The 144,179-nt window shown below is 44.9% G+C and overlaps 1 long non-coding RNA gene across 1 annotated transcript; it reads left to right on the top strand.

The window, feature by feature from the left end:
• Window positions 1-48,996: 48,996 nt before the first annotated feature.
• Window positions 48,997-127,903, top strand: LOC141132574 (uncharacterized). The gene is made up of 4 exons (XR_012242929.1): window positions 48,997-49,107; window positions 108,997-109,084; window positions 113,080-113,219; window positions 125,644-127,903. It is a non-coding gene; the product is annotated as an uncharacterized lncRNA (long non-coding RNA).
• Window positions 127,904-144,179: the final 16,276 nt, after the last annotated feature.

Genomic DNA, 144,179 nt, shown 5'->3' with positions numbered 1-144,179 from the left:
CAGGAACTGAAGACAGTTGCAGTAGAGGCCTGGCAGAGCATCACCAGGGATGAAACCCAGCGTCTGGTGATGTCTATGCATTCCAGACTTCAGGCTGTAATTGACTGCAAAGGATTTGCAACCAAGTATTAAAAAGTGAAAGTTTGATGGGTGATTGTTAATCTGTCCCATTACTTTTGGTCCCTTAAAAAGTGGGAGGCACATATACAAACTTTTGTAATTCCTACACCGTTCACCTGATTTGGATGTAAATACCCTCAAATTAAAGCTGAAAGTCTTCAGTTAAAGCACATCTTGTTCATTTCATTTCAAATTCATTATGGTGGTGTATAGAGCCAAAAAGATTAGAATTGTGTCAATGTCACAATATTTATGTACCTGACTGTATAATTTATAAAGTGATCATTGTGCATAAGATAATACTTGATGCAAATGTGCTTCAATATAATGAAAATGAATAAAGTGACTGATGCATAAACCACAATAAACCACAAAAATGTTGTCTACTGGGAATGGAAGACATCTTCCATTCCCAGTAGACATTTTTGTGGAAACGCGTCTGATCGGAGAAACTCTAACACCACGAGTCATGCTTGTACCTGGCAGCCTTGCAATGCCTCATGGGACTTATAGTTTTGCAACAGCTGGAGGGCCGCTAGTTTGAGACCCCTGCTTTATAAGCTTTTTAATAAATCCATGCAGTTTTACACTATGAGGCTTTTTCTTTCCTTATCTACATGATTTCCTGATATTTGGAGTTCCTTTACATTGTTATGGATATAAAGATCTGGTATCAATACACTTAAGATTTGCAAGCCAGTTAATAAGCTGAACGTCCATTAAAGCAATCCAATTCTTTGGTCTTTGAATCACCTGAGTTCATGTCTGTGAGTTGCATGGAAGCAAGACAACCAAGTGGATGATATCCAGACAGGCGAATATACTCTTATGCCCCGTACTCACGATCGGACATTGATCGGACATTCCAACAACAAAATCCATGGATTTTTTCCGACGGATGTTGTCTTGCATACACACGGTCGCACAAAGTTGTCAGAATTTCCGATCGCCAAGAACGCGGTGACGTACACCACGTACGACGAGACTAGAAAAGGGCAGTTCTGAACCAAGCGCGGCACCCTTTGGGCTCCTTTTGCTAATCTCGTGTTAGTAAAAGTTTGGTGACGATTCGCGCTTTTTCAGACTCATGGTTTTCAGATCGTTTTCTGCTGTTCAGTTTGTGCTTGTGGGTTTGTATCTGCTCTTCAGTGCGTGCAGTCAGTTCGTATTGGATTATTCAGTGCGTTCTTGTCCGCTCGCTGCTGTTTTTCAGGTCGCTCTTCACAGGCCTTGCTGTTCTTCAGTGCGTTCTGTTACTTCGTTCTGAGCAGCCGACCGTTTTCTAGCCATGTTGCGTATACGTACTCCTCGTAGAGTTCGTGCTGTGCGGGGGCTTGGTGTTGGGGTCCTTACCTTGACACAAGCCTAGTCCATGAACAGGGTGGGGAGGAGTTTATGGACCAAGAATTGGTTGCTCCAGCGTGACCAGTTCTGTCATATGCCTTTGCTCCGTGAGATCCGTGAGAATAATCCTGATGATTTCAGGAAATTTCTCCGGATGACGGACCCCATATTTCACCGTTTGTTGGCTTTGCTGACCCCTTATATTAGCAGGCAGGATACCTGCATGAGGCAAGCCATCACTCCGGAGCAGAGGCTAGTCGCCACCCTGCGGTACTTGGCAACGGGGAGAAGCCTGCAGGACTTGAAGTTCTCGACAGGCATCTCCTCCCAGGCTCTGGGGATCATTATCCCAGAGACCTGTTCTGCCATCATCCAGGTCCTGAAGAAGGAGTATATTAAGGTAAGATTTATCCTTTAACATCACATTTTATTGTATATAATGTTTGTTAATATATTGTATTTCTTTCCTCATTCCCTAATTACCATGATTGTAATATGCTGTGAATGTCCCCTTTGTCCTCATGCATGCTGGATTTTTATGTAATTTTTTTTTTTTTGTCCTTCATACATACAGTGGGGACGGAAAGTATTCAGACCCCCTTAAATTTTTCACTCTTTGTTATATTGCAGCCATTTGCTAAAATCATTTAAGTTCATTTTCCCCCTCATTAATGTACACACAGCACCCCATATTAACAGAAAAATACAGAATTGTTGACATTTTTGCAGATTTATTAAAAAAGAAAAACTGAAATATCACATGGTCCTAAGTATTCAGACCCTTTTCTGTGACACTCATATATTTAACTCAGGTGCTGTCCATTTATTCTGATCATCCTTGAGATAGTTCTACACCTTCATTTGAGTCCAGCTGTGTTTGATTATACTGATTGGATTTGATTAGGAAAGCCGCACACCTGTCTATATAAGACCTTACAGCTCACAGTGCGTGTCAGAGCAAATGAGAATCATGAGGTCAAAGGAACTGCCTGAAGAGCTCAGAGACAGAATTGTGGCAAGGCACACATCTGGCCAAGGTTACAAAAAAATTTCTGCTGCACTTAAGGCTCCTAAGAGCACAGTGGCCTCCATTATCCTTAAATGGAAGACGTTTGGGACGACCAGAACCCTTCCTAGAGCTGGCCGTCCGGCCAAACTGAGCTATTGGGGGAGAAGAGCCTTGGTGAGAGAGGTAAAGAAGAACCCAAAGATCACTGTGGCTGAGCTCCAGAGATGCAGTCGGGAGATGGGAGAAAGTTGTAGAAAGTCAACCATCACTGCAGCCCTCCACCTGTCTGGGCTTTATGGCAGAGTGGCCCGACAGAAGCCTCTCCTCAGTGCAAGACACATGAAAGCCCGCATGGAGTTTGATAAAAAACACCTGAAGGACTCCAAGATGGTGAGAAATAAGATTCTCTGGTCTTATGAGACCAAGATAGAACTTTTTGGCCTTAATTCTAAGCGGCATGTGTGGAGAAAACCAGGCACTGCTCATCACCTGTCCAAACCAGTCCCAACAGGGAAGCATGGTGGTGGCAGCATCATGCTGTGGTGTGTTTTTCAGCTGCAGGGACAGGACGAATGGTTGCAATCGAGGGAAAGATGAATGCGGCCAAGTACAGGGATATCCTGGATGAAAACCTTCTCCAGAGTGCTCAGGATCTCAGACTGGGCCGAAGGTTTACCTTCCAACCAGACAATGACCCTAATCACACAGCTAAAATAACGAAGGAGTGGCTTCACAACAACTCCGTGAATGTTCTTGAATGGCCCAGCCAGAGCCCTGACTTTAACCCAACTGAGCATCTCTGGAGAGACCTAAAAATGGCTGTCCACCAATGTTTACCATCCAACCCGACAGAACTGGAGAGGATCCACAAGGAGGAATGGCAGAGGATCCCCAAATCCAGGTGTGAAAAACTTGTTGCATCTTTCCCAAAAAGACTCATGGCTGTATTAGATCAAAAGGGGGCTTCTACTAAATACTGAGCAAAGGGTCTGAATACTTAGGACCATGTGATATTTCAGTTTTTCTTTTTTAATAAATCTGCAAAAATGTCAACAATTCTGTGTTTTTCTGTCAATATGGGGTGCTGTGTGTACATTGATGAGGAAAAAAATGAACTTAAATGATTTTAGCAAATGGCTGCAATATAACAAAGAGTGAAAAATGTAAGGGGGTCTGAATACTTTCCGTCCCCACTGTATTTGCCTTCACTTACCTCCGCAGCATGGTCTCCTGGCCCTATATTCACCTCATGTAGTCACTTAACAGTGTATTTTGTCAGCTCCATAGTAGTGCTTTACCCTAAATACCCCCTAAAATGTGTAAAAATGTGATTTGTGCTTTAAATTCTGGTAGTGTGCCAGAGGCTTTTTTTTGGGTCCCCAAATCATTTGGAACCCTCCCTCCCCCCAACTGCTAAGTCAGCTGATACCAATTCTCTATCTATACTCAGTCATCTATCTGCTGACTTTGCCAAACCCATACACACTATACCCATCTCTTTTGTGGTCAGATGTATGGATGAATTCCCCAAAGCATGTAGTGCAAGGGCCTGCCTGAATACTTTCAAATGGTACTGTTTAAAGTTTTTGTATACTATTATTATCTTGATAGGTAATAGCAGAATGTCCAAATGTGCTAAAATGTGTACAATGTGTATTTATATCTTTGTATTATAATACTTCTTACCTGTCCAGTGGGCTGTCAATAGTGTAAGTAAGGAGGGGCTGGCCAAAGCAATACACATTATTTAGGCATCCATCTCTCAATGAAGTGGAGAGGGTTACCTGTCCAAAAGATCTCCCCCCCTAAAATGTTAGAAATGGCCCATGAGAGGGAGGGGGGGGATCTGATAGGTGGACCTTATACATTGGTCTTTCAAAACTCCCTAAAATAAATGTTATACTGATGTTGGGCAAGAATGTTTGTGTCTAATCTGCTTTCCCTGTTTAGGTGCAAAATGATAAATTTTTTTTTCTTGTTTGACTCCACAGTTTCCTTCCAACCCACAGGAATGGCAGACTGTGGCCTCCCACTTTGCCCAGCGGTGGGACTTTCCTAACTGCGGAGGGGCTATTGATGGGAAACACGTCCACATCGTCCCACCACCCAACTCGGGGTCATACTATTACAACTACAAGGGGTTCAATAGTAATGTGATGTTGGCGGTGGTGTCGGCTACTTATGAGTTCCTGTATGTGGACGTGGGGAAGAATGGCCGGATGTCCGATGGTGGAGTCATTGCCCAGACGGAATTCTACAGGCGTCTCCAGAATGGCAGCTTGGACTTGCCACCTCCAGAAGACAATGTGGAAGGACTCCCATTCGTCTTCGTTGTGGATGAAGCGTTTGTGCTGGGGGACCATCTTATGCGGCCATTCCCTATGAGGACCCTCACCCCGGACCAGAGGTTTTCTAATTACCGGCTGGCCAGAGCCAGAAGAGTGGTGGAGAACACATTTGGAATCATGGCCAGCCGGTTCCGCCTATTTCTTACACCCATACGCATGGCGGAGTACAAACTGAATCATATCATCCTGGCGTGCTGTGTTCTACACAACTTTTTAAGGCAAAATTTCCACCAACTTTGCTGCCTCAGTTGGGCCTGAGCCCGGAATTCATAATGAACCAACCCTGACGGCGCTTGAAAGTGGCCGTCCTGGCTTGCCCCCCATCAGTGCCCGTGAGGTCCGTCTTAGATACCTTGATTACTTTGCGGGTAGGGGGGCCATCAGTATGCCAGAAAATGTCTGAAACATTTTTAAAATAAAAAAAACATTTTAACTACTAAAATCTTTGGTGACATTTACTGCTTGTGTTTCTTTTAACTGACCCTGACAGAAATGTGGTGAGTCCTGAAAATGGCGTGATTGTGTAACATTACAAAGCACTGTTGGGTGTTATTTACTAAAGGCAAAGACACTTTGCACTACAAGTGCACTTGAAACTGCACTTGTAGTCCAAAGTGAATTTTCCCTTAGGAAATAACCCCCATTGTCACAGAAAACACCAATTTGAGCACAACAAAAGTTTTGGAGCGTTGAAACAATAATCCACACATTCTTAATTATCAATCTTTTTAATACCAGCACAATCACATGTGCATTTATAAAAGGTTTTTAAAACAAACCAACATGTTTGTTGTATAACAATTTTTGGGTCACATTAATAAAAGTAGAAATGTCCTTTTAAGGTAAAACAGGCATGTTTAAAACCAACAAGAAAGACACAAATCTTGAACTTACAAAGTTCAACTTTTCAAGAAATTGAAGGCAATATCAGACATGAGTATTTATAAACTGTGTTTGATATTGCGTTCAGATGGGGTGAAGTCACCCCTGGAAAAGCCAAATTTTGAAGATGCACACAAATTGCTGAATGTCAACATGTGCTACCTGCCATCACAGGGGATCAAGGGACATGTTTTGGGGGTGCAACCCCTTCCTCCCATCTACTTTATTGAGGAAGGGGTTGCACCCCCAAAACGCATACATTGATCTCCCGTGATGGCAGATAGCACATGTTGACACACTGTGTGCATCTTCAAAATTTGGCTTTTCTCGAATATGTCAAAAAATGTTAGAAATTTTTAGATCCCAAAAAGCACAAAAAAGGGAAGGGATTTGGAGGGGTTTTAAACTCTCCCTAAAACATCAATGATGTTCTTCATTTTTTTTGAACATTATTGATGTTTTTCTGGATGTTTTTCAAGTCCCTATTACACCCCATGATCTCCCCGATCAGGATCTGTGCACTTTCAGAGGTCAAATGACCTGGATCCACAACATCACGATCACCTAAAAAGATAGAAACAAAAACACACCATGTATTATAAATATGCCAGCATCCATCTCTTACCTGAGCCTGTGGTCACAGACACTCACCTGTTGTGGTGACAATTTCCACCACATCTCCTTCCTCCTCCTGTTGTCTTTGGTGGGTCTCCACTGCTTCCTGAGGTAGGGGGTCTGTTGTCTCCTCGGATGAGGGGTGTCTTCCGAGTCTTTTATCCCCTATGTAAAAAACAAAATAGGTATACTTAGCACACAGATATTTGATGGCAGAAATCGGAATATGAAACATTGCTTGGAAATGGGGTACAATTGTCTGTTTGGTCAGAGTTCCAAGATAAGTAAATATTTTTTTCCTTTGTCAAGCTTGAATACTTACCTGTTTTGTGCAAGCTTCACAGATGGAGTCACCCCAATAGTATCCACTGGAGCACCTGTGTGGGCCCCCTAATAAAAAGGGTGTTCTTGTGTCCCACACTAGTGCTCCAGAGTCCAGATGTGGAAACTGCTGCTGAGTGTCCTCTCCTTATACAGAATCTAGTTTGCATTTCATTCTAGTTACAAACCCATCTACACAACCAAATTATTTTAAGAGAAGTAGGCCATAAAAAATGTATTTAAATGCATATGGCCAAAACAATGGTGTTTTCTAGGCTGAACGAACAATATTTCATACGAATGAATAATGTGTCCATGAACATGAAAGTTGCCATTTTAAACTGTACAACAGGTAAGAAAAGCACGGAGCAGCACGAACGTACTAAAAATAAAGAATAGGAACACAGCACAACTACTTACTTTTTTGCAGCACTCTCCTGATCCTTCTGTACTGCTCGTGCTCCCTTAATTTGAGGTCCGACCATCACTTCCTGAGCTGATCTTTCGATTGTCGTACCCCGAAATTATTCTGCAGACTTTTGACCACTTTCGCCATTATCTTGGCCTTTCTAACATTGGGGTTGGGGTAAGGTCCATACTTCCCATCATAGTCAGTCCTTTTCAATATGTTGACCATTTCCAACATCTCCCCAAAGGACATATTTGAGGTCTTAAATCGTCTCCTTCTGGATCGGGACGTTTCTGGCTCCGGGCTTTCCTCCTCCTCGTTGCTGTAATTAGCACGCACCTGCTGTGTCTCCGCCATGTGCTCTTCCCCCACTGCGCCGAACGAGAAGGGTCGGGTAATAGACTAGAAAGAACGTCAGAGGTGGGCGGAGTTTCACACATGCGCAGTGTATATAAAGCGTAACACGCGTGCGTAGTACGTACGATCTGTGAGCGGAGGAAGGAGTATCGGAGGTGCCGATCGTGATAATGAAGGTAAGATCTAAACTTGGGCCTATACTGCTTCTAGATTGAGGCCTATATTGTAACAAAATTAGGAGAGTTTCGCCTGACATTAGGGTTTGTCTTGTGTCTTGCAGATAAAATGGATGACTTCAATAACCACAACTTCCTCCCCCTGTTCATAGACAAATACAGGGAGCTGCCCTGTCTGTGGCATATCAAACACCCTCAATACAACAATAAACAAAAGAGGCAGGCAGTGCTGGAGAAACTGCTGGAGTTGGTGAAGACGGTGGTCCCCACAGCAACCATCCCCTATTTAAAAGCCAAAATTGGTGGTCTGAGGAGCACTTATCTAAGGGAGCGCAAGAAGGTCACGGATTCCCAGAGATGCGGAGCTGCAGCAGATGACATTTATGTCCCCAGACTGTGGTACTATGAGAGACTGCGATTTCTGTCAGACCAGACTGAAGTCAGGGAATCCCTCTCAACCCTTCCTTACACTCTTCCTTCCACCCCAGCTGAGGCTTCCGATGTCCAATATGGGACTTCCAGCCAGGAAGAAGTGGAGGAGCCCAGCTGGAGCCAGGTATAGCATTCTTCTACAGATTTCTGGTCAATAAATAAATGATGTTTACTAGATGTTATTATTGATCACTAATTGCTGATTTAATAAAGTGTTTTACATATCAATAGACAGTAGTGGGCAAAAATAATTGGGACAAGAATGAAAAATGCTGGGCTCAGAATAATAATCTGTTATATTTGTTAAAGGGGTTGTAAAGGTAAAAATTTTTTCACCTTAATGCATTCTATGCATTAAGGTGAAAAAACTTCTGACAGAACCGCCGCCCCCAGCCCCCCCGTTTTACTTACCTGACGCCTCGAAAGTCAGCTTCGCGTTCCCGACATCTGTTCCTCCGCTCACCCTGGCCGCTGATTGGCTGCAGTGGATGGATTGAAAGCAGCGCAGCCATTGGCTCGCGCTGCTGTCAATCACATCCGATGACGCGGCGCGCCGGGGGGCGGGGCCGAGTGATACAGCGAGCGGCTATAGCCGCCGGCTGTATCACGGGAGCGCGCCCGCAAGCACTCACCACCGTGCGAGGGAGCTCGCATTAAGGTGGTGAATGCTTGCGGGGAGGAGCTGAAACAGCCGCCGAGGGACCCCAGAAGACGAGGTTCGGGGCCACTCTGTGCAGAACGAGCTGCACAGTGAAGGTAAGTATAACATGTTTGTTATTTTAAAAAAAAAAAAAAAACACCTTTACAAACACTTTAACATTCAATTTGCAACAATCATGAGGTGAAAATTGTGTGTGATTGATGAATACAAAACTCAAAATATGTCCCTTTTTCATACACAGGAAGACCTCAGCCAGGAGGAGGCTGTGGAATGTGGTACACAGGAGGAGGCTGTGGAATGTGGTAGCCAGGAGGAGGAGGGGCTAAGTGGCAGCCAGGAGAAGGCCGGGCCCAGTAGGATCCTGACAGAATCGCAGGTTCCTCCTCTCAGCCTTCCAACCAAAAGAACCAGGAAGGGGAGTCACGTGCAGGATTCAGCACTCAGGCTGATTCAGGAGGCTTCTGCGTCCCTCAGAGCCACCCCCACTTCTGAAGAGGCTTTTGCCTGCATGGCTGCCACCAAACTGCAGGGCATGCAGGAGGGCCAACGCCTCCTGTGTGAGGACCTTCTTTATAAAGTCTGAGGGGCGAAATCACACACAAAACCCACCTGAGTGAGTTGGACCATCCTCCTCCTCCTCCTGCCACAACTCCACCACCACAGCCACAGCGTGGAAGGAAGCGTGGAAGGAAGACCAGAGAGTAATGACCTGTGTTCAGTCTGGTCTGGCAAAAGATACAGGCTCTTGTATGACCACAGCCTGGGGACACAGATGTCATCTGCTGCTTTCATGATCTCTGGGACTTCTGGAACAGACTGCACTCCTTTATATATGGACTCCTCAGGCCACCAATTTTGCAGTAAAATAATTGATGTGTGCCCTGGGGGCCAAAGGCTTCGCCAACTTCTGCTGTTTCTCCAGCGTTGCCTCCCTCTTTGTTTGGTTCTGAGCCCTTAATAAAGGATTTTTTGTTTCAATTAGACTCACCTATGTGTGTTTACCTTCAAAAAGGACAGTTTGTTTGTGAGGAGGCAGGTACATTTCAAATATACAATGTGAAATTAACAAGAGACACCAACACCAAGCAACCTCCTTGAGAATTAATAATACAAGATAATAATGGTGTTGTGGTAACTTGACACACAAAACACACACAAAAATATTCGATGGAAAATATCCAATGGAGCCCAACAGCAAGCTCCGATCGCACATTTTCCGTCGGAAAGTCCGACCGAGTTTGATCTCTGTAATAGGGATCCACCATTTCTGGTAAGAGGCCAACTTTTACCTTATGAGACACCATATCTTCAAACATATGTGATTTTTTTCAAGCGGAATATATCAGACATCTTACAATGCTCAGTGATTGAAAGCATAGGAGACATATGCAGGAGATTGCCTGAATGAGATTCCACATATGCTGCATCTATTCACCATATGATTTCACGGCTTTCAATACCACTTATACGCGCCGATGACACCTAAATCTGTCTACTTCTCACCTCACTCCTTCAGTCTCCTCTCGCATTACTAACTTACTAACTGACATATCAGCATGGATGTCGCACCACTTCCTTAAACTAAATCTCTCTAAAACTGAGCCAATAATATTCACCCGTACCCCCCTCCATGACTTTTCCATCAAAATCAACAATGCAACTATCAGTCCCTCCCCTCACGCCAGGGTACTCGGTGTAATCCTAGACTCTGACTTGTCATTTCAGCCCCAAGTCCAATCGTTGTCAAAAGTTTGTAGAATTCATCTCCGTAACATCTCTAAAATTCGCCCCTTTTTAACAAATGAAACCACCAAGCTCCTCATTCACTCCCTCGTTATCTCTCGCCTTGACTATTGCAACTCCCTTCTCATTGGCCTACCTCTCCATAGGCTATCCCCTCTTCAGTCTATCATGAATGCTGCTGCCAGACTTATCCACCTTACCAACCGCTCAGTGTCTGCCAACCCTCTACTCCAATCCCTACACTGGCTCCCAATCACCCAGCGAATTAAATTCAAAATACTAACCACAACATACAAAGCCATTCACAACTCTGCCACCAATCTTGTCTCCAAATATCACCCAAATCATCCTCTCCGCTCTTCTCAAGACCTCCTACTTTTAAGCTCTCTCGTCTCCTCCTCCCATGCTCGTCTCCAGGATTTCTCCAGAGCCTCTACCATCCTCTGGAATTCGTTACCTCCACTGGTCCGGCTATCCCCTACTCTTGCTACCTTCAGGCAATCCCTGAAAACTCATCTCTTCAGGAAAGCCTATCACGTCTCCAACTAATCTTCTACCACTTCCATCAGCTCATTCCCCACAGTTACACCCTTTTGTACCACCTGCCCCACCCTATTAGATTGTAAGCTCTTCTGAGCAGGGCCCTCTTAATCCTCTTGTATTTTATTGTATTATAACTGTATAGTCTCCTTTTATATTGTAAAGAGCTGCGTAAACTGTTGGCGCTTTATAAATCCTGTATAATAATAATAATAATAATATGAACTTTGTGTGTTACAAATAAGAGTCACAAAAGGCACTTATTATTTATATTAAGTTTATTGAATGTTTATTCATTTTCCACTTTTTTGAGCACTGTTTTTATACTGTGGTTTATGCATCACTTTATTAATGTTCATTATATTGAAGCACATTTGCATCAAGTATTATCTTATGCACAATGATCACTTTATAAATTATATATTGTCACATTTTATATGGTTTAACACAGGAAATAGCATTCCATATATATTAATACAGTTTTTATTTTATCCAGCTGTATTTACAACTTATAACATCCAGGTGAAAGATATACCATCAGCTCAACAGGTGCCAAAACGTACCTTTAAGATTCTGAGGCCACATGGAAAAAGGTGTTATGGTCAGAACAGACTAATGCCCCGTACACACGGTCGGACTTTGTTCGGACATTCCGACAACAAAATCCTAGGATTTTTTCAGACGGATGTTGGCTCAAACTTGTCATGCATGCACACGGTCACACAAAGTTGTCGGAAAATCCGGTCGTTCTAAACGCGGTGACGTAAAACACGTACGTCGGGACTATAAACGGGGCAGTGGCCAATATCTTTCATCTCTTTATTTATTCTGAGCATGCGTGGCACTTTGTCCGTCGGATTTGTGTACACACGATCGGAATTTCCGACAACGGATTTTGTTGTCGGAAAATTTTATATCCTGCTCTCAAACTTTGTGTGTCCGAAAATCCGATGGAAAATGTGTGATGGAGCCTACACACGGTCGGAATTTCCGACAACAAGGTCCTATCACACATTTTCCATCGGAAAATCCGACCGTGTGTACGGGACATAAGGGCTCTTTCACACGGGGTGGATCAGTGATAATCCCCGTGAACACCCGCTTGCTCAGCGGGGATCGCTCCGCCGATCCCCGCTGAGCATTAAGATATCAGGTCCATCGCTGCACACTGTGCAGCGACGGACCTGTCAGAGCGCCGCTCTCCCCTATGGGGGATCGGATGATGACGGACCGTAGTGTCCGTCGTCACCCGATCCGAAAACGGATGGAAAAGTAGGGTTTTCCTCCGTTACACTTTTCGGATCGGAGCGGGTTGGATGTCAGCGGACATGTCACCGCTGACATCCGACGCTCCATAGGGATACATGTATGTCCGTTTTTCATCCGAAAACGGAAGGATGAAAAACGGACATACAGACTCCACGTGTGAAAGAGCCCTAAAATGTAATTATTTTGCCTCAACACCAAATGATCTGTCTGGTGGAAATCCAATACAGCTCACCATCCAAATAACACCATTCCTACAGTAAAGCATGGAAGTGGTTATATCCTGTTATGGGGGCGTTTCTCTGCAGCAGGGACTGGAGCACTTCTCAGGATAGAAGGAAAAATGCATGTGGAAAAATACCATCACATTTTTGAAGAACTCTGCTGCCCTCTGCCAGAAAGTTGTCAATGGGAAGAAGGTTTACCTTCCAAGATGACAATGACTCAAAGCACACAGCAAAAATGACCTCACAGTGGTTGAAGGAGAAAAATGTAAATCTCTTGCATGGCTTAGTCAGAGCCCAGACTTAAACCCCTTTATAAATCTGTGGAATGACTTGAACAATGCAATCCACAAATATTCATCATCAAATTTAAAGCGGAGTTCCACCCAAAAGTGGAACTTCTGCTTATCTGATTCTTCCCCCCCTTTCAGGGGGAGCTGTTACCTATTTTTTACAGGGACCCTGTCGCTACTTCCAGGAGACTGAGCCGTGGTGAATTACATCAACAGCTCGGCCCCCTTCCTCCTCCTTCCCCTTCTGCCAGTGAGAGAGTGCAGCGCGCTTCGCGCATGTGAGTAGGGACTCGGCCGTAAAGCCGAAAGGCTACACTGCTGGGTTTCCTTACCAGCCATGTCAGAGGCAGCACCCAACCAGCCTATGTAAACAGGTAAGTGTCCTAATGTTAAAACTCAGGAGCTACAGTAAGAGTGGGCAAATATTGAAAAGTCTAGATGTGCAAAGCTAGTAGAGACATATCCCAACAGACTAAAGGCTGTAATTAAAGCAAAAGGTGGTTCAAGAAAACACTGGCACAAGGGGGTGGTCCTTTTTCCAACTCAGTGATTCTTTTTTTAGCTTCTTTATTTTTTTCTGACATGTTTATGTTACATCTTTCACTTGGAGGTTATAAGTTGTATTGAGTAAATATAGCTGGATAAAAAAAATACATGATTTTTGATTTTAGGCTGCAAAGCAACAAAATGTGATTATTTTAAGGGGGGGGGGGGGGGTGATTCTTTTCTATACCCACTGTATATATGTATATGTATAAAAAACACAGGCTAAAAGCACTCCATTGGAATAACAGCAAAAGGAATATTCAACAAAGTGTTTGTTGTGAGCATAGGCTGCCTTTCTCAGGTTTTTAACCATTTGCCGTCCAGTGCACAACGTCGGCACAATGGCAGGGCTGCGCAAATGGGCATACCTGTACGCCCCCTTTAAATCAGGGGCTAGTGGGCACGCGTGCGCCGTGTGAGTATGCCCACGGGACTCCATGTCCGCCAGTGGCCCATGATCGTGACACAGGGAGGCAGAACAGAGAGATGTAAACAAGGCATTTCCCTGTTCTGCCTAGCAACAGGACAGGGATCTCTCTGTCATGTTCTAGTGAGCCCATCCCCCCTACAGTTATAACACACTGAGGGAACACATTTAACCCCTTGATCACCCCCTAGTGTTTAACCCCTTCCCTGCCAGTGACATTTACACAGTAATCAGTGCATTTTTATAGCACTGATCGCTGTTTAAGCGTCACTGGTCCCAAATTAGTGTCAAAAGTGTCCGATCTGTCCGCCGCAATGTCGCAGTCACAATAAAAATCGCAAATCGCCGCCATTACTAATAAAAAAAATTAATAAAAATGCCATAAATCTATCCCCTATTTTGTAGACGCTATAACTTTTGCGCAAACCAATCAATATACGCTTATTGCAATTTTTTTACCAAAAATATGTACAAGAATGCATATTGCCATAAACTGAGGAAGAAATTCTTTTTTTATATATTTTTTTGTGATATTTATTATAGCAAAAAGAAGAATATATATTGGCCTAAACTGATGAAGAAATTTGGGGATATTTATTATAGCAAAAAGTAAAAAAATATAGTTTTTTTTTTGCAAAATTGTTGCTGTTTTTTTGTTTATAGCGCAAAAAATAAAAACAGCAGAGGTGATCAAATACCATCAAAAGAAAGCTCTATTTGTGGGAAAACAAGGACGTCAATTTTGTTTGGGTGCAACGTTGCACGACCACGCAATTGTCAGTTAAAATGACGCAGTGCCATATCGCAAAAAATGCTCTGGTTAGGAAGGAGGTAAACCCATGCCCAGCTCAAACACTGTTTGGGGGATTTTACAAGGCACTCAGCCAGATCCAGTAAAAGCCCTTTACAGGCAGGGACTGTGGGTCCTTTTGGGGTGTAGAAAAAATCCCAGTGTCCAGGAACCTTCCTTTGGCTACTGATCCTAGCAGCACCTCTTCAGGCACTGCCAGCCCACCTGGCTGCAGCTGCCCCTTTCACTAGCCCTCTAGGATAATCTTCAACAGTCCTCCCAGACTGACTCTATGTGGCAGCAACTCAATGCATTTAGGCACATAGAGGTGTTGAAGATGACTTGCTGAAGTTAAAACAGATCATCAGAATGGGGAAGGAAGGGGATTTAACCACTTCACGACCGCTCACTGTATATATACGTCATTTTTTAAAAGATGGATATCTCGGTAACGGCAGCAGCTGCTGCCACAACCGAGATATCCATCTTTACAGCGAGCGGTTCTGTACACGATAATGGTGGTCTCAGCGGCGGGTTCGCCGCGAGATCACCGTTATCGGCGGCGGGAGAGGTGCCACCCCCCCTCCCGCCGCTCTCCCGCACCCTCCGCCGCTTACCGGAGCCGTCGGTAGCGGCGGAGGAGATCGGGACCTGTCACCGCTGAGGTACTGAGACGAGTGAGGCCAAGATGGCCCCCACCCGTCTCTATACCATGTGACGGCCGGAGCGACGTCATTACGACGGCTCCGCCCACTTCTCTTAAAGGCACAATTTTTTTTGTGTCATTTTTTTTAAACGACTTTTTTTTTTTTTTTTTTTTTTTTTTTGCATTTTAGTCTAAATATGAGATCTGAGGACTTTTTGACCCCAGATCTCATATTTAAGAGGGCCTGTCATGCTTTTTTCTATTACAAGGGATATTTACATTCCTTGTAATAGGAATAAAAGTGATCCAAATTTTTTTTTTTTTAAAACAGTGAAAAAATAAATAAAATAAAGTAAAATAAATAATAAAAAAAAAAAAAAAAAAAAATTTAAAGCGCCCTGTCCCGACGAGCTCGCGCACAGAAGCGAACGCATACGTGAGTAGCGCCCGCATATGAAAACGGTGGTCAAACCACACATGTGAGGTATCGCCGCGACCGGTATTGCGAGAGCAATAATTCTAGCCCTAGACCTCCTCTGTAACGCCAAACATGCAACCTGTAGAATTTTTTTAAACGTCGCCTATGGAGATTTTTAAGGGTAAAAGTTTGACGCTATTCCACGAGCGGGCGCAATTTTGAAGCGTGACATGTTGGGTATCAATTTACTTGGCATAACATTATCTTTCACAATATAAAAAAAAATTGGGCTAACTTTACTGTTGTCTTATTTTTTTATTCAAAAAAGTGATTTTTTTCCAAAAAAGTGCGCTTATAAGACCGCTGCGCAAATACGGTGCAAAAAAAAGTATTGCAATGACCGCCATTTTATTCTCTAGGGTGTTGGAAAAAAAACAATATATAATGTTTGGGGGTTCTAAGTAATTTTCTAGCAAAAAAACCTGTTTTAAACATGTAAATACCTAAAATCCAAAACGAGGCTGGTCTTTAAGTGGTTAAGTGACTTTGAACATGGCATCGTTGTTGGTGCCAGACGGTCTGGTCTGGAGTATTTTAAAAACTGCTGACCTACTGGGATTTTCACGCACAACCATCCCTAGGGTTTACAGAGAACGGTCAAAAAAAAGAGAAAATATCCACAGAGGGGCAGTTGTGCGGACAAAAATGCCTTGTTAATGTCAGAAGTCAGAGGAGAATGGGCAGACTGGTTTGAGATGATAGAAAGGCAACAGTAACTCAAATAACCACTTGTCACAACCAAGGTAGGCAGAATACCATCTCTGAACTCACAACACATTGAACGTTGAAGCAGATGGGCTACAGCAGCAGAGGACCACACCTGGTGCCACTCCTGTCAGCTAACAACAGGAAACTGAGGCTACAATTTGCACAGGCTCACCAAAATTGGAAAATAGAAGATTGGAAAAACGTTCCCTGGTCTGATGAGTCTCAATTTCAGCTGCGACATTCAGATGGTAGGGTCAAAATTTTGAGTAAACAACATGAAAGCATGGATCCATCCTGCCTTGTATCAATGGTTCACGCTGGTGGTGGTGGTGTAATGGTGTGGGGGATATTTTCTTGGGACACTTTGGGCCCCTTAGTACCAAATAAGCATTGTTTAAACGCCACGGCCTTCCTGAGTATTGTTACTGATCATGTCCATCCCTGATGGACCAGGAGGGGTACCTTGGTGTCTGCTAGCCTGGGTTTGATAATAAAGTTGTCAGTGCCACCACCCAGGACAGGGCCTTTGTTAACAGAGGGGATTCCTTTCCTGGGTAATTAATCAGTAATCTAATCAAAATAATTGGGAGCAGAAAAACTACTGCAACCAGCACATACAATTACCAGTATATAGATGCACACCAGTACAGAAATAATACAAGCTCTATATAAGAAAAGATTAATAATACTACATACTGTACATCCAATGTACAAACAGGTATTATCAGCAAAAGGCCCAACAAAAGTCCTGGTGGAATTGTGCACATATACCTGGGTATATACTGTATAATTAATAGAGAGACCTGCAGATAAATGTTGCAGCAAAGTGCAGTTGCAGGGGCCCCTGAGAATGATCATGAGGCGGCATCCGTTTTTGTTTCGCAGACCTGAAGTCAAGATCAGCGATGATAGGGAGATCCTCCAACTTTTGTCTAACCATCCTCAAACTTAGCTTCTGACATGCAGAAACTGCAGTGTGGCACTGGAACTCAGAGTCAGCCTATCTACTCTGCAGCAGCAGATCCCTACATATATATTATGCACAAAACAAATCTAAATTTAACCTGCAAAACTAAACCATTAGGAACATACTGTATACGATTTACAGAGCTGACATAATGCATAGTTGCCAACATTGCAAAAAAAAAATTCGGGACACTTTTTTGCATGTAGGCGGAGCCTTGCTATAATTAGGGGGCATGGCATTCTTTTGTAGGTGGGGCATACTGTAACAGAAAAATGCGGCGCGGCGCTGCGAAAAATGGGCATGGTTTGAGTGGAATAGTGGGCGTGTCTTAAATGGGCGTGGCTCGAAATGGGGTGTGGTATGAGATGAATGAGGGATGGAGGGAGAAAGAAAGAAAGAGGGAGAGAAAGAAAGAGAGAAAGAAAGAAAGAGGGAGAGAAAGAAAAAGAAAGAAAGAAAGAAAGAAAGAAAGAGGGATGGAGTGACAGCAGGCCCAGATCCTACACTGTTCGAAAAGTTTTAAATGTTTATTGTGTGACTGTTAGAAAAACTATTAGAAAAACAATAACCCTGAGACTGATTTTTAAGATGACTTCTGAGCACATTGTTGTATTAACTTGCTATGGCAATTGCTTTAACTAACTCCATAGTAAGTTGTAGGATGATTAGGCTTAACCATATATGGTAGAACAAGACTGTACAGGAAACACTAATCAGCCAAATAAAGTACCATTTTGTACCAGGCACGCTATCTGTGTTTCCTCAGCCAATAGAAGCGTTACAGCTATATTATTGTAGGTATTAGGAGGGGGATGTACATCTCTTTGTGTGATTCTTACTGCATCTTTTGGCTTGTAAGCATCATCCATTTGTGTGACACATCTGAAATAAATTGTCTGCTTTTCAATACATCTGGAATTCGACTGATCACAAGAGAAGAGTAATCCTAACATTTTTGGTCCTTCTAGAGCTGGAACCGACAAGTGCATTTCAAGTCAGATGGTCCCGACAAAAACTTCAGTGAGTATTGGACTTCAAAGCTCACTGAGAATTCAAAGTCCCCCCACTCAACGTTAGTGGTGAAATAGGGGCAGGGGCCTGAGATCCAGATCCACTGTCTGGTTTCGAACTTCGTGATCCAGTCCTCCTGGTGTTTGAAAGGTAAGATAATTTAAATTATTCTTAATTCTCTCTAAGAGTCTTTTCTTCTCTTTCTGTTTGATTCTGGTTTAAGGTGTTGTAAGTGCCGACACTGGTATTGATCGTATATTATCTTGATATTGACATTGCACTATATGGCCCATGGGGATTGGACCGGAGCCGGCGTCTTGGATTACTGCACTGTCTCAGGTACCACTGGACAACATTGTCTGGGAGACTGTGCTACATCTGGGCCGCCTGCTCGGGGACAACCCTTGGTGGGACTCATAGGAACCAAACAGTTGGAGCTGCAACTTCATGTAAAGGTGATCCAATAGCCATATCACTGATGGGTCTAGCAAAAGAATTAGACCAGACGCGAGTGTTATCTAAATGTTTAACAAATATTTGAGAAGCAGAAAAAAAGCTAAGTATGACTGAGTAAAAAAAATAATTAAATATAAGTGCGAGAAATCATCACAGGGAGATTAAAGCCTGCAGTTTTTCCTCACCCCCTCCCCTCGTGTGAATCTCCATGCTCCTCGTGTCAAATTCCTGTGTGAGAGATTGTGTCTGTAAAAAAAAGTTAACTCTTGACCAGCTATGACAATACAGAAGGGTTATATTGTAAGTATTGAAACTGAGCATAAAAAAAAGGAAAGGTACACTGATAACACCAGGGTGCTTTATTATTTTAGCATGCCATGGTGTTAAAGGAAGCACATGGCAGAAATTGTTGATGGTTTTAAAGAAGTAGATAGGAAACATGAAAGTGAATTGCACTATAAAGTGAACAGAATGTTATCGAATTATTATCAAGTGGCTTGATGAATGTGAGAAAAGAAAAGGCTGAGAATGTTTTGATTACTTTAAATGTGTCCAGTCCAGAGACAGTATGTGACTGAGTGCTAATTTTACTGCCATAAGGAAATAGGGATTTGAATGGGCTTTGCTAAGAGATGCGTGCAGTAGTTTTGAAGCCCTGAGAGAGGAGAGAAGGTAATACAATAGACTTGATGCTTTTATAGCCCAAAAAATTATGGTCAAGAAGCTGTTTCTCAGAAACAAGAAAGTGCAGATTGCCTGACAGACATAGCAGAAGAGAGAGGGAGATGATGATGGATGACTAGTAGGGCAGCATTAACCCTTTGAGCACACAGAGGTTAATTTGTGCATCTGTGAAAATATTAGGATTTTCGGTGGGAAAGAAAGTCCGAATAATAGTCTTAAAGTAAATATTTCTTGGATATGTTACTTTTAGAATTCCCAGATTTTCAACTGTAAAGTGTTAATGATGCAATGCTGTTTATATTTGGGTACATTTATAAAGTTAAAAGGCTAAGTTCTGAATCAGAATATGTGTTTGGGTTAAATAAAAATATAAAAAAAAATGTTTTGGGACCCTGTGGATTTCACTTGGGACCAGAGAATAAGGGGAACAATACAAAAGGGGGTTCATGTTTTATTTAATGCTGCTAAAATATCGGGGTCTGAGAAATATTTATATATATATATATATATATATTGAATATATATGTCAAATAATGTAAATGTCGCTAGGAAACATTTTATGTCTGCATACTTGGTGGACTTATGGACTTATATTGGAATAAATGAAAGAATATTGTTTTTAACAACTCCAAAGTAAGGAAGGCTTTCTTTGGTAGTTTGATCTGTGATCCTGCTCTCATTCATGTTAGATAAAGAGTATCCATTTTCCCCAGCCCCAATTCAAGTGCAGATATGACCCCCCCCCCCCTTTTACACAACTGGAGAATGAGGCGAGTTCCTTTTTATGGGGTGGGTGTCTAGTGATTACATGAATGGGTACAAAATTGAACCTTTAGAGGTATTTTAGAGTTTAGAACATTAAATTAAGGTATGAAATAATCTAGACTACACAGTCCTTAGAGACAAAGAAACAAATTATGTCCTTCCTGGGTATGACAAATTTTTGTAGAGCCTGGATTCCTGGGTATTCTATGCTGACGGCCCCGTTGGTTCAGGCAATACATGGGAGCCCTAGGGCCTCCCAGGATGCTATAAAATGGAGTGAGGAAACAGAGACAGCCTTTACTGACCTAAAACAAGTCCTTTCTAGTTCATCAGTGCTAGCCTTACCAAAGTATGACAAACCTTTCGAACAAACGGTAGGCTCAAGGGAAGGTAACATGACATCAGTACTTACACAGTCACATGGCGGGTGCTAGAGGCCGATTGCTTACTATTCTACAAAATTAGACGGTGTAACTAGAGCACTTCCACCCTGTGTACAGGCAGTGGTAGCTGCAGCAAAAGCAGTTAAGGCTTCAGTATCTATAGTGCTATATCACCCGCTGATACTTAAAGTACCACATACAGTATCTGTTATCCTTTTACAACAAAAGATATCACATTTGAACCCAGCATGACACCTTTCCTGTATGACAATACTCTTGACATAACCTCACTTAACAATACAGAGATGTACTACATTAAACCCATCCACACTAATACCACTTCCTACTGATGGTCATAAACATGACTGTACTGGTGCCATCGCTGAAAAGGTACTGCCACAAAATGATTTGAAAGATGTACCATTATCTAACCCTGACATGACACTTTTTGTTGATGGCTCCAGTAAGAAAAATCCAGATGGCACAAATGCAACTGGATATGCAGTAGTGACACAGGATGAAATTTTGGAAGCCAGGCCATTACCAAAACATTATTCAGCACAAGTAGCAGAACTTGCAGCACTGACAAGAGCATGCATACTATCAAAAGGAAATCCATAGAGATAGATCATACAGTCCTTACTGATATGCAGCTCTACATGTCTACATGACATCTACATGTCACCTGATTGAAAACCGGTATTGCCAAAATCCTTATTTAGGTATGCAGCAGTATTGACACATGGAGTAACACATGTGTCAAACAGGGAGATGACTGAGATGTTAAATAAGGTATGTACAGGCTATGGCTTCACTAACTACTAAAAAAAACTTTTTGCTCTCAATGGATTATATGTGCAAGAATCAATGCTCAGAGGTATAAGACCACGGAAAGGGAAGTTCCCCACACCGCAATATCCATTCCAACACATTTGCATGGATTTTATTGAATTGGACAAATGTGAAAGGAAGAAATATTGTTTGCTAATCATAGACACCCTAACCAAATGGGTGGAGAATTCCCGACAGGAAGTGCAGATGCACAGACAGGGATAATGGACCCTATTTTGTAAATAAAACTATACATTTGAGAGAAGTGATTGGAATTCAAGTGAAATACCATTGTGCCTATCATTCCCATTCAGCTGGATTGGTGGAAAGACATAATGGCATTCTAAAAAGCAAACTGAAGAAAGCTATGGAAGAAACAGGTAAAAATTGGATGTACTGCCTACTAGTAGCTGTGACCAGTATGCATATCACAAGCACAAAAGAAGGTTTAAGCCCATTTGAAATGATACATGGAAGGCCATATAAGATACCCTTACAACCAAATGAAACACCTACTGAGGAGTCTGAGCACACACTAGCAGAATACATGTCTAGGCTGTTAAGACAAAGACGTACTAATGATTTTTGTTCTGTCCTAGAAGGTCCAAATCGAGAAGATGAAAAGGTGCATGTGGGAGATTGGGTCTTAACAAAAAGTAATAAGAAAAAGCAGTGGTACTCCCCAAGGTGGGATGGTCCTTTCAAAGTCCTTCTAACTACCCCTACTGCGATAAGGATTGCAGAGAGGTCTACCTGGATTCACCAGTCCCATTGCAAAAAGGTTTTACAAGCAGAGTAGGGCCAGTTGGCTACAAGAGGTTCAGAAAGTCCGGCTACAAAGGGAGGTCTCACACAAGGTGGGACTTGTCTCAAACCGGTGAAGTCTCTCTCCCCTTCCAACTCCCCTACCCTATCCGCTGGAACTATGTAGCTGGTTAGGATAAAAGGGACAGTAATTATCCTTGGGTTACTGGTGATTCTAGGAGAGGCATCCATAAGAGGGGTTATACAATATGGAAGAGCAGAGGAACCTTTGGGTTGGGAAAGAACATGAAAAACATTGAATATAACCTTTATAGAGGGAATAACTAGCACTATACTGGTAGACTTCTGTCAGGTTGCAGATTGTGGGGATACAACTGGGGCTAGAGGAATTCTATGGGCAGATAAATATATTTGCTGGCTCTGGAATAGGGCAGGATGTCAAGCATGGAATCAGGCCCTGTGGACCAGTGTATTAAGATTGGGGGTATAATCTACAAGGGCCTAAAAAGAGTGGAATAAAGGAAAGACTAATAATTACAGAAGCGGCCAACTCCCCCTGCACACATGGTAAGAACTGTAAACAATTATTGATAACATTAAAGGAGTCGTGGAAGGAAGATCCGCGGTTGTACTCTATGGGTGTCAGGAACTGACCCCTCAGACAAATTTTTCCTCAAGGTATTACCACCTAATAAAACCAGACAACAGGAAAAGGTAGATTATGGTAGTGTAGACGTGACGCTATTTCCCTTTAAATTAAAAAATATATATGTAAAATATTAGGGGAGGTGTGCCTCAAATAAATTGAACTGTGATACACCCTCTGTCTGTTGGTCTCAAAATGTGTTTGAAAAAAACAAATAAAAATATATATAAGTGCCAAACATCTAAACAAATGCAACTACTTTATGTATTAAACCTCTGATGCAGTAAACCACTTTTGTGTTGCACCCCCTGGGGGCAAGAATTAAAAATAACCTATACAAGTGATAGTGTTACACCCCCCGTCGATGAATATCAGAGTGTGTGTGTTGAAGGTGCTGACCTTGCACTCCAAGGGAACTATAGCGGGGTGGATCATGAGTCACTACCCGATGACTACTGTGTGGAGAGGATTAACATGGGCAATGGTGACTGGGTTGAACATGACATTCAGAGAGCTGATGTCTGGTGGATGTGTGGGAATAAGAAAGTGTGAGCTAGGATACTGGCCAATGCCCGAGGGGATTGCGCTGTGGTCCAGCTGGCTATGCCCCTGAACACCCGTGGACTAACAGTCACCAACGGTATCGGAGGGACACCTCTCCCATATGGTCATTTGACTCTCAGAGCTCCATAGATGAGATTGGGGTTCCTCGCGGGGTGCCGGATGGCCTTAGATATGGTCCTAGTTGAAAGAGGAGGGGTATGCAAAATGTTTGGTAGCATGTGTTGCGCCTTTATCTCCAACAATACAGCTCCAGGAGGGGCCGTGTCAGGTTCCACACTTACCAGACAGATGAGTCCACGTGGGCAGAGGGTAGGCTCCCTTACGTGTCCGATTCGGGGCCCCTGGTAGAGCAGACAGGAGGCCCGCGAGTGCGGAGTGGTATGAGAGCCTGAAGTAGAGTCCTGGAGCACAGTGGTCTGGCAAGCAACCGGTAGAGCTTGAGACTTGGTGGAGCAGATGCTGAGCAGGAGTTAATCAGACTTGGTCACACACAGGCAGAGGTCGGCAACGGGCTGGCGGCAACGGTACAAGGGAGAAGGCAGAAGCGAGGTCAGACAAGCCGGGGTCGGGTTCAGGCAGCAGTCAAGGAAGGTCCAAAGGTAGCCGGGTCACAACGGGTAAACACTACGGAGATACAGGAACACAGGATGATCACGGGACAAGACACAGAGCTGTTTGATCAGGCAGCACTGGGTCAGTGCAGAGGCAGGCTTCAAATAGGCTGATTGGCGCCAAAACGCCGCGCACGCCGATTCGCCAAGGCGCGCCGCGCACCCGCGCGCGCCCGAGCGCGCCCCCGACACCAGCACGCACGCCCACACCGCCGGGCACGTCAAAGGCAGCGCCCACAGGCGGACGCGCGCTAACGCGGACGCGCGCTAGCGCGTACGCACAAACGCCCGGACGCCACCCCGCACGCCACGGCCGGTCAGCCCAGGCGCGCCGGTGCCCACAGGGACACGCGCCCCAGCACGCACAGGGACACGAACGCCAACGCGCCCCGGCGCGCACCGGCGCCCAACCAGGTAACCTCTCTGACAGTGTCCCCTCCTCAAGGGCAGACTCCGGATGCCCAGTTGGGCTATCTTCGAGGCATGAGAGGTTTTAAAGGACTGCAGGAGTTCTCTGGCGTGTAAATTGCTTTCCGGCTCCCACGAATTATCTTCGGGTCCATAGCCCTTCCATTTTACCAGATATTGCACCTGATTGTGCCTTCTTCTACAATCTAGAATTGCTTCCACTTCGAACTCCTCTTCGCCATTAACCACAATAGGTTTGGGTGGACCAATGCTGCGACCAGAAAAGAAGTTAGGAGTGACTGGCTTCAGGAGGGACACGTGAAACACCGGATGTATCCTCAGAGAATTAGGAAGGTCAAGTTCGTAGGCCACATTGTTGATTTTCCTCTTGATCCGGAAGGGACCCAGGTATTTGGGGCCCAGTTTCTTGGATGGGCAGGCCAACTTGAGATTAGCGGTAGACAGCCAGACAGAATTGCCAGGTTCAAGAACAAGTTCCCCCCGTCTCTTCCTGTCAAAGATTTTCTTGTAATCTTCCTGAGCCTTGGTCATGGTCTCCTGCAGCAATTTATTGTTGTTAGAGAAGAAATCCAAAGTTTGGGATACTGCAGGAACAGGACATTCGGGGAATGACCCGGGCAAGAAGGATGGATGGAAACCGTAATTGGCAAAAAACGGAGACTGGTTCGTAGCTGAATGTAGAGAGTTATTGTAGGAGAACTCTGCGATGGGAAGCAGGGAGGCCCAATCATCCTGGGAAAAAGCAGAAAAACAGCGGATGTATTGCTCCAAAGTCTGGTTCGTCCTCTCGGTTTGCCCATTTGACTGAGGGTGGTAAGCCGAAGAGAATGACAACTCGATCTCGAGCGCGCCACAAAGGGCCTTCCAGAATCTGGAGGTGAACTGGACGCCCCTGTCCGAGACTATGTTGGTCGGGACTCCATGCAGCCTGACGATCTCCTTAATGAAGATGGAAGCGGTCTCCATGGCTGAAGGGGTGCCCTTCATGGGGAGGAAGTGGGCCATTTTAGACAGCCTGTCAACCACAACAAAAATGGACGAAAAACCTTCTGATGGTGGAAGCTCAACAATAAAGTCCATTGATATCATGGTCCATGGTCTCTCTGGGACTGGCAATGGTCTCAATAGGCCCCATGCTCTTGTTCGGCTAGTCTTGTTTCTGGCACACGTGTCACAGGACTCCACATAGTCCTTGCAATCCTTGGTAAGACACGGCCACCAAAAGGTGCGTTGGACGAGGTCGGTTGTTTTCCGAGTGCCGAAGTGGCCAGCCAGTTTGTGATCATGACATAAACTTAACACCTGTACCTTTAACTCCTCAGGGACCACAATCTTATTCTTGAACCAGAACAGGCCATCCTTGGTACAAGACTCAACAGGTGGAGACATCCCCATAGAGGCGCGTCTGATTCGGGAAATTAGATCCTCCTGAAGGATTAGGAAATTTCCAGAGGGAAGGATGGTATCTGGGGACACGGTTCTTTCAGAATCGAGAAACATCCGAGAGAGGGCATCAGGTTTAACATTCTTGGATCCGGGTCTGAACGTAATGTGAAAAATAAATCGGGAAAAAAAAAGTGCCCATCTGGCCTGCCGGGGTCTCAATCTCTTGGCTGTCCTTAGATATTCCAAGTTCTTATGGTCTGTGTAGATCAAAATGGGGTGTGCTGCGCCTTCCAGAAGGTAACACCATTCCTCCAGAGCCGCTTTAATGGCCAAAAGCTCCCGATCACCCACGTCGTAGTTTTTCTCGGAGGGAGAAAGTTTGCGTGAGAAGAATCCCACAGGGTACAGAAGTGCTTTGGCACCCTGTCTCTGTGAAAGTACAGCTCCGACTGCAACCTCAGACGCATCCACCTCCAGGACGAAAGGCAAGGCAGGGTTGGGATGCTTAAGGATAGTGGCTGAAGTGAACAGCGCCTTGAGTTTTTCAAAGGCCTCTTGTGCCTCAGGGGTCCAGCGGAATCGACATCCTTGTTTAGTAAGCTCTGTAATGGGAGTTATGATTGAAGAAAATCCTTTAATAAATTTCCTATAGAAATTGGCAAAGCCAATAAAGCGTTGTACTCCTTTTTTGTCGGTCGGTGCAGGCCAATCCAGAATAGCGGATACTTTCTGTGGATCCATTTTGATGCCATCAGGGGAAATAATCAGGCCCAGGAACTGGATAGATTGGAGCTCGAACTCACATTTTTCAAGTTTGGCGTACAGTCCATGTTGTCTGAGCCGGGAAAGTACATTTCGTACGTGCTTGCGGTGTTCCATCAGGGAGGCCGAGAAAACCAAGATATCGTCTAGGTAAACGATGACATATAAATCCAATAAGTCATGAAAGACATCGTTGATGAAATGCTGGAATGTCGCCGGTGCATTGCACAGACCAAAAGGCATGACGAGATACTCGTAATGTCCGAATCGAGTACGAAAGGCCGTCTTCCACTCGTCTCCTTCTCTTATGTGGATCAAATTATAGGCTCCACGGAGGTCTAGCTTGGTAAAAACGGTAGCCGATCCCAATCTCTGAAATAGCTCAGGAACCAGGGGTAGCGGGTATCTGTTCTTAATAGTGATTTTATTGAGCTCCCGATAGTCAATGCAAGGACGTAAGGAGTAATCCTTCTTTTCCACAAAAAAGATACCTGCCCCAGCTGGAGACGTGGAAGGACGGATGAACCCTTTCTTCAGGTTCTCATCTATATAAGTTTTCAGGGTGCCCAACTCCTGCTCAGTTAGAGGGAAGATCCTCCCAAAGGGGACTTCGGTGCCTGGTAAGAGTTCTATTGGGCAATCATAGGGTCTATGAACTGGAAGGGTTTCTGCTCCTTTTTTGCTGAACACATCCAGGAAATCCCGGTAAGGTTCGGGAAGGTCTTGGCAGGGCTTAGCTTCAGAATCTATGCGCAGGCATTGAGAGGAAGTTAATGGGATCCCCCGTAAGCAGTGTTGTCTGCAATATTCCGAGGAAAACTGAATCTTGCCTGTAGACCAGTTGATACTGGGATTGTGGGCCTGTAGCCAAGGTATTCCTAGGATGACTGGGAAGAGAGGAGAGGAAATGACATCTAGGCGTAAAAGTTCCTGGTGTTCCGGGCCAATGGTGGCCAACAGAGGAACCGTTTCTTGAGTGACGGGTCCGGAGCGGAGGGTGGAGCCATCCGCTAAGAAAACTGCCAGTCCTTGAGCTTTAGTCTGAGTGGGAATATGATGGGTTTCGACGAAGGTCCGGTCGATGAAACCACTACAAGCTCCAGAGTCAATGATGACCGGTACTGGGATGCTCCTTCCAGGTAACTGTAATACAATGGAGAAAGTTAAATGGTTACCGGCACTAGGTTGGACAGGTGCACACAACGAAGAAGATGGCAGACACTTACGTCTTTTATTTGGGCATGCTCTTGCAAAGTGACCAGACTCCCCACAGTACAGGCACAGATTGAGTGTGCGCCTGCGTGTCTTCTCCTCAGAAGTCAGAGAGGGACGGAGTAGTCCCAACTGCATGGGCTCCGGGGCCTCCGGGCCAGGGGTAGAAGAGACCAGCGGAGCTTGGTTTGGGGCACTAGGAGCCCTAGGCAACATCTAGGTAAGGCGTGGGTGACTGACAGACCTCTCAGAGCGTCTCTCCCTGAGGCGGCGGTCGATCTGGATGGACAGATTAATTAACTCTTCCAGTGTCTGAGGTATCCCCACTCGTGCCAGTTCATCTTTTAGAGGATCTGACAACCCCAGCCGATATTGGTGACGCAAGGCTGCGTCATTCCAGTCCGTATCCGAGCTCCAACGCCTAAACTCCACGGCGTAATCTTCAGCAGCTCTGCGACCTTGTTGAAGGGCATGTAAAGCGGCTTCTGCCGTGGCTGTTAGCTGGGGGTCCTCATACAGCTGAGACATAGCTAGGAAGAAGGCATTTAGGGAATCAAGAGATTGGGCCTTTTGCTCCAATAAGCGGTGGGCCCAGGTTTGAGGCTCTCCGATCAACAGGGATATGACGAACCCCACTTTAGTAGCTTCCAGGGAGAATGTTCGGGGCTGCAAAGCGAAGTAGAGCTCGCAGGCGTTGCGAAACGCTCAGAACTTGCTGCGTTCTCCGGAGAATTTTTCGGGTGTAGGCACCCTGTGCTCTGGTGGAAGCATCACTACAGAAGGTGCTGAGGCAGGATTGGCAGAAACTGCCCCTGGAGGAGAGGCTGAAAGGGCCTGGACCTGTCCTTCCAATCTGGTATAGCCTTCCTGTAGGCTTTTAACGGCTTGAGTAAGGCCCGCTAGATGTCTGCACAGTTCATCCATGGGGGAGGCCCCCTGCCCGGACTCAGTCATGGCTGCCTGATACTGTCAGGTTCCACACTTACCAGACAGATGAGTCCACGTGGGCAGAGGGTAGGCTCCCTTACGTGTCCGATTCGGGGCCCCTGGTAGAGCAGACAGGAGGCCCGCGAGTGCGGAGTGGTATGAGAGCCTGAAGTAGAGTCCTGGAGCACAGTGGTCTGGCAAGCAACCGGTAGAGCTTGAGACTTGGTGGAGCAGATGCTGAGCAGGAGTTAATCAGACTTGGTCACACACAGGCAGAGGTCGGCAACGGGCTGGCGGCAACGGTACAAGGGAGAAGGCAGAAGCGAGGTCAGACAAGCCGGGGTCGGGTTCAGGCAGCAGTCAAGGAAGGTCCAAAGGTAGCCGGGTCACAACGGGTAAACACTACGGAGATACAGGAACACAGGATGATCACGGGACAAGACACAGAGCTGTTTGATCAGGCAGCACCGGGTCAGTGCAGAGGCAGGCTTCAAATAGGCTGATTGGCGCCAAAACGCCACGCACGCGCGCACGCCGATTCGCCAAGGCGCGCCGCGCACCCGCGCGCGCCCGAGCGCGCCCCCGACACCAGCACGCACGCCCACACCGCCGGGCACGTCAAAGGCAGCGCCCACAGGCGGACGCGCGCTAACGCGGACGCTCGCTAGCGCGAACGCGCGTACGCACAAACGCCCGGACGCCACCCCGCACGCCACGGCCGGTCAGCCCAGGCGCGCCGGTGACCACAGGGACACGCGCCCCAGCACGCACAGGGACACGAACGCCAACGCGCCCCGGCGCGCACCGGCGCCCAACCAGGTAACCTCTCTGACAGGCCGCAACCAGAACCTTGGAAGGACTGACTGCTCTATCGAATGAATTAGTGGAAAACTCAGGTATTAATGATCCATTTAAAAAACTGGCTTGAAGGATGGTTCGGTAAGTGGACTGGATTTATCACATCATGTTTGATCTCAATTGCTGTGGCTTTTGCCGTTTTGGCCACTTGCGGATGCTGCTGCATTCCCTGTATTCAAAGACTTTCGCAAAAACTGATTGAAACCGCAGTCTCAAGAACGATGTATCAAGCCCTTCCTATCTCTGAGGAGACCTATGTGGACACTGAAGCTCAACTATACAATAACCCTGAGACTGATTTTTAAGATGACTTCTGAGCACATTGTTGTATTAACTTGCTATAGCGTTTGCTTTAACTAACTCCATAGTAAGTTGTAGGATGATTAGGCTTAACCATATATGGTAGAACAAGACTGTACAGGAAACACTAATTAGCCAAATAAAGTACCATTTTGTACTAGGCACGCTATCTGTGTTTCCTTAGCCAATAGAAGCGTTATAGCTAAATTATTGTAGGTATTAGGAGGGGGATGTACATCTCTTTGTGTGATTCTTATTGCATCTTTTGGCTTGTAAGCATCATCCATTTGTGTGACACATCTGAAATAAATTGTCTGCTTTTCAATACATCTGGAGTTCGACTGATCACAAGAGAAGAGTAATCCTAACATACACAACAGTAGAAATATGTGCATTCTAGAAAGTTTAACAAATCAGCAGATAAAGATACTCCAAACACCTGGTGTTGGCGCTTCAATCATCCCGGCACCAAGGTTGTTATGGTGTCAAGATGATTGAAGTGCATTATTTCTATTATTACATTGTAATGAAGAGAATGAAATTATTTAACTCACCATAATGCAGAATCAGTGGAAGCCCTGAGCATGTCACCTGCCACGTCGCCTGCCACCAGATGCCATCAGGTTTCCCCAGCGGAGACCCCCCTTACATCAGGCATTTCCAGCTGACTCCTCCCTTACATCAGGCATTGCCAGCAGAGTCTCCCCTTACATCAGACATTGCCAACGGAGTCCCCCCTTACATCTGACACTGCCAGTGGAGTCCCCCCTTACATCAGGCATTGTCAGCGGAGTCCCCCCTTACATCAGACATTGTCAGCGGAGTCCCCCTTTACATCAGACATTGTCAGCGGAGTCCCCCCTTACATCAGACATTGTCAGCGGAGTCCCCCTTACATCAAACAATGCCAGCGGAGTCCCCTTTACATCGGACATTGCCAGCGGAGTCCCCCCTTACATCAGACATTGCCAGCGAAGTCCCCCTTACATCAGACATTGCCAGCAGAGTCCCCCCTTACATCAGACATTGCAGCGAAGTCCCCCCTTACATCAGACATTGCCGGCGGAGTCCCCCCTTACATCAGACACTGCTAGCAGTCCTGTCCTTACACAAGGCATCCCCCAATGGAGCCCCCCCTTTCCTTACAGATCAGGCATTCCCAGCAGTGGAGACTCTCTCTGCCGCCATTACTAATCAGAATGGGACAAAATAGCCGGGTGGCTGCCAATAGCAATTGAGCTGCGGCGCCGCCCACCCCCGCCCCTTCCCACATCAGATCACAGACAGACGGCAGCGGGGCGGGAGGTGGGCGGTAAAACAGCTCAAATTCTATTGGCAGCCATAAACAGTAATTTGGTCTTCGGGAAAATGGCGGCCGGTGGAGATATTGTCTCCGTCGGCCACAGACCTCTAGCGGAGGCGGTGAAAAAAAAAACAAAAAAAACGGTAAAATAAGAATTTCCCGGGAATGGCTAAATCCGGGAAAAGGGTCTAAATCCCGGGAATGTCCCGGGAAATTTGTGACAGTTGGTAAGTATGCATCATGGTCACATGATTGGGAACCACTTTAACTGCGATGTGATTTAACCTCTTAACGGACCGCCCACCGTCATTATACAGCGGCTGTTTGAACGAGGATATCGTTGTTATGGCAGCAGCCAGCTGCCATAACCCCGGTATCCTCGTTTTCTGCGGGCGGTCCGCTACAAGATAAAAGGGGTCTCTGCGGCGGATTCGCCGCAAGATCACTTTTGTCGGTGGCGGGAGAGGGGGCCCCCCTCCCGCCGCGATCCGGTGCCCTCCCCCGCTTACCAGAGCCGTCGGCAGCAGCCTCTCACTTGCTGTGCATGGAGACGAGTGAGGGTAAGATGGCCCCCACCCGTCTCCATACAGTTGCTGGGCGGAAGCGATATCAAAACGTTACTTCCGCCCATACATCTTAAAGGCACATTTTTTTGTTGTCATTTTTTCAAAATTACAATTTTTTTTCTATTATTTATTGTATTTAAGTCCAAATATGAGATCTTGTAATAGGAATAAAAGTGACAATTAAAAAAAAAAAAAACAGTGTAAAAATAAAAGGTAAAATAAATAATAATAAAATTTTTTTTTTAAACGCGCCCCATCCCGACGAGCTCGCGTGCAAAATCGAACGCATACGTGAGTAGCGCCCGCATATGAAAACAGTGTTCAAACCACACATGTGAGGTATCGCCACGATTGGTAGAGCAAGAGCAATAATTCTAGCCCTAGACCTCCTCTGTAACTTAAAACATGCAACCTGTAGAATTTTTTAAACATCGCCTATGGAGATTTTTAAGGGTAAAAGTTTGTCGCCATTCCACGAGCGGGAGCAATTTTGAAGCGTGACGTGTTGGGTATCAATTTACTCGGTGTAACATTATCTTTCACAATATAAAAAAAAATTGGGCTAACTTTCCTGTTGTCTTATTTTTTATTCAAAAATGTGTATTTTTTCCAAAAAATGTGCGCTTGTAAGACCGCTGCGCAAATACAGTGTGACAGAAAGTATTGCAATTTTATTCTCTAGGATGTTAGAAAAAAGAAATGTATAATGTTTGGGGGTTCTAAGTAATTTTCTAGCAAAAAAAAAATGTTTTTAACACCACATCTAAAAAACCCGGTCTTATGCCCCGTACACACGGTCGGACTTTGTTCGGACATTCCGACAACAAAATCCTCGGATGTTGGATGTTGGGGTAAGGCCCATATTTTCCGTCATAGTCGGACTTCCTCATGATGTGTACCATCTCCAACATCTCCCCAAACGACATATTTGTGGCCTTAAAACGTCTCCTTCTGGATCGGGACGTGCCTGGATCCGGCCTTTCCTCCTCCTCCTCCTCGTTGCTATAATTAGCCCGCACCTGCTGTAACTCTGCCATCATGCTCTTCACCCACTGCGCCGAACGAAAAGGGGCGGGGAATACACTAGAAAGAACGTCAGGGGCGGGCGGAGTTACACGCATGCGCAGTGTGTATAAAGCGTAACACGCGTGCGTATTACGTACGATCTGTGAGCGGAGGAAGGAGCATTGGATGCGCCGATCGTAAGAACGAAGGTAAGAGACAAACTTGTGCCTATACTGCTTCTAGATTGAGGCCTATATTGTAACAAGATTAGGAGAGTTTTGTCTGACATTAGGCTTTGTCTTGTGTTGTGTCTTGCAGTGAACATGGATATCTTAATGAGAGATACTGACTTCATGTCACTATTCACTGATATGCTAAGTGAGCTGCCCTGTCTGTGGGAGATTACCCACCCCCATTTCAAGAACCAAGCAAAGAGGAAGGCAGCACTGGAGCAATTGTGTGAAATTGTGAAGCAGGTGATCCCCACGGCAGACATCACTTATTTAAAGATTTTCATTGGTGGCCTGAGGGAGCGCAATAAAGTCCTGGATTCGCAGAGTCCTGGAGCAGCAGGTGACATCTATGTCCCCAGGATGTTGTACTACGACAGGCTGCACTTTCTGGCAGGCCAGACTGAACCCAGGTCATCCCTCTCCAGTCTTCCTTCCACGCTTCCTTCCCCCCTGGCTGAGGCTTCTGACGCCCAACCTGGGCCTTCCAGGCCGCATGTGGAGGAGCCCAGATTGAGCCAGGTATAGCATTCCTCTAAATATTTCTGCTTGTCCAATCAATGATGTTAACTAGATGTTAGTTGGGAGTACTAATTTAGGATTGTGATTGATGATGCAAAACATTACAACTATGTCCCTTTTTCATACACAGGGAAGTCTCAGCCAGGAGGTGGCCGGGCCGAGCCGGCTGGCTGATCTGCAGGTCCCTCCACCCCCCCTGAAAAGAGAAAGTGGCAGTAGGACGAGTGCCCTAGAGGAGGCGGCTATCAGATTCTTTTGGAGGGCTACAGAGGTCCTGGGAGCACCCCACACCAGGCAGGAGAATATTGCTGCCTTCATAGCATATAAAATGCAGAGGATGGAGGAGGGCCAAAAAGCCATGTGTGAGGCCCTCATATCAGAGGCTCTGGAGAAAGGTATGAGGGGCCAAATTACACCTCACACACAGCTTTGGGATGGTCCTCCTCCTCCTCCCTCTCCTCCAGGTCCTCCCAGTCCTCCTCCAGGTCCCCCCAGTCCTCCTCCTCCTCCAGATCCTACTCCTCCTCCTGCCACATCTCCAACTGCACAGCCACAGCCCGGAAGGAAGTGTGAAAGGAAGACCAGACAGTGAGGACCCTGGATCCAGTCTGGTCGGCCAAAAAATGCAGCCTCTTGTGGTACCACAGCCTGGGGACACAGATGTCATCTGCTGCTATCCAAGTCTCTGTGAATTCTGGACCAGACTGCCCTCCCTTACATATGGACTCCTCAGGCCACCAGTTTTGATGTTTAAGAATTGATGTCTGCCGTGGGGGTCCCAGGCTTCGCTAATTTCTCCTGTTGATCCAGTGTTGCCTCCCTCTTTGTTTGGTTTTTTGTTTTGAATTATACTCTCCTATGTGTTTTACTTCAAAAATGAGTTTGTTTGTGAGGATTCAGGTACATTTCTAATATACAATGTGAAATGAACAAGGGACACCAACAACAAACAATCTCCTTGAGATTAAACAATAAAAGATATCAATGGTGTTGGGGTAACTTGCCACACAAAACACACACAAAAATATTCTGGAGTAAAAATAAAAATAACATTGAACAAAGATCAGCCTTGGAAAAAATCCAAACATTAAAGAAAAAAAAAGGCTTAAAAACAAAATAAAAAAAACATAAAAAATATAAAACTGTCAGATGTGACAACTAATAACAATATATTGAGGGAATCCCACTAAAAAAACACAAATAAAAGTTTGTGAGAGGTGTGTGTGAATATGAGCAGCAAAACTACTTAATTCTTGTCACATTATAAAGAAGAAGAGAGTGCGCTGTATTAAACCATTTTTTACATTGCAGCGTGACGAAAGTGCTGTATCCATTGCGAACGCTAAGTTTACCAGAACGAGCTGTCCCGTGTCGGAATTTCGTCTGAGCATGCGTGGCACTTTGTGTGTCGGAACAGGCCACACACGGTCGGAATTGACGCGATCGGATTTTGTTGTCGGAAAATTTTATCTCCTGCTGTCCAACTTTGTGTGTCGGAAAATCCGATGGAAAATGTCCGATGGCGCCCACACACGGTCGGAATTTCCGACAACATGCTCCGATCGGACATTGTCCATCGGAAAATCCGACCGTGTGTACGGGGCATTAAAGTGGTTAAGGTAGATATTAGGGCAAAAAACATAGTTCTTATTTTATTTTCAATATAGCAAGTAAGTAGCTCAGGAACAGGACTCGGGAGGGCAAGAAATTAAAATGGGCAGGCACACACACATGAAATTGACTCTCACAGTGACACTGACAGCAGTGTGCAGCAGTACAGATGATGATGGCACATTCCCTTCTGAGTCACAATGACAGTCTCTCTCTATGCCAGATGGTCCCTTTAGTCCACTCCGGTCCAAACAGCACTGACAGTCCTGCCTGCGCCCAGTTTGCCTTGCTCCTGTCTCCAGAAAACCTTACACGAGGCTTCAGCCACTCCACTCACCTCCCTTGCATATGACATCTCACAACACACTCGGGGGCACTGCCTCCGCCAGACCTGCCCCCCGCCAGTGACACATGAACACACTGTAGCAGGTACATGGATGGTCTTGGCCAGCTCCAGACTGGAACGGCACATTTGCCTAGCGGCACAGCCATATTTTTTACTGGCAACATTTTCCTGTCACTGGCATTCACTACCAGGAGAAAAAGTGCTGTTTTTTACTGGTTGCTAGTAAAAATATTGTTGGTTGGCAACACTGCAGGCATTTATTACATATTAAAGTGGTTGTAAAGGTATTTTTTTTAATTAAAATAACAAACATGTCTATACTTGTCTGCTCTGTGCAATGCTTTTGCACAGAGCAGCCCAATCCTCTTCTTAACTGGTCTTAATGTGCTCCAGGCTCCTGTACTTCATCAGGTGTCCCCACGGAAAGCTGATTTCCATGGGGGCACCCGTGCGGACTCGCTACCGAGTCCCGCTGCTGCATCCATTGACACAGACAGCGAGACTCAGCCCCGCCCCCCGCTCCTCTGTCACAGGATTTGATTGACAGCAGCAGGAGCCATTCAATCTGTCCAATAAGGAGAGAGACAGCGGCTGGAACCGCTGCGCTCATGAACATCGCTGGATCAGATCAGGCTCAAGTAAGAAAAATGGGGGGCTGAAGGGGTGCTGCAGCACAGCAGGTTTTTTCCCTTAATGCATAGAATGCATTAAAGGGGGAAACCTTATGGCTTTACAACCACTTTAAGGAGATCACAATACACCACCTAAAAATGCCTTTATCTTTCTTTCTTTCCAGAAGTTCTTGCTACCTTTGATCAAGCATCATTCAGGGTCAGCATCTACTTTCTTATTTTATTACTACAGGCAGTCCTCAACTTACGAACGACTCCTACTTATGAACGGCCTCAATGCTGGCTGCTTGTGCTCCACCCTGGTCCTGGATACCTCAAAGCAGCTATCTGGTCACATTCCACACTGCAGTACTTCATGTACTGCATGGCCAGAAGCGACCGGAACATCCCACATCCCTCCACAGGGAGACGCCTGAACATCCCACATCCCTGCACAGGCGGAAGTTACACTGTGTTCCGTCTTACAAACAAATTTCACTTAGGAATAAACCTACAGTCCTTAACATGCTCGTAACTCGGGGACTTCCTGTATTGCGGTTACTGAGACCAGTACTGGTGGTTAGTATTGTTCAATTGAAATGGAGCTGACTCAAAGTCTAAAACATTTTTTTCTTTTTTAAAGGGAGACTATTTTACACCCATATTATAAAGAAAGTACCCCCCAAGGAATACTAAGAGACTTTTAAAGCAACTGATCAACGATTGATGAAAAAAGTATAGAAATGTATTATTATAAAACTATAAGGTGCGTACAACACCAAAAAAGAATTTACATATACAGCATGAACAAAATCATATAACAGATGTAAATCTAAAAAGGCAGATCCTTCAATACTAATCCCAACATGTTTCTGGACCTCTGGAGAGTTCTTTCTTCAGGGGCATGTCGTATGATGTAGTACTGCTATATTGGTATTCTACAATGAGACAAAATCGCACATAAAATTCATGTTCATGATATACAGGAATGAGCATCGTTGAGGCCGAGTAAAAACAAACGTACTAGTCAAGTAGACAAAATACAAGAAGAAAATAGAAACTGCCGCATATAAAGTCAAGCGTGGAAACACATACGGCTGGTGCATGGGGGTCATGATAGGTGCAGATCTAAGGGTATGTCAGTCCTCCAGAAAAGAGGGGTGAGCGTTGTTACAAAATGATGAGCAGGAAGAACCCCCGCTGATTCACCCAAACTAGAGACCCAAGAAGTGCTGCTGTGCGGTGGTATTGACCAATACCCCTGGGGGGGAGCGAGGACCTTAAGATAAAATAAGTATATTTAATGATTTAAATGCCTGTGGGCATAAGATCACCTAGTACATTAATGTTCACAACAGAGAACAATTGGAATTAAATATTAAGTGGTCTAAGCGGTGAGTTAAAATCAGAGGGGGGACCTTGTGTGGAGAGTGAACAAGTCTTGCTTTTTGATTGCTGGGTTGCATTTTTGGGGCTTTTCCTTGTAGCTTTTCAATCACCTTTTTCTGACACTTTTTAAACAGCTTTTCTTTTTTTTTTTTTTTGCTTCCTTCAGACTACTAATTAAGGGGAGTGGTTAATTGCTCACAGGTGCTTGAGGCCTATATAACCTTGTGTAGAACTTATATTGAGCCTGCTCATTTTGAGTCTGTTGGAACTCTGTCCAAGTGGAACTGGTCTAAGTGGTGAGTTAAAAACAGAGTTTCAAACAGGAGGTTATAAAAGGGGTCATGTACCTGTATAGTGTGAGTACCTGAGTGTTGTCTGAGTAGTGTGTGGATCGTTAGTACTTGTGTATTGCGAGTGCACGTAGGTCTGCGAGTGATCTGCGAGTGCACGTAGGTCTGCGAGTGCACGTAGGTCTGCGAGTGATCTGCGAGTGCACATAGGTCTGCGAGTGGTCTGCGAGTGCACGTAGTTCTGCGAGTGTCCTGCAAGTGCAGGTAGGTCTGCGAGTGCAAGTAGTTCTGCGAGTGCACGTAGGTCTGCGAGTGCACGTAGGTCTGGGAGTGGTCTGCGAGTGCATGTAGTTCTGCGAGTGCACGTAGTTCTGCTAGTGCACATAGGTCTGCGAGTGCACATAGGTCTGCAAGTGTTCTGCGAGTGCACGTAGGTTTGTGAGTACCTGTGTATTGTCTTGTTGAGTACCTGTGTATTGTCTTGAGCATTAGTGTCAGGAAGCTAGTTGTTAGGTAATTTGGACAGGGTATAATCCCCAATCCTGATTAAATTTAATAGGTACGATGCCCGGCGGGTGTGGTGAGGCGACTTTTTGTACATCTTGCGGCATGTATGCATTCCTTGATCATCCGATCGAGGGCGGATACTGCTGTGCAAAATGTAAGCACATTGTTTCCCTGGAAGCCCAGGTTCTGAATCTGGGGAAGCAACTGTCAGCACTGAGAAGTCCCTCCATACTAAAGGAAAGCCAGGAACATACACGGCAGGTGCCGGCAGGGGCCAGCACAGAGGCGGGTGGAGACAAAGAGGTGCAGGCACTAGCAAAGAGTAGATGGGTGACAGTCAGGAAGGGTAGAGGGGGAAGTGCCAGGGAGGATTTGGATTTTGTGGGAATTTCAGAGACCTGGTTCAACAGCTCTCATGATTGGCTGGCAAACATTCAAGGGTATACCCTTTACCACAAGGATAGAGAGGGTAAAAAAGGGGGAGGGGTATGCCTATATATCAAGAATAATGTGAATGTGAGAGATGACATCACTAAGGGAGCTAGGGAGGAGGTGAAATCCTTATGGGTAGAGCTCCAAAGGGATGAAGCTAAGGGGAAAATAATACTGGGAGTATGCTATAGGCCCTCTCACCTGAGGGAGGAAGCGGAGACAGATCTCCTGTCACAATTTGGATTAGCAGCAAGGATGGGAAGTGTTATCATAATGGAGGATTTTAATTATCCAGACATAGACTGGGCGGAGGGAACCGCGCATTCATTTAAGGCTCGCCAGTTCCTTAATGTCTTGCAGGACAATTTTATGGGTCAGATGTTAGATGCACCAACTAGAAATAAAGCATTACTGGATCTACTGATTACCAACAATGCATACCTGATCACAGATGTGGAAATAAGGGGCAATTTGGGTAACAGCGATCACAGGTCAATTAGTTTCATTATAAATCACACAAATAGGAAACATAAAGGGAATACAAAGAAAAGGGAATACAAACTAAAGAGCCGACTTCCCTAAACTACAAACCTTGCTAAAAGGCATATTTTGGGATAAAAGGAGGAACAAAGAACACGGAGGAGAGATGGGTTTGCTTTAAGAGCATATTAAATAAGGGCATTAGCCAATGCATCCCATTGGATAATAAATTTAAAAGAGTGAACAAAAGTCCCGGATGGCTTAACTCCAATGTAAAAATGCATATAAAAGCAAAGGAGAAGGCCTTCAAAAAACACAAGGTTGAGGGATCATCATCAGCATTAAGACGTTATAAAGAATGCAACAAGAGATGTAAGGGTGCAATTAGGACGGCTAAGATAGACACATAGCGGAGGAGAGCAAAAAAAATCCCAAGAAATTCTTTAAGTATGTAAACAGTAAAAAGGGAGGACAGACCATATTGGCCCCATAAAGAATGAGGAAGGACATCTGGTTACAAAGGATGGGGAGATGGCGAAGGTAATGAATTTTTTTCTTCTCCTCAGTCTTCACGAGGGAATCGGGGGGCTTCAGTAACCAAAACTACAGTGTTTATCCTCATGACACATCACAGGAAGCACCTCCATGGTTAACAGAGGACAGAATTAAAATTAGACTTGAGAAACTTAACATTAATAAATCACCGGGACCAGATGGCTTGCATCCGAGGGTACTTAAGGAACTCAGTAAAGTGATTGCCAGACCGTTGTTCCTAATTTTTACAGACAGTCTACTGACTGGAATGGTACCAGCTGATTGGAGAAAAGCCAATGTAGCACCAATATTTAAAAAGGGCCCAAAATACATCCCTGGGAATTACAGACCAGTTAGCCTAACATCAATAGTATGTAAACTCTTGGATGATAAGGGACTATATACAAGATTTTAGTAATGAGAACGGTATCATTAGCAGTAATCAGCATGAATTCATGAAGAATCGTTCTTGCCAAACCAATCTACTAACCTTCTTTGAGGAGGTGAGTTGCCAGCTAGATAAAGGAAGGCCCGTAGACGTGGTGTATCTGGATTTTGCAAAAGCATTTGACACAGTTCCACATAAACCTTTACTGTACAAAATAAGGTCCATTGGCATGGACCATAGGGTGAGTATATGGATTGAAAACTGGCTACAAGGGCGAGTTCAGAGGGTGGTGATAAATGGGGGGTACTCGGAATGGTCAGGGGTGGGTAGTGGGGTCCCCCAGGGTTCTGTGCTGGGACCAATTCCATTTAATTTGTTCATAAACGACCTGGAGGATGGGATAAACAGTTCAATCTCTGCATTTGCAGACGATACTAAGTTAAGCAGGGCAAAAACTTCTCCGCAGGATGTGGAAACCTTGCAAAAAGATCTGAACAAATTAATGGGGTGGGCAACTACATGGCAAATGAGGTTTAATGTAGAAAAATGTAAAATAATGCATATGGGTGGCAAAAATATGAATGCAATCTATACACTCGGGGGAGAACCTCTGGGGGAATCTAGGATAGAAAAGTACCTGGGGGTCCTAGTAGATGATAGGCTCAGCAATGGCATGCAATGCCAAGCTGCTGCTAACAAAGCAAACAGAATATTGGCATGCATTAAAAAGGGGATCAACTCCAGAGATAAAACGATAATTCTCCCGCTCTACAAGACTCTGGTCTGGCCGCACCTAGAGTATGCTGTCCAGTTCTGGGCACCAGTCCTCAGGAAGGATGTACTGGAAATGGAGCGAGTACAAAGAAGGGCAACAAAGCTAATAAAGGGTCTGGAGGATCTTAGTTATGAGGAAAGGTTGCGAGCACTGAACTTATTCTCTCTGGAGAAGAGACGCTTGAGAGGGGATATGATTTCAATAAACAAATACCGTACTGGTGACCCCACAATAAGAATAAAACTTTTTCGCAGAAGAGAGTTTAACAAGACTCATGGCCACTCATTAAAATTAGAAGAAAAAAGGTTTAACCTTAAACTACGTAGAGGGTTCTTTACTGTAAGAGCGGCAAGGATGTGGAATTCCCTTCCACAGGCGGTGGTCTCAGCGGGGAGCATCGATAGCTTCAAGAAACTATTAGATAAGCACCTGAATGACCGCAACATACAGGGATATACAATGTAATACTGACACATAATCACACATAGGTTGGACTTGATGGACTTGTGTCTTTTTTCAACCTCACCTACTATGTAATTATGTAACTATGTAACTATATTAGTAAGAATGGTTACAAACATAATAAATGATCGATTTAGATCAGAGTAGGTAATTTGTAACTAATATAAATAATATTATAGATATAATACACTAGTTAAGGAGTAAAATAAAATGATAGTTACTCTTAAATGAAGCAAGCATAGGTTCAAAGTGTAACAGCTAGTTATATTTGGAGTGCAACATTGCATCCCAAAACTATGAGAGGTATATGTGTGATAATACACAGGTGAACCAACCTTCAAGGGTCCAAGCAGCCAAGCAGTGCGGCATGCAAGATAACGCCGTAGCCGAGCGACAGAGATAGCAGCTAGTGAGGGGAAGATCACTTCCTCCTCAAATAGCTGCAAGGCAATGCCCGCACATGCGCAATGGACAGCGCATGTAATGTGGAGTGTGGTATAGCGCAAGTCAGGGCTAACCAATAGGAGATGCAGTAGGGGAAAGTGTGGGTGGAAGTAGAAGCCGCCACGCAGGGGAACGTAATCTGAATGCTCGGCGATGCCACCAAGCAAGGGGGGGCTGCGCCAGCCGCAAACATGGCACCGATCAAGGCTGCAACATGGACAATCTCCTCCCATATGCAGAGGCACGCCCCCCACATACACAGAGAGGGAGGGGGCCGTCCACAGGGCAGTGAAGGAAGCCACAAACAGAAACCTCCAATGCACAGATGGAACAGAACAGACGTCAGCAACAATGTGCATGAGCCACACACACACCGACCAGCCATAGACAGCATGGACAGCCCCCCACATGAGGGCACAAGTAGCATAGATATATGTAGCACTTACCCCCTAAGGAGCTGCTGGTAATTAATCGGGTCTGTACTCTGCTTTTCCACCCCCAATGAATTGGCTCAACCCACTTGACACAGCTGTGTAACAGTGTTGGTGTGAAACCCAATAACAAGGAACAACCCCACAACAGCAGTATACATATATTGTTACCTGGGTATCCATTGATCCACCTGCTTAGAAAATAAACAAAACCTCATGCCAGTTATATTTTAACCAGACTGTAAGTTTACTGAAGGCTGGTTTAAGACAGTAATTACAATAACTATTCTGATACACAAATTCAGAACAATAATGAACTAGTTGCACATAAATAATTGTCACTCAAAGATTACCAGAATGATGCATGCAGGTGCGCCTCCAAGTGGGACTTGTGCTCAGGGTGATAAGACCTTAACACTGGGCACCTTCCCACTTCCAGTGCGACCACGCAAACACACACTGGACTTGCAGCACACTATCTAGTGCTAGAAACACACTACACACAGTATAAATGCTCAAGAGCTCCCCCTGCGGTGCAATGCAGCTCCTAGAGCATGTTACGAAAACACGAGGCCTTACAATGAATGGTATAGTCTCTTGTCTTCTTTCTTCAGCTAGCCATATTATACTGCAGTATTTGTATTCCAGTGAGTTAGCAGATGACAAGGTAATATAAAGTGGTAAATAACGGTGAACTCAATTATGCAACACACTTGTAACTTTCTTCTGTGAAAATGCAACCGGACCGTCAATGTCCAGTGGAGTACAGGCTTTGAGGCCTGGTTAAATACAGTCTATTTGGTTGAGACTGTTTCGTAGGACTACAGGCCTCAGCAACACTCCGCTATTAGTCTATACCATGTTAAGTGCTCTATATAACTCTTGGGCAACAGCCCTCTCAACACACCAAGCCTGGACAGCTGTACTGCTACGTCTCTGCGATCTCAGTCCCGCTTCCAGTGGGCTCTGGTACACCGCACCACTCCGTTCATTGAACAATGGCTGTAGTTAGGCTCCTTCCGGCTCCCTGGATCCTCCGACCCGATCGCACGTGCCTCCAGCACACTGTGTCCAACACCTCTCCGGTGGCATCAACTCCGTTCCGCGCCAAGCAGGCCGTGCTCCTCCGAACACTCTCACTCAGGTTCCTCCAGGCAGGTCTCACGTCCCAGGAAGAAGAGACAAAGCATGGCCGCGCTGGGCCTTTTATTTCGCTACCCAACATGCAGTTCTTTAACTTGGCCTCATGGGTAGGTAAGTGAGGCACTGTGGGTAAGTAAGTCTTTTCCAGATAAACCTTTAAGTCACTTCCTGCACATGCTTTACAGCATGTTCTGATGTGTAAACAAAGTCTTATTTCACAGAGAAAAGCTGGCCACTAGAGGGAACCAAACACTAATCTAATAGCATTATATACTTACATAGCATTAGATGTCAAAAATCCCAGCGCTACATATAGAAAAAGGATAAGAAAACCCACAAATGGACAGGCAAAGGTAAACAGACACAGCGCGAGAACACCAGGAAAAAAAAAAATAAACAAATGAACAAACAAACAAAAGGCAAAAAACACAAAACAAAAAACACCTACCATACTGCACATGAAAAGATGGAATCTCGGAGGTAACAATGGAAACAAAATTATTAATATGGAAAAATATATTTCTTTTTTTCAAATCTTTTATTTATTTCAAGAAACATGAAACACAGAACATAACATCTTCAAGTACATAGAGGAGAAACAATAGCATACATTGGGGCATGGAGCCCTAACCCAACGGGCATATTGTGTCGGAATACTATTAGATGTGACAGGACTGAAATACCATCTTCTCTCAACATATGGATTAAACCCCGTACAGGCTATGGGGAAGTAGAACTGTAAGCCACAGCCTCTAGATCATGTGAGGGTTATTCCCTTTAGATGGTAGCATGGTGTAGTGGATGTTCTCGTGTTCCACATCTAATTTTTTCAAGAGTGTTGTAACTATAGTTGGAAAAATATCTATAGGGAAATTAAAAGATGGGTCTAAAGGGCTAGAAGGAGGGGGGAAGAGGGGGGTAGCAGAGACAGTTAGGGTATACCCAGAAATGTGAGGTAGAGGGGAGAGATACGGGGAGGAGGGAATGGAAAATGGGTCTGGGATGGGGGAGGGGGGGGTCCCAGGTTCTGGGGGCAGGGGGGGCGATGAATGCGTATCTCTCAAGCTGCAATGCCAGCAGGAAGATTTGGCAAATAGATGGCCCCTTTGCTCTGGCTGTATTAGGTGGACTGATCTACTGTGTCGCTATCAAAGAAGGCATGCCCCTTGTCAGAGTAGACGAACAATTTCCACAGTGTCCATGTCTTAGTATATTGTTCATGTTGTTGGCAGGCTGTGAGGATAAGATCCTCCATTTTGTTAATTTCCTCCACCTTACTGAGCCACAGTGTCAGAAACCAAGAATCAAAACGAGACAGAAGTACAGTTAATCACACTAGTTTAATAATAATAAAAAGGTAAACAGAGTAAGCGTAGTCAATACATAACCAGAGTTCAGTAACCAGATCGGGTAGTCAGCCAGTGCCAATATCAGAGAGCCAGAGATCAACATAGTAGTACAGCAAGCAGGATCATGAGCCAGAAGGGACGTCAGCCGAGCTAATCTTCAACAGGAACGCTGAGATGTGACCAAAGGCGAAGGCAGAGATGACGTTAGCTGGACATCTTTAAATAGGCAGGACTGACGAGCAGATCATCAACAGCTGAGTCACTGTGGAGAGAAAGGAGCTGGCAATTAGTCAACAGCTGAGCGGCCAGCTCAGAGAAGGAAGGGCTGAGCCCAGCCCTGATAGTACCAACGACCCCTCCCTCTCGGAGGACCACCGGGCTTGAGGGGAAAACGCCTATGGAAATCACGGAGGAGGATAGGGGCATGTACGTCCGAGGATGAGACCCAAGAGTGTTCCTCCGGAACGTACCCCTTCCAATGCACCAGGTACTGTAGGCACCCACGGAACCTACGGGAGTCAACAATGGATTGTACTTCATACTCCTCATGGTTCTCAACCTGTATAGGGTGAGGATGTGGCACTGAGTTGGTAAAGCGGTTGCAGACCAAAGGTTTCAATATGGAGACATGAAACACATTAGAGATGCGCATACTAGGAGGAAGGTCCAACGCGTAAGCCACTGGGTTAATCCTGCGATGGATATGGAAAGGCCCAATAAACCGAGGTGCGAACTTCAAAGAAGGAACACGAAGCCAGGGGTTGCGAGACGACAGCCAGACTTTGTCCCCAACTTGGTACTAAGGCGCAGGCAGGCGTCTGTGGTCAGCATGGAGTCTGTACCTATCGTTAGCATGTCACAAAGCCTCCTGGACTTGTGCCCAAGTGGAACGAAGACCACAGGGATGCTCCTCTGATGCAGGAATACTCTGTGGAACAAACGAGGCAGGCAACACAGAAGGTTGGAAACCATAATTCGCCATAAATGGGGACAAACGGGAAGCTGAATTCAAGGCACTATTGTGAGCAAACTCCACCCATGGTAAGAGGTCTGACCAGTTGTTATGATGGTCAGAAATATAGCAATGTAGGAATTGCTCCATAGACTGATTGGGTGGTTCTGTGGCCCCATTAGACTGCGGGTGATACGCAGAGGAGAAAGCAAGCTGAATACCCAACTGTGTACAAAAGGTTTGCCAGACCCGGGACACAAACTGACTACCCCTGTCTGAGACAATCACCTTGGGTAGCCCATGTAAGCGGAAGATCTCCTGAGCAAAAATAGAAGCCAGTTCCTTAGAAGTAGGCAACTTCTTGAGTGGAATACAATGTGACATTTTCGAGAACCGGTCAACCACCATAAGGATAACTGTGTTGCCCTGGGAGTTGGGTAGGGGAAGGGGACAGGATGGAACGCTTCACACACCATCTGTTGGAAACGATTAGTATGCCACCCCATTACCGGCCGCCGTCACCCGATCGTTACCGCTGTTTTAGAGTGGCACACTGTAAGCGCCTTGACATTGTGAGTACCCACTGTGGGTTTTTATTGTGATTTCAAATAAAGGTAATACATACTGCACCATGAAGTTCTCTTTATATTGATATACCGAGGTATAAACTGGACTGCTGTGAGGAACAGAGGCACAAGTGTAACCTATCCAGGATCCAGAATACAATACCGAACCCATAGAGGTTCTAAGGTGCAGTTTGACCAAGCTTAATCGCAAGGTCACACGCCCTAAGGTGAGGGGCTATCACCTGGGGGGAGCACTTATATGAGCACACAGCACTTTAGTTTGTGTTCACTGAAACACATGGATGGAATTTGGAATGTTTATGGACTGTTAATTTGATCATAGCACTAAGCTACACAGCACCGAATCACATAGATGCAACACTGAATTACATGGATGTAGCATTGAATCGCATGGATGATATTTCTTTGGAATTTTTTATCTAATATTGTTTGAACATTGCACTATCACTGAATTACAGAGATACAGCACTGCATTGCATGGATGCAACACTGAATCGCATGGATGATCTTTTTCTTAAAATATTTATTTATTATTTATTTGAATATTGCACAAATATTTTGGAATATTTATATATATTTTTCACAGGCTTATTGAAGCACTCTTATTAATTCATTTTATGATTTCACAATACCACTTTATTAATTATATATTTATATTTATCATTTTGATAGCGCAGCGTTTTATAACTTGATTTAATTATCTTGCATGGTATATGAGACATGCGTAACGTTAGCAGCTGATCATTTGTAAGATACACTACTTTGGAGACCTGATTTGGTAAACCACCTGGAGGCTCACAGGACTATTAATTAGCATATCGAAGAATCATTAACCGTTACTCTCTGAATTCTGTCTTTTAGCCAGTTTTCTATCCATTTACAAACTTATCTTTCCAAGCCTGTAGACTTTACACATGAGCTGTGTGTGGGAAACTGTTTGAAATGCTTTTGCAAAATTCAAGTGTAGCACCCTCTCACATTTATTTGCCAAGTGATAGTTGCCTTGGCTAATTGCTAGGGGGTTAACTGACTTCGCCCTAATTCTGGAATTGCTGCACTTCTCTCTTCTCTCGCTAGGTGGCCGGGTACCTGGCGACATTAGATAAGACAAGGTCATTGCAAGGACAGATTAGGAGTATATTTTGGGTATCTCAGCCAATTGGCAGGGATTTTGTAGAATCCCTTAGCCAGCTAGGAGAACCTATTTATTTGGGTGGAGTCGGGTGATCGGGGTTCTGTGCCACCTGGACGTGTAGTACTGCCCCGGGCTGCTAGGGCAGAGCCTGAGGCCTATCCCGGGGACATCTGGCTACTAGGCTGTCTGAGGGCCTATCCAGAAGCAAGACAGCAGTGCAAGGTTGGGACTGCGGCTTGCAGTCCAACCAAAAGTGAAGGTTCTTCCGGCCGGAGAACTTGTCGTGGACGAAGGTAGAGGGGAAGCTGTCGCCACTAAGGGACCATCCACCTTATTACCAGGAACCACTGTAAGTAGCTGAAGCAAGTACCAGAGCAGTATTCTCACCAACCGGGGATGGTGAAAAATTGGGAAACTTCAGCAGGTGTCAAGTCAGGGACCCAGCCAGCGGAGGTGACGCTTGCAGAGCAGTCTTGTGTGCCAAGCCAGGGACCGAGCAGGCCAGTGGGGTGAAGCTTGGAGAGTATCTGAATGCCAAGCTAGGGACCCAGCAGTGACACGGGGGTGATGCTTGAGGAAGATACTGTGTGCGAAAATTGGAAGAGCTCAGGTGATCCAGTGGCAGTGGATCTGCAAGTCTAGTGAGAGAGACTGGGAGCTTGGTTGAGTGAAGATCTACGAGAGGAGATTGTAGAGGAAGTAAAGGAGTTTGTTACAACTTCTGTTAGAAACTATTATAAGACTGTTGCCATAGGAGACAGCAATCCTTCTCAGGCAGATGTGGTGTCTTTCTGGATGCCTTTCCCTGCATGGCCGTCTGCTTTAGAAGTCTCAGAGTCTGCCAAATTAACAATGCAACTACTAAAGGGTGTCCTGGCCCTAACCCTCTCTCCCACAGTTCTGTTCAAGAGAAAATAAATCTCTTTGCATTCAAGAAGTGTCTGGCGCCCATGAATCTACTTTGCACTACACCCACCATGCCTAGTAACCCACTCTACGTAAAAAGATGTCAGCTGTCCCTAACTCTGGAGGTCACCTTTAGGCCCCAGGGGCCTCGGGACCTTGCTACACAAGTATACCATGTCCACAGCCCCCCTTTGTCCAAGGTTTTACTTACCTCCTCAAAAAAACATGCTGCTATTGTGTGTCCCTCTAGGTTTGTTGGGGACAGCACTTGGGGCTCCCAATAATTTTCAAGTTGAGCACCTCTGCTGTATTCTATCAAAATCTAAAAACTGTTTTGGCTGTTAATGCACTTTATTCAAGTTTCAAATAGTACTCAAACTTACTATAGTCTACTAGCTGCTTGTTTAAAGTGAAAAGCAGCATGCCAATTTAGTTGTGTGTTTAGAATCCAGAAATTGGAGTGAAGGCTACTTTGAAAGCTACAAAAAGCTAACAAGGGCTTAGCGAAAGCGTTGAAAAGGCTTTGCATACACTGTTATTATACAAGCTAATGCCCCTTATATGCAAGATCTAAGATGGATTTGGTTACTGGTAAGAACTGCTAAAAAATCCATATCTGGCTTTTATTTTCCAACACAATTTTCAGTCATGCAGCCCTAATGTACAGAATACAGTGGGAGGTGACACTTGTGCAATCACCTGTTTCACTCCTTTATAAAAGTTCTGCCTTCCCTCCCTCTACTGTGATTCAATCCAAGACAGGAAAGCTGGCACGTTGCAGAATCCTCACAATTCTTTCCACGTACCTAATACGCAGGTAATGGCAATGTTGTGCAAATCATTATTTATTGATCTCTATTCTATTCTTTATAGAAGTGTAGTGTAGTAAAGATGAATCTCATTGCATGCTTACATTTTTAGGGTTTTCTCGCTCTAGATTAGTGTTTCTTAAACTATGGATCAGGACCCAAATTGTTTGTGATGGGTAATCACATGACTGAGTAGTAACCTAAAGCTAGTTTATGCAAGCATTAAATAGGAGGTGAGTAATATAGTGCAATTTTTATGTTCATATTCCGCCATATGAGATTTAACTTATAAGCTGGAATTCATAAAGAGTTTTGTAGACAGATTCATGTAACTGTCAGTAAAGTGTATATGAATCTGTTTCAGAATTGGTCTGGAACTTGATACCATTACCATTCATTTACCACAAAATGATGGTCCAATTTATTTTGGAAAAAAAACGAAACAAGGTATAACTCACTTGGATACACTATGTCATTGCATTGATATTTACAGTTTTACGAACACATGGAAAAGCTGCAAAACTGGTTTTAGGCATTAAGATTTGTTTTACTGTACGTTTGGCATTATGAGGTTAACCATTAATAAGCTTGGGCAGCGTTAGATTAATTACACCATTGGATGTTAGGATTGTTTGTAGTTGCGGCAAAAGAAAATAAATCTTGGTGTCAATGGTTAGTTACTTACCCGTTAGATAAGAGGAAGGGCTCCACTAGTTCCACACCACTGGACCTATTACCATTGGTGCCAGAACTTTGCTGGCATTATCGCACAGAAGATCAATGCCACTGCTCAAAGAACCCTAGCACACCGCTCAAAGAACCCTAGCACACCGCTCAAAGAACCCTAGCACACCGCTCAAAGAACCCTAGCAATCTCAAGAGCAGCCTTTCTCAACCAGGCTTCCTCCCGAGGTTGCAAAGGGTTACTTGAGCAATGAGGAATGGGGTATTGATCTCCCACCTACGTTTACCACCAATTCTACACTAACCATCAATGTTAGGGAACACTATCATTTTTATTGACTGCATTCATTTTCTGTTATTATGATTGATTTCTAATATTATTGATTTAATTTTAAAGCCTGACTCTTGGCAATTTATTTAAGTCTAAAGGAACTATAAAGGAAGCCAATTTTCCGCTCCTCCCCACTGCTTGACCGGTCCCTGCAGCACCTTCTCCCCCACACTCCAGCAGTTTGGGAACCTGGGATCAACACGACCATAGCAGGATCCATAGTTCTGCATGGCTGTGACGACGCAAGCAGACAGTCAACTGCCGGAGCGTGGGGGAGCATCATCTGCCTGGGGGACTGCCCTGAGTTGTGTTTTAAGATTCCTACAAAAAAATTTGTTGTACAGAGCAGAAGCATGTGAAAAATGATCTACCCAGGGTGTCAATTATGCTAAGTATTCCTTTTAAATCTTTATTTAAAATCTTCTGTAATTTAGTGATTTTAGCATGGGGTTCCCTGAGACCTGAAATACATTATATTGTCAAAAGTATTGGGACACCTGCCTTTACACACACATGAACTTTAGTGGCATCCCAGTCTTAGTCCGTAGGGTTCAATATTGAGTTGGGAAGAAAGAGAAAAAGTCACCTATTATTATGGACATCCACAAGCTTAGGTGAAGGGATACATCACATATATCTACTGTAGACTTTTAGAAGGACGTACAGTACATTATTGAAGGAATTTATGTTTGTTTCTCAGATACTTGATTTGTGTCTATCCTTGAGACACATGATATAATTGTTTGCACCTTTCACAGAAATTATTTTCACTTATTATCATTGCACATGTCATCTGTTTTTGATATTTATGTACGGATTTATTGGTATCCATCCTTGAGACACATGATATAATTACTTCCACTGTTACACAGGAATTGCAGTCACCATTGCACATGTTTAAGTTGATATATATTGTTTGAAAGCGCTACACTATTCATCATCTTATTTCATACTAATTAACCACGGATAAGCTACAGAGTGAGCAGCTGTCTGACTCATAAACTTGTATATTCACATATGGTGGTAGCGGGAGAGTTACACCATACACAAACATTCCCATAGACACACTTCTAAACCTTGTGGACAGTCTTCCCATAAGAGTTGAAGCTGTTATAGCTGCAAAGGGTGGGTCAACTCAATATTGAACCCCACGGGCTAAGTCTGGGATGCCATTAAAGTTCATGAGCGTGTAAAGGCAGGCACCTCAATACTTTTGACAATATAGTATATATTTCAAGGGTTTCCCTGGGGTAAAAAGGTTGAGAAAGGCTGCTCTAAAGGAACCCCATCAGAGAAAGGCTGGTTTAGATACATGGTGCCATTGCAAGGCAATCGGAGGTCCTGGTGACTAATATTTAAAGGAGACCTACACTTTTGGTGCAGATCCTGTAGATGGCACTGGCACTGTATGCTGCTCAAAATTAGATAGTCTAACTTACCTGTAAGGTAAGGAAGAATCTACAAAGACAAAATTCTATAGGCTACCATTGCTGACCTTCTTCTGAAAATAGTAGCTGCCTGGCTCCCTCTGGCTTCAGTTCTTTCTGGGTCACAACAAGTCTAAAAAAACATGCTTTTAATAAAGTCAGAGTAAAGTACAGAACACAGGTCTAGGTTAAGAGCCAGTGAATAAAGTAAATAAGTTATAGGGCAAGATTGAGACAACTAGCATTTTCAGCAGAAGTGTTCTGGATGGATTACTTGGATATTTCTCTCATGACAGGATTCATATAAAGAGATTAGGATATTTGTTTGCATCCTGCTTACCTGAAGAATCTGCTGGGACACAGGGTCGGAGTTCTATATTCAGGCTTAATAGCCCCTTAATGCTGACTGTACACACATATGTGTTTACAGGTGACATCCCTTGTTTGTGCTGGGAGAACATTTCCATGGTGTCACCCCAACAGCCAGTGATCATATGCATATGATCAGGAATCCCACATCTGCTTAAAGTGATTGTGAACAATCACCTTGTGCAACCACCCATTCAGCTTAAAATAGAAATGAAAGGCAAAACATTTGTGTATAGATATATATATATTTTTAAATGAATGATCACATTCCTTCTGTTCTTAGAAGCATAAGAGCTGGGAGAGGAGAAGCAGCAGCACACTGAACTTCCCAGTGAACGGCTGTACAGGGGGGAGTGTCAGGACAAGTCTGATCATTAAAGGAGAGCAGGCTGTTTCCAGCACAGCTAGAGAACTGACCACGGTGTGTTCTCCTGCTTAGTGTGGATTTCACACAAAGGAAGCAATACAAAGAGAACAGGATACTTTTTCATACAAGTACATGGCACAGCTGGCACCTACCAGAAATATGAATGTTGGGTTTACAAACCTGGTTTACAAACAACTTGATGCAGATTCTTTTGCAGCCCAACACAATGTAAACAAAAGCCAAGATACTGCAGGCTGCAGTGAGGGGATCACATTATTCTCTACAGGAAAGGTACAGAGTGCCATTATTTTACCAGCAAAAGGATCTGAATTGGAAGCATAGTGATCTCGAAAACATCCAACTGCATGGCAGAGAGCCACATGGTTTTGTGAGCTCTAGGTACTCATTTGCGACTGGGCTTTGTAAATTGTTATTCAACATGGATGCACCTTTTAAACATTAATCCGGATGCTGGCAGACTCTCTGGAAACCCATTGTTTTATTAAGTCATACGGATCTCATGCATGTTCAAGTGCTCTTTTTTTGGCAGGCATGGTTTGAATACAGCAAAGCCATGCTTCAAATCTGAGTAAGCAATGTAGTTCAAACAGCAACTGTGGTAGTACAGACTGATAAAAATGGAAAGATGAAAGGAAGAATGTGGCTCTGACATGGGTTCCTTCTTTCATGTTGTGTGGTCGTGCCCGCAGTCAGGGCCACCATCAGGGGGGGTACAGGCAGTACTCAAGTAAGGGGCCTGAGCATCCCAAGGGGCCCGGCTAGCCAGGGCCCGCTCCACCTACAGCACAGCAGCACATGAAATCTATCAACTGCAGCGCCAACTGCACCGCCGTGGAACCCGCCCCCGCTATAGAGAAAGAAGCCTCCTTTCACTAGCACCCCCCTGTACAGAAGAAGTGGAGAAAGGTATTATTTAGATCAAGCCGGAGCCTCCGCCGGCTGACTCCTTTCTAACCAGCAACCCCTCTCAGCAGGTGATAATGGCCAGCACTAGCTCCTCTTCCTTCCCTGTTGAGGGGGAGCCGGCTGGCTGCTGCTAGGTTAGTTTACACCGTGATTAGCTGGGACAAGGTCAGGGGGTGTGGTCAGCTCATCTGCGTGACCCAGCCCCATCAGGTGCATGCATTGCAGATAGATTCCAGAGAGCAGCGTGGAGGGTAAACCATAAAAGTTGTGTGTGTGTGCTGCTGTGCCCCCTGTGCTCCCTGTGCTGCTTCTGTATATTTGGACTTTATGTAATCTCCTTCTCCTTGAATGGGACACCTGAGGGCCGAGGTTAACAAGCTGGCATGATTGAGTTGCATTGTGGAAAATGGATGAGGATGACTCTGGGTGGAGATGAGTTACATTGTGGAGAGCCTCTTCACTATGTATCTCATCCCCACCCAGAGTCATCCTCATCCATTTTCCACAATGCAACTCAATCATCTTCATCCCCACCCAGCATCATCCATCCATCCCTCTCCACAATGCATCCACGCCACGCCACGCCACGCCAATGTAATACACTTTTCATATACTAAGTTGTAAGAGTGTTAAAATAAAAGTGGGTGCACCAAAGGACTCAGTGGGATGGCCAGTGGGCTGATTCGGTGGGAAGGCCAGTGGGCGGGCCCTGGGGAATTTTGGTGGTCAGACCCCAGGGGGCCCAAGCCTAAAGCTATGTAAGGGGCCCCAAAATTTCTGATGGCTGCCCTTGCCCACGGTTGCAGGAATTCTGGAATTAAGTGGTTAGTGACATGAATTTAATCGGTAAACTGCGGGTCCCTGGGATTCTATACCTTTACCACTCGGAATCTGTGACACGATAGAAGCCCTACAACCTAAAAAACTATTCTACACAGCCTTCTATGCTAGGAAAGCAATTCTCCTCCAATGGAATAAGCCACCCCACTGTCCATCAATGGAAAGCTCTAGTGAACACAGCCCTACTTCTATATAAGTTAACATATATGGGGCATAACTGTCCGAAAAAGTTCGATAAGATATGGGCAGCATGGATCTGAGAGAGACAGCCGACTCTGGAGTAGGGTTTGAACCTTGGTTGGCCTATTGAATACATGCAAACTCTAATTAAGTGAGTTCCTGGCCGTTTCCCTTACTTTTTCTTTTTTATGCTTGTGTCCCCCCCCCCCGATGCAGAGCGGACACAGACACAGCCAGGTGTTGTCTATAGGGCGGTCAGATAGAAACAGACTGCCTGTCCATTTTAATTCAACTGTCATCTAACCTGATTCGCTGAATGGATGGGGAACAGATCCTCATCTGTCTGTTTTTAGCGGACAGGATCGGATTGGATGTCGGCAGGTGTCAGTGGACATCTACCACTTCTTAGAGAATAATGGATGGTCTGATCAGGTCCAGCTAAAAAACTGACAGGTAGACCCAATCCGTCCGTCAGTGGGAAAGGGGCCTTTATAAAGCTTATCCCACAACATCAAAATGCATCTCCCACTGTATACTAGACATGCCATGTCACCTAAACTTGCCCTTCGGTTTACTGTCACATTGTTACATTTTGACAATTCCAAAAAAAAAAACTTGTTTATCCTGCCAGAAATTCAGAGCTGTGCACACTTCCTTTGTAATTTCAAGCAGTCTAATTAGCCTTCCCAGTACTTATCCTGGGACTACAGAATGATCTGTCTTTAATTTGTGTCGATGGGAAAGGAAGTGGGTCTGAAAGGCAGGAGAAAATTTGGCAGGGCTGATAACATTAATTTCATAGACCAAAGAAGAAATTAGGGACTGAGTACACTTTTGGCAGATGAACAGGTATTTTCTATGCTTGTAGGGTCAAGTGGTGGCTGGTGGTAATTTTTTTTTTGGGGGGGGGGGCGGCAAACAGTGCACCCACAGATGCCCCCCTCCCCGCCCCCCCAGTCGGTCCGGAGCACTTACCCCATCTATGGCGGGCAACGCTTCACCCAGGCGGCGGGCATCATGGGCAGCGGCATCACAGGTGGTGGGCATCACGGGCGGCTTCCTCTTCCCCTGCAGGCATCACGGCGGCTTCTGTCTCCTCCCTCCTCGGTGGCCAATTGGCCTCCTTTCGGCTAATCAGGAAATGGGTCTCAGACCTGCTTCCTGATTGGCTGAGAGGAGGATCAATGTTTCAATAGCGAATATTCATTCACTATTGTAACACACCTGGGTGGGCTTGTAGCGCAGTGCTCTGCACCCAGAGCCCATCCTATTTTGAAGCTTATTGGAGCCTCTGGCTCTAATCAGGTGCTTTAACCCTCCCCCATTGGATTCCATGCATCCAGCATCCTGCATGGGGGCCAGATGAAAGGATAGGTGGGGCAGTGCCCGTGAGACCTTAATGGACGGATCGACCCCTGCTAGGGTCCTTAAAATGATAAAACGAGGAAAAGGTTAAAGATTCCAGAGGTGTAGTGAATATTTTTTGTGCCGTTAAATAGATTCTAAAGGTTATTTTAAAATGACAAACATGTTATACTTACCTGCTCTGTGTATTGGTTTTGTACAGAGCAGCCCCGTCAGTGATCCTGGCTCCTCCCTTCTGCTGAGTGCCCCAATTGCAAACCTCTTGCTATGGGGCACTCAAGCAGGTTTGCTTTCGAGTCGCGCTCCTGTGAATGGATGTTGTCCATTCACACACACAGAGCATGGCTCGGCCCCGCCCCTGCTCTCTTCTCATTGGCCCACTGGCCATGGGCATCCGCAAAACTTTTTTCAGGGGGAGGGAGGCATAATTTTAAAGTCACCCTTTTCAACAATGTAATCAGGGTCAGAGACTGCAGACATAGTACAGGAGATGGTCAGAGACTGCGGACAATTACAGGAGATGGTCAGAGACTGCGGACAATTACAGGAGATGGTCAGAGACTGCGGACAAAGTACATATACATTACACCCCATACACCCAGATACATTACATCCCAATACACACAGATTGCACCCAGATATATTACACCCCCATACACACAGATTGCACCCAGATACATTACACCCCCATACACACATATTACACCCAGATAAATTACACTCCACACACACATTACACTCCATACACACACACACATTACACTCCACACACACACATTACACCCCATACACACACATTATACCCCCATACACACAGATTACACCCCCATACACACAGATTACACACAGATACATTACACCCCTATACACACAGATTACACCCAGATACATTACACCCCCATACACACATTACACCCAGATACAGTACACCCCCATACACACACATTACACCCAGATACATTACACCCTCATACACACACATTACACCCAGATACATTACACCCCCATACACACACATTACATACAGATACATTACACCCCCATACACACACATTACACCCAGATACATTACACCCCCATACACACACATTACATACAGATACATTACACCCCCATACACACAGATTACACACAGATACATTACACCCTCATACACACACATTACACACAGATACATTACACCCCCATACACACAGATACATTACACCCCCATACACACAGATACATTACACCCCCATACACACAGATACATTACACCTCCATACACACATATTACACCCCCATGCACACATTACCTCACAATACACACAGATACATTACACCCCCATACACACATATACATTACACCCCCATACACACATATACATTACACCCCCAAACACAGATACATTACACCTCCATACACACATTACATCACAATACACACAGATACATTACACCCCCATACACACATATTACACACAGACACATTACACCCCCATACACACACAATAATTAGTATGGAGAACTCCCCTCCAATCAATTTCTATATTACAAGCTTCAGATGACATTAGAGAGAATAGAATGGATTAATAACCCCAGACAAGGCAGATGGAAGGCTCCAACAACTGCTACACATGCCAAGCAGCTCAGATGAGGCTGGGGCCCCAGTGCGGTGGGTGTTCTCAGGACCCTATCTAGAAGGGAGCGCTGGGTCTCTCACACATGTCTAAGCAGAGCACACACAGCCGGCAGTCCGAGCTGAGGAGGAGGAGAGGAGATAAATCATTAGTGATCTGGTCGGGCTGAGCATTAGCAGACGCTGTCTGCGGCATGTGAAAGGCAACAGGCAGCTGTGGGAGAGCTTTGCATTTCTAGCTACTGGCCGCGCTGCCTCCCCCCAGCTCAGGGACCGCAAACACCATCACTCCTGACACACACTGTATGTTGTGTATGTGACTCCAGGCCCTGGGACATGCAGCGCGGTGTCCCCGATTGATATGCACACTTGCCTATAGGTAGCACCAGGCCTGCCGGGGGGGGGGGGGGGCACTTGACCCCCCTTGTCCCAAGCTGCTGATGCCCATGCCACTGGCTGTGATTGACAGCAGCAGGAGCCATATTTTCCTGCTAATATCAATGATGAGGCACTATTATTCCCACTGACATCAACCACGGTACATTATTCTTCCTCCTATTGACCACAGACACTGTGTAATTTTGTAATGACCCCCAAGCCAGAGACTTTGTTTACTCGAACTGATGCTGGACTTTTTATACCCCACTGGTCAAAATCTGATCCTCCCCAAAGTCTGAAGGACAGTAAACTGGACCTTTGTTTGAAAAGTTTGGAGACCCCTGGTTTAGAAGATAAAATAGCCTAGAGAACATTTGTTTTTGCCCAGTTTGTACAGCACAAATGTACATGCAAATTCGATTAGACAAATCACTTACTATATTTTTGAATAAATACACCCCCTTAAGTATTTTTATGGGGCTTTTATTAGTGCTTGCAAATGTTGTTAATAATTTAAAAATGTATTGTTAATAATAATGTAATTTTTGCTAATAAATTAATATAAACTCAAAAAAGATCTCATAGTACACATACTTCCGCAGATCTTATCCCTGCGCCAAAGCATAAACGTGAATAGATAATAAAATTCTAAAAATAGCTGGCACTTTAAAAAATATTAAACGTAAAGAACATTTACCTCAAATGAAGAAAAACAACCAGGTAAATAGTGGCGCTGAACAAACAATACATAATTAAATGAAACATTAAAAATTGGAAAGTTAAAAATAAAACACCCAGTGAATGAAAGTGCATAATCATAAAAAAAACAGTCCATAATAAAATGTGTCCAAATCTGGATGAAAATATGTAATTGTTAGTTCGTGATAAACAGTGAGTTGATTGATTCAACGCCGCACCAAGTGATAACTAGATGTGTCTCCACTTTCCCTATAGGATGTACACTCACCAACAATTATTGCCTCACACTCTCATGTTCGACAAAAAGAGCATTGTACCCCTCAGGGTTGAAGATATCCCGTCATTTGATCTTTTCTGTTCTGATGAAATTGCTGTGTGTTCCACCTTGTCCTTTCTCAGACTGATTCAGTTGGTGAGTGTACATCCTATAGGGAAAGTGGAGACATGTCTAGTTATCACTTGGTGTGGTGTGGGATCACTCAATCAACTGACTGTTTATCACGGACTATCAATTATATAATTTCATCCAGATTTGGACACATTTTATTATGGACTGTTTTTTATGATTATGCTCTTTCATTCATTGGGTGTTTAATTGTTTTATTTTTAACTTTTTAATTTTTAATGTTAAGTTACTTATGTATTGTTTGTTCAGCGCCACTATTTACCTGGTTGTTTTTCTTCATTTGTGGTAGATGTGCTTTATATTATAAAAAATGTATTAATATGTTGTATATTTTCATATATACTGTACAGTGGATATAAAAAGTCTACACATCCCTGTTAATATGTCAGGTTTCTGTGATGTAAAAAATGATACAAAGATAAATCATTTCAGAAGTTTTTCCACCTTTAATGTGACCTACAAACTGTACAACTCAGTTGAACAACAAACTGAAATCTTTTAGGTGGAGGGAAGTAAAAATAAAAAACTAAAATAATATGGTTGCATAAGTGTGCACGCCCTTAAACTTATACTTTGTTGAAGCCCCTTTTGATTTTATTACAGAACTCAGTCTTTTGGGGTATGAGTCTATCAGCATGGCACATCTTGACTTATTTGCCCACTCTTCTTTGCAAAAACACTTCAAATCTGTCAGATTGTGAGGGCATCTCCTGTGCACAACTCTCTTCAGATCACCTCACAGATTTTCAATGGGATTCAGGTCTGGGCTCTGGCTGGGCCATACCAAAACTTTAATCTTCTTCTAGTGAAGCCATTCCTTTGTTGATTTGGATCCATGCTTTGGGTCGTTGTCATGCTGAAAGATGAAGTTCCTCTTCAAGTTCAGCTTTCTAGAAGAAGCCTGAAGATTTTGTGCCAATATTGACTGACTGGTATTTGGAACTGTTCATAATTCCCTCTACCTTGACTAAGGCCCCTGTTCCAGCTGATGAAAAATGGCCCCAAAGTATGAAGCTGCCACCACCATGCTTCACTGTGGGTATGGTGTTCTTTTTGTGATGTGCAGTGTTGTTTTTGCACCAAACATATCTTTTGGAATTATGGCTAAAAAGTTCAACCTTGGTTTCATCGGATCATAACACATTTTCCCACATGCTTTTGGGAGACTTCAGATGTGTTTTTGCAAAATTTATCTGGGCTTGGATGTTTTTCTTGGTAAGAAAAGGCTTCCATCTTGCCACTCTACCCCATAGCCCAGACATAACATATGAAGAATACGGGAGATTGTTGTCACATGTACCACACAGCTAGCACTTGTCAGATATTTGTGCAGCTCCTTTATTTATTTTTATTTATTTTTTTTTACATTTTTTTTTCTTAACCACTTCAGCAAACTCTATCGAGGGACTTATTCAATTTTACGTTCATTTACTGTCTCCATCTCGGTTTCACATCATTGTGGTATTTTTTCAGGACTTTATTCATTATTCGGTTTCTTCTATTATCAAATTGTTCTACATTAAATCTTAAAATCCTAATCACTAGTGTTACCCTCTATATCTGTCTTACAAAGGTTCAATTCTTTCCCTACCCATATTTCTTCATCTTCCCACCCACATCTCCCCCTCCCGTCCCCACCCCCCTCTCCCTTACCCCGTTTGGTTTGTTCTCGACCCTCTTTCTTATTTCCGGGCCTACTCAGGCCCTGCCGCCCTCTGTCATCTTTTCTAGGTATTTCTCCGAAGTTTTACAAATTTTCCATCCTCCCCAAATACTGTTGTATTTTTCTGGTTGCCCCTTTTCTCTGCTGCATAAATATTCCATTCTACTTTAGTATTCTATTCACTCGAACCATTCCTTCTGCAGCTCCTTTGATGTTGCTGTAGGCTTCTTGGCAGCCTCCCTGTCCAGTTTTCTTCTCGTCTTTTCATCAATTTTGGAAGGACGTCCAGTTTTTGGTAATGTCACTGTTGTGCCATATTTTCTCCACTTGATGATGACTATCTTCACTGGCAGGGCTGGTGCTACCTATAGGCAAGTGTGCATATCAATCGGGGACACCGCATTGTATGTCCCAGGGCCTGGAGTCACATACACAACATACAGTGTGTGTCAGGAGTGATGGTGTTTGCGGCCCCTGAGCTGGGGGGAGGCAGCGCGGCCAGTAGCTAGAAATACAAAGCTCTGCCACAGCTGCCTGTTACCTTTCACATGCCGCAGACAGCATCTGCTAATGCTCAGCCCGACCAGATCACTAATGATTTATCTCCTCTCCTCCTCCTCAGCTCGGACTGCCGGCTGTGTGTGCTCTGCTTAGACATGTGTGAGAGACCCAGCGCTCCCTTCTAGATAGGGGCCCGAGAACACCCACCGCACTGGGGCCCCAGCCTCATCTGAGCTGCTTGGCATGTGCAGCAGTTGTTGGAGCCTTCCATCTGCCTTTTCTGGGGTTAGTAATCCATTCTATTCTCTCTATTGTCATCTGAAGCTTGTAATATAGAAATTGATTGGAGGGGAGTTCTTCATACTAATTATTGTGTGTGTATGGGGGTGTAATGTATCTGTGTGTATTGTGATGTAATCTGTGTGTATGGGGGTGTAATGTATCTGGGTGTTTTCTGTGTGTATTGGGATGTAATGTATCTGGGTGTATGGGGTGTAATGTATATGTACTTTGTCCGCAGTCTCTGACCATCTCCTGTACTATGTCTGCAGGCTCTGACCATCTCCTGTACTGTGTTTGCAGGCTCTGACCATCCCCTGTTCTATGTCTGCAGTCTCTGACCCTGATGACATTGTTAAAACGGGGCGGAGCATGGGTGACTGTAAAATTATGCCCCCCCCCCAAAAAGACACCCATGCTGATACCTTTTAACAATGAGATCCCTCTGATAATTTGTAAGCTCTCTGTGGACCATAGCTTTTGCTGTAGGATGTGACTAAGAAAATGTCAGGAAAGACCTACTAGAACAGCTGAGCTTTATTTGGGGTTAATCAGAGGCACTTTAAATGATGGCAGATGTGTACTGACTCCTATTTAACATGAGTTTGAATTTGGTTGCTTAATTCTGAACACAGCTACATCCCCAGTTATAAGAGGGTGTGCAGACTTATGCAACCACATTATTTTAGTTTTTTAGTTTTACTTCCCCCCCTAAAAGATTTCGGTTTGTTTTCCAATTCTGTTGTACAGTTTATGGGTCACATTAAAGGTGGAAAAAGTTCTGCAATTATTTATCTTTGTCTCATTTTTTTTTTTTTATATCACAGAAACCTGACATTTTAACAGGGGTTCATAGACTTTTTAGTATTTGCCCCCTTCCTGATTTTTTTTTTTTCTGCATATTTCTCACACTCAAATGATTCAGATCATCAAACACATTTTAATATTACACAAAGATAACCCAAATATATCCAAGATGCAGTTTTTAAATTATTATTTCATTTATTAAGGGAAAAACAGCTGTTCAAACCTCCCTGGCCCTATAAAAAGTAATTGCCCCCTCCCACGCTGAATCATGAATGAACTGTGATTAACCACAATTTTTTTCGAAAGCTGAGTTAAATTAAACTTGCTACACCCAGGCCTGATTACTGCCAGACCTGTTGAATCAAGAAATCACATAAATAGAAGCTGTCTGACAAAGTGAAGCACGCTAACAGATCACAAAAAGACACACATCATGCCACCTGTATCGGTCTAGTAAGGGTTTCAAAGCCATTTCTAATGGGGCGTACACACGGTCGGACTTTTCAGCTACAAAAGTCCGACAGCCTGTCCGACAGACTTTCAACGGACTTTCGACGGACTTGCGGCGGACTTTCTAACGAACAGACTTGCCTACACACGATCACACAAAAGTCCGTCGAATTCTTACGTGATGACGTACACCGGACTAAAATAAGGAAGTTGATAGCCAGTAGCCAATAGCTGCCCTAGCGTGGGTTTTTGTCCGTCAGACTAGCATACAGACGAGCGGATTTTTCGACCGGACTCGAGTCCGTCGGAAAGATTTGAAGCATGTTTCAAATCTAAAGTCCGTCGGATTTGAGGCTGAAAAAGTCAGTTGAAAGTCCGGAGAAGCCCACACATGATCGGATTACCAGCCAGCTTTAGTCCGTCAGCGTCCGTTGGACTTTTGTAGACGAAAAGTCCGACCGTGTGTACGCGGCATAAGGCTTTGGAACTTCAGTGAACCATGGGGAGAGCCATTATCCACAAATGGAGATAACTTGGAACAGTGGTGAACCTTCCCAGGAGTGGCCGGCCTACAAAAATTACTCCAAGAGCATGACGACGACTCATCCAGGAGGTCATAAAAGAACCCAGAACAACATTTAACCACTTGCCGACCGTGTCACGCAGATAAACTAATGCCGGCCATACATGGTTCCAATTTCGAAAGAATTTTCTTTCGAAAATCGTATCTAAGAATTTTCGTACGAATTTCATTACCATTAGTGGGCTGCAGCAACAGATGATTTTCGTGTGGCAATCAAATTTGAGGAATTGGAAATTTTTTGAAAAACGAACAATTTTCTAATCAATGATGGTAGAATCATGCGATAAATGTAATAAGAAAAGAAAATTTACGGAGAGAAAAGATGATTCCCGGATACGAAAATTCTTTTCTGTAGCAACATGAGGTGAAATTGAAGGCTTGGTCGGCCAAATTTCGAAAATTAATGGTGGGACCATCGGATCACAAACAAAAACAAACTTTATGATTTTGAAAAGAAAATTTGTTTGAAATTCAACCATGTATGGTCTGCTTTATGCACAATGGCTTTCCTGGGCAAAATCCCATACAGGTACGTCCTACCCGTTTTCAGCTACCAGAGGGCACGTGTGTCCGTTGCATGGAGGGGGACTCGCTGCGCGTGGCCGACGGGCACGATTTCCGCCAGCCATGCGTGATCGCGTACACGAGTGCCAGCATGGGGATTTGTGTGTGTGAACACACAAATCCCTGTGCTGTCATAGGAGAGGAGCCATATCGTTTGTTCCTACTAAGTAGGAAAAATTATATGGCTCCTTTCCTAGTCACTCCCACCCCCACATAGTTAGAACATGCTGAGGGAACACACATTTAACCCCTTGATCACGCCCTAGTGTTAACCCCTTCCCTGCCAGTGACATTTACCTATTAATCAGTGCATTTTTATAGCACTGATCTCTGTATCAATGCCAATGGTCCCAAAAAAGTGTCCGTCGCAGTACCATTAAAAATCGCAGATCACCACCATTACTAATAAAAAAAATAATAATAATAAAAATGCCATAAAAATTTTACTTTTTGGAAGGTGTGCGTCCCGTTACATCTGGCATAAAACAAATACAGCATTTCATAACAAGAACATCATACCAACAGTCAGACCCTGGACAACTTACCATAATTAATGGAACCATGTATTCTGAGTTCTACCAGAAATCCTAAAGGAGAATGTTCGGCCATCAGTTCCTGACCTCAAGCTTAAGTGCACTTGGGTTATGCAGCAGGACAATGATCCGAAACACAACAGCAAGTCCACCTCCCAATGGTTCAAACAAAGCAAAATTTAGGTTTTGGAGTGGCCTAGTCAAAGCCCGGACTTAAATCCAATTAAGATGTTGTATCATGACATTACACAGGCCGTTCATTCTGGAAAACCCTCCAATGTGGCTGAATTAAAACAATTCTGCAAAGAAGAGTGGGCCAAAATTGCTCCACAGCAATGTGAAAGACTCATTGCCAGTTATCGCAAACGCTTGATTGCAGTTGTTGCGCCAAGGGTGGCACAACCAGTTATACATATTAAATATATATATATATGATATATATATATACACTGTATATATACAGCGGGTAAAATGAGTATTGAACACGTCACCATTTTTCTAGGTAAATATATTTCTAAAGGTGCCATTGACATATTGACGTATTGAAATTTTCACCACATGTTGGTAACAACCCATGCAATCCACACATACAAAGAAACCAAAACAAATAACTTCAGAAATTAAGTTATGTGTAATAAAATGGAATGACATAGGAAAAACGTATTGAACATATGAAGAAATGGGGGTGCAAAAAGGCATGCAAAGCCAAGACACCAGCTGAAATCTATCAGTAATTAGAAAGCAATCCTGCCCCTTGTCAACGTAATTAATATCAGCTGGTTCAGTCTCAACTGATGGCCTATAAAAAGGTGTCTCATTACTAAGGTGTCACAAGAAAAGTTTCATGATGGGTAAAAGCCAAGAGCTCTCTCAAGACCTTCACAACCTTATAGTTGCAAAACATACTGATGGCATTCGTTACAGAAGGTTTTCTAAACTTCTGATTGTTCCAGTGAACACTGTTGGGGCCATAATCCGGAAGTGGAAAAATCATAAATTCACCAAACTTAGATGAGACCCAAATTGAACTCTTTTGATGCCATAATACACACCATGTTTGGAGGTCAAATGGCACCGCACATCACCTCAAAAACACCCCCCATACAGTGAAGTTCTGAGGTAGGAACATCATGGTGTGGGGATGTTTTTCAGCATATGGTACTAGCAAACTTCATGTCATTGAAGGGGGGATGAATGGAAAAATTTACCAAGACGTTCTTGATAAAAATCTGCCGCCATCTCCCAGGACAATGAAGATGAAATGAGGGTGGACATTTCAGAAAGACAATGATCCCAAACACAAAGCCAAGGAAACTCTCAATTGGTTTCAAAGAAAGAAAATAAAGCTGCTAGAAAGGGCCAGCCAATCACCTGATTGAATCCAATAGAAAATCTATGGAAAAAACTAAAGATCAGAGTTCATAGAAGAGGCCCACGGAACCTCCCTTTCTTCATGTGTTCAATACTTTTCCCCTGTGTCATTACATTTTATTATACACAACATAACTTCTGAACTTATTTGTTTTGGGTTCTATGTATGTATGGATTACATGGGTAGTTACCGACATGTGGTGGAAATCCCATTTCAATAGCACCTTTAGAAATATATTTACCTAGAATAATGGTTAACTTGTTCAATACTTATTTTACCTGCTGTATATTTGTTGTAGTGTGGAGGAGAACCGCACCCAGTTTTGAAGTTAGTGCCAGCAAGCAGGTCTTCCCATGACCTCACATATGTGAATAAAGTTCAAAGGTTGCTGCACTTAAAAATCATTCCTTTATTTATCAAATTCTTTAGGAAAAGTTACATAGCAAAAAGGTCATTCCAGACAAGAATATTTGAAATATCGTTCAGAGATTTCCATTTCGGGCTTATTTATTCACGTCCTTCCTCAGATCAGTGATCTGAGGAAGGGCATGAACAATTAAGCAAAAGTGTCATTTCTTCAGTGACTTCACATGAAAAGATAGAATAAAATATTTACAAAAATGTGAGGGGTGTACTCATGTTTGTGAGATACTATATATATATATATATATATATATATATATATATATACATATTGATGTAGCCTGGTGTTAGAGGGCTATTTATGCTTTTTTATTCTGATTTAGCTGTATTCCTATTGGAGTATTGCCTCTCACTGACCACTGTCATTAGTACGGGAGGTGAATAAAAATCTTTATGTATAGTGGTCGGAGACAGCAATAAAAACTGTCATTGGAGAGAGAAAAACATTTCCATGCCAGTGCTGTGATGTAAGAACTGCTAAAAAATCTGTTGCCATTGAAACAGGCTCTTTTGCCCCCCTCAACATTGCCCTCATTTTCTTTTTCAATTCAGAAGGACAGAGCCATCTTTTTTTTATCGTACATCACGGGACACAGAGCAGCTATAGTAATTACTATCTGGGTTATACGCCACCTATAGGTGAATGGACACTGGCACACCAAAAAGAGAGGAAGTCCCCCCCATTTATAACCCTTTCAATAGAGGAAGTACCTCAGTTTTTTCGCTAGTGTCTGCAAGGTGGTGGTCACTGATGTGATACATGTGCTCTTGGAGCATACTTGGAGGTCTAGATAGATAGATAGATAGATAGATAGATAGATAGATAGATAGATAGATAGATAGATAGATAGATAGATAGATAGATAGACTTTATTGTCATTGTATACATACAACAAAATTTTTCCGGATACTCTTTACAGCAGCAATAAAACATTTCTCAAGAAAACCACACATACATACTCCTAGCACATGCCCACATATCTATTTAAATATATCAAAATATAAAATGTTATTTAAAAATAAATAAATAAAAGAATGTTAAAATTCTACATATAATTCCTAAAACACTGTACCTGATGGGATTATGGACAATACGGCCCTAGGGAAAAAACTATGCTTTAAGCGATTAGTGTGCGTTTTAAGTGTTCTATATCTTTTCCCTGATGGCAATGGGACAAACACACTGTAACCTGGGTGGGTTGGATCAATACTAATAGCTTTTGCCCGCTTTTTTAATCGGCTGGCATATGCTGTGTCCAAATTTGGTAGATCTGTTCCTATGATCCGCTGTGCTGTTTTCACCACACAAAATGGGCACTTCTTATCCTCCGCCCTGCAGCTGGCATACCACACTACAGCGCAGTGGAGAAGAATACTCTCAATGGTACAATGATAGAAATTGACCAGAAGTCTTTAAGGGCAATCCAGCCTGCTTCAGTCTCCGAAGGAAAAACAGTCTCTGCTGCGCTTTTTTTCACTAGGAAAAAAGTATTTTGAGACCATGACAACTCCCTTGTAATATGTACTCCCACAAATTTAATAGTGTCCACCCTTTCCACCTCCTCACCACCTATATAAACCGGGCAATGATTGATCTTTCTTGATCTCCTATAATCCACTATTATTTCTTTAGTTTTTGCCGTATTGAGTATTAAATCATTTTCTCTACATCACTCAACCAAATGTTGAATTTCCTGCCTATAAGCTCTCTCATCATTTTTCAGGAACTACTGTATTAAATGCAGAGCTAAAATCAATGAATAACATCCTAACATATGTGTTTGGGTGCTCAAGATGTGTCAAGGCAGCATGCAATGCAATAGCAATTGCATCATCTGTGCATCTATTTGCATGATAGGCAAACTGATACTTATCCAGATCAACAGGAATGCTTGCCTTAAGATGTGATAATACGGGCCTCTCAAAACATTTCATGATGATAGGAGTTAGGACAATTGGGCGATAATCATTTACGCGTGATACCGCTGATTTTTTAGGTATTGGGAAAATAGTAGTAGATTTAAAACAAGAAGGTACTGCAGCCAGCTTTAATGACAAATTAAAAATATCAGTAAAAACACCTGCTAACTGGTCTGCACATCCCCTCAGTATATGGCCTGACACCCCGTCTGGTCCTGCTGCCTTTCTGATGTCAATCTTCCTCAAATCTGACCTAACCTCATGTATTTTTAATACCAATAAATGGTCGTCCTCCACTGGTTCTTTACTATGGGTTTCACATCTCACATCTCATAAATAGGTTTAAGGTGTCAGGGAGCACTTTACAAACCTGTGTATTCCTAGATTTAAAATCCACCATTGTTTTAATCCCCTTCCACATGCTACAAGAATTTTGATTTTCAAAATAAGATTCAATGCGCTGTTTATATCTATGCTTAGCCTCCTTAATGCCTTTCTTTAATTCATTCCGAGCTTTCCTATAAACCATAGGGTCGCCCGATCTAAAGGCCACATCCCTTGCTCTAAGCTGAGCCCTTACTTTACCATCCAACCAAGGCTTTTGGTTTGGGAATACCTTAATAGTTTTTGTAACTAGGAACATCTCCATACAAAAGCGGACATAAGCTAGAACAGATGAAGCATATTCCTCTAAGTCTGCATCCTGTGCAAATACGTTCCAATCAATTAATACAAAGCACTCTTGCAGGAGTGAATTTGACTCCTCACTCCAAACCTGTATGTTTTTGTTTTTTTTTTAGTTGGGAAATCCAACTTTATTGAACTTATGTTCACAGGTAAATAACAAGCATTTGACATGTACAGTGGTTAGAAAATAGCAATACATCTTGCACATTGAAAATACTACATCCCGTATCTTATTAATTTTGTTAAAAAAGGACCTTTGGTAAGCATGGCACCACATTCCCAAACCGCACTCAATCATATTTCCTTTATTTCGCAGCCTTTGCATCCCCCTCTCCCTCCGCCGAATCATATATGCTGTTTTAGATATAATATTGTTAAGCCTCTAAGTACAGGTCTCTCCGTCTTCCAGCCATCTATCCCATACCTTCGAGTACTTTTGTGTGCAACCTCTATGTGTGTATATCAACTTTTTGTACGGTAGTGTATTGTTTACATCTCTTTTCCAGGACGACACTGTGGGGGGCAGAGTCTGCATCCAGGCTTTAGCTATGACTTTCCTGGCTGTAAATAAAGTTTCATATATAAAGGTAGCATGGAACTTATCTACATCTGCATCAGGTAATAGCCCCAACACACATAGTCTTGGGTCCAACGCCACTGGGGAACCCATTTTATCGCGTAAAAATTTAATAACTTGCTCCCAATATGCTTGTAGATATGGGCATTCCCATATCAAGTGGTAGAAGGTGCCCGGCCCATATGTGCACATGAGGCATGTCGAGCTCTGTGATGGTTGGAATTTAGCTATCCTTTTTGGTGTCAAGTATGCTTGATGAACAATATAGAGCTGTGTCAATCTATCTGAGAGTTTAGGTGATGTCTTTTTAACATTGTCTAGTATTTCATCCCAGTCTGTGTCACTAATATCACCCACGTCCTTTTCCCAACCTGATTTAGCCTTTTGAATTACTGTTGCTATTCTGGGGAGTCGGATAGTGTAGTACAAATTTGAAATCAGTTTTTGAGGTTCAGGACCCATAATTGTATCTAGGACCTGGGGGTGAGCAATAGCATTAGCGATGTCCCTGAGTTGGAATCGCAGAGCATGGCGAAGCTGCAGGTATTTGAATAACAGATGGTGCGGTACCGAGTATTCGTCTTTGAGGGATTGAAAAGTCTTAAGCTGTGTATCAGTCAAGACCCGGTGAAGATATATTATTCCATACCTGGCCCATATGTGCGGATCTGGGAGGTTTTTAAGTCCTGGCGTGTAGTTATTCAGCCAAAGGGGGGTGTGGGAGTGTATATGCCCAAGTTTAAGCCTCTTTAGAGTTATCCCCCATATTTTCTGATGATGTGTTAGCATGCCTTCATTATATCGGGGGAGTCTTTTACACGTTAAACCCCCTCGAAAAATGACTTGCAGCGGGGATGACAATGTACTTCTTGGGTCATCGCATACTAACATTTTGTATCGCTGCATATCATTCTTGTTGAAATACATACATGTGGGATAATTGAGCGGCTATGTAATATTCCTGTAAGTCAGGCAGTGCCATCCCCCCCATGGAAGTGGGGTTTTTAAGAATGTGCCAGGCCAGTTTATGCCCCCCATACGAATGAGTTTAGGATAGCCTCCATCTTTTTAAAGAATTTGAGGGGAATATGTAAAGGTGCATGCCAGACCATATATAAAATTTTAGGAAGCAAAATCATTTTGATGATGTTTATTCGACCTGTTACCCCTAGATGTAATCTGGACCAGGCCTGCGTCTTGGTTTTTATCAGTTGGAACAGTGGCTCCACATTGATAGTAATGTAGTCCCCCAACTCCCGCGTGACCTTCACCCCGAGATACTTAATAACATTTACTCTGGCTAGGGGTAATTCTGGGTAAGTGGCCGGAGGAGGGAAATGGTCTATGGGGAGAATTTGGGATTTATCCCAATTTATACGCAGCCCTGAGAAGCTTCCCATATGTTCTATGATCCTCAACGCTGCCTGCAGCGATGGGCCTTGGTCTGCCAGGTATAGAATAGTATCGTCCGCGCATAATCCTATTTTTTCGGTGTAATTGTCGACGCGTAATCCAACTATCTCAGTATCCGCTCGAATGGCAATTGCTAATGGTTCAGCCGTCAAGACGTATAAAAGAGGGGAAAGGGGGCACCCCTGCTGTGTACCTCTCTCAAGAAGGAATTGGTCTGATAGCCACCCATTTACGAACACTCTTGCTTTCGGTGTTTGGTATAGAATCTGTACCCATTTAATGAAATGTGGTCCGAATCCGAATTCCCTCAAACACTCCCATAAAAACTGCCATTCTACCGAGTCAAAGGCCTTGGCTGTATCCAAGGCCACCACCACTCTAGTACAGTGATTGTCATGCCGGGCTTGAATATTCATGAATAACCTCCTAATATTCATGGCCGTATTTTTCCCTGGAATGAAGCCAGTTTGATCAGGGTGTATTAGCGATAGGATAACCTTGTTAAGGCGCGATGCGAGTATCTTGGCTAGTATTTTAATATCCACTTGTAGTAGGGATATGGGTCGGTACGACTCTGGATATCGGGGGTCTTTCCCTGCCTTGGGTAGTACTATTATTTGTGCTTCTTGTTTCTTTTATTCTGATAAAGCTGTTTAAGTTTTGGAATGAGTGCCTCCGAGAAGGTGGCATAGAATTCTAGGGGCAGGCCATCCAATCCCGGTGCCTTTGATTTAGGGAGCTGGGATATGGCTTCTATGATGTCATCTTGTGTTATAGGGGCTTCAAGCATCTCAATTTGTTGAGTTTAGGGAACTGTATTGTACGCAGAAAGTTTAGTATTTCTTGTTGGGAATATCTGCTCTGTGATTTATATAATTCACCATAGAATGTCTGAAATCTGGCCGCTACCTGTGGGGGATCAGTGACCATGTCTCCCTGTGGTGTAATCAGGGACACCACCACCGGTGGCTTGTCATTCAAATGCGCTAGATACACTAGAAGCTTTCCTGCCTGTTCACCATGCTCAAACACTCGCTGTTTGCAAAAGAATACTTGTTGTCTGGCTTTCTCTATGTGTAGCTGGTTCACCACCCTGGTTTGTAAGTTTACTTTTCGAAGACTTTCAGGGTTGGGGTCTGAAGCGTATGGAGTTTCTAGTTCAGTAAGTTTGTCAGTCGTCATCTGTAGGATAAGTTTGGATGATATTTTAAATTTATTTATGCTGGATGATAACACCCTGTGCGCTGAGTTTTGAATGCGTCCCATTCCATCCCTGGTATATCTACGTTACACGTGTTATGCAGTATGTATTGCAATTCTTTCATAATGGCCTCAAGGCCTGGTATGACCGTGAGCCAAAATGGATTAAGTCGCCATATAGGAGTGGGAGCTGACTTTAACAAGGAAACTGTTATCCAGCAGGGCGAGTGATCCGATAGGGCTCTGGGTGCAATTCCTGAACCAGTAACTTTAGGGAGCAGGGTATTTGTCACCAAAACATAGTCTATCCGAGACATCGTATGGTGACTAGCAGAGTGGCATGTGTATGCTCTTGTGGACGGGTTTTGCCATCTCCATATATCCGTCAGAGCAAACTCCGTCAACAAGCGACTCAGTCTGGTGTGTTGTAGTGAGCCACTGGGGGCTCCAACCTGGACTGGTTTATCAAGTGTCGGGTTCATGGTCATGTTGAAGTCCCCCATCCAGACAGCCGGGGTCGACGGGTTCTTGGCTAAATATGCCAATCCCTTCATAACCACCTCTGTCGTGAATGGGGGAGGAACATAGCTCGCCATTACCAGAATCGGATTTCCTCCTATTAGAGCATTGAGGAACAAAAATCTTCCCTGCTGGTCCGACTCCAACTCTATTAATTCAAATGGGACATTCTTGGCTATAATGAGCGATACTCCACTGGACTGGTTTGTGTGCGTACTATGGTAGACCCAACCCACCCATGGTTTTTTAAAAGCCGCCTGTAGGTGGCCCGTTACATGTGTCTCCTCCAGAGCTATAATGTCAGCTTTCTGTGATTTTAGAAACGTTAGGGCAGCGGTTCGCTTTACCTTGTCCCTCAGGCCCCTCACATTCCATGTTAGAAATTTAATATTAGTCATCTTTTCCTAATATACATTTCACCTCCATCGGACCAGCAGAACAAGACCACGTTATCATAACTACTGACAATACTCCGATTTTGTTTCTGTGCAGTGTATTCCATTCACCTTCATTTACGATATGCATATCTATACATTTATGTACTATCACTTTGCTGTCTTTCCCGTAACTAATCAAACAACAGTTAACCCATCCCGTCCCCCCCAGCTGCACACCTCCCCAACTTGGTGTGAGCATGTGGTCCCGAACTTTCAACATGTAAATAAACATCCAGCTTGTCAGACTAGCTGGAGGCACCATTCTTAATATGATTACTAGTTGCAGGACATGTTGAGTAACCATTTCTTGGGGGGCGAAAAATTCACTGTCAATTGTGAAACAAAACGTGAAAAGGGGGAGCGAAGTCATCGCAGTACTCCCTCAGTAGGAGCTCCCTATGAGTCTTGCTTGAGATTGTAACAGGATACTTTCAAGTTCCAAGTCCACATATAATTGTGTGTGACACTCCATATCACTTAGATTAAGACTGTTGTAAAGCTCAGTCAGGAGGCAGCATAAGCGCAGCGCATATAGCAAGGTTCATAACCCCTGTTAGTGATCAAGAGGCTTATCTTGTAGTTTTGTCTACAATCCATTTGTGGGGGAAGAGGAGAGCCAATACTCCAGCTGGGTAACAGTACCAGGGAATGTAACAATACTGTCCCTCTTCCCCTCTCTATCCTCTGCAAGATAATACATTTTGTCATTGAAACAGGGCTCTGTGGGGTAAGCTGTGTCTCTGACATCCCTTAGTAACTTGGGTGTGTGTATGTCATTGTGAAAAATAGTGTACTCACTGGGGTTGAATGTTCACAGGGCTGTTATGCCGGACGTCCCCTTTGACCTAGCCATGCTGCTGCAGCCTTCAGATCCTCAAAGAAGTGAGCACGGCCATCCTCCTCCACCCGCAGCCTGGCGGGGAATAACATGGCATATTTGAGGTGCTGTGTTCTCAATCGACGCTTTACCTCCTGAAAGTGAGCTCTCTTCTTCTGTACCTCGTTAGAGAAATCTGGAAACACAGCTATTTGCCCGTTCCCCAGCTGTATATTTCCCTTTTCTCTGGTGAGTCGCAGCACTTTGTCATGGTCACGAAAATTCAGGAACTTTGCTATGAAGGTACATGGAGGCGCTCCAGGCGGGGGGGGGGGGTCTCCCCGGGATGCGGTGCGCCCTCTCCACCACAAACATCACTGAGAAAGCTTCTCTGCCGTAGCTCTTAATAAGGAGAGTTTCCAGAAATGTTTCCAGGTCAGCGCCCTCTTCCTTCTCAGGGATACCTATAAATCTGAGGTTGCACCTCCGCAGACGATTTTCCATCTCGTCCTGATGGGAGTGCAGCTGTGGAATCTGTCTCTGCAGCTCTTCCGAATCATGTCTCAGGGGGTGGAGGATGTCTTCCACGGCACCTATCCGGTTTTCCGTCTCTGTGACTCTGTCTCTCACCTTCGAGAGATCTTGTCTCAGTAAGGATATGTCAGTTTTCACCTCGTCGATTTTCACGGTCAACGTGCCTTGCAGAGCCGCTATAGCGTCTAATACCTTGGCTGTTCCAGCCTCCTGGGGATCCGACTCCGGACACGTGTCGGCGCCATCTTGAGGCTGCATGTCCTTTCCTTGCCGGCGATATTGTGCCAGTTTGTCTGCTGTCCCTGTCGTTCTTTTCGGCGGAGACATGTTCTTTTAAAGCCCCGGTGTGCTAGGGACCAGACCTGGAACTTTCCTTCCACGTATTCCCAGACAGGATCTCTTTCAGGAGTATTAGGGCCGGGAGCTCGTTCTACCCATGTCCTACTCCATTGCTTGCCAGGCCACGCCCCCCAACCTGTATGGTTTTAATATCTGGTTTTGTTCTGCAAACAAGAGGCTTATAACATGGGATCATCATTAAAGAGGTATGATCTGATAGACCAAGATGTGGCAACAAAGTAGCTTTATATGCACTGGAAACATTTGTATATACCTGATCTAAAATATTGTTCTCCCTTGGAAAGTTGGAAAGTGCACATTCTTATTAAATTTAGGAAGAACCATTTCTAGCTCCACATGGTTAAAATCGCCAGCCACAATCACAACCCCCTCTGGATGTGCATTCAGCTGAATGTTGATAGCATCATATAATTCCTCCAGAGCCAGCTTAGAATTAACCTGTGGAGGTATGTACACAGCCACAATTATAACATTAGTAAATTCTCTTGGTATGAAAAAAGGTCTACATTTTAGCATAAGATATTCCAAGTCAGGTGAACAGTATGTCCCGACAATATTGATAGTTGTACTCCATTTATTGTTAACATATACACACAGACCACCTCCTTTAGTCTTTCCAGAGTCCGCAGTCCTATCCGCTCGATAGACAGAGCAGCCTGCCAGCTCATGGCCTCATCAGGTATAGAACCATCCAGCCAGGCCTCTGTGAGGACAGTCACATAGCTATTTAATTTGTGTGTAATAAACCGCAGCCTGAGTTCATCCATCTTGTTTAAAAGAGATTGGCAATTACTAAGAAAAAGACTTGGCAACACAGGTCTATATGGGCGAGCTTCCAGTCTTAATCTTATACCTGCTGTCTTACCCCGTTTCTGTTTCCTGTACCTCAGTTTCCTCCGGTGTCTCCCAAGAAAAACATCAGCACCTCCAACAGTTCCTTTGGGTGCTTTAACGGCAGCCTCAGCACACTCAGCTAAGCATGAGCTCTCCAGGGGAAGTTTTAGTGTGCTGCACCTCCACTGCTTAGCTTGCTTGCTTTTCCTCTAGCGCTTTTCTTGTTTTCCTGTCAGCTCTGCAGCAGCTGCCATGGCATCGATTGCAGTCTCAGCACACTTCCCAAAGTGCTGAATCTCTGGCAAAGCTCCTAGCAGGGCATATAGTGGGGCAGGACATGAAACCCAAGGCACTAAAGCGTAGTCCTGGCCTTCCATAGTACACACAGCATTTTCCTGCCTACAGCAAATAGCCAGCAGCTACTCTCGCTCATAGCAAACAGTCATCCTCTCACACTGCTGTACAGAGCACCCAGCCGCTGCATATGCATGCGCCACCATCTAGTGGTCTAGACAGTTCTATTAAGAATCATGGACTTCAATTGGATCTATTCGAAAAAGCTGTCAGCCAAAATGGATGGTACCTGAGCCTCATTGGAAAGAGAGAAGATTCCACGAGGTTCTGCTGTAATGCAGCCTTATGGCACTAGACCCTGCATAATGGAACCCTGTGCAGTGTTTGTTCTGACCAAGATGCTTTCCTGCAGGGTTCTATACAGGTCCAGGGAAGTGGACCTCAGTTTAAGGGGGGGACCCAGTCTCTGAAGTTCTTTTAGGACAAAGCTCGCCATGATGGGTGAAGGTTGGATCCTGTTATGTTCAGAGTCCTGCAGCAGGAATGGTAAGTCTTCATTTGTTTGCAGTTTCTCTTTAAAAAAAAAAAAAAAAGAGACTGATCTGACTGTCTGTTCTCTCAGTGGCCACTGGGAGCAGTGTGCTGTTTAATCATGCTATGTACTTCTTACTCATGTGGGCTGCTGTTTCTCCTCCAGCCACTAGAGGGCGCAGACTCACTCAGTATGGCCTATTTTTATATAGGCAGGAAGGGCGGCCATGCCACTTGGCAACAGGTTCAGTAGGCCTCTGGAGACATAGCAGCAGCCCATGGATACTAACAAAGTGTGAGTACTTACTATGGGAGAACTGTGTGACAGACAAGTCATGATTATATGCTGTATATTTACCGCTTATCCGAGGGTACTGTACAACTGTAAGTCAATACACCCCTGGATGGTTTGCAGTTCACTTTAAAGTAGACATGTGCATTCGTTTTCGTCCAAATGCATTTTCGTCCAAATTTCAGGTATTTTCGTTATCGTTTTAACAAACGATAACGAAACTGCAGAATACGAAAACCGAAAGATCCGACATAAAAAAATGCTTTATTTTCGTTTTTGTTGCGACAACAGTTCGATATAGATAGGAGATTCGACATGACGCTGATAATAATAATCTGTGTCTATCGAACCTGTGGTCGAATGTGCCTAACCTTAACTCTATTAGTCCAAAATTATTCTACATAGAGAGAAAAGATTCGACATAGACAGAAAAGATTCGACATAGACAGAAAAGTTCGCTGCTGGAATTGGGTGGGGGAAGTAAAATAAAAATAATGCTGATGATGAATGTTATTGACCGATTGTAACCAAAGAGGAAGGGCAGCAAAATAGCTAGAACTAAGTACACACGTACAGCCAACTTACTTTCACTTACGATTTGCTAGCAGAGAGAGACACACACACACTGAATCATTTCAGAAGACAGTCAATCTTAGCTGGTCCGTTCGTCAGAGAACCTGAATTATTTAGCAATTAAGCATAAGCTCTTAGATTGTAAGCTCTAAGGAGCAGGGCCCTCTGATTCCTACTGTATCAAAGTGTATTGTATTTGTACTGTCTACCCTCAAGTTGTAAAGCGCTACGTAAACTGTTGGCGCTATATAAATCCTGTATAATAATAATAATAATAAGCACAGTAGCAGAACAATAGTGAAGCAAGCTACAGTTCAACTTAACTTTTTCATAATAATCTGCTGCTATTGTGTTAGTGTTGTGAACTTGATAGTAAGACTAGTGTTGCTAGTGTTGTGTTAGCCTCAGAGGCTGCCCGTGTTGTGGAGGGGGATTTATTATTATAGATTCTATATTATAATGCCATATCAATATCTGACACAACGTCGGATGCCGCGCCCGCCATTGTACTTGGAGATTGAGAAACGAATGTGAAAGTTGGCTGACTGTTGGGGTAGAGTAGACCATTCAACATGAACGATGAAGATTCGACAAAGCAACGAAAAACATACAAACGTTGAATCTTTGGCTTATGGTGTCTGTCGAAAGTTCTAAGAAGATTCGACAGAGCAGTTAAACTGTACGATGCTGCAATCGTACATTTCCGGTCAAATGCATCTGCCCATAGGCTATAGAAGATTCGACAAAGCAACGAAAAAAATACAAATGTCGAATCTTTGGCTTATGGTGTCTGTCGAAAGTTCTAAGAAGATTCGACGGAGCAGTTAAACTGTACGATGCTGCAATCGTACATTTCCGGTCAAATGCATCTGCCCATAGGCTATAGAAAAATTCTAATGTTGGTTGACTAGTAAAATAATTAATAAATATAATTATTACTAGTCATACAACATTAGAATTCTACTACAGCTAGCTTGTAGGCAGAAATTTCAACCGGAAATGTACATGTACAGTTTATCTGCTCCGTTGAATCTTCTTTGAAGATTCAACGACACTATAAGCCTTCAATGACAGATTCGACCTTAATTAATTTGGATTTTCAGACTAATGCAATTTTTAACGAAAAACAAAATATATAAAAACGAACCAAATAAATTTATTTTTCAGACGAAAACGAAATTCCGAAACAAAATATTTCAGTGTGCACATGTCTACTTTAAAGTGTTGTTGACTGCTCTGTAGGCAGGTGTAGCGTAGTATACATGCTTGCAAACTTGTTGCTTAAATGCATGTTTAAATATACATGTTTCGTTCTACTGTTAAAAAAAAAAAAAAAATATATACATGTTTGGAAAAACATGAGCATGGGTACATTTTAAGGAGTTGTATCTCCAGTATAGGGCATATATGCTTGGCTAAATCCTGCAGGACTAGTATGTGCCAACTGCAGTTAAGCAGGTGCTTGCTTGCAAACTAGCTGAAACGCATGGTTGCTGGATCACACAGTTGCTGAAATGCACGGTTGCTCAAGAAACATGTTTTTACATATTCACATAAATATACATAGTTATACATGTTTGCATAAGGATACATGATCATGGTTGCACAGGATGCATGGTTGCACAAAGATGCATGTTTATTCATGTTTGCATAAATATATATGGTTATACATGATTGCATAAAGATACATGGTTGCATAAAGATGCATGTTTGGACACGTTTGTATAAATATACATGGTTATACATGATCGCATAAAAATATGTGATCATATAAAGATACATGATCACATAAAGATGCATGTTTGCTTAAAAAAACATGGTTATACCTGATCGCATAAAGATACATGGTCGCATAAAGATACATGGTTGCATAAAGATGCATGCTTAGACATGTTTGTATAGATATACATGGTTTTACATGGTCACATAAAGATACTTGATCACATAAAGATACATTGTCGCATAAAGATACTTGATCGCATAAAGATACATGATCGCATAAAGATGCATGTTTATACATGTTTGCTTAAATATGCTTGGTTATACATGATTGCATAAGGATACATGGTTGCATAAAGATACTTGATCGCATAAAGATACATGATCGCATAAGGATACATGATTGCATAAAGATACATGGTTGCATTAGATGCATGTTTATACATGTCTGCATAGATACGTGTTGCGTAATATTGCATGAACATGTTTCATAAACGCATGCTTGCACCGCTCTCAGGTTCAGGGATCTGGCAGTGTCCACATCTCACGATGGACAGTGGTGTCGGGTGGATCTGAGCCACTATGGTGTTTTGCATTGCAGCGTTTTCTGTTGCATTCATTTTTCATTAGACTGCAGCCGCATCACCTTGATCATGCCTGATCTCGGTTGATCGAAACCTAAGCAGGATCAAGCCTAGTTAGTATATAGATGGGAGACTGCCCGGGGATACCAGATACTGTAAGCTTTCCCCATCTGGGTGAGGGAGGCATCTGAGGCTGCTGCGTTTTGAGAGTATCTCAGGCCAGAAAATCTTAGGGTAGTGTCTGAGGTGGTTTGTTCCACAGAGTCGTCAATATTTTGCCTTGCATTTGCTCTTGGAGCACAAGTTATGGGCTCATTATTGTGAGACAATTAAATGGTAGCAGTTCCAAAGCCAAATAGGGACATGAGGTCTTAAGATCTCAAGCCACTGAACATCCTTCTGTTTCAGATAGGCTAGACCAGTGATGGCGAACATATGACACATGTGCCACAGCTGGCACGCCGAGCCCTCTCTGTGGGCACGCAGCGAGCCGCCAGAATAGGGGAGGGAATCCCCCAGCAAGGTAGCCTCATGCACTGGCGGTGCAGGCGCAGAGGAGTCGGCTCCCTTCCTATCATCAGTGCGATCGATCAGGCAGCGGGGAGGCAGATGTAAGCAAAACCCTCCCTGCATGCACTGAGGGCAGCCCAGTGGGAAGGACATGGAGTGTCTGCCTCTGTAAGCAGCGCCGCGATACAGAGGAAGAGAAGAATGACTCCTCCCTTCCTGGACTTTGAGGCCAATAGAAGAGCGGCTTCCTGTGCAGGGGCTCGGGTGGCGGGCGCTAAAGCATGACAATGTGGAGGACTCTGGCTGCACATACACAGGTAGGACAGTGCTATAGGGGAAAGGTGGGTATGTGAAGGGGCCAGAGGACGCTGATTTAGGAAGGGCCATCCCCATAGCAGTGTCCTCTATTGGCCTTCACATAACCCCCTGATCCATGTATTCTGAGCACAATGCATCTCTGACCCCTGTATTCTGAGCACAACGCATCTCTAATCCCTGTATTCTGAGCACAACGCATCTCTGATCCCTGCATTCTGAGCACAACGCATCTCTGATCCCTGCATTCTGAGCACAATACATCTCTGATCCCTGCATTCTGAGCACAATAAATCTCTGATCCCTGTATTCTGAGCAGAACGCATCTCTGATCCCTGTATTCTGAGCACAATACATCTCTGATCCCTGCATTCTGAGAACAACGCATCTCTGATCCCGGCATTCTGAGTAGGGATGAGCTTCGTGTTCGAGTCGAACCCATGTTCGACTCGAACATCGTCTGTTCGCCCGTTCGCCGAATTGCGAACGATATGGGCCATCGCAGTGCATTGCTGACTGATGATTGGCCAAGCATGCACTATTACCCGCATGCTTGGCCAATCACAGCGCCGCCTGAACAGAGAGCCGTAATTGGCCAAAGCCAAGGAGGCTTTGGCCAATTATGGCTCAGGGGATTTAGTACACGCCCCACACTATATAAGGCCACCTGCACGGCGGCCCTGTCTAGTGTGTGTTTCGGCGTTCATTGAGAGAGAGAGAGACAGACAGTGACATTTAATTTGAGTTAGATAGATTAGGCAGAACAGTCAGTCAGTTAGCTGCACTTACAGTGTATTGTGTATATATATATGCATCCCAGGTGTTGCATATATATATATATATATATATATATATATATATATATATATATACACTGTATTCAGTTTAGCTAGATCTGTTCTTGTTATCTTCCTACTGACAGGCAGGCTTGTCTTGTTACAGTATTTACAGCTACCTGAAAAAAATTACTGGTGTTCTTTTGATCCTATTAGTACCACAGTCAGGCAGCTAGACTATTTACAGTTAGTGCAGTGCGTCCTCCTCACAGTGTTCAGCTAGATCCGTTCCTGTTATCTTCTTACTGACAGGCAGGCTTGTCTTGTTACAGTATATACAGCTACCTGAAGAAAACTGCTGGTGTTCTTTTGATCCTATTAGTACCACAGTCAGGCAGCTAGACTATTTACAGTTAGTGCAGTGCGTCCTGCTCACAGTGTTCAGCTAGATCCGTTCCTGTTATCTTCTTACTGACAGGCAGGCTTGTCTTGTTACAGTATATACAGCTACCTGAAGAAAATTGCTGGTGTTCTTTTGATCCTATTAGTACCACAGTCAGGCAGCTAGACTATTTACAGTTAGTGCAGTGCGTCCTGCTCACAGTGTTCAGCTAGATCCGTTCCTGTTATCTTCTTACTGACAGGCAGGCTTGTCTTGTTACAGTATATACAGCTACCTGAAGAAAACTGCTGGTGTTCTTTTGATCCTATTAGTACCACAGTCAGGCAGCTAGACTATTTACAGTTAGTGCAGTGCGTCCTGCTCACAGTGTTCAGCTAGATCCGTTCCTGTTATCTTCTTACTGACAGGCAGGCTTGTCTTGTTACAGTATATACAGCTACCTGAAGAAAATTGCTGGTGTTCTTTTGATCCTATTAGTACCACAGTCAGGCAGCTAGACTATTTACAGTTAGTGCAGTGCGTCCTGCTCACAGTGTTCAGCTAGATCCGTTCCTGTTATCTTCTTACTGACAGGCAGGCTTGTCTTGTTACAGTATATACAGCTACCTGAAGAAAATTGCTGGTGTTCTTTTGATCCTATTAGTACCACAGTCAGGCAGCTAGACTATTTACAGTTAGTGCAGTGTGTCCTGCTCACAGTGTTCAGCTAAAACTACAAGTTAGTGGGGTGCGTCCTGCTCACAGTGTTCAGCTAAACCTACAAGTTAGTGGGGTGCGTCCTGCTCACAGTGTTCAGCTAAACCTACAAGTTAGTGCGGTGCGTCCTGCTCACAGTGTTCAGCTAAACCTACAAGTTAGTGTGGTGCGTCCACCTCACAGTGTTCAGCTAAACCTACAAGTTAGTGGGGTGCGTCCTGCTCAGAGTGTTCAGCTAAACCTACAAGTTAGTGGGGTGCGTCCTGCTCACAGTGTTCAGCTAGATCCGTTCCTGTTATCTTCTTACTGACAGGCAGGCTTGTCTTGTTACAGTATATACAGCTACCTGAAGAAAATGACTGGTGTTTTTTTGATCCTATTAGTACCACAGTCAGGCAGCTAGATTATTTACAGTTAGTGCAGTGCGTCCTGCTCACAGTGTTCAGCTAAACCTACAAGTTAGTGGGGTGCGTCCTGTTCACAGTGTTCAGCTAAACCTACAAGTTAGTGGGATGCGTCCTGTTCACAGTGTTCAGCTAAACCTACAAGTTAGTGGGGTGCGTCCACCTCACAGTGTTCAGCTAAAGCTACCTGTAGAAGGTTGGTGGTGTTCTCATACTACAGGCAGGCAGTTGATTTTGCTAGCTGCAGTATCAGTACATATATATATATATATATATATATATATATATATCCCAGCTTAGTGCAGCTACAGGCCATTAGTATGTCTGGAAGGCCAAGAAGGAGAGGCAGACAGTCACAAGCCAATAAGAGAGGGCAAGCAGGCTCTGTGTCTAGTGCTGGTCGTGGAGACGGTGCATCCTCATCAGCACGTGGCCGTGGGACACGCTTGGCCTTTTTTCGGCAGCTGGCCGTGTTGAGCCGCAACATGCGGAAGACTTGGTCGAGTGGTTGACCAAGCCGTCTTCATCCTCCTCATCCTCTCTCACCCATGCCCAGGGTACTTTGTCTGGCAAAGCAGCGGCCTCTTCCCTCGGCTCAATGTCATCAGTGACTCCTTCCCTAGCCCCACCATGTGCTCCTGAGGAGTCCCTCGAACTGTTTGACCACAGTGTTGGGTACATGCTCCAGGAGGATGCCCAGCGTTTGGAAGGCTCTGATGATGATACTGAGCTCGATGAAGGCAGTAACATGAGCACGGACAGAGGGGGTGCCCAAGAAGGACAGCAATCTGGCAGTCATGCTCCCTCTGCTGCAGCATACTGCCAGGTTTGCTCCAGTGATGAGGAGGGAGGGGATGATGAGGTCACTGACTCAACGTGGGTGCCTGATAGGAGAGAGGAGGAGGAGGAGGAGGAGGTGGCACATCATAAGGGCAGCACATTGACTGCATCACACCCCAAAGCTCTACATGTGCAGGGCGCTGCAGTCTCTGTGCGTTATTCAAAAAGTTCTTTGGTGTGGGCCTTTTTTGAGACGAGTGCATCAGATCGCACCGCTGCTATTTGCAACATATGTCTCAAGCGAATCTCGCGTGGCCAAAACATCTCCCGCTGGCAGCTGGGAAGGATGCAGGACAAGGTGCAGTAGTGTTGGAGGTTGTTCCGCCACCACGCCTCCAAAATGCTAATGATTGTGACACACTTCTCTCCTCCACCCCCTCCTCTTCTTCTTCCTCCATGGCCTCTTCCTGTGCTTTGTCCTCGGATCCAGCGGTGCTCCGTAGCCGTTCAAGGGGCTACGCAAGTACGCAGGCCAAAAGATGCCATGCGGTGCTTGAGCTAGTGTGCTTGGGGGACAGGAGCCACATTGGGGCAGAGGTTCTGTCAGCTCTGCAGGGGCAGGTTCAGAGGTGGTTGACGCCACGCCAACTTAAGGCAGGAATGGTGGTTTGCGACAATGGCACCAACCTCCTCTCTGCCCTCCGACAGGGACAAATGACCCATGTGCCCTGTTTGGCTCACGTCCTTAACTTGGTGGTGCAGCGGTTCTTGGGCAGGTACCCGGGCTTACAGGATGTCCTGAGGCAGGCCAGGAAAGTCTGTGTGCATTTCCGGCGGTCATATAATGCCAGTGCTCGGCTGACGGACCTCCAAAAGGAGTTTAACCTGCCCAAGAACCGCCTAATCTGTGACATGCCCACCAGGTGGAACTCAACGTTGGCCATGCTGCAGCGGCTGCACACACAGCAGAGGGCCATCAACGAGTACCTGTGCGACTATGGCACCAGGACAGGGTCAGGGGAGCTTGGTTTTTTCCCCACGCCAGTGGGGCCATGATCAGGGATGCATGCACTGTCCTGTCACCATTTGAGGAGGCCACGAGGATGGTTAGCAGTGACAGTGCATGCATCAGTGACACTGTCCCCCTTGTCCACCTGTTGGAGCACACGCTGCGTGGAATAATGGACAGGGCACTTGAGGCAGAACAGAGGCAGGAAGAGGAGGACTTCCTTAGCACTCAAGGCCCCCTTTATCCAGACAGTGTTCCTGCGTGCCCGCCGATCACACAGGAAGAGGACGAGGAGGAGGAGGAAGATTGTGTCAGTATGGAGGTGGAGCCTGGCACTCAGCATCAGCAGCAGTCTTTAAGGGATCAGTCCCAAGAAACACATGGACTTGTACGTGGCTGGGAGGAGGTGGCTGCGGACCATGTCGTCCTTAGTGACCCAGAGGACTCCGGACCGAATGCCTCAGCAAACCTACGCTGCATGGTCTCCCTGATCCTGCAAAGCCTGCGTAAGGATCCTCGTATTCGTGGTATCAAGGAGAAGGACCAATACTGGCTGGCAACCCTCCTTGATCCACGTTACAAGGGTAAGATTGCGGACCTTATCTTGCCATCGCAGAGGGAGCAGAGGATGAAACATCTTCGGGAGGCCTTGCAGAAAGGTCTGTGCAACGCGTTCCCAGAGACTGGGAGGTTACAAACTCCTGTTTCCGGACAACGTGATGCTGAGGCTTCGGTCAGTCAAAGAAGGAGCGGTGGAGAAGGTGGCCGTCTGACCGATGCGTTCAGACAATTTTTTTGGTCCGCAGCCCCAAGGTATGATCGGTTCCAGCAACCATCGCCAGCGTCTGTTTTACATGGTGCAGGAATACCTAGGGGCAAGATCAGACTTGGACACCTTTCCCACCGAAAATCCTCTGGGTTACTGGGTCTTGAGGATGGATCACTGGCCAGAGCTTGCACAGTATGCAATTGAGCTACTGGCCTGTCCTGCATCCAGCGTTCTTTCGGAACGCACATTCAGTGCTGCTGGAGGCGTGGTAACCGATCACAGGGTGCGTCTGTCCACCGACTCGGTCAATCGACTGACCTTCATAAAAATGAATCAGTCTTGGATCACCACCAGCTACCAAGCACCTGATGCTGATGTAACCGAATAATTTTTTTTGAAATCTCAGATCCCTTCAAAGACTGCCTATGCTGATGCTGAGTGACTATCCCTGAGTAATTATCCTCTTCCTCCTCAATCATCACGCTGATAGCTTGTAAGAACATTTTTGGTTCTGGGCGCCACCACCAGTGCCTAAGGCACAATTTTTCAGCCCCTGTTTAACAGGGGCGTGTAATTACAATTTTTGATGCAATACTTTGCAGCAGGGCTCGTTCCTGCATTCCAACTAGAGTGTCTGTGAGGGATTGCAGTGTTGTGGCACCAGCACCAGTGCCTAAGGCCCAATTTTTCTGCCCCTGTTTAACAGGGGCGTGTAATTACAATTTTTGATGCAATACTTTGCAGCAGGGCTCGTTCCTGCGTTCCAACTAGAGTGTCTGTGAGGGGTTAAAGTGTTGTGGCACCAGCACCAGTGCCTAAGGCCCAATTTTTCTGCCCCTGTTTAACAGGGGCGTGTAATTGCAATTTTTGATGCAATACTTTGCAGCAGGGCTCGTTCCTGCGTTCCAACTAGAGTGTCTGTGAGGGGTTGCAGTGTTGTGGCACCAGCAGCACCACCACCACCACCACCAAATGCCCAATTTTTCTGCCCCTGTTCAACAGGGGCATGTAATTACAATTCTTGATCTAATATTTCACAGCAGGGCCCATTTCTGCACCCACCAAGAGTGAGTGAGGACTTACAGTGTTGTGGCACCAGCACCACCACCACCACCACCAAAGGCCCAGTTTTTCTGCCCCTGTTCAACAGGGGCATGTAATTACAATTCTTGATCTAATATTTCACAGCAGGGCCCTGTGAGGGCTTACGTTGTTGTGGCCACAACAACACCTAAGGCCCAAATTTCTGCTGAGTATATAGGGCAGGCCCCTACTTTCAAACATCTAACTTACAAACGACTCCTACTTGCAAACGGAAGGAGACAACAGGAAGTGAGATGAAATCTACCCCTAGGAAGGGAAATTCTCTCCTGTAAGAGTTAATATGGGAAAAACATTTCTCCTTTCCACTGATGCTTTCCAATCCTTGTTCCACAAAAAAACCCAAATTCTCAAAAAACATTTGTCATTGGGACAAAAAGTGAGGTGAAATCTTCTAAAGAGGAGGAAAGACAGCAAAACAAATGTCACAGGGGTGATAACCCTTCCCTATGTTTTCCAAAAAGCTTAAAAAATATATTTTGGCTGGAGCTAAACACGTTAAAAATGTACCCGTTCAAAATGACAAACAGATTCTACTTAACAACAAACCTACAGTCCCTGTCTTGTTTGCACTGCCTGTATACTGCTGTTCAGAGTATATAGGGCCTGGTGGCCCCACACCTTTCCTTATTTTAATTTGGGTGCGGGGTTCCGCTTAATATCCATACAAGACCCAAAGGGCCTGGTAATGGACTGGGGGGTACCGTTTGTCTCACTGATTTTCATCCATATTGCCAGGACCCGACAGTTTTAAATGAGATTTTTTCCTTTAAAAATGACATTTGGTGCAGGGACTGTTCTAAACACGGGAAACACGCGCCACTTTACAGGCATACTATAGACACCCCCCAGGTACGATATTTAAAGGAATGTTTCCCTTTTTTTTTTACTTTAAGCATCATTAAAATCACTGCTCCCGAAAAAACGGCCGTTTTTAAAAGTTTTTTTTGCATTGATACATGTCCCCTGGGGTAGGACCCGGGTCCCCAAACCCTTTTTAGGACAATACCATGCAAATTAGCCTTTAAAATGAGCACTTTTGATTTTGAACGTTCGAGTCCCATAGACATCAATGGGGTTCTAACTTTCGTGCGAACTTTCGGTCCGTTTGCAGGTTCTGGTGCGAACCGATCCGGGGGTGTTCGGCTCATCCCTAATTCTGAGCACAACGCATCTCTGATCCCTGCATTCTGAGCACAATACATCTCTGATCCCTGTATTCTGAGCACAATACATCTCTGATCCCTGCATTCTGAGCGTAACGCATCTCTGATCCCTGTATTCTGAGTACGGCGCATCTCTGATCCCTGAATTCTGAGCGTAACGCACTCCTTTGAAAAAAGCACAAAAGGTTTTTTCTGGGCATAATCGTACATTTTTGATCTCTTAGGGCTCATTCAGAGGGATGATCAGTCCCATCCTCTGTATAGAGCAGCTAGTAGGTTTAATTCCATGTTGGCACTTTAAAATAAATAAGTTGGTTTTGTGTCGCTGTTTGGGCACTCAAGCTCAAAAAGGTTCGCCACCACTGGGCTAGACTATTCAGTGATGACCTCTGCAAGAGGTAGATTTCGGGGTCCATAATCATCTGTAAACGCACATCTTCATGTGGCGGTTTGTTTCCAGGCTCATCAAAGATTTCTGTAATTGCAGCGGAAAGCCATTTTTTTTTTTGGTGAATCTTCCCTTTGGGTTGGCCACAGCTCTGGAGGGTTCACAAAGCATCTAGCCCCAGTACTGGGCTTGCTGAAGACACCTCAATATTCTTTACCTCAATCTTTGCTTAGGAAGCAGTCAATTCCAGGGGTTCCTTTGATATATTTCTACAGGAGGAAGCTGTGTTTAGGTCAAAGCATATTCTCTACATACAGCCCTACTCCAGGTCATGGTAGAGGTTCATTCTCTGTTTGGAACCTGAAGAATCAGGCATTGCATTGCCAGAAGTCTCTGTTTCCGGGGGGGGGGTTGCAGAGCAAAAATTGGTGCTTGATATTCTTCCTTTTCAGACATTTGGAAAATAATAACCACTTATGCCAGTCTCTCTAAGTTGACTTGAGGCTGGCTACAGTTCAGTGGGCTTAGTCTCCACGGGAGAGAATACTGTCCAATAGCTTGGAATTTTTGGCCAGTATGCCTTGCTCTGGATTATAGGACAAACCTGTTGTAGGTTCAATCTGGAAAGGAATCTGCAGGCATATATATATCAACCACCAGGGCGGCACCAGAGGTCATGCGACTCAGGGAGGTGTACCACATTCTGTCTGGGACAGTACAAGTGCTGTCTCTATCGCCAATACATATTCCAGGTATAGGATAATGGCAAGGGGAACTCTGCAGGGGAATCTACTAGATTCTAAGTTCTACAACAGTTTGGGACATGTGGGTTCGGGGCAAGAGTCCCACTGCCAAAAGGGGCACATGTACTGGTAACACCTTAAGGTCTGGTTCTCCCTTATTCAACTTTTTTTCCCCGTTTCGGATTCTGCCACATCTTTTGCAAAGAATCCGTAAGGTGATAACACTGATATTAGTGTTGGCCGAATTAGCCCGGGGGGCTTGGTACACAGACATAGCGAGTCTTGCAGGGGTTGCTCCTTGGACACTCCCAGTCCAGCGGGACATGATGGTCTTGAGTCCTGTATCTCAGCATTGTTGAGCCCCTGGAAGCCAGCTTTGGGGAACTTCTATTACAGGACTTGAAAATATTTTTTGCCTGGGGTGAAGCCAGGAAGTGGCACCCGCAGAAATATGTGAGTGGGAGATTTTCTTTTTCTTTCTCCAGTCGGAAGAGGAAAGGAGTTTGGCCTTAAGTACCGTTAAGGGTCAGAGTCTGAACCTGTCCGTTTTTTTCCAGGGGCCGTTGTTTCTCACTCCTTGTTTCATACCTCATACAGCATGTAACTTGGACAGTCCCGCCTATCGGGCCATTCTTGTGTCCTTGGGGCTTGAATTGATCTTGGCTGTCCTTGCAGAGGCCTCTTTTTGAACCAATCGGGGGATTCTGTTGGTCCTTTTATCTTAGAAGGTGGCTTCTTTGGTTGCTAGAGTTGGCGGCTCTTTCATGCAAGGAGCCATTCTTGGTCTCGCATCATAAGGTGATGTTGCGTCCTCGTCCATTTTTATTGCCTAAAGTGGTTTCTAGTTTTCACTTGATCAGGACAGTGTCTTGCCTTTTATTTTTCTCCTAATGCAGTCAGCAGGAGAAAGATCGCTACCCACTCTAGAGGTAGTTCAGATGCTCAGGGTCTACTTGAGTTGTTGGCACAAATCAGGAACTGGTTTGTGCTGCCAGAAGAGCCCAGGAATTATCAATGATGCCTATGGTTTAAAAGGCAAACTCTTTTTTTTTCTAGGGAGAGAACCTCTACCAGGTGTGAGAGTATCGAGTATCTTGGGCCATCCATCATCGGGTGTCAGTGGCCCAGGTGTACAAGATCACTATTTGGTCTTTTGTTTATACATCTACAGGGTTTCTACCAGGTCAATGTCAATCACATAGAAGATACTGCCTTTGGCCTCAAAGTATTATCAATAGCAGAGTAGGTTCTTCTTTGGTGGCAGTTTCTATGATGGTGTCTCCCTCCCCTCAGAGGCATTGCTTTGGGACAACCCAGATAGTAATTACTATAGCTACTCTGTGCCCTGTGATGTACGATAAAGAAAATAGGATTTTTCCTACAGCTTACCTGTAAAATCCTTTTCTTGGAGTACATCATGGGACACAGAGGTCTCTCCCCTCTTTTGGGAATTGGTTGTTACAAAACTGAGGTACTGCCTTTATGGGAGGGGTTATATAGAGGGGGACTTCCTGTCTTTTTGGTGTGCCAGTGTCCATTCATCTATAGGTGGCGTATAACTCAGATAGTAATTACTATAGCTGCTCTGTGTCCCGTGATGTACTCCAAGAAAAGGATTTTACAGATAAGCTGTAGAAAAAATCCTATTTTATTTCAGGCATCATCCAATATCAGAATCTACTTGTTGGACTGAGATGCTGCCTCGGAGATGACACAATCATGTAAAGCCTGGTGCATGTCCAGTTCTTGTTCTGAAATGTCTGACACAGATCAGTTCCTGCTGCAGCCACTCACCTTGTGACTTGCTGTAAAGTTACAATTTTGCAAGTCTGATACCTGTTGGAGAGGATGCTTCTGTGTCCAGTCTAGGCATGTCACCTGACCCAACGTCGTTCTTCAACAAGGACCCTTTCACATTGCCCTGTTGAAAAACAGGGTAAACATATGCATTTTTGATGCGGTGCGCTAAATTTAGCACAACACATATTGCATTTTCAATGTGTTTTGGTGCTTTTTTTTATATAAATCAATGGCAGGTGTGTTTTTGATGCATTTTTTTCAACTCAGCACCAAAGATGCTGCGTGCAGGACTTGCATTTTTTTCTTTTAAAGAGGAAGGGAACTTCCATCTTTTGCTTATAACTATAGGTAAGCCTATAATAAGGCTTACCTATAGGTAGTGTAAATATCTCCTAAAAGTGCACCGTTTAGGAGATATTTACATTAAATGTAGCCAGTGATATCACTGGTGTATGCACTCTGAAGGAACAGCCACCCATGCTGTTCCTTCAGAGCCCTGTGCCATGCGCGGGAGTGACATGATTGCGGCTCTGGCTAGTCGCAGAGCTGGAGCGCGCAAACCCGGAAGCAAGATGGAGATGGGAGCCCCTGCAGCACTGACTTTTCAGCGTGGGAGGGTTTCATTTTAAGGTAAGTTTAACTAGCACATTATGCCTTTACCTTTCAGGTTCCTTAAAAAAAAAAAAGTCAGCAGTTTAGAAGAATTGCTTCAAAGGGATAGAAAAGCCCGTAGATGAGCAGGAACGCAGTCAGCGGAAGGGGGACATGACTGGGTGTTAAGGCAAGCCAGCAACTAAGTGGTTAAGGGGTTTGGTAGTATGTAAGGTGTAAAGGGGAGGCATCCTATTAGGCTGGGAAATGGTGTATGGGGGGAGCTTGGGAGGTATTAGTGGCAGAAGGGGGGGTGGGGCTTCAACAGTGTTCCGAGAAAACTGTGGGAAGAACATCACATCCCTGGGGCTTAGTGTTTTTCCTCTCTGCCGTGCATTATGAGTGAGCTGGATCGCCTGTTAGCCCAACTTAGAGCTGCAGCGGATGTTCATGGAGCAGCGTGGGTGCAGAGCCAAGTCGTGGCTTCCCTGCAAGGGATCCAGCAGAGTCCCCCCCAGCCGGGACCTGCGCCACCACGCGCTCGAAGGTCTAGACCTCCGGAGCGCTTCAGCCCCGATAGGACTCCTCGGGCTCAGCGCCGCAACAGGGACCCGCCATCGGACCCTTCTAGCCCCCCTGCTAAGCGCACGCCTGCTTCAGCAAGGTGTGCGCCTGGAAGGAATCCCCAGCTCAAGCGGAGCCCACGGGGGATGGGGGATGGGGTCGCGCCGGCCCCATTCTCCATCACCAGGATTCCGGACTGAGCGGCTGGTGTGTCTGGTGATGCTCCAGTCGACACGCCAGCCCTGCGTGGAAGGGAGAGAGCAGTGGGCGCCAGCCTGTCTCGCAGTGCGGCCGGCGGCTCTGTACAACTGACGGGGGAGCGGCATGTGAGGATGGGCACGTCTGCCCATGGAGGATCCGAGATGGCGGCGCACACCTTCAGGTCACGGGCGGTGCCTGGGAGTCCGGGTCAGGCCGGGGCGCACATCAATGACGTCAGCGGCAGGAGGAGGAGGAGACCGGTGCGGCGGAGGCTGGCCAGTGTGTTGGCTGAGCGGAGCTCGCCTACAGCAGATGGGAGGAGGGGACGGCAGGCAGAGCGGTGGACGGTGGAGCCGTGGTGCCAGTGGACCAGTCGGTAGCAGTGTACAGCAGCGCAGAGGAAGGGGAGCTGGAAGATGATGTCGTGGAAAGCAGCGATGTCGGTTCGGTGGCTGGGGGGGTTCCTTGCCCCACACAGCCTGGTGAGTGTGACTCGGCTTTATTGCCTTTCCTTTCTCCCTCTATGCTGTCTGGGGCGGGGGCCCGGAGTCGGAAGGCTAGAGACGGGTCTGGGGCCCAGGGGGCGGACGTGCTCACCTTGGAGGTACTAGTGGGTCTGAGGGAGCTTTTGGGTAGATTAGAAAAGGGGGCGATACAGGGGGGGACCGCGGTTATGCTGAGGGACATTCCAGGGACACAGGAGGAGTCAGCGCTTGGAGCCCCTGCCAATTCCACAGTAATGACGAGGTCAGAGGTGCCGCATGGGTCGGGTGGTGCGGACACAGCGGAGAAGCTCAAGGAAGATAAATAGACAGACAAGGTGAGATTGGCAGATTTGGCGAAATGTAAGGTATATGTTTGCTTTAAAGGGCCCTTGGGTGCGCATCTCAAGCCTGAGGTACGGGAAAAGATTTGGGAGGGGGAGTGTGAAAATTTTTTCTCTATTCCCTCTTGAAAACTTTAATCTGGATCATGTCAGATCGAAAGAGAGCAAGATTGAAGACGAGGAGAAGCGTATGTGTTGCCTTATTCCTCGCACGTTTGGTTGCAAGCCTTTGCGATATTGGCAAGTGTGATTGGCAAGAAGGAAACGGAAAGCTGTTTGGCTATTTAGATGCTATTAGGGAGGCGAATAGGGTTTATGGCAGCATGGCGTGGCTTCGCTACGATGAACAGTTCAGGCAGCGGAAGGCTATTCGCTGGGACCACAAGGACATTGGGCTCTGGATGAAACTGATGACCCTGGCCAGAAGTGGGAGCCAGTTTTTTCCAGGGGTGGCTGGCAGTACCTCCACCTCGGGTTTGTCGGCCGCTAGAAAGAATGTGATTTGCTGGCAATTTAACTACAGCTCCTGCCGATTCGGTGGGTCCTGTCGTTTTAAGCATGAGTGCTCCGGGTGTGGGGGGGGGGGGACATGCCTTCGCCCGATGTTTCAAGGCGGGAAAGAGTCCGGCAGGGGATGCGTCTGGAAAAAGGGAAGACTCCGGTGAGGGTGGGAAAGATGTTGCCTTTCCTAAATAGGTGTCCGGATTGGGAGTCAGCATGACTCCTTGGGAAGGGGTTTACAGTGGGTTTTCGGATACCATGCACATTACCAGGGGTTCCTCCGGTGTCCCAAAATTTACAGTCAGCTCTCCAGTTCCCAGAGGTGGTTTGGAAAAACTTGTGAAGGAAGTTTCCCTGGGTAGGATGAGTGGGCCGTTTTCCTCTCCTCCGTTTCCGGGACTGGTTGGTTCTCCCCTGGGGGTGGTGCCCAAAAAGGAACCCCACAAGTATCGTCTGATTCATCATCTTTCCCACCCGAAAGGGGCCTCGGTCAACGATGGTATTGACCCGCAAGCCTGAGCGGTTACCTATACATCGTTTGACACCGCAGTGACCTGGGTGCGTAGGTACAGCCAGGGGTCACTGTTGGCCAAGACGGACATGGAGGCGGCGTTTCACTTGCTCCCGGTCCATCCAGACAGTGTGCACCTTTTAGGCTGTCGGTGGCAAGGTTCGCATTTTGACGATCGATGTCTGCCGAAGGGGTGTTCCATTTCTTCTGCACTGTTCGAGGCCTTTAGTTCCTTTGTTGAGTGGGTAGTGCATGATGTATCCGGCTTGAATTCCATCATCCGTTACCTGGATGATTTGCTGTGTATTGGGCCACCGGATTCTAGTGCTTGCGCGGTCTTGTTGGGGACGGTACAGCACATATCAGGCTGTTTCGGGATTCCTTTGGCCCCAGAAAAAACGGAAGGCCCAAAGACGTAGCTGTTTTTTCTGGGCATAACGATTGATTCGATGGCCATGGAATGCCATTTGCCCCTGGATAAATTGGTGGCTTTGCGGCAGGAGGTGAGGGACATTGGGGGCAGGCGTAAGGGAGCTGCAGTCACTGCTGGGCAAGTTGAATTTTGCCTGCAGGATAATTCCTATGGGCAGGATTTTTTGCCGCCAAGTGTCTTTGGCCATGGCGGGCGTCAGCACCCCAGGGCATTACATTCGTTTGACCCGGGATCACAGGGCTGACCTTAGGATTTGGGATGAATTCCTGGCAACTTACAATGGGAGATCCCTGTGGATGTCGGGGCCGGTGAGCAATGTGGACCTGGCTTTGTTTATGGATGCGGCTGGGTCGGGGGACTATGGAGCGTTCTTTCAGGGTAGGTGGAGTGCTGGGAGTTGGCTGGAGGCATAGAGGGCGGCTGGTTGGTTGAAGAACCTTGCACTCTTGGAATTGTTTCCAATTGTGTTGGCGGTGGAAATTTGGGGTAAGGCATTTCAAAACAACAAAGTGCATTTCCACTGTGACAGCATGGGGGTGGTGACGGCTATCAACAACCTTTCAGCCTCCTCTCCAACGGTGGTGCGCCTGTTGCGCCATTTGGTTCTGCTATGCCTTCGTCTGAATGCTTTTATTTACGCTGTCCACATTCCGGGTGTTTGTAACAAAATCGCGGATGCCTTGTCTCGTTCGCAGTGGACGGAGTTTCGTGTGTTGGCACCGGAAGCGGAGCGGCATGGAACGCCTTGTCCACCACAGCTATGGACGATCACATCGGAGTCACTGCAGGATTGATTCGGGATTCCTTGAGTGGTGCGATGTGGGGAACGTATGCCAGAGCGTGGAGGGAATGGAATTAATTACTGGCGGAGGTAGGGGGGCTGGAGCCTGGGGCGGATGGGTCTTCCTTGGTTCTTTATTTCATTGGGGGCATCAGCATCGGCGGTGGAGCGCAAGTTGGCGGGCTTGGCATTCTGGTCTAAGTTGCAGGGTAGTGTGGATGCTACGAAATCTTTTATGGTGCGGCAGGCAATGAAGGGATATCGCCGGGGCCGCAGGTCCGGGGATTCCAGGCGCCCAGTGTCAGTCGCCATTTTGAGGATTGTTTTGGAGTGCCTACAGGCGGTCTGTTCGGTGGTATACGAATGGATTTTTTTTCAGGCTTCATTCTTGCTGGCCTTTTTCGGGGGCCCTTTGCATAGGGGAATTGGTCAATTCTTCCAAAAAGATTGCCGGGGGAGTCTTGTGGGAAGATGTGGAGTTCATGGGAGTTTCAGTACAGATTGGGATACGTCAGTCGAAAACGGATTAGGGTGGTAAGGGGGTACACTTGGAATTGTTCCGGGGTGTGGTGGCAGGGCTTTGCCCGGTGGCTGCCTTATCACGGCTGGCAGCAGTGAGACCGCAAATTGTGGGCCTGTTGTTGGTGCATGAGGATGGTTCACGTCTATCACGATTTCAGTTCATTGCCATTTTCCGTAAATGTCTTGGGGCGGCTGGCTTTGATCCCAAACAGTATGGGTCTCATTCTTTCCAGATAGGCGGTGCCACTGAGGCGTCTCGGTGGGGGCTTAAGGACTCGGCGGTCAAGCAGATCAGTAGGTGGGAGTCCATGGGAGCCCGGTGGCTGCCTTATCACGGCTGGCAGCAGTGAGACCGCAAATTGTGGGCCCGTTGTTGGTGCATGAGGATGGTTCATGTCTATCACGATTTCAGTTCATTGCCATTTTCCGTAAATGTCTTGGGGTGGCTGGCTTTGATCCCAAACAGTACGGGTCTCATTCTTTCCAGATAGGCGGTGCCACTGAGGCATCTCGGTGGGGGCTTAACGACTCGGCGGTCAAGCAGATCAGTAGGTGGGAGTCCATGGGCGTCCGCAAAACTCTTTTCAGGAGGGGGCATCATTTTAGGGTCACCCATGCACTACCCCTTTTCGACAATGTCATTATCACATTATCATGGTCAGAGACTGCAGACGTCGTACAGTCCCTAGGATAAGTAATGGATAATGGCCAACAGGCCCTCTTACCAGACCCAGCGAAACTACAGCAGTGATCCCTCCGGTTGGACGATCGATCACTCTGGGTTCCCCGGGGGCGACTCTGGTCAGTAGTGTAGCATGTATGTACCCTGGTAGTGGCTCAGTCTTTCTCTCTCTGGTGGCACTGGGCAGCATGGTTTCTCTGTCTGGCTTCCGCCCAGTACACTCCTCATTCTTTGTCCTGTAGCACTCTCTCCCTCAGCTTTTTTCCAGGCTGCAGTCTCTCAATCTCTCTCTTGATCGAGCTGTAGCCTCCTCCCTGTGGAAAATGGGACCGCCAATCTTTGGGACTACATGTCCCATGATGCTCTCCTTTCCTAGCCTCCTTTGATTGGCCCTTAGTTATGGCCAATAGAGAAGGAACGGAGTGGGCAGGAAGCTGGACGGGGAACTTGGTGAGAGCCGCCGTCTCTTCTCCCTTACAGGAGAAAGGGGGGGCGAGCCGAGGAAACCTCTGATAGCCCGCAGCTCGCCTTTCTCCTGTCACAGCGCTGCCGAGTTCTCTGCTGGACCGAGCAGGGAAAAGAGCCCGAAGTCACACTACACTGATGGGGGGGCTTGACAGCACCTTGATGGTGTCACCCCACTGGCGGGTGGCACCCAGTTGCGGGCTGCCCGCACCCCGATAGAGACGCAACTGTGCTAAATTTAAGATCCGATCCTGATTCCGGGGGGGGGCACCTGACCCCCCTTGCCCCTACCTGTGGAAGCCCATGTGGGAGTCCAATAGGTTTCGGCTTTACGTCAGGCCTCATTTGCTTTAGGGCATGGGGTTTTTTTTCAGATTTCTTGCATTATACGCTAGTTTTTTCCACCCTTTGTTTGTTTCCTGTGCTGTTGTTTATGTTCTATGTATATGTGAGTTGGTTGGTGGGTGGTACCGTGTTTCTTTGTTTGTTTACAGGTCGGAGATGCCTAGTGTGGATCCTGGGGCATTCCTTCGTGTACTGGGGAGCCAGGCAGGCGGCGGTTAAGCCAGAAGCCAGGCAGTTGGGTTTACCTAGGGAGTCAGGTAGTGTCCGCTGGATTGGGGTACGGGGCATGATGTGGAATGGGGTAGTCCCTGAAGTTCACCGAATTGCTCGTTGGGATAGGGCCCCGGATATTCTTGTGATACATGCAGGGGGCAACGATCTGGGCATCAGATGTTCTAGGGAACTTATACGAGACATTCGTTTTGATTTTCTCCGGCTTCCTTGTGAATTTCCAGGCACCATTTTAGTTTGGTCGGAGATCGTGGCATATACTGTGTGGTGAGAGGCCAGATCGGTGGAGAAGATCAACAAAGCTCGATTCAAGGTCAATAAGAAGGTGGGGAGGTTTTTTGTCAGGAATGGGGGCTTGGTGGTCAGGCACTTAGATTTGGAGTCCGAGACGTGGCGATTCCTTAGGGGTGATGGAGTCTACCTCAACGCTGTGGGCACAGACATGTAGTTTCTGGGATTGGAGGATGGTGTGCAGAGGGCTTTTCGGGTTTGGCGGGGCGCGCAGGTATAAGAAGTCACACCTGCGGCGCTGTGGCATTTTGGGTCCTTGGCAGTGGTATAATTTGGTTCATTTGGGTAAGCCGTGGGGAACCATCTCAGGTATGGTATCCTTGAGTGGGAACAGTTCACTGTGTAGTGACCGGGTAGCGTTAAGGACCCTGGGTGGCTGAGGTCAGCTGGGTTTAGGCCCTGTGTCTATAAGTCTCAGCTGGGGTGGCAACTCAGCTAGCTGGTGCCTCTGCCACAATAAAAGGGGTATGGATATATTGGTACTGTCAAGGATTTCAAAATCATTACATCTGGTTTTGGTTAGTAAATATTATGTTGGTTAATTATGTTGTTTAATGTGAATGAAGTTGGGTAGTTAATAAAAGGCCGTGTTCGGCCATTTACCCCACCTCAGGTGTTACGTGGTTATTTTTGTTAGGGTAAAGGTGTTATGGAGGCGTAAGTAAAGGTAATATGTAAATTGCATGGTCAGCTCTTAGTCATGTAAAGTCATGTATGCATTACGATAAAAAGCCTTTTGTGTCCAGCATCCCCTCTCAGCCCCCCTAATACTTACCTGAACCCCATCTCTGTCCAGCTATGTCCACGAGTGTCTCGGCCGTCTGGGTCTCTCCCTCGTGATTGGCTGGGACACAACAGCGGCACCATCGGCTCCAGCTGCTGTCAATCAAAGTAAGTTAGCCAATTAGAAGATCGAGGGGACGGGGCTGAACCACAGCTCTGTGTCTGAATGGACACACAGAGCTGCAGCTCGGCTTGGATGCCCCCATAGCAAGCTGCTTGCTGTGGGGGCATTTAACAGGAGGGAGGAGCCAGGAGCACAGAAGAGGCACCAAGAAGTGGAGGATCCGGGCTGCTCTGTGCAAATCCACTGCACAGAGGAGGCAAGTATAACATGTTTATTATTTTCATAGAAAATAAAAGGAGACTTTACAATCATTTTAAGCAGAGCAAAAGCACAGAAAAAACGAATCAGTGTGAAAGGAACCTAAGTAGATGATTTGCATTGAAAAAACACAGGTTCACTTTAATGCTGAAGTTTGGACCAACGTAAATATACTTATCATACTTCAGCAAGGCCGTGGAAGCAAAGAATCTCTGTAGTAGTCACCATTTATGAAATGCCTATTTCTTCAGTGACTACAAAGCTATCTGTAATTGGACAAAGCGGAGAGGCAGGGTGGTGATGTCACAATTCCCACCTTGTCCAATCCGAGAATTCTTTGTACTCATTAAAAAAAATACAATGCGTGCTGTGAATGGCGGCAGTGCAATGTGAGTGACCCCCTCTGCTCACTACAGAAAGGAAACTGCTTAGCGCAGGACCCAGAGGATTGCGGCGATAACTTTTGTAGCGTTGACTACTACAGTGATTGTCACCTACCAGAGAGGTCACTCAGGAATAAGATATGCATACTTCCATTGTTACTAATGTAATCATGAAATAAAGCTCTTGCCTGCAATTCAAATTTATTAAAATGTAGCAGACAGAGAATGTAAAAGAATTTTTTTCTGCAATAAAGCATACAGATAAGAGAGCTTATTAAAGTACACAACCTTGGTGATTCACCGGAAATAAATGTTTGCTTTACTTTTTGTAAAGATATAACTATTTACGTACAAGCATGTCTACGGAGTGTAGGAGGCAACCCACACAAGTCCAACTCCAACCCACACAAGCACAACCCTTCCAATTCGGTGCAAATAATGGCCTGAACAGGATTCAAATTAGAGACCCCAGTGCTGCAAGTGCTAACCTATACTATAAGCCTCTGTACAGAACAATGCAGAAGAAGAAGAAGAAGATACTAACATTGCAGGATAAGCCACACAGAGTGCATTGTTTTTCTGTCAGTCTGAGCAAGACACAAGACTTGCAAAAATCAAAGTTCACCACCACTAACTGGGAAGTGTTGGCTGTATATGTAATGATTGTATGATGTAAACATATACCTATGAACACATGCCCACATATGGTTCATGTAGGGTTGCCACCTTTTCTTCAAGCCAAACCGGAACACTTTAGCAGCACACAGCAATTGTTTTTTTTTTTTTTTTTATTAAGGGGGAACACTGTGCACTGTGGTATAAAATGGAACTAGGGGGTTTCTGCTAACCAAAGCCCCCACTTACATCAGAATTCCCAGCATTCCCCCCAAATCAGGATTCCCAAAGCTCCCCCTTACATCAGAGTCCACAGAGTCCCCCTTACCTTGGTGTACTCACTTGCTCAGGGGCAGGACAGAGAAGGGAGGGAGAGGCCTATGCACTTGGTGGTTGTGGTACTTGGTTAATGGGGAGCATAGGTGTGTCCAACCCGGGCAACAGGGGGAATCTGCGCCGTGCTGGGTGAATAGGGTGTGCCCAGGAACGTCTAAGTTGGGGGTTGCAGTCCAGGCTGAATAATGTGTCTAGTCTTAAACCTAGACACATGATTAAAAACCAGGTGAATCCCGGACAGGTGGCAACCTTAGGTTCACTTTGCATCCCAACGCACTCGAAAAAAAAAAAAAAAACTGCATGCAGTACTGACACCATACAAAGCAAGGCATTTTACCTTGCCTATGTGTAGGGGTTGTGCTTGAAATACAGTTGCTGCCACACAGCCCCACTGCATCTGATGTGAACGATCGCAGCGATACCTCACAAGTGTGGTTTGAACACCGTTTTCATATGCGGGCGCTACTCACATATGCGTTCGCTTCTGCACGCGAGCTCTGCAGGATGGGGCACGTTTAAAATTTTTTTATTTTTACACTACTCTTTTAAAAAAAAATTGTGTCACTTTTATTCCTATTACAAGGAATGTTATAGAAAAAAAGCATGACAGGACCTCTTAAATATGAGATCTGGGGCCAAAAAGACCTCAGATCTCATATTTACACTAAAATGCAATGAAAAAAAAAAAAATTTGTCATTTAAAAAAATTCCAAAAAAAAAAATGTCCCTTTAAGAGCTATGGGCAGAAGTGACATTTTGACGTCGCTTCCACCCTGGAATAATATGGAGATGGGTGGGGGCAATCTTCCCCTCACACTTCTCCATACCTAACAACGAGAAGGATCCGATCGCCTCCGCCGCTACCGACGGCTCCGGTAAGCGGCAGAGGGCACCGGAGAGCAGCGGGAGGGGGACCCTCTTCCGCCGCCGAAATAAGTGATCTCACGATGAATCTACCGCAGGGACCACTATTATCGGAAACCGGATCGTCTGCTGAAGAAGAGGATACCCGGGTTATGGCAGCTAGCTGCTGCTATAACAACGATAATCCTCTTCAATGTTAGGACGTATATCGGTGTGCGGTGGTCCGGACGTGGTCAACTTTACATTGACACCCTCAGCGGTTTGCAGATGTCAGTGTGAACCAGTGTGCAATTCAGGTGTGATGCGTGAAACCCACACAGGAATCGCAGGGTTTCCCGCATTGCCCCAGTGTGGATCGGGACTGAAAGTGAATAATTTCAAAACAAAATTCTACTAGCATACAGTGCATCCGGAAAGTATTCACAGCGCTTCACTTTTTCCACTTTTTGATGTATTACAGCCTTATTCCAAAGTGGATTAAGTTTGTTATTTTCCTCAAAATTCTACAAACAATACCCCATAAATGACAACGTGAAGAAGTTTGTTTGAAATCTTTGCAAATTTAATTAAAACAAAAAAAAAACTAAAAAAAAAATCACATGTATTTACATATTAACAGCCTTTGCTCAACACTTTGTTGAAGCACCTTTAGCACCATTTTTTTTTTTAGAAATTTGCAAAGATTTCAAACAAACTTTTTATGTTGTCATTATGGGGTATTGTTTGTAGAATTTTGAGGAAAATAATTTAATCCATTTTGGAATAAGGCTGTAACATAACAAATAGTGGAAAAAGTGAAGCGCTGTGAATACTTTCCAGATGCACTGTATGGCCAGTGAATGAATATGACTAAGCTGACTTGTATACTTACACTGAGATAACAGAAGTTGTGAAAGTGAGGTAAAACCCAATCATGTTCTAAGCAGGGTGCACAGTATGTGTAAAACGTATTACTAACAATACAAAGGAACATCTTTATGTTACCTTTGATCTTTACACTTCTATGGAAGTTATGCAGTATATAAACTGTGGTTCCTGTGATAAAAAAAGGGATGGGAACCTACAGCACATTCACACCAGCCCTATTGTGCTGCATCGGGAAACGACTGCTGAAATCTGACAAGCATGTGAAAAGAAGCCTAGAGCTCCACCTGCTGGCTAAATATGAAAATACAAAATGTTATATGCAATATTTCTGACTCACTTGACTTAAAGAGGAGCTCCAGGCTCCTTCAGACAAAAATTAAAAGTCAGTAGCTACAAATACTGTAGCTGCTGATTTTCAATATTAGAGCACTTACCTGTCCAGGCATCCAGCAGTGTCCTCACCCAAGCCGATTATTTAATTGGCTATCGGGTTCTGTTGCCGTCATCTTGACTAAGGGAAACCGAAAGTGAAGCCTTGTGGCTTCACAGCTGGCTTCCTACTGCACATGCACGAAGCACGCTATACTTTGTGGATGGGCCGCAGTCTTCTGGGACCTGTGAAGTCTCCCAGAAGGCTACGGAGGAAGGGGGGGGGGGGGGTTGACCTAACTTCTGGTTCAGTTTGCCACGGCAAACCAAGCTGGAAGTGAGAGCGGGTACCTGTCAAAAGTAGGTGCCCGACCCCCCCCCCCCCCCCAAAAGATGCCAAATGTGGCAGCGGAGGGGGAGAAGAAGCAGACAAGCGGAGCTTTCCCTTTTGTGTGGAGCTCTACTTTATTATTAAAAACACTAATTTTAAGCTGAACCCCATGCGGATATTAAAAAACAACACCTATTGAGCACAGTTATGCATTTTTAAATGTGACTAGTGTACCTGAACTGGAAATTGTAATTGCCTGTACAGATTCAATCAGACTGGGAGAGGGAGGAGCTGCATTAGTAGCCAATCGGCTATGCTGCACTGCACATGTGCTAACAAGGGAAATGCTGACAGGAGTAGAGCGCAAAGTGAGCAGAGAGATGGGTTCATTCGTTTGTTGCTGCTTCTGCACTGTAGGGCCGAAACAACTTATTGATTAATCGACAACTAAACAATTATGAAAATAGTTGTCAACTATTTTCATAATCGATTAATCGGTCAGCCGATTAGTTGGACTGTATACAGAATGCACTATTCATTTATATATCCGGAAATACAGTGAAGCACACATATAGCTCAGTACATCATCCATGTCAGTAAGTGCCTGAGAACTTGTCAATGTTAATGTGTGAGGAGCAATGCCTCATGGGACATGTAGTCCTGGGCAGGAAGTGAGTGGATCTAAAGGCAGAAGTTTTTTTACTTTGCTATAGGGGCATTCTATACTATATTTTGCAGCTTGCTATTGGGGCACTCTATGGGCAGGAGGAGCCAGAATCGTCGGGGGGGGGGGGGGGGGGGGGGCAGAAGAGGAGGATCCGGGCTGCTCTGAGCAAAACCATCACATGGAGCAGGTAAGTATAACATGTTTGTTGTTTTTTAAAAAAAATCACTTTAAAGACTGTGCAGGGAAGATCAGCATCTGGACTCAGAGAAGGTGGAGGCTGATAGATTGAAGGTAATAGAAGGCATTACAATTATATTTAAAGTAAACTTTTACCAGTATTGTGCATTTAATTCAAAATGATCATATCCATGAAAAAAAAAAGTCTCAGCTTTTAGTACTATAGAAAGTGAAAATGCTGCGCTAAACCCAAAACTAAAATAAAAGCAGCTAGCACACAAACAAACCAAGTTCAGAGAAAGATAATAACAAAACAGTGCAGCGCTCAAATATTAAACATGTGATAAGAGCATATAGAGTGAACACCTTTACAGATGTGAAAACATGTAAGCATCAAATGATAATTAAATGGCCAGTGTGCAATATGGAACAGCAAAACCATTAAAAATAATAAAAATAATAAAGACGAAAGTCCATATGAGGAGTAGTAGCTTTTCAAATTTGGAAAATATAAATGTGAAAATTTGAGCATCAAATGGTGTCCGGTATAAATATGGAACAGCAAAGTGAAGTAAAGTTCATATAAGAAGTGTTGGAGGGATGTCTCTTCAGGTTGGAAGGTGCCGATAAACATCAAAAGGCATATAAATATTCAATAAGGAATAAGAGGGTACCCTTACTGGATCCGTAGGACGCACATACCGTATGGCAGTACGTCAGAAAGGCATAAGGAGAATCTCCCGTAGTATCCAGACAAGGTGATATCTTTATAGGCTGCAAGCCCCAATGGATGTTAGTGGATCCGAGCAGGAGCTGTCTCTCGAATTCCCAGTTTCCAAGGAGGGATGATCCAGGAGTGGTATATGCTCAAATTTTCACATTTATATTTTCCAAATTTGAAGAGCTACTACTCCTCATATGGACTTTCTTCTTTATTATTTTTATTATTTTTAATGGTTTTGCTGTTCCATATTGCACACTGGACATTTAATTATCATTTGATGCCTACATGTTTTCACATCTGTAAAGGTGTTCACTATATATGCTCTTATCACATGTTTAATATTTGAGCGCTGCACTGTTTTGTTGTTATCAGCGTTTAGTACTACCTTAGTATAAAATTATTATTATTATTATATATATATGATAATATATATAATATAATATATTTTATTACTTTCACTGTTTCAGAGTATGAGCCCCTTTATAGTAGAGATTATCTGCTCTTTTTGTACTATAAAGGGCTAATTTTAGTTTTTTTTAGCCCCATTATGACAGGTGATAAAAAAAAAGCATGCTGCTGCTACTAAACGTCTTAGGCCAGGTTCACACCTATGCGTTCTTTGGTGCTTTTTACAGAAACACGCTACAGTTAATTTAACATGGTTTCCTATGGGACACGTTCATATCTATGCTTTTTTTCAGCCGCTGCGTATTTGGAAAGGGTCAGGGACTTTTTTCAACATGCTTTTTTGATTCAATAGCCTTCAATAGTGAAGCTGCAACAAATTAGCCCAAAAAAAACATAAGAAATGCAAAACGCAAATTGCAGCAAAATCGCAAGTGCAAAATGCATAGCAAAAAGAACTGCAGAGACAGATGAAAAGCAAACTGCATAGATGTGAACCGAGCCTTATGCTGGCCATACATGTATCGATTTTCAGACGAGAATATTAATATGAAGAATCTTTGTCGTTTAAAAATTTCACTTGTTTTTAACATTCAGTTTTTAATGAGTGTAATTTTTGAACGAAAACCGCATACACTGTCTGAAAATTCCTTTCACCAAGAAGTTTTCTATTCTGCTCCTTTGAATTTTCCTGCCACTATGGTCGAAAACGAACGTCGATTTAAGCCCACTAACGATTAGAAAATCGGACAAATGTTTTTACAATGGAATTTTTTTTGAAGGAAGACATTGTTTTTGTATGGCCAGCATAAGTGACAGCAGAGGCAGGTAGCTTTTATCAAGCCACCTGTGTATGACAAGGGAGTCTGTCATATATATATATTTATATTATATATTTATATATATTTATTTGTTATATTGTAGCCATTTGCTAAAATCATTTCAGTTCATTTTTTTCCTCATTAATGTACACACAACACCCCATATTGACAGAAAAACACAGAATTGTTGACATTTTTGCAGATTTATTAAAAAAGAAAAACTGAAATATCACATGGTCCTAAGTATTCAGACCCTTTGCTGTGACACTCATATATTTAAAGTGTTTGTAAAGGTGTTTTTTTTTTTTTTTTAAAATAACAAACATGTTATACTTACCTTCACTGTGCAGCTCGTTCTGCACAGAGTGGCCCCGAACCTCGTCTTCTGGGGTCCCTCGGCGGCTGTTTCAGCTCCTCCCCGCAAGCATTCACCACCTTAATGCGAGCTCCCTCGCACGGTGGTGAGTGCTTGCGGGCGCGCTCCCGTGATACAGCCGGCGGCTATAGCCGCTCGCTGTATCACTCGGCCCCGCCCCCCGGCGCGCCGCGTCATCGGATGTGATTGACAGCAGCGCGAGCCAATGGCTGCGCTGCTTTCAATCCATCCACTGCAGCCAATCAGCGGCCAGGGTGAGCGGAGGAACAGATGTCGGGAACGCGAAGCTGACTTTCGAGGCGTCAGGTAAGTAAAACGGGGGGGCTGGGGGCGGCGGTTCTGTCAGAAGTTTTTTCACCTTAATGCATAGAATGCATTAAGGTGAAAAAATTTTTACCTTTACAACCCCTTTAACTTCTTATATTATATTATATTATAACTTATATTTTTCTTCTGATCATCCTTGAAATGGTTCTAGGACAGTGATGGCGAACCTTGGCACTCCAGATGTTTTTGAACTACATTTCCCATGATGCTCTTGCACTCTGCAGTGTAGTTGAGCATCATGGGAAATGTAGTTCCAAAACATCTGGCGTGCCAAGGTTCGCCATCACTGTTCTAGGCCTTCATTTGAGTCCAGCTGTGTTTGATAATACTGACTGGACTTGATTAGGAAAGCCACACACCTGTCTATATAAGACCTTACAGCTCACAGTCCATGTCAAAGTAAATGAGAATCATGAGGTCAAAGGAACTGCCTGAAGAGCTCAGAGACAGAATTATGGCAAGGCACCGATCTGGCCAAGGTTACAAAAAAATTTCTGCTGCACTTAAGGTTCCTAAGAGCACAGTGGCCTCCATAATCCTTAAATGGAAGATGTTTGGGACGACCAGAACCCTTCCTAGAGCTGGCTGTCTGGCCAAAGTGAGCTACCGGGGGAGAAGAGCCTTGGTGAGAGAGGTAAAGAAGAACCCAAAGATCACTGTGGCTGAGCTCCAGAGATGCAGTCGGGAGATGGGAGAAAGTTGTAGAAAGTCAACCATCACTGCAGCCCTCCACCAGTCGGGGCTTTATGGCACAGTGCCCTGATGGAAGCCTCTCCTCAGTGCAAGACACATGAAAGCCTGCATGGAGTTTGCTAAAAAACAACTGAAGGGCTCCAAGATGGTGAGCAATAAGATTTTTTGGTCTGATAAAAACCAAGATAGAACTTTTTGGCCTTAATTCTAAGTGGTATGTGTGGAGAAAACCAGGCACTGCTCATCACCTGTCCAATAAAGTCCCAACAGTGAAGCATGGTGGTGGCAGCATCATGCTGTGGGGGTGTTTTTCAGCTGCAGGAACAGGATGACTGGTTGCAATCGAGGGAAAGATGAATGCGGCCAAGTGCAGGGATATCCTGGATGAAAACCTTCTCCAGAGTGCTCAGGACCTCAGACTGGGCCGAAGGTTTACCTTCCAACAAGACAATGACCCTAAGCACACAGCTAAAATAATGAAGGAGGGGCTTCACAACAACTCCGTGACTGTTCTTGAATGGCCCAGCCAGAGCCCTGACTTAAACCCAATTGAGCATCTCTGGAGAGACCTAAAAATGGCTGTCCACCAACGTTTACCATCCAACCTGACAGAACTGGAGAGGATCTGCAAGGAGGAATGACAGAGGATCCCCAAATCCAGGTGTGAAAAACTTGTTGCATCTTTCCCAAAAAGACTCATGGCTGTATTAGATCAAAAGGGTGTTTCTACTAAATACTGAGAAAAGGGTCTGAATACTTAGGACCATGTGATATTTCAGTTTTTCTTTTTTAATAAATCGGCAATAATGTCAACAATTCTGTGTTTTTCTGCCAATATGGGGTGCTGTGTGTACATTAATGAGGAAAAAAATGAACTTAAATGATTTTAGCAAATGGCTGCAATATAACAAAGAGTGAAAAATTTAAGGGGGTCTGAATACTTTCTGTCCCCACTGTTTATAATATATATACAGTTCTATCCGAAAATCGTCAAAACAGTCTTTAATTTAACCACTTCAATACCAGGCACTTTCGCCCCTTCCTGCCCAGGACAATTTTCAGCTTTCAGCGCTGTCATACTTTGAATGACAATTGCACGGTCATGTAACACTGTACCCAAGCAAAATTTTTTTATCATTTTCTTCCAACAAATAGAGCTTTCTTTTGGTGGTATTTGATCACCTCTGGGGTTTTTATTTTTTGATAAACAAACTAAAAAAGACCAACATTTTTGAAAAAAAAAAAAGTTTTTCTTAGTTTTTGTCATAAAATTTTGTTTTCCCCTTCACTGATGGGCACTGATGAGACGGCACTGATGGGCACTGATGAGTTGGCACTGATAAGGTGGCACTGATAAGGTGGCACTGATGGGCACTGGTGAGGAGGTACTGATATGTAGAATTGATGGGCACTGATAGGCGGCACTGATATGCAGCACTGATGGGCACCAATAGGCGGCACTGATGGCCACTGACAGGCGGCACTGATGAGCATTGACAGGCGTCTGTGATGGGCACTGACAGGCGGCACTGATTGGCACTGATAGGTGGTACTGATTGGCACTGAAAGGTGGCTCTGATGGGCAGCAATGATAATAAGTTACTGATGTGTTACTGACAGGTGTTACTGCTGGGTACTGATTGTCACTGTGGTGGGCACTGATTGGCACTGTGGTGGGCTCTGATTGGCACTGTGGTGGGCACTTGAAGGTTTTTTTATTGGGGGAATGCTGGACACTGGTATCCTTTTTTGCACTTCTGAGGGGGCTGTGCTGATAATCAATGTGCTGATTATCAGCACAGACCCAGCCTCTGACAGGGAGAGGCGCCGATCGGCTCCGATCGGCTCTCCCTGTCAGCGCGAACCGTGGAATGACGTCTACCGGCACTTCCTGGTTCATGCTGTCTGATCACGTGGTAGGAAGCCTCTGACAGAGGCTTCTTATCATGATCGGAGATGCGGTGTGTCAGACTGACACGCCACACACGCGATCGCCGCGCTGCTGGACGTCATATGACGCCCAGTCAGAATAACAGAACCGCTTCCCGGCCGTCATTCTGCTATAGGCCGGGCGGGAGGTTGTTAAATAAAAATAGTGATTTCTGAGTCTGATAATACTTACCAGATTCAACCTCTAATGGTATAAACAGTATATCTCTTCTGTCTGTTCTTCTCAGAGTGGTTGCTCTCTAACCATATAGTTGGTTATTTATATTTATCATTGCATATAGATATTTAAAAATAAATTGCCTTTTTTTTGTTTTTTAACTGTACATATTAACTATATTATACACCACACTTTTTAAGGTTACTCCGATTAATCGATCAATCGAAACAATAATCTGCCAACCAATCGATTATGAAAAAAGTCATTAGTTGCAGCCCTACTGCACTGTACAGTTACAGGCTGGGGGTTAGGATGTGACAAGGCTGAATGACTAAACTGCAGTATAGAAAGTACACGTCAGGTGCCTGCCTGTGCTGTCTGACAGGATTGTGTAAATCTCAGGGCTGCACAATTATAAATCCTTTGGCAGGCAGCTCCGCTATGTGTACTTTAATTCTGCTTAGCTATGTACCTGCTTTAAAGTTCTGCTTGACAATGACTCTGTCACCACAGAGTCACTTTTAAACTAGGTCAGCTAAGATAATAGCATCAATATTTACCTTTCCAGTGGCCCCTGTCTTCAAACTTTGCTGCTTTGGCGCTTCCCGATATTCAACGCTCTCAGGTGTGTTGAATTCCTGTTCCCCCCACTGCATGTTGTGGTTCCTTCCGCCAACTCATACACCCTGTAAGTGATGTAAGAGCCAGTGAGATGAACTACTGGGTGCAGCAGGGGAGCAGAATTTGAAGACACAGATGACAGGGCCACTTTAACTACCTAGCTAACTATGAATGTATATGACAGTACTTTAACATTCCATGCTTTGGAAATTAGATTCTTTATCCTAATTACCGGTATCTTTTGTCAGGTGTGTCCCCGGACTGTGACACAAAACAATCCCAAAATGCCTGGTGAGAACGAAAACAAATGCAAGCCAAAAACTGGAATTTTAAAATGTAAGTAAAATATTTATTTTGAAAGAATCACTCTATATTGTATCTTGACCCGCTAGAATTCATATCTTTACCCAGGCCCCTTCCGCTAGGCCATGCTCACTGCAGTCAAGGCTCCCTTTCCCTATTGGGCTCAAGGGGCCATCATTTCAGGACACCACGGTACACGCTACAAAACTAAAATATACAATACCTTGTGATGGGATATCTAGACAATTCTTACTCAAATGATTTTAGTTTTAAAGTCTCCTGACAATGCTTTTATTGCTGTCTCTGCCTTTCTATCCTATCCCCCTATTTCTTGTACTGTTTATTGTATGTCACAGAAAGAGAAATCTCCTCAATTGGGACAGAAATACAAACCTTACAAAAATTTAAGCTGCATTCACACCTGAGTGTTTTCAGCTCGTAAAACGCCAGAAAAACACCAAACAAGCAAAATCCTATTCATTTCAATGTTCACATCTGAGCGCTTTGTCACCTGAAAAAAAACACCTGAAGCTAAAAAAAGTACATGAGCTTCTTTTTGGGCAGATTACAGGCGTTTTTCTGCTTTTTACATTGGCGACCTTTTGACCTGTGCAAAATCACGGCAAAAAACGTGCGACTTTCTGCCTGAAAACAAAACGCTCAGGTGTGACTGCAGCCTTAAAGTAGTTGTAAAAGCTTGATTTTTCTTTCTAAAATAAACATGTTACACGGTACTTACCTGCTCTGTGCAATGGTTTTGCACAGAGTGGACTTGAACCTTCTCTTCTGGGGTCCCCCACCGGAACTGGCACTGGCACTATTCTCCTCTTCTGTGTCTGCCCCCATAGCAAACCACTTTTTATAGGGCAGATGTGGTGGCTTGCTCCTGAGCCAGGCTGTGTACCTCCATTGACACACACAGTGCGGCTCAGCCTCACCCTCAACTCCCTCTTTACGGGATTTGATTGACAGCAGCAGGAGCCAATGGTTCCTGCTGCTGCCTCTGTTGCCTGTGGGTAGAGAAACAGAGACCAGCGCCTCTGCAGAGGGGTACAGCAATGGATTGAGTGAGAATTCAGGTAAGTATATAGAGGGGGTGAGGGGGCAATACTACTACTGGGACATTTTTTTCCTTAATGCAGGGAATGCATAAAGGTTTAAAAATGTTCTAACTTTAGGAACACTTTAAGGCTGAGTGAAATCTTGCAGTGACATATAAAAAAACATTGCCTTTATAAATGCCTCTTAGGCCCCTTTCACACTTGTGCAACCTGAAAGGCACGCAATTTTTTTGCACGATTTTACCACAATTTTTTGCCGTGAGTTTGATGCGACTTTAACCCTTTCACCGCCTGGTTCGTATGTTGTACGGACCTAACGGCGGGGGGTATTGCACACAATCCAGTGGCTGCAGACACCGGAATTGTGTGTGAAACTGGCACCAATAGTATCAATTTAATATCTCTACATTCTATTATGCCCGACTTTGATTTTGTTCTCAAATTATCAAGAGTCATGTGTTACAAGGATTTATATATAGGAACATTTTATTATTTTTATCTTTTATGTTACAGGTTATCCCTGTTGTAAGGGGAAGAGATACAGCCCCCAAAATGCATTGATTTTTTAAACAATTAGATTAAACTTGTGTTCAGGCTCAAATATTTTGGTATGTTGCTTTGATTTCAAATTGTGTTCATTCCTTCCACAACCCAAAGTGATTATGGATTCCCTCTGGTGTGAAGAAGCTGCCAGATAATATACAGATTATCTGTATTTGCACTATTGTCATACTATTAGTGGATAACAATGTAGATTGAAATGATGTATAAAGAAATCTCAGGCTTCCAGTGCCTCACACCCACTGTTTCTTTTACTGTCCAGATGTAAAAGCAGTTTGGATAATAAACCCTCAGAAACTGTTTCTGGAACTGACATATTGTTTGTAGTACCTGGGTCTAGTCCTGGACACAGTGTTCCCTCCACTAGAGAAATTGCTGACTTACTGGTCCCAGATTAAAACTCTCTAGTCCAAACAGTCTGCTTTTGCTTGCGAGCTCTGAATCTGATGGTAGCATCTTTTGAGTACCATTTGCCAATTTTCACTTCAGACCTCTACAGTACAATGCAACATTCTATTGTCTCTGGACAGACCTGTTCATCTGTCACCAAGGACTAGGTTGTCCCTGGCTTTGTGGCTCAGGAATCTGGCTCTAGAGGATCTCTTGGAGGATCCTCATGACAGATGCCAAACTGTTGGGCTGAGGAGAAGTTCTGGGCACCCTGTTGGTGCACTGCAGAAGACTTGGTCTTCTGAGGATTCTTATGTCCCAATAAACATTCTGGAACTGCTGGCAATTTGGCTGTCTGCAGAGTTGGACAATCCTACTGAATTATAGAATCCTTAATCAAAAATATGTTACAGATACCACCATTAGAAGCGCTAACCAATTACACTATAAATTATAATTGTGAAAAAATGTCCAATTACAGATATGCTTTAAAAGTGATAATGTGTCCATCAGGCAAAGTCCATACGCGGTTAAGTCCAGTTGGCTCCCATCGCCACACTGCGTGTGAAATAATCCCCCAAGGTAGTGCACTTACCAGACACCAATAGATATTACGCTTGTGTTTTAACAATCACTGTCATCAGGCACTGCGTCTCTCCATCTAAGTTATTGCTCACCACAAGCAAAAGAAAAGAGTGCACATAGCGTAATCCAGTAACATTTATTTAGTGATAAAAAGTATCCCCTTACAATTTTGCACTTACAATATTAAAAAGTAAAGCAAGCATGAAACAGGCAATAAAGGAATCCAAATATCTTGTCACTTGTCTTGTGAATACCTCTCACCACTCAGCTGATTGCTCATGCTGCGGTGTTCCCAGGCGAGGTAAACAAAAGACCTGATGACGTGGGTTGCTGCGTGTTTGGAAGAGTGTGACCACGCAGCATCCCGCGTCGTCAGATCATTTGTTTACCTCGCCCAGGAACACCGCAGCACGAGCAATCAGCTGAGCGGTGAGAGGTATTCACAAGACAAGTGACGAGATATTTGGATTCCTTTATTGCCTGTTTCGTGCTTGAAACCTCACCTCCCCAGTCCATGGTGTGCAGGCAGTGAGAAGATGATGTGCTGTAACCTTTAGCAACCAATCAGTGAGCAGTAATGATGTGCACTATACTCTTGCAACCAATCATTGAGCGGTAAGGATATGCAGTAACCTGTAGCAACCCTATTTGTAAGCATTAATAATGTGCAGTAACCTCTAACAACCAATTGGTGAATGGTAAGGATGTCCAGTAACCTTAGGCAACCAATCAGTGAGCAGTATTGAAGTACAGTAATCTCTAGCAACCAATCAACAAGCAGAAGTCATGTAATGTAACCTCTAGCAAAAAAAATAAGTGAGCCATAATGTGTGCTCTAACCTCTAGCAACCAGTCAGTGAGTGGTAATGATACACTGTAACCTCTGGCAACCAATCGCAATCCCTGCCTGATCTGATTCAGTAAACTGATTTTGAGTCTAGCTGCTATTTATTGTAGACTCAGAGCAGGTGGAGATCGAAATTCCCCAAGAAAATGTTTGCCCAGGGTCCAATCAATAATAAAGACTGCCCTGCTTGTTTTGCTGTGTTGCTCTCCCTTCATTTAGGCTGCTTTTTAACATCTTGAAGGTCAAAGACTTCCTGTGTCCCTCAATGGACAAGAAAGGGATTTTTGTACTCACTGTAAAATCCTTTTCTTGGAGTCCAATGTGGGACACAGGTCCCAGCCCTCCGTGTTTATGATCATGCTCTCAGTACTGTTTTGCCACTAAACTCAGATATGCTGGTAGTAGGAGGGGATATCTTGACCTGGCTTACATGTGTTTGTTTGCCAGTGTCCAATCTTCCTGTAAGCGACAGAAGGATTGGGCACAGTTAAAGGCTTTCTGTGTCCCTCAATGTATTTCAAGAAAAGGGTTTTACAGTGAGTACAAAAATCCGTTGTTTTTACTATCTTTTTTTCTTTTTGAAGATTTAACTACAATTGTAGAAAAAGCCAATTCCAACAAAAAACGCAAAGTGAAAGAAGGAGATTGCCAAAACAGAGACAAAACAGATGGACCCACGGCCTGATGGACAAGTTAAATACCAGCTGAGTGGGCTTTAGAACTGGTACGTTAGTACTTGGCATTGGCATTTCTTGCATGAACAGGCGTAAAACCTGGCATTCTTCTTAGTGCTCCTATAATGCAAAGGGATTGATTTACTAAAGGCAAATAGGCTGTGCACTTTGCAAAGTGCAGTTGCATTCAGCAAGTGCAGTTGCTCCAGAGCTTAGTAAATTTAGTGAAGCTTCACTTAGCAAAGAATATCCAATCACGTGCAAGGAAAATAAAAAAACAGCATTTTTGCTTGCACATGATTGGATGATGGAAGTCTGCAGAGCTTCTACTCATTTACTAAGCTCTGGAGCAACTGCGCTTGGAGAGTGCAACTGCACTTTGCAAAGAACACAGTCTATTTGCCTTTAGTAAATCAACCCCATAGTATCACTAACACTAAAACTACCCCTTAAAACTAAACCCTCCCCCTGGCTGAACCCTTAGCAAGCCATTAAAGTGATCCTATGCTGTAAAGCCAATTGTCCATATTCACCTCCCTTTTCGGCCAGTGTATGGAAGCATATAACTCTGTTTCTCCCACAATGCAGAGCTGAATTTCTGGACATGCTTATCGTATCACCTGTACTTGATGTAGATTATTAAATTTAACAATGGTCATTAGGTAATGATGGGTTTATTTTTTAGAGGATTATTAGTAGGCATATATTTGAGTTATTATTGTGGTGCTTACATAAATTAATTTTCTTTTGACTTTCAAAGTTTTTACTTAGCTCCATCATATGTCTTGTATAGTATTTAATAAATAGCTTGGTAATTTAGCAACTAGAGGGAGCTCTCAGCTGCTGAGTGCAATTGTCTTGCTTTTTGGGCCCGTTCACACCACATATTTGCGATCTAGATGCGTTTCTGCATGCACAATTTTTATGCATTTGTGCGTTTTTGATGTGTTTACTTTTTTGCTAAAGTTTCCTGTTCTTTTTTTTCTTTAATGCATTCGGGTGCATTTTTGATACAATTTGCTGCATTTTAGATGCATTCCATGCAGAAAAAGTGCAGCATGTTCTACTTTTGTTGACTGCACTGGAACGCACTGCACTGAATTGACTTATGCCATTAGAATCCATGGTAACTATTGTCCATGTGTTTTGATACAGATTAAAAATGCACTGGACTATGTCTGTTTACACCCAGGGTGGATAAAAATTGATGATTTATTAAAAAATATCAGATTTTTTTTATTTAAATCAGATTTTTTAGATTTTTATCAAATTTATTTGAATAAAATGCTTTTGGAGTAAAAATCTATCGAAAGTTAGTTTTCTAATGTAACCGGTTCCTGACCGCCGCATGTAGATATACATCGACAGAATGGCACGGCTGCGCAAATGGGCGTACCTGTACGTCCCTTTGAATTTGCTGCCTTGCCATCGCGTGCGCGCCGGCGGCAGCTCGCACGCACCCGCCGTGAGCTCCGTGTGTAGGATCGCGGGTCTCGTGGATTCAATGTCTGCGGGGATACCTGCGATCATCTCACGGAGAGGAAGAACGGGGAAATGCTAATGTAAACAAGCATTTCCCCGTTCTGCCTAGTGACAATGTCACTGATCACCGCTCCCGCTGGTTGGGTGTAAATGGACAGGCAGTTCGTCTACATCCGACTGCCCATAGAAGAAAGCGGACCGTGTCTGCTCTGCATAAGTGGAGCAGACACAGACCAGCCAACTGCCTGCTCAGCGGGGGATCAGCGGACAGATCCCCTGCTGAGAAAGTGGACTCCTAGCGAAGTCCTCCCTGTGGAAGTGGCCTTAGGCAAACAAAAAAACCCCCAAAAAAGCACTTTTTTCTTCTTTGAGCAGTGTTTATTTAAAAAAAAATAGTGTTACTTTAGATAAAAGCATACATATTTAATTTACAAATAAAATAAGGGCCTTTTTTTTTTCAATTATGCGCTTTTTTTCAATGTGACACTAAAAAAAAGTTAACAAAAAGAAATATTAATGGTTAATAATATATAAAACAGCAGGAATATAATAGTTGAAGAATGAAGGTGAAGAAGGAGTTAATTAGGGATGGTTATGGTAAACTAAGAGTTAACAAGGGGTTAAATAGACAAATTTTATTTAAAAAAAAAAAAAAAAAACTTTTTTTTTTTTTACTGGTCAGGCTAACTTATCCATTTGAGCTGAATGAAACAGAGTAGACACAAAAGCCACAGCCAGAGGGGCAGAAGGACTGCATGTGCTCATGCCCAGTCAGCGGTGGATCCAGAGCCTAGTCTCGGGAGGGGCACTGCCAGAAAATACTTTTTTGGGGGTAAATTATGTTGTTATGGTGTCAGGATGATTGAAGCGCATTATTACTATTATTACATTGTTATAAAAAAAGAAATAGTTCAACTCACCATAATGCAGAATCAGTGGGAGCCCCGAGCGTGTCACTTGCCACTGTCACCTGCCACACGTTGCGGATTGCCACTTGCCATGTCACCTGTCACTAGATGCAGATTGTCACTTGCCACGTCCCATGCCACACGTTGCAGATTGTCACTTGCCACACGTTGCAGATTGTCACTTGCCACGTCCCATGCCACACGTTGCAGATTGTCACTTGCCACATCCCATGCCACACGTTGCGGATTGTTACTTGCCACCTCCCATGCCACACGTTGCAGATTGTCACTTGTCACGTCCCATGCCACACGTTGCAGATTGTCACTTGCCACGTCCCATGCCACAGGTTGCGGATTGTTACTTGCCTCGCCCCATGCCACACGTTGCGGATTGTTACTTGTCACACGTTGCGGATTGTCACTTGCCACGTGCCATGCCACACGTTGTGGATTGTTACTTGCCTCGCCCCATGCCACACGTTGCGGATTGTTACTTGTCACACGTTGCGGATTGTCACTTGCCACGTGCCATGCCACACGTTGCGGATTGTTACTTGCCACGTCCCATGCCACACGTTGCGGATTGTTACTTGCCACACGTTGCGGATTGTCACTTGCCACGTCCTATGCCACACGTTGCGGATTGTTACTTGCCACGTCCCATGCCACATGTTGCGGATTGTTACTTGCCATGTCCCATGCCACACGTTGCGGATTGTTACTTGCCTGCTATAATTTTCTCTTACTGTGTCCCAGTCAAGCAGCAGAGAGATGATGTAATCTCTCTGCTGCCGCGGCTGCCTGCACACTGCACACACAGTGAGGGCAGAACTGCAGGGATGCAGGGCGGGCGCTGGGCGGTGAGAGATGATGTTATCTCTCTGCTCCTCCGCCCGCCGGCTCCCTGATTGGCCAGCAGCCACTCACGCTGCCTGTCACCGAGCCGCACAGCTGTCTCTCCCCAGTCCCCACCGGAGCCGCCCAAGACCCGCTGTCTCTCCCCGACCCCACCGCTGTCTTTCAGCCGCGGAGCCGCCCGCCGGCTCTCTTACCCACAGAGACGCCTGCCAGTGCCAGCACATTTACTGACCCACATTCTCGGAGGGGGCAATTGTCCCGTTGCCCCCCCCCTGGATCCGCCCCTGTGCCCAGTATATTTTGATGATTTTTTTTGTGTAGCACATCCAGTTTTCTCAACTAGTTATTTGCTTGTATACTGTGTACATGTGTTGCGTACCTGATTTTGACATGTGTTTGAAACATGCGTCAAATGCAGGTCAGCAGTTTCCTATTTACCTCAGTGTTACAGTGTGGAGGACAATTGATGGCGACAAGGCTACATTTCACATATTTTGGGTTTCCTTTTTCTGAGAGCAGCATGTCCCATTGGAAATGCATTTTCATTATAGTTACATAGCTAGTCAGGTTGAAAAAAGACACAAGTCCATCCAGTTCAACCAATAAAAAAAAACAAAAAAACAACCATACAATCCCATATACACAATCCTATACCCGCAGTTGATGTGAAACACCCCAGCAAAGCATGATCCAATTTGCTCCAGCAGGGGAAAATATTCCTTCCTGATACCCCCGAGAGGAAATCGGATTTTCCTTGGATCAACTTTACCTATAAATGTCAGTACCCAGTTATATTATGTACATTAAGGAAACAATCCAGGCCTTTTTTAAAGCAAAGCTGGCCAGAACCACCCCTGGAGGGAGTCTATTACACATTTTCACAGCTCTTAGGCTGCATTTACACCTGAGCGTTTTCAGCTCAAAAAACGCTCGTAAAACTATCATCTCAAAAGTTCCAAACCGTACCACAAGCAAAATCCCATTAATTTCAATGGCACCTGTTCACATCTGAGCGTTTTGTCACTTGAAGCATAATGCCTGAAGCTCAAAAAAGTACATGAGCTTCTTTTTTGGCAGATTACAGGCGTTTTACTGCTTTTACATTTGTGACCTTCTAACCCTGAAAACGCCTGTACAAAAACACTGCAAAACTCTGCAAAAACGCCTGGAAAAATGCCTAAAAAAAACACCCTAAACGCCTGAAAACGATACGCTCAGGTGTGAATGCAGCCTTACTGTGAAGAAACTTTTCCGTATTTGGAGATGAAATCTATTTTCCTTAAGATGTAAAAAGTCTCCCCTTGTCCTCTGTGATGACCTTAAAGTGAATAACTCAAAACCAAGTTCACTATTAGGGATGAGCTTCGTGTTCATGTTGAACCCATGTTCGACTCGAACATCATCTGTTCGCCCCTTCGTGTTTGTGTGGCGCGTCACGGCCCATAATTCACTGCGGCATCGCAGTGCATTGCTGGCTGATGATTGGCCAAGCATGCACTATGACCCGCATGCTTGGCCAATCACCGCGCCGTCTGAACAGAGAGCCGTAATTGGCCAAAGCCAAGGAGGCTTTGGCCAATTATGGCTCAGGGGATTTAGTACACGCCCCACACTATATAAGGCCGCCTGCACGGCGGCCCTGTGTAGTGTGTGTTCCGGCGTTGAGAGAGAGATAGATAGACAGAGAGACAGTGTCATTTGATTTAAGTTAGATAGATTAGGCAGGACAGTCAGTGAGTTAGCTGCACTTACAGTGTATTGTGTATATATATGCATCCCAGGTGTTGTGTGTGTATATATATATATATATATATATATATATATATATATATATATATATATTAAATATATACACTGTATTCAGTTTAGCTAGATCTGTTCCTGTTATCTTGCTACTGACAGGCAGGCTTGTGTTGTAGGCTTACAGCTACCTGAAGAAAATTGCTGGTGTTCTTTTGATCCTTTTAGTACCACAGTCAGGCAGCTAGACTATTTACAGTTAGTGTAGTGCGTCCTCCTCACAGTGTTCAGTTAAAGCTACATGTTAGTTTAGTGAGACCTCTGCACAGTGTTCAGCTAAAGCTACAAGTTAGTGTAGTGCGTCCTCTGAACAGTGTTCAGTTAAAGCTACAAGTTAGTGTAGTGCACAGTGTTCAGCTAAAGCTACAAGTTAGGGTAGTGCATCCTCCTCACAGTGTTCAGCTAAAGCTACAAGTTAGTGTAGTGCGTCCTCCTCACAGTGTTCAGCTAAAACTACAAGTTAGTGTAGTGCGACCTCTGCACAGTGTTCAGCTAAAGCTACAAGTTAGTGTAGTGCGTCCTCCTCACAGTGTTCAGCTAAAACTACAAGTTAGTGTAGTGCGACCTCTGCACAGTGTTCAGCTAAAGCTACAAGTTAGTGTAGTGCGTCCTCCTCGCAGTGTTCAGCTAAAACTACAAGTTAGTGTAGTGCGACCTCTGCACAGTGTTCAGCTAAAGCTACAAGTTAGTGTAGTGCGTCCTCCTCACAGTGTTCAGCTAAAGCTACAAGTTAGTGTAGTGCACAGTGTTCAGCTAAAGCTACAAGTTAGTGTAGTGCGTCCTCTGAACAGTGTTCAGCTAAAGCTACAAGTTAGTGTAGTGCGTCCTCCTCACAGTGTTCAGCTAAAACTACAAGTTAGTGTAGTGCGGCCTCTGCACAGTGTTCAGCTAAAGCTACAAGTTAGTGTAGTGCATCCTCCTCACAGTGTTCAGCTAAAGCTACAAGTTAGTGTAGTGCACAGTGTTCAGCTAAAGCTACAAGTTAGTGTAGTGCGTCCTCCTCACAGTGTTCAGCTAAAACTACAAGTTAGTGTACTGCGACCTCTGCACAGTGTTCAGCTAAAGCTACAAGTTAGTGTAGTGCATCCTCTGAACAGTGTTCAGCTAAAGCTACAAGTTAGTGTAGTGCGTCCTCCTCACAGTGTTCAGCTAAAACTACAAGTTAGTGTAGTGCGTCCTCCTCACAGTGTTCAGCTAAAACTTCAACTTAGTGTAGTGCGACCTCTGCACAGTGTTCAGCTAAAGCTACCTGTAGAAGGTTGGTGGTGTTTTCCTGATCCTATCACTACCGCAGGCAGCTAAATAACTACAAGTTCGTTTTTTGCGACCTCTGCACGGTGTTCAGCTAAAGCTACCTGTAGAAGGTTGGTGGTGTTTTCCTGATCCTATCACTACCGCAGGCAGCTAAATAAGCTACAAGTTAGTGTAGTGCGCCCTCCTCACAGTGTTCAGCTAAAACTACAAGTTAGTTTTTTGCAACCTCTGCACAGTGTTCAGCTAAAGCTACCTGTAGAAGGTTGGTAGTGTTTTCCTGATCCTATCACTACCTCAGGCAGCTAAATAAGCTACATGTTACTGTAGTGCATCCTCCTCACAGTGTTCAGCTAAAACTACAAGTTAGTTTTTTGCGACCTCTGCACAGTGTTCAGCTAAAGCTACCTGTAGAAGGTTGGTGGTGTTTTCCTGATCCTATCACTACCGCAGGCAGCTAAATAAGCTACAGGTTAGTTTTCTGCAACCTCTGCACAGTGTTCAGCTAAAGCTACCTGTAGAAGGTTGGTGGTGTTCTCATACTACAGGCAGGCAGTTGATTTTGCTAGCTGCAGTATCAGTATATATATATATATATATATATATATATATATATATATATATCCCAGCATAGTGCAGCTACAGGCCATTAGTATGTCTGGAAGGCCAACAAGGAGAGGCAGACAGTCATAAGCCAATAAAAGAGGGCAAGAAGGCTCTGTGTCTAGAGGCAACAGTGCTGGTCGTGGAGACGGTGCATCCTCATCAGCACGTGGCCGTGGGACACGCTTGGCCTTTTTTTTCGGCAGCTGGCCGCGTTGAGCCGCAACATGCGGAAGACTTGGTCGAGTGGATGACCAAGCCATCCTCATCCTCCTCATCCTCTCTCACTAATGCTCAGGGTACTTTGTCTGGCAAAGTAGCTGCCAACGCGGCCTCTTCCCTCGGCTCAATGTCATCAGTGACTCCTTCCCTAGCCCCACCATGTCCTCCTGAGGAGTTCCTCGAACTGTTTGACCATAGTGTTGGGTACATGTTCCAGGAGGATGCCCAGCGTTTAGAAGGCTCTGATGATGATACTGAGCGAGATAAAGGCAGTAATGTGAGCACGGACAGAGGGGGTTCCCAAGAAGGACAGCAATCTGGCAGTCATGCTCCCCCTGCTGCAGCATACTGCCAGGTTTGCTCCAGTGATGAGGAGGGAGGGGATGATGAGGTCACTGACTCAACGTGGGTGCCTGATAGGAGAGAGGAGGAGGAGGAGGAGGAGGCACATCACCAACGAGGCAGGATGCCCTCCAGGGGCCAGCCTAAGGGCAGCACACTGACTGCATCACACCGCAAATCTCCGCATGTGCAGGGCGCTGCTGTCTCTGCGCGTTATTCTAAAAGTTCTTTCGTGTGGGCCTTTTTTGAGATGAGTGCATCAGATCGCACTGCTGCTATTTGCAACATATGTCTCAAGCGTATCTCGCGTGGCCAAAACATCTCCCGCTTGGGCATCACATGCTTGACCAGACATATGTTGACCTGCCATGTAGTTCGTTGGCAAGCGTATCTAAAAGACCCACACCAAAGAACAAAGAGGACCTCTCCTTGCTCCTCATCAGCTGAGATCTCCAACCCCACTATACCTTCAGTCCTTTTTGAGACCTGCACTGAGAGGAATGAAGGTGTAGAATTAGGTGTGTCACAGCCAAGTACTTACGGGCAATCTGCTTTCGGTACACCGACGTCAGATTGTGCCAGGCAAATTTCCCTGCCCCAGCTGCTGCACCGCCGAAAGAAGTTCGCTCCCAGCCATACACATGCCCAGCGTTTGAATGCTAGCTTGGCAAAATTGCTAGCACTTCAACTGCTACCTTTTCAGTTGGTAGACTCTGCCCCCTTCCGTGAGTTTTTGGAATGTGCGGTTTCTCAGTGGCAGGTACCCAAACGCGACTTTTTCTCACGGAAGGCGATTCCGGCTCTCTACCGGCATGTGGAAGGCAATGTCTTGGCCTCGCTGGACAGGGCGGTCAGGTGCATATTACCGCTGACTCATGGTCCAGCAGGCATGGACAGGGACGTTACCTAAGTTTCACGGCGCATTGGGTCACTCTGCTGGCAGCTGGGAAGGATGCAGGACAAGGTGCAGTAGTGTTGGAGGTTGTTCCGCCACCACGCCTCCAAAATGCCACTACTAATGGTTGTGACACACCTCTCTCCACCACCTCCACCCCCTCCTCTTCTTCTTCCTCCATGGCCTCTTCCTGTGCTTTGTCCTCGGAACCAGCGGTGCTCCGTAGGCATTCAAGGGGCTACGCAAGTACGCAGGCAAAAAGATGCCATGCGGTGCTTGAGCTGGTGTGCTTGGGGGACAGGAGCCACACTGGGGCAGAGGTTCTGTCAGCTCTGCAGGGGCAGGTTCAGAGGTGGTTGACGCCATGCCAACTTAAGGCAGGAATGGTGGTTTGCGACAATGGCACCAACCTCCTCTCCGCCCTCCGACAGGGACAACTGACCCATGTGCCCTGTTTGGCTCATGTCCTTAACTTGGCGGTGCAGCGGTTCTTGGGCAGGTACCCGGGCTTACAGGATGACCTGAGGCAGGCCAGGAAAGTCTGTGTGCATTTCCGCCGGTCATATAATGCCAGTGCTCGGCTGGCAGACCTCCAAAGTTTAACCTGTCCAAGAACCGCCTAATCTGTGACATGCCCACCAGGCACACGCAGCAGAGGGCCATCAATGAGTACCAGGACAGTGTCAGGGGAGCTTGTTTTTTTTCCCCACGCCAGTGGGCCATGATCAGGGATGCATGCACTGTCCTGTCACCATTTGAGGAGGCCACGAGGATGGTGAGCAGTGACAGTGCATGCATCAGTGACACTGTCCCCCTTGTCCACCTGTTGGAGCACACGCTGCGTGGAATAATGGACAGGGCACTTGAGGCAGAACAGAGGCAGGAAGAGGAGGACTTCCTTAGCTCTCAAGGCCCCCTTTATCCAGACAGTGTTCCTGCGTGCCCGCCGATCACACAGGAAGAGGAGGAGGAGGAGGAATGTGTCAGTATGGAGGTGGAGCCTGGCACTCAGCATCAGCAGCAGTCTTTAAGGGATCAGTCCCATGAAACACATGGACTTGTACGTGGCTGGGAGGAGGTGGCTGCGGACCATGTCGTCCTTAATGACCCAAAGGACTCCACACCGAATGCCTCAGCAAACCTACGCTGCATGGCCTCCCTGATCCTGCAAAGCCTGCGGAAGGATCCTCGTATTCGTGGTATCAAGGAGGGGGATCGTTACTGGCTGGCAACCCTCCTTGATCCACGTTGCAAGGGTAAGGTTGCGGACCTTATCTTGCCGTCGCAGAGGATGAAACATCTTCGGGAGGCCTTGCAGAAAGGTCTGTGCAACGCGTTCCCAGAGACTGGGAGGTTACAAACTCCTGTTTCTGGACAACGAGTTGCTGAGGCTTCGGTCAGTCAAAGAAGGAGCGGTGGAGAAGGTGGCCGTCTGACCGATGCGTTCAGACAATTTTTTAGTCCACAGCCCCAAGGTATGATCGGTTCCAGCAACCATCGCCAGCGTCTGTTTTACATGGTGCAGGAATACCTAGGGGCAAGATCTGATTTGGACACCTTTCCCACCGAAAATCCTCTGGGTTACTGGGTCTTGAGGATGGATCACTGGCCAGAGCTTGCACAGTATGCAATTGAGCTACTGGCCTGTCCTGCATCCAGCGTTTTTTCAGAACGCACATTCAGTGCTGCTGGAGGCTTTGTAACCGATCACAGGGTGCGTCTGTCCACCGACTCGGTCGATCGACTGACCTTCATAAAATGAATCAGTCTTGGATCACCACCAGCTACCAAGCACCTGATGCTGATGTAACCGAATATTTTTTTTTGAAATGTCAGATCCCTTCAAAGACTGCCTATGCTGATGCTGAATGACTATCCTGTTATGCTGAGTAATTATCCTCTTACTCCTCAATGATCATGCTGATAACTTGTAAGAACATTTTTGGTTCTGGGTGCCGCCACCAGTGCCTAAGGCCCAATTTTTAAGCCCCTGTTTAACAGGGGCATGTAATTACAATTTTTGATGCAATTGTTTGCAGCAGGGCTAGTTCCTGCGCTCGAACTAGAGTATCTGTGAGGGGTTGCAGTGTTGTGGCACCAGCACCAGTGCCTAAGGCCCAATTTTTCAGCCCCTGTTCAACAGGGACATTTAATTAGAATTCTTGATCTAATATTTCACAGCAGGGCCCGTTTCTGCGCCCACCAAGTTTAACTGTGAGGACTTACAGTGTTGTGGCACCAACACCACCACCACCACCAAAGGCCCAATTTTTCAGCCCCTGTTCAACAGGGGCATGTAATTACAATTCTTGATTGAATATTTCACAGCAGGGCACGTTTCTCCGCCCACCAAGATTAACTGTGAGGACTTACAGTGTTGTGGCACCAGCACCACCACCACCACCACCACCAAAGGCCCACTTTTTCAGCCCCTGTTCAACAGGGGCATGTAATTACAATTCTTGATATAATATTTCACAGCAGGGCCCATTCCAGCGCCCACCAAAAGTAACTGTGAGGACTTACAGTGTTGTGGCACCGGCACCACCACCATCACCAAAGGCCCAATTTTTCCGGCCCTGTTCAACAGGGGCATGTAATTACAATTCTTGATCTAATATTTCGCAGCAGGGCCCTGTGAGGGCTTACAGTGTTGAGGCCACAACAACCCAGGCCCAAATTTCTGCTGAGTATATAGGGCAGGCCCTTACTTTCAAACATCCAACTTACAAATGACTCCTACTTGCAAACGGAAGGAGACAACAGGAAGTGAAATGAAATCTACCCCATAGGAAGGGAAATTCTCTCCTGTAAGAATTAATATAGGAAAAACGTTTCTCCTTTCCACTGATGCTTTATCACCAATCCTTGTTTCACTAAAGAAAAAAATTCACTAATTTTCAAAAAACATTTGTCATTGGGACAAAAAGTGAGGTGAAATCTTCTGAAGAGGAGCACAGACAGCAAAACAAATGTCACAGGGGTGATAACCCTTCCCTATGTTTTCCAAAAAGCTTAAAAACAGATTTTTTGGCTGGAGCTACACTTTAAAAATGTACCAGTTCAAAATTACAAACAGATTCTACTTAACAACAAACCTACAGTCCCTGTCTTGTTTGCATCGCCTATATACTGCTGTTCAGAGTATATAGGGCCTGGGGGCCCCACGCCTTTCCTTTTTTTAATTTGGGTGCGGGGTTCCCCTTAAAATCCATACAGGACCCAAAGGGCCTGGTAATGGACTGGAGGGTACCCATGCCATTTGTCTCACTGATTTTCATCCATATTGCCAGGACCCGACATTACATTAAAGCCGCAAGCAGTTTTAAATGACTTCTTTTCCTTTAAAAATTTCATTTTGTGCAGGGACTGTTCTAAGCACGGGAAACACATGCCACTTTACAGGCATACTATAGACACCCCCCAGGTACGATATTTAAAGGAATATTTCACTTTTTTTTTTTTTTTTTTTACTTTAAGCATCAATAAAATCACTGCTCCCGAAAAAACTGACGTTTTTAAAAGTTTTTTTTGCATTGATACATGTCCCCTGGGGCAGGACCTGGGTCCCCAAACCCTTTTTAGGACAATACCATGAAAATTAGCCTTTAAAATGAGCACTTTTGATTTTGAACGTTCGAGTCCCATAGACATCAATGGGGTTCTAACGTTCGTGCAAATTTTCGGTCCGTTCGCAGGTTCTGGTGCGAACCGAACTGGGGGGTGTTCGGCTCATCCCTATTCACTATATGGACCCCTTATATATTTGTACATGTTGATCATATCCCCTCTTAATCTCCTCTTCCCAAGAGAGAATAAATTCAGTTCCTCTAATCTTTTCTCATAGCTGAGCTCCTCCATGACACTTATCAGTTTGGTTGCCCTTCTCTGCACTTTCTCCAGTTCCCCGATATCCTTTTTGAGAACTGGTGCCCAAAACTGAACTGCATATTCCAGATGAGGTCTATAGCATGTGAAATATAGAATTTTGTGTTATAATATAAAAGCAAGCTTTTGACTGCAATGCCTGTGTACATAACCCCTAATTGGAATGCTATCACGTTATACTCTCTTGTATAGGATCTAGACTAATCTTTGTATCTTTCTTTTCAGGAAGTGACCAGCTGATGCTGCAAATTTGACACCGGATATATTATGGCATGACATTATATATTTTCCTTTTTCCAGATAGAACAAACATTCCGACCAATGTATCAATTCTGTATCCATTTTCCATTACACTTACATGCACGCACAGTATATGTCCTTCTGTTGTAGATTATATGTTGTCTGTTGCTCACTGACCAACTACTGAGGGAACACAAAAATTTGCATTAACACCATGATGAAGGATTTATATCACAGTGGGGCAAGACATACAATGTTTTCTGGTCAAGTGTTTGAATGTTGGATTTCATGAGGATTCATCACCTATTTCTCGATTAATGTATTTAAAAAGTGCATTTGCCATTATTATTTGCTGACATTTTGTCCACTTTTTTAGGCGGTGCACCTTCTCAATCATGTGACTTCTGTGTCATATGATAGGGAGCCCCTCCCGCTGGCTCCCTATTAAAAGATGTGACCGAAAGCTGTTGGTGACAACTTGGCCAGTGTGCTGAAAGCATGCTCTCTGCACACAACCTCAGGCTGCCATGGATGCATATGTGTGATGACTGGATAATAAAGCCCACTTTTCTTTCCGCAGCATATATGCATTTCACGATTACCAAGAAAATAATTGAGATATATGGTCATTTTGTTTAGAACTCTGGAAGATGGGCAAGCGGAGGAGTATTCATTTGTTTTTCCTGTGGTCTCCCTCCAGCTGATCTTTTCCCATTACTGACAGGGCCAGCTTTAATATTGATTGGACCCTGGGTGAACATTTTCTTGCCCCCCCATTCAATTTCGCTCTCCCATTACACAGGACCCCTCCCCCATACTACCCCCCCATCATTACACAAGACCCCCTCCCCCATACTACCCCCATCATTACACAGGACCCCCTCCTCCATCATTACACAGGACCTGTCCCCCATACTAAACCCCATCATTACATAGGACCCCTCCCCCATACTACCCCCATCATTACATAGAACCCCTCTCCCATACTACCCCCATCATTAAACAAGATCTCCTCCCCCATACTACCCCCATCATTACATAGGACCCGCTCCACCATACTACCCTCACCATTACACAGGACCCCTTCCCCCATACTACTCCTATCATTACACTGGACCCCCTCCCTCATACTATCCCCATCATTACATAGGACCCCCACCTCCATACTACCCCTATCATTACACAGAACCCCCTCCCCTCCCTTCACAGACCTCTGCATGCCCTCCCCCCCAACTAGTGTCCAGAGGATGTCAGACGAACAACAGGCACACCTCCACAGAACCCTCTGGCAAAGAAGTTCCTCAGGGGGACGATGGTCTGCAGCTTTTTGGACATGGTGAGGAAGAGGGGTCTGTGGGACTGTGACTGGGACTGACAGGTGCTCTCCTTAGACAAGGTCTACCTTTCCAAGCTGGCCAATCACCGCACAGGCTGCAGAGATAACACCCAACTAATCACCAGGGCCCCCAACATTCAATTCCTTAAGGGGTGGCTCAGTTGCTTTGGGCCCCTCAACAATGGCCGGGCCCAGGGCAGCTGCCCCCTTTGCGCCACATTAAAGACAGCCTGATTACGTACTTTCCATGCCTCATTTTGCACTGTCTCTGTGTGGAGGTGCTCATTTTGATACAAGCAGAGCTTTGCTTTCTCATGTCAGAACCTCCAGCAAGCACAACAGTGAGCAGCACAGTAGTAACATCACCATATCTCACTCCAAGTCTTCTAATACCAGCAGTCAGAGGCAGCAGTGTCTTAGATCCCACACTGCAGATATACAGCCATGAAGATGTAGGCATAGGAAGACTTAGACACCCTCACCGGAATGTGTGCTGCTAATTTAAGAAAAATTATGAGAAAAAAATGCTAGTCTCAAAAACATTGGCTGTATATGGGAAAAAATCAACCCTATTCACAAGGACATATTCCAGAAGTTCAGAAATCATCCCCGTGCAATAGATGCATCAGGTAGTTGGAAATGAGATATATATATATATATATATATATATATATATATATATATATATATGTGTGTACGGTATATATATTTATGCTTTAGCTCTGTGGCTTCTGCTTTTTTTAATTTTTTTTTTAAAGGATGTAGAGTAATTCATGTATTAATAAAATCCCATACTATAAAGCATTTATTACAATCATCAAATTGTTTTGTTAACATGTTATGATTATACTGTATATATGGTATAGAACACTTTTATTGGTACCGAAAAAATAAATTTTTTCTTTATTATGTTTTTTTTTTTTTTTTTATGTCCCTACTTAGCTAATACTGGCACAGTAAATACTGTGGAGTGGGTGAACCATTTAATTGCCATACTAATGGAGCTTATTGGCAACATTACTACCACAGTCCCACATCACATGATTACACTTTTCACTGCCAGTTTGGTCAGAAGCCTCTTAAAGTGAACTTGTCACTAAGAAGGAGGAAGCCATTTACAGTGGTATTCATCTCAATAAGCAAAGGGCCTCACATAATATTCAGTGTACTAAATGCTACAGAAAACTGTGAGAGGTTGTGAACATGCTACAGAAGATGGTCAAAACTTGTGGGCATTGTACAGAAAATAGTTGGAGACTGTAGGTATACTATAAGATATAGTCAGAGACTGCATGTGTACTACAAGAGATGGTTAGAGACTGCCAGGTATATCTAAAATGAATACATGTGTGCAAAAAAGAAGAATTCTTATGTAAAACAGCAAACAATAACTATGTATAAAAAATCATGAGTCCATATAAATATTCCCAATCCAAAGCATCTTGTGCTTAAAAGGTCCATGCAAGTCTAGGCAGCTGGTGAAAAGGTGAACATCACTCATGCCCCCCCTTTAGACCTCCACTCACCAGATAGCTGCACCCCTGCAGGGGTCAAAGGCACCACATATAAAATGTTTTTCACTCCTTATGGGTGATACAAATATTGTCCAGTCCATTTTTGGAGTTTTGCGTGGAATGTGTCAGATTTGTTGTTTCTCAATTTTTTTATGTCATACCAATACAAACAAAAGACATACACATAAGAATGCCTAAACCTTTGTAATTAGTAATTTCTGGGCTAAATGGTGCATTATCTGACAGATGCAGGGTTGCCAATATTTTTGCCCATGACTGTATGTGTATATATATATATATATATATATATATATATATATATATATATATATATATATATAATACACAGAGAGGGAAAAAAGTATTCGTAAAACATGACTTAGTACTTGGTGGCAAAACTCTTGTTGGCAATCAGAGGTCAGACGTTTATTGTAGGTGGCCACCAGGTTTGCATACATCTCAGGAGGGATTTTGTCCCACTCCTCCTTGTAAATCCTCTCCAAGTCATTAAGGTTTCGAGGCTGACGTTTGGTAACTCGAACCTTCAGCATTCTCCACATATTTTTTACGGGATTAGGGTCTGGAGACTGGTGGAGAGATTGGAATCTGATTGAGTGCTTCCTTGAACAGGTGTTTTTTATACAGGTAACAAGCTGAGATTAGGAGCACTCCCTTTAAGAGAGTGCTCCTAATTTCAGCTTGTTACCTGTATAGAAGACAGCTGTGAGTCAGAAATCTTGCTGATTGATAGGGGATCAAATACTTAATTCACTCATTAAATTGCAAATCAATTCATAACTTTTTTGAAATGCGTTTTTCTGGATATTTTTGTTGTTATTCTGTCTCTCACTGTTAAAATAATCCTACCATTAAAATTATAGACTGATCATTTCTTTGTCAGTGGGCAAACGTACAAAATCAGCAGGGGATCAAATACTTTTTCCCTCAATATATACTTGTATAACAGTGTAAATTTGCTGTCCCCTCAAAATAACTCAACACACAGCCATTAATGTCTAAACCGCTGGCAACAAAAGTGAGTACACCCCTAAGTGAAAATGTCCAAATTGGGCCCAAAGTGTCAATATTTTGTGTGGCCACCATTATTTTCTAGCACTGCCTTAACCCTCTTGGGCATGGAGTTCACCAGAGCATCACAGGTTGCCCCTGGAGTCCTCTTCCACTCCTCCATGACGAAATCACAGAGCTTGTGGATGTTAGAGACCTTGCACTCCTCCACCTTCCGTTTGAAGATGCCCCACAGATGCTTAATAGGGTTTAGGTCTGGAGACATGCTTGGCCAGTCCATCACCTTTACCCTCAGCTTCTTTAGCAAGGCAGTGGTCGTCTTTGAGGTATGTTTGGTTTCGTTATCATGTTGGAATACTGCCCTGTGGCCCAGTCTGCAAAGGGAGGGGATCATGCTCTGCTTCAGTATGTCACAGTACATGGCATTCATGGTTCCCTCAATGAACTGTAGCTCTCCAGTGGTAGCAGCACTCATGCAGCCCCAGACCATGACACTCCCACAACCATGCTTGACTGTAGGCAAGACACACTTGTCTTTGTACTCCTCATCTGTTAGCCGCCACACATGCTTGACACCATCTGAACCAAGTAGGTTTATCTTGCTCTCATCAGACCACATGACATGGTTCCAGTAATCAATGTCCTTAGTCTGCTTGTCTTCAGCAAACTGTTTGCAGGCTTTCTTGTGCATCATCTTTAGAAGAGGCTTTTTCCTAGGATGACAGTCATGCAGACCAATTTGATGCAGTGTGCAGCGTATTGGCTGAGCACTGACAGGCTGACCCCCCACCCCTTCAACCTCTGCAGCAATGCTGGCAGCATTCATACGTCTATTTCCCAAAGACAACCTCTTGAAATGACGCTGAGCACATACACTCAACTTCTTTGGTCGACCATGGCAAGGCCTGTTCTTAATGTAACCTGTCCTGTTAAACTCCTGTATGGTCTTGGCCACCATGCTGCAGCTCAGTTTCAGGGTCTTGGCAATCTTCTTATTATTGATTGGTAATTGATTGAGGTTCACATGTAAGAAGATGATCTGAGTACAGTTACAAAGAAATAACATGAGATTAAAGGCATTGTCCACCTCTTGCAAAAGTGTAATAAATTCACCCACATTATAAAAATTGGTTGGCTAGTGAGCTCAAACAGCTATGCTGAATTCAAAAACAGACAGATGGCTGCACGGAGAATCACCCCATGATTCATGTAAGTTGGGGACATTTTGAGGGTGTGTGTTGCTGCTAGAGCTCTGCAGTTAGCAGAGAATGTAAACTTTGCTGATTGCAGAGCTATTGGTCTGATCTGGGGGATAGGTAGGAGGGCATGATGGACTGCTGCAGAGAGAGACCTTTTTTGCAGCATGCTGCCTGTACTTTGGATTTTAGACTGACGCTGGGGAGCAGTTTAAATATAGGAAGAGTGAGTAATTTACATTTAAAGTGTGCCTGCAGAGTATGGACAATGAAGCATTTGCATATTCCTAACAACCAGCTACTGAGTTGCAAAACAAAGCCTCCTTGACCTCACTAGCTGCAGAAATTGTGGAGTAATTCATCCTCAAGTTTCACAGCAGAGATTTTGAAGTCAGGAGTCAATCAATTTTTTGACGAACTCCGGACACCCTGTTGGGTATTTCTGCCAAGAAGATGCTTCCCAAGTCTTGGAACACGAGACCAATAAATCTGGCTATAGAAACCCAAAGGACCAGACAACACCAGTCTTGCAGTACACCAGAACATGAACTGCTTTATTTTTAGAAACACACTGAATTTATACAGCAAACCATCAGATAAGGGCTACTCCCATTATCTCAGACAAAGGTCACGTTACACAGTAGAGCTAGTCCTATTATCATAACAATGAACCTCCTTAGACAGTCTGGCTCCCTTGACTAACTTGCATAAGAAGCCACAAGCAATTAGTGACCAGCTCTGGATAACTTAAGAACACATTATAACACAGAGTTCTCCAGGCCATGGTTCTCCTGCAGCCCAAAGTTTGTGACCATACTCCCCCCCCGTTCCATAGAACGGCAGACCTAGCTAGATCCAATACGGGTCAGCTTGGGGATGCCTGGGAGCTATAGTACACTCAAAGTTCAGTTTGCCGCGAAAGTCCATCTGAATTGCCATTTTGACGGCCGGCCTGTACTGCATAGTAAAATTGTAGGGCTGCAGGGTAAGACTTCATCTCAATAAGCCTCCGTTGTCCCCGGATACTTGATTTAACCAGATCAAAGGGTTGTGGTCCGTGAGCACCATGAAGGATCATCCATAGAGAAACGGCGGAAGTGTTTTCAAGGCTCACACCAGCGCCAAACATTTTTTTTCTATGGCTGCATACCCCACCTCCCACTGCTGTCGGCTCCCACTTGGCTTAGCACTGCTCCCAAACCGAAGGTAGAAGCATCTGTATGTACACAAAAACGTTTGTTTGAGTCAGGAGCAGCCAAAACTGGGGCAGAAACCAAAGCATTTTTCAGGCCCTGGAAAGCATTTTCCCACTCTGGGGACCACAGGACCTGGCGGGGAAGAGTCTTTCTGGTCAAGTCAGTCAGGGGTTTAGCTATCATGCTATAGTCAGGAACAAACCTTCTATAGTATCCTGCAATGCCTACTAATGCCAAGACCTGGGTTTTTGTCCGGGGGGGTGGGCCAGTTGGCAACGGCCTCTACTTTAGCTGGTTCAGGACACTGTTGCCCACGGCCTAGGTACTGAACCTTGGACATCCCTATGCTACATTTCTCTGGCTTTAATGTTAGTCCTGCAGTCCTGATCTAACACAGTACCCAGGTGGATTGGATGTTCCTCCCAGGTATCGCTGTAGATCGCAATGTCATCCAGGTATGCACATGCATAATCCTGAAGGCCACCGAGGAGTTAATCTACCATCCTCTGGAACATTGCCGGAGCATTTTTCATTCCAAATGGCATGACCTTAGACTGGTACAAGCCAAAGGGGGCGATGAATGCTGACTTCTAAACAGATTTCGGAATCTGCCAGTACCCTTTGCATATAGGTCAAGGGTTGTTAGGAAATTACCTTGGGCGATACGGTCTAACAGTTCATCGACCCGGGGCATGGGGTAGGCGTCAGTCGTTGTGCAGTCATTTAGTCGGCGGTAATCTACGCAGAAGCGGGTAGTACCATCTCGCTTTGGCACTAACACTACTAGAGATGCCCAGGGGCTGTTGAAGGGCACGATGACTCCTAAATTAAGCATGTCCTTTATCTTCTGCCTCATACCTTCTCTTACTGATTCAGGTGCCCTGTAAGCCGACTGCGGGATAGGTGGCTGTCCCAGGGTTTCCACTCGGTGCACTGTCATAGTCGTGTATCCAGGCTTGGTGGAAAACATTTCCTGATACCGCCTAAGGACCAGCCTGGCCTGGTTCTGCTGCTCCGGCCCTAGCTGCCCGTCTAACCTCACTGTCTCTACACCTGCTCTGTCTCCACCTCTCACCGGTCGTTCTGGCAGGGGAAGGTTCTCAGAATCTTCCCTGGCTGGAGCACATATGGCAGCTTATCTCCTCAGGCCTCTCTTGGTATGCTTTGAGCATGTTCACATGGAAGGTCCGTTGGACTCTTTCTTCTGAACACTTAGCTACAAGGTAGGTAGAGTCACATATTTGCTGCACTACCTTGTAGGGTCCCTGCCAAGAGGCCTGTAATTTGTCTGACTTGGTAGGCTTGAGGGCAAGAACTTTCTGCTCTACGGCCAAGGTGCGATTCTGGGCGGTACGATCATACCACCACTTCTGCCCCCCCTGTGCAGTCTGAAGGTTCTCCTCTACGGTGTCCGTGAGTTCCTTCAGCCAGTCCCTGAGCGCTAGTACGTACCCTACCACAAAGGTCTCTTCAGCCTCTAGACCTCCTTCCCAATGGGCTTTAAGTAGATCTAGTGGCCCCCTCACCTGTCTCCCATACAATAACTCAAATGGGGAGAACCCCGTAGATTCCTGCGGCACTTCCCTGTAAGCGAACAGGAGGTGCAACAGAAATTTCTCTCAATCCCAGTGAGAAGTTGCACACGTCTGCAGCAATTGCTTTAGCATTCCATTGAACCGCTTACATAGTCCATTAGTCTGGGGGTGGTAGGTAGAGCTGTGTATAGGTTTAATTCCACAGAGCTTCCACAACTGCTGGGTTAGGTCCACAGTAAACTGAGTCCCTTGGTCTGAGATAATCTCCTGAGGGAAACCCACTCTTGCAAAGATTCGGAGCAGGGCCTCCACTACTGTCTCTGCATGGATGTTTGTCAGAGGAACTGCCTCTGGGTAACGAGTAGCATAATCCACCACCGCTAAGATATATTTCTTCCCAGAGGGACTGGGTCGGGGTAATGGTCCTACCAGGTCTACGGCTATCCAGCTAAAGGGCTCAGCTATGATTGATAGGGGGTACAAAGAAGCTTTAGATCGGTTGACCTTCTTTCCCACATGCTGACAAGTATCACAGGTATGGCAAATACTGTCTAATATCCCCAGTTATCCCTGGCTAGAAGAATAGCTGAGTCAAACGGTGAACAATTTTGGTCACTCCAAAGAGACCAGCTAGGAGAATGTCATCATGTCCGATGCTAAGCAGGTCACCCGATAAAGTAATTCCCGATCCCACTCTATCCGTTATCTTTCTAATTAGGGAGGTCGGTCGCAGAGCGAGAGAAGAAGATGAATGGACTTCGTGGGACATTTTTATTTTTTTATTTTTTAATAAAGGACTTTTCCCAAACCGTGTCTTCTCATTTGTACCATTTTGACACTTTTTTTGTGAAATGGTAGGGGTACATTTGTACCCCGTTACCATTTTACACAGGGGGAGGCCGGGATCTGGGGGCCCCCTTGTTAAAGGGGGCTTCCAGATTCCAATAAGCCCCCCGCCCGCAGACCCTCACAACCACCCGGCAAGGGTTGTGGGGATGAGGCCCTTGTCCTCATCAACATGGGGACAGGGTGCTTGGGGTGGCTATCCCAAGCACCCTCCCCATGTTGAGGGCATGTGGTGGTATGGTTCAGGAGGGGGGGCGCTCTCTCGTCCCCCCTCTTTTCCTGCGGCCTGCCAGGTTGCGTGCTCGGATAAGGGCCTGGTATGGATTTTTGGGGGGACCCCCATGCCATTTTTTCTTAAATTTTGGCACGGGGTTCCCCTTAATATCCATACCAGACCTGAAGGGCCTGGTATGGAATTTAGGGGGACCCCCACGCAATTTTTTTTTTAAATCTTGGTTCGGGGTTCCCCTTAATATTCATACCAGACCCCCCTGGGCCTGGTAATGGACTGGGGGGATCCCATGCCGTTTTTTTCAATGATTTCTTTTATCTGTATTGCCGGGACCAACAATTCATTATAGCCGCAAGTATTTTTGAATGCCTTTTTTTCCTTTAGAAATGTCATTTTGTGCACGGACTGTTATAAACACTTTAAAGGAATAATTCACTTTTATTGTTTCACTTTAAGCATTATTAAAATCACTGCTCCCGAAAAAATGGCCATTTTTAAAACTTTTTTTTTGCATTGATACATGTCCCCTGGGGCAGGACCCAGGTCCTCAAACACTTTTTATGACAATAACGTGCACATAAGCCTTTAAAATTAGCAGTTTTGATTATTCATGTTCGTGTCCAATAGACTTTAACAGTGTTCGCGTGTTCTAACAAATTTTTTGCCTGTTTGCATGTTCTGCTGCGAACCGAACCGGAGATGTTCGGCTCATCCCTATTTCGAATCCCCCGGGGTCCATCCCTGCCCTCTCCTGGTAACTAGCTAACGTCGAGTCAGATTGTAGTTCCTGTGTAAAGTCAGTCGGGGTAGCCCAGATAAAGGGTGGTACAGTCTGGTTGGGATTAGGGAAGTTAAGCCTCACCTGGGTCCCATCACCGAGTGCCCCCTCCGCTCACCTTGCTTGCCACCGGGTGGTCACAGGGAAGGCTTCTGAGGATAAATCCACATGGAAAGATCAAGAAAGATGTCCCAAATCATTTCCAAGTAGAACATCTGCGGGTATATCTCTCATAACTCCAACTTCCACGTCTCTGTATCCCGAGCCCCAATCCATATGCACTTGAGCAGTAGGGATGCGTAAAATTTTGCCTCCAGCCATTCGCATAGCTATTATTGATTAATAACGGATTAATAAAGAATTCACCTTACCTTTCTTTGCTTTTCTGCTCCTCTGTTTTTCTAAAATGAGAGCCATACTCTGGCGTCCCATGTGGAGAAACAAAGGGCCCCCTCCACAACACAATAGGCCAACTGTCTTCCAGTTGATGATCGTATGTTTCAAACTGTCAGGATTCTACACCCCACCCAGTCAGAAACTATATAGGAGAGTTTTTTCTAATTGAACTTTATTTATCGCAATTACTGTAATAATCTTTTCTGTACAATTATTATGTATACAGTATTATTATTTTGATCGTTGTTATCACTGCAGATGCATTTTTGCATGCAGCTGTGTTATATGATTCTGCTTCTCAGTCCTGAAATACGGGGTCAGTGATACCGTTGTTCTTCTGCCCTCTATCCCTACCCAGCACAGGGGGGGCCATGATGATCTATCATGGCCCAAATACCCCTAAGGCGTCAACTCTTATTCGATGCCCCGGGGTCCCCCACTGTGTCGGTGGTTATAAGTCCTAATCTTGGTGTTCTGCCATTCGTTGAATGACAGTTCAATCACTACAGAGGGGTCTGGGCAAGTTCAGTTGAAATTTCCTCTTTTCATTTTTTTATTATTTTTTTTTTTTTATATTTCATTATCTTTTATTATCTTTATTTCAATTTTTTTTTTATTTTTTTTTATATTTTTCGTTTTTTCCATTTTCCTTTCCAGTAATTCTTTGAATACACAACTTTTCTCCCCCTTTCTCCATCTCAATGAGGGAGAACAGATCTGTCATTCCTAGAACGATAATGCCATACCTGTTACTGCATGTTTCAGGGACATCTATGACATTTGTATGAAATAGTGCCTTATATATTGTTGCACATACTCTGATGTCCTCCTGACAGGCAGCGGGGTCACCATGCCCCGACGCCCTGTGTAACACAGACAAAACTGTTTAACAGCGCTGCGGGAGTACACAGCGCTCATTCCTTCCTAATAAACCGACATCAGAGCCATGTGACTCTGACATCAGACGCACTGGAGACTCCTCGAGTGACGTTGCCCCGGCAACCAGATGCACCTCTCTCCCCGCCTCACTCCGCGCCCACATCCTTTGGGATACGTGCAAGCAGACGGCTTCACGTCGCGGCAGGGGAGGAGACAGTGAAGGAGGAGATTAAGTGTCCGTTGCCTAGGCAACAGGGAAGCTTGTGGACGCTCCCCTCCAATAGATCATAGAAAGGCGCTTTCTTCTAAACAGCGACGGCGGCTAATTGAAGCCGCACCCCCTCCACTGTACCACCAACGAATTAGAGATCCTGTCTAAAATAAAGCTACGCCCACCACCTTACCACGCCCACACCCCATATATTAGGACGCCAGGGATGGCCACAGGCAGCATTCCACAACTGGCTCTGCTACAGAGAGGTACTCCAGGACTGGAGCTCTCTGCTACTTGGAACTTTACACCTGACACAACCAACTTAAGGTATTGGATCTTTTTACTTTATGATGGCTCTGGGAAATTTTGTTCTCCCATGAATCACCATTATCCCTATTTTTGACCTCTTTTTTTTGATGATTTATCTTTTTCAATATTTTTCCAACACTATTTATGTTTTTCAGTTGTTCAATTAGTATGACTGCCAAATATTGGTTCCTTTAAAATACTCCAGGCCACCCCGTAGAGGATATTTGAGCAGTATTGACAATCGGGTGTTAGGACCCCTGCCAGCACTGGGAAAGCGATTTTCATAGCTACATGCCGCAAATGTAAGTCGCATATACTACTTTTTTGTTGCAATGCGATTGCCTTAGATATAGGCGACATACAAGTATATATGTATATATTAGTAATCATGCTGTTGCTTGAAATTTTAGAATGTGATGCAGTCCCTCCCTGAGGAAGACTTTACCTTTACAATAAAATTTGAAACGCGTTGGAAATCTGCTATCAGGACGTCATCACACCAATCTGGGGTGGTACTTGCAATTAGCAGTAGGATGCATCATATGTTTCCATGTATCTGATGTTTTTACAATTATTCAATACCTCCTAATTATAGATTAATGTGTACGTTTATGTATATCGTATTAGTTTTTGTACCAATAAAACTTTTTTTAAATTCAATTTAACACTTTCAATCATTGCATTGCCCCAAAAATCCCATTTCGAGGTATATATTCGGTTTCAAAAATGGACCCTTCGGTTTTCCCAGTCATTGTAACCATCCTGGGTTGCAACAGAGTAATAGTAGCTCCGCTGTCCCTGAGTCCTTGGGTGGGTCGCCCATTCACCCATACGGCCTGTTGGTGATGCCCGTGATTATCATCGGCAGCAGCTTGTATCGGGTTCACCTCATAGAGTAGCCCAAATTCCTCTTCACATCAGCCAGTTGAGGTAGATGGTGGAATGGCTTCCAGGTAATGAGCAGCCCCTCGGGCTGGGCCAGGGCAGCACGGTTCCATGAAGTGACGTTGACATTTCAAGGACAGTTAGCTCATTGATGTCCCATTTGATTACACCCATAACAGCGAGGCCCAGTGATACTTGATGAGTATAGCTGGTCGGGCCATTGCAGGGAGGGAGACTGACTGCTGGGTGGATGGCTGTATATGGGCAGGTGCTGGCGGTGGTCTGGAGATGCCGCAAGGCTCCAGTTGGTGGGTATCCATATACTGGTCGGCTACTTCCGCTGCTTTGTCTACCGTCAAGGGCTTTCGGTCTTGGATCCACTGGCGAACTTCACTAGGTGATTGGTTGTAAAACTGTTCCAGTAGGATCAGTTGGGCAGCATCCGCTAAGGTAGTTGCCTGACAGCCGGAGAACCATGCATCTACTGATCAGGACATCTGATGAGCCCATTCCGTATAGGGCTGGCTGGCCCTCTTTCCGTTGTAGGCTGCGAAATTTGGACCTATGAGCTTCGGAGGTGATCATGTATCTTGCCAGCAGTCGCTCCTTGACATGTTCGTAGTCTTTTTTGTCTTCCCCAGGTATGGCTTTAAAAGCATCCAGTGCTCGACCAGACAGCTTGCTGATGAGGATGGTGACCCAGTCAGCTTCGTCAATTTCCTGAAGTTAGCACAGGGTCTTGAAGACATGAAGGTACCGGTTGATTTCCTCCACCCCATCCTGAAAGGGTTGAAAAGCTGTGTAGGGAATTTTCTTGTGGCTACCCCGTTCTGCAGCTGCAGTACCCCCGATCTCCTTCTGAACCTCAAGCATTTTCAGACGTGTTGTGTCTGCAATTATCTGGGTGATCAACTCTTGGGGGGGAGTGGTGCTGTATAGCGACAGCCGCCACTGGATCTCTCGCTGGAGCTCGGCCATCCTAGACCCCTCCATAGCTGGCCCTCTGCTTCGGTCGCTGGCCTGGTCACTCTCCATCAACTTGGCAATTAGAGTTGCCTTTGACTTGTTGCTGGTGTTCTGTCCCCTTGATTCCAGCAGATCCTTGAGTGTGCTTCATTTAAGGCTGGAGTAGCAAAGATCCATCTGACAAGGTCCCGTTGTTGGTTTGGATGTTCCAGGCACAAGAAAGCATCCCACCGCTGCCTACCAAATGTGATGGACTCCAGACACCCTGTTGGGTATTTCCGCCAAGAAGTTGTTTCCCAAGTCCTGGAGCACGAGACCAATGGATCTGGCTATAGAAACCCCAAGGACCAGACAACACCAGTCTTGGAGTACACCAGAAAATGAACTGCTTTATTTTTAGAAACACTTAATTTATACAGCAAGCCATCAGATAAGGGCTACTCCCATTATCTCAGATAAAGGTTACCTTACACAGTAGAGCTAGTCCTATTATTATCCTATTACTGTCCTTAGACATTCCGGCTCCCCGCACTGACTTACATAAGAAGCCACAAGCAATTAGTGACCAGCTCTGGATAACTTAAGAACACATTATAACACAGAGTTCTCCAGGCCATGGTTCTCCTGCAGCCCAAAGTCCGTGACAAATTTCTAACAGCTTTAGTTGGATTTTAAATATTTAGGGAAGCCTATAGTGATTGAAATATGTAGACTGCTGTTGTTGACCTCCATTTAAAATGCTAGCTGTCTGACTGTCATGCTGATTCAAAGGCTTTAAAGAATAGATATGTAGCGCCCACCTACTTAGGTGTGTGCTAAAATAGTCAGATAGGGTTAGTGTCAGGTAAAATTGTCAGTGTTTTGCCCTGTTGGTTTAACCCCTTCCCGCCGACCGTACGCACATATGCAGCTGCAGGCATCATCCCGGTACCGTTGTTTCCAGCGGGCGATCGGCTACCCGTGTATAACAACCGATGCGGCTAAAAGCCGCTCGGTTGTTATACCGGAGGAGCGGGAGGGGACATCCCCCCCCTCCCGCCGCCTCCCGCCGCTGTTACCGGGCCTCCCGTGCGATCGGGAGGCCCGGTGTCCAATCGGGAATCTTCGGTGGCTGGGGGCGGGCTGGAACGAAGCTGTGAGCAGCTTCGTTCCAGCCTTCTTGTTGTAAACGCGGAAGCGACGTCATGACGTCACTTCCCTAAAAAAGTACACAGTATTCAGAATCGCCATTTTCGGCGATCTGAATACTTTGAGGTGTAAAGGAGGGATGGGGGGTCTTTTAGACCCCCCATCCCTCCATAAAGAGTACCTGTCACCACCTATTACTGTCACAAGGGATGTTTACATTCGTTGTGACAGCAATAAAAGTAAAAAAAAAAAAACGCATACGGAAGTCGCGCCCGCATATGTAAACGGTGTTCAAACCACACATGTGAGGTATCGCCGCGATTGTTAGAGCGAGAGCAATAATTCTAGCACTAGACCTCCTCTGTAGCTCAAACCTGGTAACCGTAAAAAATTTTTAAAGCGTCGCCTATGGAAATTCATAGGTACCGTAGTTTGTCGCCATTCCACGAGTGCGTGCAATTATAAAGGGTGACATGTTTGGTATCTATTTACTCGGCGTAACATCATCTTTCACATTATATAAAAAAATTGGGGTAACTTTACTGTTTGGATTTTTTAAAATTCATGAAAGTGTCCCTTTTCCAAAAATTTGCGTTTAAAACACCGCTGCACAAATACCGTGTGATAAAAAATATTGCAACAATCGCCATTTTATTCTCTAGATTCTCTGCTAAAAAAATATATATAATGTTTGGGAACTCTAAGTAATTTTCTACCAAAAAATACGGATTTTAACTTGTAAACACCAAATTTCAAAAATAGGCTTAGTCATGAAAGGGCTAAACCTGGTTGGGTTAAATTGGTTGGGAGAAATTATAGAATAGAATGAGGGTGTGACCACGTGTACTCTGTCTGACTGATGTCCTGTTCTTCCAGTGAGAGGTTCTGGAGGGAGCATGGGTTGCACACAGGATGCAGTTAGTTTGTGTAGGTCACCCTGAACCAATTGTTAACTTGAATGGGCAGGGGCTTTCAGGCCTATATAAACTGTGGGTCACATGCTCAGGTGAGGAATGGGAAATATAAGAGAAGAATACAGCATGTAGAGGCTGGTGCAGCTCAGGAGCTCTCCCCTCTGGGGAGGGGAACGTGCCATGCGGAGAGGAGAAATGGAGGAGACATCAGAAGGAAACTGCTACGTCTAACAGGAGGAAACTGCTATGACTAACAGGAGGAAGACTGGGTGTTCAACATTCTGTGGCAAACATGGACTGTTGACAAGGAGTACAAGTGAGTGGAAACCCAGGGAAACAGTAATTCCAAAGACTGAGGGTGTTAAAGTGCGGGTCTTAAAGGAGGAGGTGCAGACCTTGGGCCTTTAAAGAATCAATACCTCGCAAAGAGCATTGGTGTGCGGGTCAATACAGAAGTCTGTGCAAAGGGAGTTGGGCCTTAAAGAATCAATACCTCACAAAGAGCATTGGTGTGCGGGTCAATACAGAAGTTTGTGCAAAGGGAGTTGGGCCTTAAAGAATTACCACCCTGGAGAAATCCAATCAGTCAGTCTAAGAACTTTATTCAGAGTAACGTTCTTTGGATATAATTTGGAAGTGCTGTACGGTTGGGAAGTAGCAGTAAACAGGAAGGAGAAGATATGCAGAGTATAACCAGGAGCAAGTGCAGATTTAGAGTTATTCAGTGTGGCTCTATATAATCTGGACATGTGAAGAGGGAAGTGGCTGTCAAAAGGAACCAAAGATGTAGAGGCAGCTCATAATTCTTGAAGATGCAGATTGTACATACTGCACATTCTTTTCTGTCATGCATCAGGAGAAAGGAATAAAGTAAATGTTTTACTGTTCTGGAGTGTTTGCTGTATGATTCGTGCAGTGAAGGGGTAATGGGGTCACACTACAGAAAAGAATGAACTAGCAGCAGCTCCTACAGAGGTAGTGCGCTACATATAAAACCAACATTTCGTATTCCTGATATGTGCCTGCTGTACCATGTACTTGTATGAAAAAGTATCCTGTTCTCTTTGTATTGCTCCCTTTGTGTGAAATCCCTGGTGTTCCTGTCAGTCCCTCTGCTTTCCTATTAAAAAGTAACCACACTAAGCAGGAGAACACACCATGGTCAGTTCTCTAGCTATGCTGGGAACTCACTGTGCTCTATTCCAATGATTAGACTTATCCTGACTCACCCACTGCAATCTCTGCATTTATCTTAGCACCAATTTCCCTTAATGATATGTTTACTAAGTGAAGTTAAAATATAAAAAGTATTTTGCCTATTTAAAAATTTATGAATAGTTTTTCTATGAAAAAAAATATTAGGTCAGTGTAGCCCATATTTAGTTATTTGTTTTGAAATGTGTTTTTAGTGTAGAGTACTGGTCGTATAGATGTACTGTAATTTTTCCCTCCTTCACCGACGCTAAGGTTTTATGTACAGCATCTGGTTAACACAACATTGATTGCAAGCGACTAACCAGAAAGCCCTCTCACAAGCGCTGTTCCATTATTTGGGCTGTCATCATGCATCAGTTTAGACTTGGTCTCAGGAGTCTTCATCTCATTTATCTATTTTTTACATGACAGCTGCTCCCAGGTAAGACAGTTATATCTAGCCTGCAGCGAAATTGATACACATGCAATATAAAACTTGGCTTGATCGTCAACATGAGCTGCATAAACGACCTCGTTTGTTATAGAACATTCATCTGCTCACCAGGCTGGCACTTACCAAGCTGCGCTGAGATGCCGGAACCAGCGAACATACTAGCCTGTCAACAGTCTAAGGGCATTTTGGAATGTGATGATACAGAAAGGATTTAGCTAGCAGGATATCTTGGCAAAAATGACCAAAATAAAAATTAGGGTAAAATTAAGGGATGACTGCACTTCCAGTGAACTTTAAAAAAAAAACTTTATTAATACAAATACTCTATGATTAAGTGCTTTTTAGCATGAAACTTGTCAAACTTGTCCCACTTTTTTTGATTTGTATTGATAAAGGAGAATTTTTGAAGTTCACAGGAAATGCGGTCATCCCCTAATTTAACTCACCTACACCAGTGACAAGCTGGATGTGAACCTAGTAGTGTGGGCAAGGGTAGACCAACCTGGAGCACTTTCTTAACACCAAAATAAAAATTACAGCCATGCTATTGTTTCCCATGAGTCTGCTCAGCTGGAAAATGTTTATGTTTTGTTGGAAGGTATCCTGAAAGGAGAAGTATAGGCAAAGTTTTTTTGGCCTTACTTGTCCTATGGATCAAAGGAGTGCAGCACTCCCCTGACCCATTTTCAGTCAACAGTGGGCCAAAGTCTGCTTTTAATTGATGTGGTAGAAGGGTATGGCGCTGTTCCTTTGTCTAATTGATAGTTCCCTACCTGCGTGTTTATATATTCCTAGTTTAAATAAGACCTACGGGTATGTATTCCTAAGTTTCAACAGGATGTGCAGGTATCAAATGATGGTGTCTTTAAAAGGTATTTCACAATATTGAACAAACTATAAATATGTATAAATAGTAATAGTGATATCAAACTTCATACATAGTGTTGCTGGTTTATATTCCAATTGGTACTTGGTGTGGAAAACCAAAAACAAAAAGAGAGGGGGGGGGGGGGAGATAGGGGAAGGAAAGGGGGTGAAAAAGGAGAAGGGAGGGGGAGGGTAGGGTGTGGGAGGTCAGACGGTGGTGAAAGGAATTGGAAAGTATCCAAAAATCACTTCTAATAAAGTGCAAGCGTGCTATCAAGTTCAAAAAATCCTTATGAAACGTGCTGTCCGATTCTTTTAAATCCTTATTGGTGCAATATCTTAGTGCATATCCGTGCAATGTCTTAGTGTATGTGATGTAGTAATTATAATCCTTCGGTTGTTTGAGAATCCGTGCTCTAAAAGTGCAGCCACTCACCAGATTACTTCACCCCTGCAGGGGTATCAGGCAGTTACAGTTTTGCGCCACTGTACGGCAATCTCTGGCAAACTCAGGATCGTGGTATGTCATATGAAAAGAGAGAAGGTACGTCGTACGAAACGCGTAGGGCGTGGCCTAATCTGTGCTTCCCAACATCACTTACCTACAACAGCAGAAGGTTAACCGTGACTGTTTTTCTACTTTGCTTGATTCA

Source organism: Aquarana catesbeiana, linkage group LG03, assembly GCF_042186555.1.
Source record: "Aquarana catesbeiana isolate 2022-GZ linkage group LG03, ASM4218655v1, whole genome shotgun sequence".
Classification (NCBI taxonomy): Eukaryota; Metazoa; Chordata; class Amphibia; order Anura; family Ranidae; genus Aquarana; species Aquarana catesbeiana.
The sequence above is the reverse complement of the archived record's forward strand: the minus strand, read 5'-3'. Positions and strand labels throughout refer to the sequence as shown.